This window comes from Miscanthus floridulus, chromosome 17 (genome assembly GCF_019320115.1).
Source record: "Miscanthus floridulus cultivar M001 chromosome 17, ASM1932011v1, whole genome shotgun sequence".
Classification (NCBI taxonomy): domain Eukaryota; kingdom Viridiplantae; phylum Streptophyta; class Magnoliopsida; order Poales; family Poaceae; genus Miscanthus; species Miscanthus floridulus.
In genome coordinates this window covers 96,005,588-96,138,558 of record NC_089596.1, presented here as the reverse complement: position 1 = coordinate 96,138,558, position 132,971 = coordinate 96,005,588, and the positions used below count along the sequence as shown (strand labels likewise).

At 42.5% G+C, this 132,971-nt stretch overlaps 4 protein-coding genes across 12 annotated transcripts in view; 2 read left to right on the top strand and 2 right to left on the bottom strand.

The window, feature by feature from the left end:
* The first annotated feature begins 14,528 nt into the window (after positions 1–14,528).
* LOC136516032 (type IV inositol polyphosphate 5-phosphatase 3-like) lies at positions 14,529–92,836 on the top strand. Its single transcript, XM_066509449.1, has 10 exons — positions 14,529–14,666; positions 15,408–15,507; positions 15,756–15,860; positions 16,348–16,402; positions 22,892–23,218; positions 23,685–23,869; positions 24,002–24,110; positions 24,180–24,321; positions 92,463–92,529; positions 92,632–92,836. Exons 1-10 carry the CDS (start codon positions 14,615–14,617, stop codon positions 92,834–92,836), a joined length of 1,347 nt encoding a protein of 448 aa, XP_066365546.1. The 5' UTR covers positions 14,529–14,614.
* Positions 92,837–95,572: 2,736 nt separating this feature from the next.
* Positions 95,573–104,928, top strand: LOC136517296 (type IV inositol polyphosphate 5-phosphatase 3-like). 8 transcript variants are annotated; one of them, XM_066510840.1, is made up of 13 exons: positions 95,573–96,090; positions 96,204–96,280; positions 96,778–96,875; positions 99,535–99,719; positions 99,832–100,012; positions 100,832–100,903; positions 101,629–101,688; positions 102,692–102,758; positions 102,851–103,196; positions 103,587–103,771; positions 103,939–104,047; positions 104,125–104,267; positions 104,378–104,928. In XM_066510840.1, exons 1-13 carry the CDS (start codon positions 95,599–95,601, stop codon positions 104,598–104,600), a joined length of 2,238 nt encoding a protein of 745 aa, XP_066366937.1. In that variant the 5' UTR covers positions 95,573–95,598; the 3' UTR covers positions 104,601–104,928. The 8 variants fall into 8 exon arrangements, 6 of the variants coding, with proteins under 6 accessions (XP_066366937.1, XP_066366935.1, XP_066366936.1 ...); XM_066510838.1 differs by adding an exon at positions 101,931–102,035 and having other exon boundaries at positions 101,601–101,688; positions 102,692–103,196; XM_066510842.1 differs by adding an exon at positions 101,931–102,035 and having other exon boundaries at positions 95,958–96,090; positions 96,204–96,284; positions 101,601–101,688; positions 102,692–103,196.
* A 250-nt stretch (positions 104,929–105,178) lies between these two features.
* On the bottom strand, positions 105,179–109,239 carry LOC136517298 (uncharacterized). 2 transcript variants are annotated; one of them, XM_066510844.1, is made up of 7 exons: positions 109,120–109,239; positions 108,490–108,602; positions 107,514–107,640; positions 107,084–107,250; positions 106,233–106,539; positions 105,795–105,958; positions 105,179–105,708 (listed from the first exon to the last, which is right to left on the bottom strand). In XM_066510844.1, the coding sequence occupies exons 2-7, from the start codon at positions 108,569–108,571 to the stop codon at positions 105,518–105,520; spliced, it is 1,038 nt and encodes a 345-aa protein (XP_066366941.1). In that variant the 5' UTR covers positions 108,572–108,602; positions 109,120–109,239; the 3' UTR covers positions 105,179–105,517. The 2 variants fall into 2 exon arrangements, with proteins under 2 accessions (XP_066366941.1, XP_066366942.1); XM_066510845.1 differs by having other exon boundaries at positions 108,517–108,602.
* Positions 109,240–126,671: 17,432 nt separating this feature from the next.
* Positions 126,672–132,971, bottom strand: part of LOC136516031 (uncharacterized) — a 7,887-nt gene continuing 1,587 nt past the window's right edge. Inside the window, exons 2-5 of the mRNA XM_066509448.1 lie at positions 129,229–129,395; positions 127,461–127,719; positions 126,969–127,132; positions 126,672–126,862 (exon numbers count right to left, since the gene is read on the bottom strand). Coding sequence (XP_066365545.1) covers positions 126,672–126,862; positions 126,969–127,132; positions 127,461–127,719; positions 129,229–129,395 — 781 coding nt within the window. The remainder of the gene's footprint in view (positions 126,863–126,968; positions 127,133–127,460; positions 127,720–129,228; positions 129,396–132,971) is intronic.

Below are 132,971 nucleotides of genomic sequence, written 5' to 3'. Positions count from 1 at the left end.
ATTGACATGTGCCCGAGGTGCTCTTCCTTTCAACCTTGCATCCCGCATAATCCGAGTCAAAGTAACCAACTAGCTCAAACTTTGCTCCTTTGGGATACAACAAACCAACATTTGGTGTATGCTTCAAGTACCTCAATATCCTCTTTGTAGCTTTCAAATGACTTTCTCTTGGTGAGGCTTGAAATCTTGCATACATGCATACACTAAACATGACATCCGGCCTTGATGCGGTCACATAGAGTAGGCTTCCAATCATAGACCGATACAACTTTTGATCCACTATATTTCCACTTTCATCACTATCCAAGTTACCATTTGTTCCCATTGGTGTGCTAATGACTTTGCTATCAATCATGCCAAACTTCTTGATCATGTCCTTGATGTACTTGCCTTGACTCACAAATGTACCATTCTTTAATTGCTTGATTTGAAGACCAAAGAAGTAACTCAATTCTCCAATCATGGACATCTCAAACTCATTAGCCATCATCTTTCCAAATTCATCACAAAAGTCTTGATTGGTTGATCCAAATATGATGTCATCAACATAGATTTGCAATACAAATAGATCTTTTTCAATCTTCTTGATGAAAAGAGTGGTGTCAACTTTGCCCATTGTGAACCCTTTAGAGAGGAGGAAGTCCCTCAATCTCTCATACCATGCTCTAGGTGCTTGCTTCAAGCCATACAATGCCTTCTTCAACTTGTATACATGGTTGGGCTTCTTATCATCTTCAAAACCGGGAGGTTGCTCAACATATACTTCTTCATTGATGTAGCCATTTAGAAATGCACTCTTAACATCCATTTGATAGAGCTTGATGTTGTGGGCACAAGCATAGGCTAGCAAGATTCTTATTGCTTCCAATCTAGCAACCGGGGCATATATTTCTCCAAAGTCAAGACCTTCAACTTATGTATAGCCTTGTGCTACTAATCTTGCTTTGTTCCTTACTACTATCCCATCTTGATCTTGCTTGTTTCTAAAGACCCATTTGGTTCCAATCATATTGTGTTCCTTTTGTCTCTCTATTAATTCCCATACTTGATTTTTTGTGAAGTTATTCAATTCTTCATGCATAGCATTCATCCAATCAACATTCTTCAAAGCTTCATCTATCTTCTTTGGTTCAATGAATGACACAAATGAGAAGTGTTCATAAAATGATGCCAATCTTGATCTTGTTTGTACACCTCTTGAAATGTCACCAATGATAGTGTCCAAAGGATGATCTCTTGCAACATTGGTTGATTGAAGGATTGGAACTTGATTGCTTGCACTTGCTTGATCATTGGGTTGAGATGATGTACTAGCCACTTGATCTTGTTCATTGTTATGAGAGCCACTTGCACTAACTTGATTTGTATCATCTTGCACACTTGAGTTGGAGAGCACTTGCACTTGATCATCTTCATCATCATTCACTTGCCTAGGCCTCAATTCACCAATATCTATGTTCTTCATGGCATTTGAAAGTTGAATGCCTCTAACATCTTCCAAGTTCTCGTCTTCTACTTGTGAACCCTTGGTTTCATCAAATTCAACATCATGAACCTCCTCAAGAGTACCACTATCCAAATTCCAAACTCTATATGCTTTGCTTGTAGTGGAGTAACCAAGTAGGAATCCTTCATCACATTTCTTATCAAACTTGCCCAATCTTGTGCCTTTCTTCAAGATATAGCATTTGCAACCAAAGACCCGAAAATATGCAATGTTGGGCTTTCTACCATTCAAGAGCTCATATGATGTCTTCTCTTTCAATCGGTGACAATAGAGGCGGTTGCTACAATAGCACGCCGTGTTGATAGCTTCGGCCCAAAAAGATTGACTCACATTGTACTCACTAAGCATAGACCTTGCCATATCAATAAGTGTTCTATTCTTCCTCTCAACAAGGCCATTTGATTGTGGAGTGTATTTGGCTGAGAATTGATGTCTAATTTCAAATTCATCACATAACTCATCAATTCTAGTATTCTTGAACTCACTACCATTGTCACTTCTAACTCTCTTGATGATTGTTTCAAACTCATTGTGAATGCCTTTGATAAATAATTTGAATGTTGCAAATACATCACTTTTGTTCACTAGAAAGAATACCCATGTGTATCTAGTGTAGTCATCCACTATCATAAATCCATATTTGTTACCACCGATACTAGTGTATTGTGTTGGCCCAAACAAATCCATGTGCAATAACTCAAATGCTTTACTAGTGCTCATCATGCTTTTCTTAGGATGGGTGTTTCCAACTTGTTTGCCGGCTTGACAAGAGCTACAAAGCTTATCCTTTTCAAACACAACATCTTTTAAGCCTTTAACTAAGTCATGCTTAATCAATCTATTCAATTGTTTGATTCTAACATGACCAAGCCTTCTATGCCATAACCAACCCATGCTAGACTTAGTGAACAAGCATGTAGATAATTTAGCTTCACTAGCATTGAAATCAACCAAGTATAAATTCTCATATCTAAAGCCTTTGAAGACCAAGTTAGAGCCATCTACACTTATGATCTCTACATCATCTACTCCAAATATGCATTTGAATCTAAGATCACACAATTGAGCCACGGATAGCAAATTGAAATTCAAGCTCTCAACTAGCAATACATTGGATATGCTCATGTCATTGGATATTACAATCTTACCAAGCCCTTTGACCTTGCCTTTGCCATTGTCACCAAATGTGATACTATCATAACCATCATTGCCATTGGTGTTGATTGAGTTGAACATTCTTGCATCACCGGTCATATGTTGAGTGCACCCACTATCAAGAACCCAATGCCTTCCTCCAGCTTTGTAATTGACCTACAAAAGAAGATCAATTCTTTTTAGGTACCCAAACTTGCTTGGGTCCTTGAAGGTTAGTCACTAGGCTCTTTGGTACCCAAATGGCTTTCTTCTTTGAGCCCATCCATGGTTTACCAATGAACTTAGCCTTCACACCATTTGTACCCTTAGTAAGCATATAGCATGAATCAAGCTTAATGGAGGATACATTAGCATTTTTGCTTTTGTTTTTGCATTCTTGCTCTTTGTGACCCACTTGCTTACAACTAGTGTAAAACCGACCATTGTTCTTCACAAAACTAATCTTGTGAGGAGCAAAGGCCACCTTGCCTTTCTTGGGGTTATATCCCAATTCCTCTTTGTAGAGAGAAGCTCTTTGGCTACCCAAGCACATAAGCAAGCGGTCCTCACCACCATAAGCCTTAGCTAAGGTGTGAGTGAGCTTAGAGACCTCCTTCTTGAGGTTCTCATTCTCAACCACTAGTGAGGTATCATAAGTGAGACCATCACTACTAGATGAGGTAGAAGTGGAAGTGCTATAAGAAGGGTTAGTAGGAGCAACAATGATAGGTATAGATAGCGATTCATCAATTATATCACAAGTTAAACCTACATCACAAGTTTCAACATGCCTCTTTTTATCTTGTTCATTAAGCAAAGAGGAATGAGCCTTTTCAAGCTTTTTGTGAGCTTTGCCAAGCTTCTCATTGGCTTCCTCTAGCCTCTCATGAGATGCATTAAGCTCATCAAAGGCTTGCTTAAGGGCTTTTAGTTTCTTACGCAAGCTTTTGCATTCCCTTCTCTTGATATCAAAGTGTTCTCTAGCATCTTCTAGCATGTCAATTAATTCATCCTTAGTAGGTTCATCATCACTATCACTATCATTTTCATTTTCATGTTCATTATCACCAACATGTTCTTCATCACTTTCATCATCACAAGATTGTACCTTAGTGGCCTTAGCCATGAAGCATGATGAAGATTCGAAGAGAGAAGGTTTCTCATTGATGGCAATGCTTGCAAGAACCTTCTTCTTGGTGGTCTTGTGATCATCACTATCATCATCATCATCACTTGAGGAAGCATCGCTATCCCAAGTGACTACATATGAACCACCCTTCTTCTTCTTGAAGGCCATCTTGTCCTTCTTCTCTTTCTTTTCCTTCTTCTTGTTCTTCTTGTTATCATTATCATTGTCACTATTGTATGGGCATTGAGCAACAAGATGATCTTTGCTTCCACACTTGAAGCACCTTCTTGACTCTTCTTTGTTCTTGGATGAAGACTTTTTTCTTCTAGCTCGGTAGCCCTTCTTCACCATGAATTTGCCAAATCTCTTGACAAATAGAGCCATCTTCTCATCATCATCATCATCCCATGATTCATCTTCTTCACTTGATGTTTCTTGCTTTGCTTTACCCTTGGATGATGTGGCTTTGAATGCCACGCTCTTCTTCTTCTCATCCTTCTTCTCATCTTTCTTCTCCTTCTTTTCTTCCTTCTCATCATTATCTCTATAAGTATCATCGGTCATTATATCTCCCAATACTTGGTTTGGTGTCATGGTGTCCAAACCGCTTCTTACTAGAATGGTGACCAATGTACCAAATCTTGAAGGTAAGCATCTCAAGAACTTGTGGGAGAAGTCCTTATCCTTCACTTCTTCTCCAAGTGCTTTGAGATCATTGATAAGCACTTGAAGCCTATGGAACATCTCCGACACACTCTCATCATCCTTCATCTTAAAGCTTGCAAACTTTTCTTTGAGAATGTAAGCCTTTGCACCCTTCATGGCTTGAGTGCCCTCAAATGACTCTTCCAACTTCTTCCATGCCTCATGTGCCATCTCAACATTTTTGACTTGCTCAAATGTTCTTTCATCAATTGCATCATGAATAGCACTTAGAGCAATGTCATTGTTTTGGAGAAGTACTTCTTCGGCCGCGATGGGATTCTCCGGATCTTCAATCTCAATTTTTGTTTCTACCACCTTCCAAACCTTCCTATTGATTTACTTGATATAAGTTGTCATCTTGGCCTTCCAATAGGGATAGTTGGAGCCATCAAATTAGGGTGGCTTCTTGGTGTTGTTGATTTGAGCTATTTTAACACCGAAAGTTGTTAAGCCTCAAATAACGGTGACCTTGGCTCCGATACCACTTGAAAGGTCCTAATGGCAAGAGGGGGGGGGGTGAATAGCCTAATAAAAATTTCTACAACAACACTTAATAAAATGGTTAGACAATTATGAGGCGAAGCAAGTGTTGCGCTAGCCTACTAAAAAATGCATGCCACCTACCACAATTCTAGTTTAGATAGTGTCTATTCACACAATAGCTATGACACTACCCTATGTTAGTGTGCTCTCAAAGGCTAACTAAAGAGCCACACCAACCAAGCAAGCAAGCTCTCATAACTAACTACACTAAAGAGCTTGTCAACTAGTTTATGGTAAAGTAAAGAGAGTGATCAAGAAGGTTATACCGCCTTGTAGATGAAAGAACCAATCAATCACAAGGATGAATACCAATGAAGACCAATCACCTCAGAATCAATGATGAACACAATGATTTTTTACCGAGGTTCACTTGCTTGCCGGCAAGCTAGTCCTCGTTGTGGCGATTCACTCACTTGGAGGTTCGCGCGCTAATTGGCATCACACGCCAAACCCTCAATAGGGTGCCGCACAACCAACACAAGATGAGGATCACACAAGCCATGAGCAATCCACTAGAGTACCTTTTGGTGCTCCACCGGGGAAAGATCAAGAACCCCTCACAATCATCACGATCGGAGCAGGAGACAATCACCACCCTCCGCTCAACAATCCTTGTTGCTCCAAGCCGTCTAGGTGGTGGCAACCACCAAGAGTAACAAGCGAAATCCACAGCGAAACACGAACACCAAGTGCCTCTAGATGCAAACACTCAAGCAATGCACTTGGATCACTCCCAATCTCACTATGATGATGAATCAATGATGGAGATGAGTGGGAGGGCTTTGGCTATGCTCACAAGGTTGCTATGTCAATAAAAATGGCCAAAGGTGTGAGCTATAGCCGACCATGGGGCTTAAATAGAAGCCCCCACGAAATAGAGCCGTTATACCCCTTCACTGGGCATAACGTAGGCTGACCGGACGCTCCGGTCAGTTGACCGGACGCTGAGCCCCCAGCGTCCGGTCGCTCATAGTCAGCCTCGTGTCCTAACTTCAATGGTCATCTGCCTTGACCGGACACTGCACCTGAGTTGACCGAACGCTGAACACCCAGCGTCCGATCGTTTATAGTAAGGTTCTAAAACCAGTTTTTGCCGACCGGACGCATCCGGTCATGCTTGATCGGACACAGCCCAGCGTTCGGTGCTTAACCCTAATCACTGTGCCGACCAACAACACGACCGGACGTAGCCCTTCAGCGTCCGGTCGTAGAGCGACCCAGCGTCTGGTCGTTTGACCGACGCCAGCGTCTTCGCTGCTACACCTGACCGGACGCGCCGGTCCAACCGAGGCCAGTGTTCGGTCACTTCCAGTGACCTCCATCTTTTCTGTCTAGGGCGCCGATGGCACCGTCGGACTGTCCGTACTCTACGGGCGGACACTCTATCGGTGGAGTTTCTTACCCTTGCTCCCAAACTTCACCACCCTTGATCAAATGTACCAACCACCAAGTGTATCACCTTGTGCACATGTGTTAGCATATTTTCACAAACATTTTCAAGGGTGTTAGCACTCCACTAGATCATAAATGCATATGCAATGAGTTAGAGCATCTAGTGGCACATTGATAACCACACTCCGATACGAGTTTCACCCCTCTTAATAGTATGGCTATCAATCCTAAATGTGATCACATTCTCTAAGTGTCTTGATCACCAAAACAAAATGGCTCCTATGGTTTATACCTTTGCCTTGAGCTTTTTGTTTTTCTCTTTCTTCTTTCCAAGTCCAAGCACTTGATCATCATCATGTTATCATCATCATCATGCTATGATCTTTGTTTGCTTCGCAACTTGGAGTGTGCTACCTATATCATGATCACTTGATAAACTAGGTTAGCACTTAGGGGTTCATCAATTTATCAAAACCAAACTAGAGCTTTCAACGTAGCCAGCTCATGAATGTTCTCCACCTGTTCAGCACAACTAAAAGCATAATGAACCATATCACATTCCTCAATTAAATGTGGACGAGGTCCATAATTCCTCTTTGTTCTGCGATCTGCAATAGACTGATTTTGAGGCTGCAAAATAGGAGGTGAGTGCGGAACAATATCATGAACATTGTTATCAACAATTTTAGTTTCTTGGTCATCTACGTGCTCCACCTGCACGCTAACATGTTGTTGCTCCTCATTAGAACCAACTAGAGAAACATCTATGGACAAGCTGTCATTAAACATAACAGATTCATTGAAAACAACGCTCCTGCTCATGAAAGTCTTTTTAGTTTCAGGATGCCATAACTTATATCCTTTAACTCTAGAACCATAACCAAGAAACAAACACTTAATGGCTCTAGGTTCTAGCTTTCCATTATCAACATGAGCATAAGCAGTGCAACCAAAAACTCTCAACTGTGAATAATTAGCAGGCATACCAGACCATACCTCAATGGGAGTTTTCTTATTAAGTGGGATAGAAGGTGACCGGTTGATCAAGTAACAAGCGGTGTTAGCAGCCTCAGCCCAAAAGCGCCTGTTCATACGAGCATTGGACAACATGCAACAAGCCCTCGAGATGATGGTTCGGTTCATGCGCTCAGCCACACCATTTTGCTGAGGAGTGTACGGGATGGTGTGGTTCCTGACAATGCCTTCTTCCCTGCAGTAATCATTAAAAGCATCCGAACAGAATTCATCGCCATTGTCAGTACGAAGCAATTTTACCTTCTTTCTAGTTTGCCTTTCTATCATAACTTTCCACTCTTTAAAAGCAGCAAAAGTATCATCTTTATTTTTTAGAAAATAAGGCCACACTTTTCTAGAGTAATCATTAATAATGGTAAGCATATAATGAGCACCAACATAAGAGGGCTTACGGGACACCCCCCACAAATCAGCATATACATAATCAAGTGTACCTTTGGTGATATGGACAGATGCATTGAATTTTACCCTCTTGTGCTTACCAAAAATACAGTGCTCGCAGAACTTCATCTTACCCACAGTGCAGCCATCCAGTAGGTCTCTCTTGATCAATTCTGCCATACCAAGTTCACTCATATGCCCAAGACGCATATGCCAGAGATTAGTTTTACTTGGTTCATCATTAGAAACAGTAGCAATAGTGACGGAACCATGTAAAGTACTTCCTCTAAGAACATATAACTTTACAGAATTCATATCACCTATCATATGAATGAGAGAGCCTTTTGATACCTTACACACTCCACCTGAACCGGAGTGTCTGTACCCCTCGGCATCAAGTGTGCTGAGGGAGATGAGATTTCTAGCCATCCCTGGTATGTGTCTCACATCTTTCAATGTGCATATCATGCCATCATGCATCTTGATCTGAACAGAGCCAATGCCCATGATCTCACGTGGGTTGTTATCTCCCATACGCACGACATCTCCACTCTACGTAGACTCATAAGAACTAAACTAATCTCTGTTAGAGCATATATGAAACGAGCATGTAGAATCAAGTATCCATTCATCACGACCAGCAAAAACAACAAGAACGTCTCCTGAATTAGAATTATCAACAACAGAGACAACAGAGGCCTTACCATCACCATCGGATTTGTTTTTCGGTTTATACGTACCATTTCTTTTCTCCTTATTCTGCAGCTTCCAACAATCCTTAATGACATGAGTATCTTTCTTACAATACCTGCAAAACTTATCCCTGCCTCTGGACTTCGAACGACCTTTACCATTCTTGCTCTTGTCTCGATTATTGTTGTTGTTGTAGGTTTTCTGCTTGGGCCTGCCTCTAACCTACAATACTTCACCCTTGGAGGACGACACGTCAGACTGAACCATACCTTTCATCTTCTCCCTCGACTGGAGGGCCTCATATACTTCTGCAAGGGTTAGTTCATCATGACTTAATAGTATCATACCTTGGAAATTTGCAAACGAATTAGGCAGTGAGCATAACAGTAGAAGAGCTAAATCTTCATCATCATATTTTATCTCCATCGACACTAGGTCGACAACGATCTCCTTAAAGATCGATAAGTGGTTCATCACCGAACCACCTTCTTGCAGCTTGTGCGTGAACAACTTCATCTTCACGTGCATCTTACTGGTTAGATCATTGGACATGCAGATTGATTCCAGCTTGAGCCAAAGTTCTGCGGTAGTTTTCTCCTGCAGCACTTCTTACAAAATATCATTATGTAGATGAAGTTGAATCAGAGACAGAGCCTTATGATCCTTCCACTTCTCTTCAGTGGTCCATGACTTCTGCCCTTTGCCTCCGAAACCATTCAACGTCTCATCAAGATCTGAAGATTGTGCCAGAATCACCCGTATCTTGACTTGCCACAGCGCAAATCTCGTCTTGTAATCCAGCAGCGGTAGATCAAACTTCATCGATGCCATCATGAAACCCTAATGTGAAACCAAGCTCTGGTACCACTTATTAGCAATGATAGGCAATATAAATGATGAAGAACAGTAGATCAAACACAAGGGATACAAGATTTAACATGGAAAACCCTTCCAAGGAAGAAGGAAAAAAACCACGGGCATCAGCCAACAAATCTTCACTATATTGGGTGAGGTTACAAACATCGGGGATTTACAACTTTTCTTATCCCAAGACGATGGCTTACAGGAAGTATATATAGAGATGGAAAAACCCTAATAGGCGATGATCTGTACCGGCGACGGGCCTTGCTTCACTCCCGACGACGGGCCTCGCTTCGCTCCGGCAGAAGTTAGCCTTTATCTTGTACATAACTGAATTTGGATCACAACTCAACACATAATTCACATTTTGGCAGCTCTTTGACCATAGTTCATGTAGAAAAATCCCTGCAATAATACCCCACCAGCCACAACATATAGTACTAAGCAGGAGATAACAGTTATGACACTCAACTATACAAAAGGTCTATCCATTGTGATTCTAAAAATGGATATGATGAATTGATGACCACATTGGCCACATGCATAGATGTGTTGAAATTCAGGAATTTTTTGGTGCCGGCCTATCAGTTGACCATAATGGTATCATGAGAGCATGCTTAGATAGCTGTATTAACAAAACATTATGTGAGACCGCGCATGGGATTGGTGATCTATTCATATCATGCTTTCATGTGCCGCAACTGCAATAGTTTGATCACAGAAATTCACTAGCATAATGACTTCTCATGTATCGAATGCGTACTCAGTTTTATGAAAAACATGTTTAATGTAAATAATCTAGTGGGGCTTCTATCAGTAGGTGAGTGTACCATATTTTGCATAAAAAACATTCCAAGGGTTTGGTGCGGCTGTCACCTGCCACGGCTTCACGACTGTAGTCTTACCATTGCGTGCTGAAGCCGCTAGGCTCTAGTTCTAGATTGTCGAAGTTGGTCCTAAACGCTAGCGTTTTGCCAACGAGTATGGAACAACCGGAACTTGTCAATGTCGTGTAACTTTAATACTTTCCTATTCTCTTAATGAAAATCAGGCTACGATCTGCTCGAGAGAAAAAATTAAAACCATAGCGTACTGGAGCCGGTGAAACTACATATAGTAGCTCTGTTAGGGCTACTTTAGCAGCCCAAATCCTCAGAGGGATCCCTGCGAATACCTTGGGCCAATCTCCCCCGAGCCAAATTTTGATGCTCTTTGGAAGCCCACCAACCCGAGGTTCGCAGCCCGTTTCCCTTCATTTTTCACACAGAAATAATCCACTAGCGAGGAGACCGGGAGGGTTTCCCCATACGCTCGTGAGTCGCACGTGGTTTCTTCCTCCGCTCACGATGCTGCTCAGTCGCGAGGCCACCTCCACCACAGCATCTGGTCACTACCACACCAGTATCCAGTCTCTACTGCCCCTCCGCCCCGCGCCAACGGTGAGCCCATCTCCGCCGCCGTGACTTCCTTGGTCGGTGCACCCTGGCTCCACTTCGCTCCACCACCATCGTTATCGCCGGTCAGTCCACCTCCATCCACATCTCCTTCCCCACAGAAGGTTTTCGATCTGCTAGGGTTTCATCCACATATGTTTCTGGTTGATCTTGGAGTTACTAGTCCATAACCTCGGACGCCTCTATCGCTAGCCATTGTGCCGTCCGCGAGCAACACTGACGTCACTAGCAACACGACACAACCTCTGCCTCTACAGGTTAGTCTTCTATCCGCATCTCACACCCCTACTTGTAGAACTGGACAAAATAGCTGCTAGGAAGATCCACCGTGCTGTACCAAGGTTGTTTCAGATCCAATTGCTTCATGTAGCTTAAAGAACTCAACTGTTGAACTACTTTACTATTCATTAGCAGAGTCATTCTATGGTTTCTTGTTTGTGATGTGAAAATAGATGTCGAATTATGATTCTTCAATAATCGGTAGAGATTGTAATGTTCATTGGTGAGCTGGTTTCTATGTTCAGAACACCATTGCAATAGAATAGGATGGCATGCTGTGATGGATTTTTTTTCTAGCGTTGCACAACAACTATATGCATGCTTATAACGGTCCAGACATAAACTGGTTGGGACGTTTGGTAGTCTTGCTATTTTCTAGCAGACTAGTATAGTAACCGGTCACTGCAGTAGCAATTTTCTACAAGGTGACTGATGCATTTCTTTTATTCCATTGTGACTTGTTGTGCTTTTTGGTACAGTCTTGCTATTGTCTAGATGTTAACATATTTTTTCTAAAAACTGAGCTAGCCAAACTTGACCCTATGGTTTGAAAAAGAGGGAGTAGCGCAATTAAACATGCAAAGCCAACACCGCACCTAGGTTCTGAATGAGAAGGATCTGAAGGATTATTGTCTACTTTGTGCCATGTTTGTTAACTTTTACTCTTGCTGACACTCGACACGAGATCTTAAGCAGAGTGTGCCTTTTTAATTTGATGGCAGCATGGGATCTTAAGTAGAGTTTGTTTTTTAATTCCAGTGGCGTCCATACTCATCAATTACTCAATCTAATAATCTACGTGCTATATCTTGATGAGTGCTTCCGCTGTAGTCTCTAATAGCACAAGTCTATTTGCTACTTTTGATGGGCTAGACGTCTCAAGTGCACGCAATGAAGCTCAATCTGCACCTTCCAATCAAGATTCTATGCAAGGAGTGAGGGGTGGGAGAAAGCGTAAGCAAAGTCATATTGGTTCTGCTATTGAGGATTTTGTGCAGTATAAAAAGATGCAAACAAGCAAAACTTTGGAAGCTCTCAATGAAAAGAAGAAACAAGATGAAGAATTTTCAGTCCACAAGTGTCTCGATAAAGTGGATGCAATGGAACTTACTGATGTGGAGAAGGCGTATGCTATGAATATCTTCAAATCTCAGATAGACAGAGAGGTATTCATGAAAATGAAAAACAAAAGTGCTCGCTTGATTTGGCTCAAACAACAGATTAGGTAATGCTTAGCTGCCACTGGATTAGTTTACTTTGGTATGTCTTAGCTGCTAATGCTTTTCCTTGTGCTTACTTGCAGTGCTATTAGTGGAGGCAATGTTGGTGGAGGCAATATTTGAATTGAGAAGAAAAACATAGCTACAGTCATTGTATGCAGGTATATTATTTAAATCTGCCCTTCTAATATCTGGGGTATATATGAACTGCAGTCATTAGTTTAGGTACTTCCATTTTTCTTAACTGCAGCTCGATTCTAGTCCTATGTTCTGTTTCAGTTCAGAGCAAGCAGCCTACTATTGTCCGTTCAACAATAGCTTATTCTGCACAACTGCACTTCTTTTTTTTTGTTCTGATCTGAATTCTTAACAGCAACAATGCCTTCCATTATCATTTATATACTACATATTAGTGTAGACTTATTTTAAACATATTTTTGCTGTTGCACAACGATGGCCAGGTGGTCAAAATGCACTTTTGGTCATCATTGTTGGAACAGATTAGTGTACACTTATTTTAGTATTGGTAAAGTTAGTAACTTAGTATGAAGTATAGCATTTCTCTTTTTTCCTGTTCCAGCAGTCTAGCCATGGTTGGTTTCCTGAAGCTATCCAGACAAGTAGTTGAACCAACTATTTTCACCCTGTTTTGTAGCAAGTTTGAACTGAATATTTCCACCCATACTAACAACACCTCACAAACATTGTGTTTTGTTTGTGGCACTTGTATGAATACAATGGAAGCAATAAGTCAATCCAAGATGTTAGATGGCACTTTGCTGTTTCAATCATATTTCTTTATTTTTCTTTTGAGAAAGCTAAACCGTCCTTTTTGTGTCTAGTGATTCATTATATCCTATAATCATTGAAATAAGCATGGTTCTTTTTTTTTTTTGTGAGAGAGCATGGTCACAATTGAGCTGCAAAATGAACTTGTTCTTGACCATCTTTCTCTGAGCTGCAAATGATAGTCATCAGCACATAGTCCAGGTGGACAGGCTCCCAGCTTGTCTGCAGGCTGCCTCTAGCAGAGCGAGTGCATCCATCCTCGCCCTAAGCACAAACTCCCAGCTTCTCAGATCATTGATTTTGATTTGTCTAGTTGTAAATTTGTGTAAGCTATTATACTTTTTCTTTGTGTTACTTGTAGAGGGATCGGTGGAAGCAATGCATGATATGAGAAAAGTGATGCAGACTTGCTCAACATTTGTGCTGTCTCTTGTCTGCAGTCAATCAATGCATGATCTGAGAATTGTCAGTCCATAGTGATCCTATTTTATTTTTCATTGCCTCATTAGGTATGTTGATGGAGATGATAGTAGGAAGGCCGTATATTAGCTTTGTTGGAAAAGATGATACTTGAGTAGAACTTCTATATGAATTTAACCTGTGGTGCTTTAATTTATTTATATTATGTTTTTTGCTATTTTGTGTATATATCTTTGTTGGAAAAGTGTGGTATAGTGATAATTTGTAGATCTGTACGTGTTTCTCTCGATTTCATGGGCCCAATGTGGCCCCCTCTCTGATTTGCCTCTGCGCGGGCTATTGAGTTGCATGCACCGATCAATTTAATCAAAAGTTTAAGCTGATAAAGAGAGGTGGACAATTCACTTATACCTCAACGTGGGCAAGGTTGGGGAGAAACGGGAGGGGTAGAGGCAGGGTGAAGATCGCTCAGGGTGGGGAGGGGCACCGTGGTGTGGAAGGAGGCACGTGCCCGGTGGAGAAGATAAGAGGGAAAATGGTAAAGTAAGTGAGGAAGAAAACAAGGAAAAATATAAAAAAAATAAAAAAACATATATTTCACCCTTTTCAACAACCAGAAAAAACTGTTTTACCAATCTCGTAAATCTAGAACCAAGAAAAAACTCTTTCATCAGAGAATGAAACTATAAATAGAACTATTTTGATTGAAAATGGAGCTCTATCAAATGAGCTCTCGGCTAGAGGTCTTTTTATAGAAACAGTAGGTGTTACCCTACTGAAAATTTTATTAAAACAGAAGGTAAGGACCAAACGGGCCTTAACTGAGCTAGCATATGTAGATCGTGCTTGCTCGGTTGGTAATCGCTCTTGGCATAATTCCAAGCACTTCGAGCTAGCAGTTTAGCTCATAAAAAGGTGCCCAAAAGGCCCAGAGCGGCCATCATCACCACTCACACCCCTCCTCGCGTGGTTTATTTTGGCGGGCCACTTCAGCTGTCTCGCTCCTCCTTCCTCTCTTAGTTCCGTCCATTGCTGCTCCAAGCTCGCCAAGACCACCCGGCCGGAGGTAGCCATGGCCTCTCTGGCAGCTTCCCCACGGGCGCCGCGCATGGCCGACCACGAAGGTTACTCATCGTCCCCTCTTCTCTTCCTCGTTCCTTTCATTCGCGCAAGCTGTTCCTATCGCAGTGTGTGACTGTGGTCGATCTGGTCTGAATCTGATCCGTGTTTACTCAAGCTTGATCTTGTCTGATTGTCTGAAGCAAAACGAGAGCAGATAAGACAACGCTACGTTGCCATGAAAGCTGTCTACTCTTGTCAGCTAGTAGTTTGGGCTCTAGCATTGCCTTGACTCCCTCAACCTTTTACGAGCAACAAGTAGACTATAGGAAAATCTCGTCTTGGTTGGTTCTTGAACGATCGATCGGTCATTTCTGTTTACTAGAGCCGGCCTCGAATCTTTTGGATTCATCTGGCATTTTTGGCTCCTGTACAACGGGACTCCCTTTTATCCTCCTCCATCTAATCCACCTTTTGAAGATCTAGAAAAAAAAATGTAGGCTAATTTTTTCCTGCAATATAAGTAGGTGGGAATCTTGCACCCTAAATTGTTCGGGAAAAAGAACCGTATACATCACGTACGTCGTATCATATCTATGGAGGAGAATTCACTGTTTTCAGAGTATAGGACAATTCACTTTGAAGATGTGGCGAAACGACGTGAGGTTCAAAATCTCCTGATAAAGAGGGTGGAGATTCGAGTGCTCGTTCAATTGCTTCTTTAAGGCTTTATCATTGTGGTCGTCGTTCATTGTTCTGCATGCCGCCCTGTATATGCTAATGCAGTCTACTACTTTGCCTCACAGTCACAGATAGAGATACTCAAATGAAGGCTGCACCATGCAGGCTTAGAAGGCAGAAATCGGAGATCCTTCGTGCTCAGTATGTTGACGTTAGAGAACTCAGGTACAGGGTACAGCCATACAGATTCAGTATACTGTTACTCTGTTAGCATTTCTTCTCTCAGCATTTCTTTGGACTGAAATGACATTCCTGCTGCTCACTTACTCCTGATACAGTGACAACATTCAGTAGCAGTAATCGAACTCAGCTGCTACTTGGCTGAAATATATAAAAAAAACATGCTACTTCTTCAGTAGTTTGTAATTTGGAGCAATGTTCTGTCATCTAATCTGCAAATTTTTAACACGCAGGATCTGTGCAGGAACATGGAATGTTGGAAGCATATGTCCACCCAGTGACTTGGATATTCAAGAATGGTTGGATATAGATGAACCAGCTGATATTTATGTTCTTGGGTAATTTTTTCTCTCAAAGAAACCTTTTCCAGGTGGGCCAAACCTGCTGTCGAGTTCTAAAGGGGGAAAAATCAATAATGTAAACCTTCTTTTTCATTTTTTTAGATAAACATTCTTTTTCATAATTTGGAAGAAAATGATCTGGGATACATACTTGTGCTAAATGATACCAAAATCTGGTGTACTGGATTTAATCTTGGGAAACAACTAAAACTATTTGGGAAACATGGACTGGGAACTTGTTATATTTGGAATTCATTTAGCAATCACATGCAGCTGGACAAGTATATTAAAGGTGGCAGTTATCCAAGTAAGCAAGCTGTTATTCATATTATCATATATTGTAGGCCCACGTGCTATCTGGCTATGAAATGTTGCAGTACTTTTTTTAAGCAACATTAAAATGATGCAGTACTGCTGCAATTACTTATATTTCTTATAAAAATAAAACGTTTCATTTACCATGAAAACTACTGCTATCTTTCAGATTTCAAGAGATTATCCCACTAGAAAAAGGGTATATGATTGGAACTGAAGACACTGTTAGAAATTTAGGTATTTTCATTATCAGTTTAATCAAGAAAATTAACATCAGTAGGTTCGTGACGGCATATATGTGCATGTGTATATCTCTAACGAACGCTACAGCATGCAGAGATGACGTACAGATAAATACAGTAAAAGCGAAGATTACAGTAATCAGAAAGATTAGACTGTACCCAGCGGAGGGTCCCATGCCGAGGGCATCGGAGGCTCCATTCGCACTAGTCAACATAGTGCGTTGCTCAAAGTCGCGGACCACAGTCGGTGCAGGACGATGTTCGCAGTGCAGTCCCACGAACGGATCACCAGGAAGAAGACGACTTGCTGTTCCATAGACAATCACCAGGAAAAAGACAGGTTCCAAGAGCGATCACCACCAGGAAGAGATGAGCAATCGCGGATCGCTCCCCAAAAACCTAATCGCCGCACACCCCGTGCAAGGTTCTCAAGCGGACGAGGGTTCCGGAGGCAACTGCTCTCCCGCTGCTCCGTGCGCGCAGAGGTACGGGACGGGAAAGCCAGAAGGCTGCTGAGATGTGGTTTCTCTCGGGAGCGGTTGCAGAAGACTCAGATCTAGACTGACGGAGGACTCAGATATATGGGTGCGACGGGAAGGGTGAGGGGCAGTGGAGAATCCCAGGAGACGGAGAATCGGAAGCAGAAAGGACGGTACTTGACGCAATCAGTTCGCCTCCACCATCAAAGGGAGTAACTCCCGTGATTATGTGGATTAAGTGGCAAAAGACTAGCCACGCCCACCCGCTGCCTGCCTGCCTCGCCATGGCCCGGCCCGGCCGGCGGCGGCGTGCGCGGGCGCGTGTGGTACGCCTTTGTCCTTTTCTCAGCTTAATTTAGATGAATAATTTTCAACCATATAAGCTGAGTCAACGTTCAATCAAAATCCCGTATTGTATTAAATCATACAACGCTTAATGTTACGTACCATAGAGTTTTATTTGAATTATTAAATATTATATAGGCCAAGCCCATATTATATCCAACAATCCCCACCAAACTCTAGGGTTTGTAACAAAATAGTCTTAGAACCACATTTCTTTTATATACTAGTGTTTCGATGGAGACTGTTAAGTTGAACATACATCTAGAGTAATAGTTTCACTCAGTCACAACTGAACAATAGACTAAGCCTTGAATTGCCAGTTTTGTGTGAGGTGAATGTCACTAAAGTCCTTAGCTGATACTTGGCTGCACAAGACATCCCCTCTATTTGAAGCATATAAGTCATACTCCAGTGCCTTTCATGAGTATTTAGAGATCACTCAAATCTCATAGACTATGACCAGCAGCCTGACTCATATAGGTGTGCTCCTTAAAAGATATTCTGTAGGACAACATCTTTACTTTAGCAAGCCACTTGAAACACATTAAGGCAAAAATCAACCTACCTTACAGATAGGAAAGATATGCATCAGAAATAAGTCTTACTAAGGATCTTTCCTCACAATTTACTACTAGCTTGTTTTACCATTCTACTTCACGGGATCTCCGATCACATAGAACAGGTTACCACTATAGTAAATTTCAAGTGGGTCTCAAACCCATCTTTCTCGATGCACTTTCTATCACATTACGTGACAGACCCTTAGTGAACTGATCTGTCAGATTGTTAGACGTGTGAACATAGTCCAACGCTATTACTCTGGAGTTTCTTAATTTTCTGATAGATTTTAATCGTCTCTTAACATGACTTGTGGACTTTATGTTGTCCTTAGAACTGTTAACCTTTGTAATCACAGTCTGGTTATCGCAGTTCATAGAAATAGTCGGTATGGGGTTTTCAACAACCGGTAAATTCATAAGGAGATCACGAAGCCACTCGGCCTTAGAGCCAGCAGTGTCTAATGCTGTGAGTTCTGCTTTCATTGTAGACTTCGTTAAGATAGTTTGCTTGCAAGACTTCTAGGAAACAATGCCACCTCTAAGCGAAAACACATATCGACTTGTGGCATAAAGCTCATCAGCATCAGAGATCCAGTTCGCATCACAATAGCCTTCCAACACTTTGGATGTCCGGTATAACGAATACCGTAGCTCATGGTGCCTTTTAGATAGCGCATCACTTTCTCAAGAGCGCACCAGTGATCATCTCCCGGGTTTGACACAAACCGGCTCAACTTGCACACAATAAAAGAGATGTCAGGCCTTGTTGTACTAGCAAGATACATGAGCGAACCAATGATCTGGAAATATCTCAACTGATCCCTTGCTATTATCTGATTTTTCCTCAATAGCACACTAGGGTCATAAGGTGTAGGAGCAGGTGCACAGTCACTAAACCCAAAATGACTCAGCACTTTTCCACATAGTGGGATTGTAACAGAGTTACCCCACCATCACCTTCTCTCAAAAGCTTGATATTAAGAATAACATCAGCCTCTCCCAAATCTTTTATCTCAAAATTATTAGTTAAAAATTCCTTTACCTCCTTGATCACTTTGAGGCTGGATCCAAAGATCAGTATGTCATCAACATATAAGCACAAAATGACTTCTTCACCCCCATCATACCGATAGTACACACATTTGTCAGCTTCATTCACAACAAAGCCAACAGATGTTAAAGTTCTGTCGAACTTCTCATGCCACTTCTTAGGAGCTTGTTTCAGGCCATATAATGACTTTAATAATTTACACACCTTGCCTTCTTGACCATTTACTACAAACCCATCCGGCTGATCCATATAGATCTCCTCCTCCAACTCTCCATTTAGGAAAGCTGTCTTAACGTCCATTTGATAAACGATAAGACCATAAGAGACTGCCAGAGAAAGCAAAACTCGAATTGTGGTCAATCGGGCAACCAGTGGATAAGTATCAAAGAAATCCTCACCTTTCTTTTGAGTATAACCCTTATCCACAAGCCTTGCCTTGTACCTCTCGACAGTACCATCAGGCCTAAGCTTTTTCTTGAACACCCATTTGCACCCTATAGGCTTGCACCCATAGGGACGATCGACAATTTCCCAAGTTCCATTAGACATAACAGAATCCATCTCACTCCGTACTGCTTCCTTCCATAAGTCATCATCAGAAGAGGAATATGCCTCTTCAATGGTCGTTGGTGTGTCATCCACAAGGTATACAATATAGTCATCATCAAAAGACTTTGCAGTCCTCTGTCTCTTACTTTTTCTTGTGACTATAGTGTCATCCTCCTCAGGATTTTACATATAGGGTTCCTCAGTTTGTTCTATCGGAATAAAATTTTCATGCTCATGGGGAATTATAAATTCATGACTAGTCGTGCTAGGTATATTTTTCATGGGAAACTCATTCTAAAAAATGTAGCGTCTCTAGATTCCATGATTGTATCAACAGCCATCTCAGGAATACTAGAATTTATAATTAAAAATCTATAACCCACGTTGTGAATAGCATAACCAAGAAAGACACAATCAATAGTCTTTGGTCCAAGCTTTCGCTTTTTGTTTATTGGCATATTCACCTTTGCCAAACAACCCCAAGTTCGTAGGTAAGAGAGATTTAATCTCTTCTTCTCCCATTCCTCGAATGGTGTAATTTCTTTGTTCTTTGTGGGCACTCTATTCAGGACATGACATGCTGTCAATGTAGCCTCACCCCACCATTCCTTAGATAGTCCTGCAGTCTCTAACATGGCATTTACCAAATCAGTTAGAGTATGGTTCTTTCTCTCTGCAATCACATTAGATTGTGGTGAGTATGGTGGCGTCCTCTCATGAATAATTCCATGCACCACGCAAAACTCAGAAAATTCATTTGAGAAATATTCTCCCCCGCGATTGGACCGTAAACGCTTGATTTTCTTCTCAAGTTGATTTTCTACCTTAGCTTTATAGACTTTAAAATAATGCAATGCTTCATCTTTAGTTTTTAATAAATATACGTAGCAAAATCTAGTACAATCATCTATAAATGTCATGAAGTATCGTCTACCGCCTTTAATCAATTCGCCATTCATTTCACATAAATCAGAATGAACGAGTTCTAATGGTGCCAAGTTCCTCGCCTCAGCAGCCTTGTGAGGCTTGCGCGGTTGCTTCGATTGCACACACCTAGAACTTAGAATCTTTGACTAAGTTAAATTTCAGGATTAAATTCAGATTTGCAAGCCACGTGAGACAACCAAAATTAATGTGACAAAGTCGTGAATGCCATATATTCGACTCATCTGAAACATTAACATTGTTCACCACTTTATTACACACATCATCAATCAAAGATAAGCGGAACAAGCCTCCATAATCATAACCTTTTCCAACAAATGTTCCATGTCTTGACACAACACACTTATTGGAATCAAGCACAATTTTAAAGCCATCACGACACATTTGAGAAGCGCTAACAAGATTCTTCTTGATGGAGGGGACATGCTGCACATTCTTTAATAGCACTATCTTTCCTGAAGTAAACTTCAGAACGACCATACCAGCACCAAGAACACACGCATGCGAACCGTTTCCTATCAGCAAGGCTCTAGTCCTGTCGGCCTGATAGGAAGTAAACAAAGAAACATCAGCACACACATGAATATTAGCACCGCTATCCATCCACCACTCAGGTGAAAGACAAACTAAAAGAACAAAAGGGAATAAATTACCATACCCAGATGTTCCTCTAGTCTCGCTAATCACCACATTTGCTGATTTCTTTTCTTGCTTATATTTACGGTCTGGGCACGCACTTGCCCAATGCTCATCACTCCCGTAAATAAAGCAACCTCCACCTTTCTTGTTGTTTTTCTTCTTGAACTATGCAGTTTGCTTAGGTTTTGCATTGTTGTTCTCTTGCATGTTCTTCTTCTTTTTATTATGAGATGCAAATAAGTTTTTCTTCTGCACCATATTGGCGGTGGAAGACTCAACTCCTTTTCCATGGTTGTCTTTTGCTCTCGCACTCTCCTCAACATCAAGAGATCCAATAAGCTCAGCCACGCTAAACTCTTGTCTCTTGTGTTTTAGAGAAGTAGCAAAGTCCCTCCAAGAAGGTGGCAGCTTAGCGATTATACCGTCGGCCACAAACTTGTCGGGCAACAAACATGGAAAATATTCTAGTTCCTTTGCTAGCGCCTGTATCTCATGAGCTTGTTCGACCACAGAACGGTTTTCAACCATTTTGTAGTCATACAACTACTCCATAAGGTACAGCTCACTGCTAGCATCAGAAACTCCAAACTTTGCCTCAAGAGCATCCCATAACTCTTTGCCTGATCTGAAAGATATGTAGTTTTTCTCATACTTGGGATGAAGTGCACTGATCACGGCGCCTCGAAATAGGTTATCGGTAGCCAAGAACTTTTTCTCCTCCTCAGGAGTAAACTGTTCAGGCTTCCCCTGTGTGGCGTGATAGCAGTTCATTGTAGTCAACCACAATACCATCTTGGCATGCCATATCATGAAATTCTTATCATCAAAACTATTTGGCTTCAAAGCAGCAGCAAAACCACTGACAAAAAATTGCCTAACATTAGGTTTTTGGATTGTTAGAAGTTTAGGCACTTTCATTATAAGTTTAATCTAGAAAATTAACATCAGTAGGTTCATGACGGCATATATGTGCATGTGTATATCTCTAATGAACGCTACAACATGCAGAGATGACATACAGATAAATACAGTAAAAGCGAAGATTACAGTAATCAGAAAGAATAGACTGTACCTAGCGGAAGGTCCCATGCTGAGGGCATCGGAGGCTCCATTCACACTAGTCGACATAGTGCATTGCTAGAAGTCGCGGACCACAGTCGGTGCAAGATGATGTTCACAGTGCAGTCCCACGAACGGATCACCAGGAAGAAGATGCCTTATTGTTCCATAGACAATCACCGGGAAGAAGACGGGTTCCAAAAGTGATCACCACCAGGAAGAGATGAGCAATCGCGGATCACTCCCCAAAAACCTAATCGCCACACACCCCGTGCAAGGTTCTCAAGTGGGCAAGGGTTTCGGAGGCACCTGCTATCCCGCTGCTCCGTGCGCGCAGAGGTAAGGGACGGGGAAGCCAGAAGGCTGCTGAGATGTGGTTTCTCTCGGGAGCGGTTGCGGAAGACTCAGATCTGGACTGACGAAGGACTCGGATATATGGGTGCGACGGGAAGGGAGAGGGGCAGCAGAGAATCCTAGGAGACAGAAAATCGGAAGCGGAAAGGACGGTAACTGACGCAATCAGTTCACCTCCACCATCAAAGGGAGTAACTCCCGTGATTATGTGGATTAAGTGGCAAAAGACTGGCCACACCCGCTCGCCGCCTGCCACGGTCATGGCCCGCGCCCACGGCCCGGCCGGCGGCGGCAGCGGCGCGCGCGCGTGTGGCACACCTTTGTCCTTTTCTCAGCTTCTCAATTTAGATGAATAATTTCCAACCATATAAGCTGAGTTAACATTCAGTCAAAATCCCGTATGGTATTAAACCATACAACGCTTAATGTTACATACCATAGAGTTTTATTTGAATTATTAAATATTATATGGGCCAAGCCCATATTATAGCCAACAGACACTCGTCCAGTTGCAATATGGGAGCATATCATCCATGAAACTTTGAATAAGTGTTCGGATAAATCAAAGTTCAAATGCCATAGTGACTCTCCTCCACTAAGAAGGTTTAATCCATCAGATTGTGTTCTTGCAATGGACAATGAATTGCATAATGAATCCAACAATGACAGTGACAGGGAGCTTCATCTGTTGCACAATGCAAAATCATCCAATTCAGCTCGCCATCTTCAGCCATTGGATTTAGCCTTTGGTGTTAACAATTGTAATGGGATTAAAAGAAAAAGACTGCAGTATGTCCGGGTAATAAGCAAGCAAATGGTAGGAGTATTTCTTTCGGTATGGGTTCGGAGAAGCCTGCAGAAGCACATTCAGAATTTGAGAGTGTCAATTGTAGGTGTAGGTACAAGGGGTTTTATTGGTAACAAAGCAAGTGCCAAATTTTGTCTTTTATTATTACTCATGAAGCTTTATATTACAACAATAATTGTCTCATACTTGGAATCCTAAAATGTTGCTTGTCGCATTGTCCACAATGATTTTAATATATTTCTCCTGAGAACTGGAGTTGAAAAATGCATGTTTGATACTACCATACTTTCAAGAATAGTGAAAAGAGAAAGTTGAGTTTTGTTTCAAGAGAGACAGTTTATCATTTTAAAATATTTTATTTCCTTAAATGTTAACATGTAGCTTCTTACTATTGTATTCATCATGGACATACTTCTTTAGATTTGTTTGTCTAAATAAATCACATGCTAAGATTTGTTCCTTCAATATGCTTCAGGGATCAATATCAGTCAGCTTGACTATACATGAAACTCATTTTTGCTTTGTAAGTTGCCACCTGGCCTCTGGTGAAAAAAATGGCAATGAACTAAAGAGAAACACAAATGTTGAAGAAATCCATAGAAGGACAGTTTTTAACTCAGTTCATATGGTAGGCGTGCCCAGAAGAATACATGACCATGAGTGAGTTAATCCATTCTTTCAAAAAAATGAGTGAGTTAATCCGTGTCTTTAGTACTTTGCGCTATGCTCCAATATGCACTGAATCAACTATTTCCATGGCTTCTATATTAAATGCGCTCTTAAATTTTTCAGAAGGATTATATTGTTAGGGGATCTCAACTATCGGCTCAATTTATCATATGAGACGACACATGAACTTATCTCCAAACAGGATTGGGATGGATTGTTAAAGATGGATCAGGTAATTTAGATATCCTAATACATCTATTACTTGCACAGAGTTTCCAGCTCATGCTTCTTTCTGTAATAGCTGAAAAAAGAACTAGGGAAAGGGTGCACATTTGACGGTTGGGTTGAAGGACCTATCATCTTCCCCACAACATATAAATATGAGTTTAACTCAGAAAAATATGTAAGTGATGAAACGAAATCCGGGAGAAGAACACCTGCATGCTATGCTCCATCTTTTGTTCATGAGATTCATTGTCATTCTACTAGACATCAAACTTGAGGGTATGTATACAGTGTTGGGATTTGTAGTACCTCTAGGTGCAGATCAGTGGGTAAACTTGACTTAGATATAGAATTTGAAGATGATGTACCTTATCTCGAGTCTCCAGTCGTGGCCATGGCGCCGGCGACGAAGTAGCTGAAAGGTTCTAATGGCTAGAGGGGGGGTGAATAGCCTATTAAAAATTTCTACAACAACACTTAGCAAATCGGTTAGACAAATATGAGGCAAAACGAGTGTTGCGCTAGCCTACTAAAAATGCAAGCCACCTACCACAATTCTAGTTTCTATAGTCTCTATCCACACAATGGTTATGTCACTATACTAAGTTAGTATGATCTCAAATGCTAACTAAAGAGCCACACTAACCAAACTAACAAGCTCTCACGACTAGCTACACTAAAGAGCTTGACAACTAGTTTGTGGTATTGTAAAGAGAGAGAGCGAGATGGTTATACCGCCAAGTCGAGAAATGAACCAATCAATCACAAGAATGCATACTAATGAAGACCAATCACCTCAGAATCAAATGATCACACAATGATTTTTTACCGAGGTTCACTTGCTTACCAGCAAGCTAGTCCTCGTTGTGGCGATTCACTCACTTGGAGGTTCATGCGCTAATTGACATCACACATCAAACCCTCAATAGGGTGCCACACAACCAACACAAGATGAGGATCATACAAGCCACGAGCAATTTACTAAAGTATATTTTGACTCTCCACCGGGGAAAGGTCAAGAACCCCTCACAATCACCACGATCAAAGCCGAAGACAATCACCAACCTCCGCTCGACGACCCACGCTGCTCCAAGCCATCTAGGTGGCGGCAACCACCAAGAGTAACAAGAGAATCCCGCAGTAAAACACGAACACCAAGTGCCTCTAGATGCAAACACTCAAGCAATGCACTTGGATTCACTCCCAATCTCACAAAGATGATGAATCAATGATGGAGATGAGTGGGAGGGCTTTGGCTAAGCTCACAAGAGGGCTATGTCAATACAAATAGCCAAGAGAGTGAGCTAGAGCTGGCCAAATGATATTTATAGACACCCCTAAACAATAGAGCCGTTGGCTCAATTATTGGGCTGACTGCGGGACGACCGGACGCGTCCGGTGTGGCGACTGAACGCATCCAGTCACTGCTTGACCGCCACGTGTCCTATTTAAATTGTTTAGCCATTCGCTCCCAATGGCTAATACTACATGATCGGACGCGTTGTTAAAAACAACCGGACACGGGAGACGTAGCGTCCAGTCGAGTCTAGAGAGCTCCCAGAGCCGCTCTAGGCCAACCGGAAGCATCCAGTCACACCGGACCAGACGCTCCTAGCGTTTGATCAATTATAGCTGAAAACCCGAGACTTGCTGGATCACATCGGACACGTCTGGTGTGGCGACCGGATGCGTCCGGTCGCTGCGTCTGGTCAAGTCCAGAGAGCTCCTAGAGCCGCTCAACTGTGACCGGACGCGTCTGGTGTGGCCGACTGGACGCGTCTGGTGCGTCCGGTCCTCTCTGGACCAACACCCGTGCTCCACATCACCTCAACCAGATGCTCAACAGTGATTGCTCATCGTCCGGTCACTGCTACGACCTAGAGTCCGGTCAACTCTACCGTGCCTGGCCAGAATACCGAACATGTCCGGTATGGAAATCGGACGCGTCCAGTCATGTCGGGAAGATACCGGATGCGTCCGGTCACCCCGTGACCAGCGTGTTCAACTCCTTTTCTACTCTATCTTCTTTACCCTTCCTCAAATGTGCCAACCACCAAGTGTGTCACCTTGTGCACATGTGTTAGCATATTTTCACAAATGTTTTCAAGGGTGTTAGCACTCCACTAGATCCTAAATGCATATGCAATGAGTTAGAACATCTAGTGGAACTTTGATAACCACATTTTGACACAAGTTTCACCCCTCTTAATAGTATGGCTATCGATCCTAAATATGATCACACTCACTAAGTGTCTCGATCACTAAAACAAAAAAGCTCTTATCAAGTTTTACCTATCTTGAGCTTTTTGTTTTTCTTTCTTATTTTCCAAGTCCAAGCATTTGATCATCACCATGCCATCACCATCATCATATCATGATCTTCATTTGCTTCATCACTTGGAGTAGTGCTACCTATCTCATAATTACTTTGATAAACTAGGTTAGCACTTAGGGTTTCATCAATTCACCAAAACCAAACTAGAGCTTTCAATCTCCCCCTTTTTGGTAATTGATGACAACCCTTTCACAAAGATATGAATTGAAATTCAATTGAATCCATGTTGCTTGTCCAAGCATATTTACCATGTGTAAAAGAATATGGACAAGTTTTATGAACCCCAAATGGTAGCAATTGCTCCCCTACATATGTGCTAAGAGTTTGGATTGTAGCTTGCACATATGCTTAGATAGGAAATATAGGAGATAATGTCTACCAAATGATGCTAAGGTATAAAGATGGACCTTTGAAGCGTGATACCAATCGGAGTGCACCAATATACCATCCTTAGCACCATTAGTAACTAGATATACACAAAAAACTAGAATACCCCATGAGATCATCATTAGAAGTAAGGCTCTAGTTTTCATAATATGAGCATGAGTCTAGTTACTTAACCTATGCATGCTAGTTTTTCATTTTATCATTCAAACCTACAACTAGCATACACCACACAAGCATGGGTATTGAAATTTAAAACTTGTGCCATGCAAGCAAACATATGAAATGCACATTCAAATGCATCAATCAAATTTATGAGTTTGCCCCCACTACTAGAGTGCTTAAAATTTTAATTGATCTCCTTTCTTTGTCATATCTCTCCCCCTATGTCAAGTTTCCCCCTATCACTTATATCTTTGTTATCTTTTCACTATCCTTGTACAATATTCCCCCCCCCCTTTGTCATCAATGACTGCAAAGGTTTAAAATATAGATAGGTTGAGATTTATCAAAGTCAATCAATGGGGTGAGGATCATTTTCCCAAATATGGTTCAATCTAGAATACTTGCCAAAGACATTTAACTCGGTTTGATCTAAGGACAAGCTTCTTCACACCTCTAAATAAGGGTTATCTTATACCATGTTGAGTTAAACACTTATAGCTCATTTTCTAGATCAAACACTAGGTTTACAAGCCCACAAATATGTCATATGCTACCACTAGACCAAATTAAGCATAGAAGCAATAGTGGTACCATACAAGCATCAAAATCATTTGATTTTCATGAATGAGCCTATCAAATGGTAAAGATGACTAGATGCACTAAACATGTCCTTAGCAAGAATGTATGCCATGCCAATCAACTTTTACCTTGGATTGCTCGAAGAAGAGACATGTCATATAAGTGGGGAGGTGCACCAACACATATTTGAGAAATCTAATATGTTCAACTTATTCCTTAGCTTGTAAAACATTTTCTCATCTAATGTCTTGGTGAATATATCGGCAAGTTTATCTTCGGTACCTACACTCTCAATGCAAATGTCCCCTTTTTGTTGGTGATCTCTTATGAAATAGTGGCGGACATCAATGTGCTTTGTTCTTGCATGTTGAACCGGATTGTTGGTTAACTTGATTGCACTCTCATTGTCACATAGCAATGACACTTTTTTGAACTTGATTCCAAAGTCATTTAAGGTGGCCTTCATCCAAAGTATTTGTGCACAACAACTACCGGCGGATATGTATTCGGCTTCAGTGGTTGATAATGTAATACTATTTTGCTTCTTTGATGACCACAAAACAAGGGATCTTCCCAACAATTGACATATGCCCGAGGTGCTCTTCCTTTCAACCTTGCATCCCGCAAAATCCGAGTCAGAGTAACCAACTAGCTCAAACTTTGCTCCTTTGGGATACCACAAATCAATATTTTGTGTATGCTTCAATTACCTCAATATTCTCTTTGTAGCCTTCAAATGACTTTCTCTTGGTGAGGCTTGAAATCTTGCACACATGCATACACTAAACATGACATCCAGCCTTAATGCGGTCACATAGAGTAGGCTTCCAATCATAGATCGATATTTTTTGATCCACCATATTACCACTTGCATCACTATCCAAGTTGCCATTTGTTCCTATTGGTGTACTAATAGCTTTGCTATCACTCATGCCAAACTTCTTGTGAAGTTATTCATTTTTTAATGCATAGCATTCACTCAATCAACATCCTTCAATGCTTCATCTATCTTCTTTGGTTCAATGGATGACACAAATGAGAAATACTAACAAAATAAAGCTAATCTTGATCTAGTTTATACACCTCTAGAAATATCACCAATGATAGTGTCCAATAGATGATCTCTAGCAATATTTATTGGTTGGAGTATTGAAACTTGATTGCTTGCACTTGCTTGATCATTGGGTTGAGATGATGTCTAGCCACTTGATTTTGTTCATTGTCATGAGAGCCATTTGTGCTAGCTTGATTTGTATCATTTTGCACATTTGAGTTAGAGAGCACTTGCACTTGGTCATCTTCATCATCATTCACTTGCTTAGGCCTCAATTCACCAATATCCATGTTCTTCTTGTCATTTGAAAGTTGAATGCCTCTAACATCTTCCAAGTTCTCATTCTCTTCGTGTGAACCCTTGGTTTCATCAAATTCAACATCATGAACTTTCTCAAGAGTACCACTTTCCAAATTCCAAACTCTATATGCTTTGCTAGTAGTTGAGTATCCAAGTAGGAATCCTTCATCACATTTCTTGTCAAACTTCCCCAATCTAGTGGCTTTCTTCAAGATATAGCATTTGCAACCAAAGACCCGAAAATATGCAATGTTGGGCTTTCTACCATTCAAGAGCTCATATGGTGTCTTCTCTTTCAATAGGTGACAATAGAGGCGGTTGCTACAATAGCAAGCCATGTTAATAGCTTCGGCCCAAAAAGATTGACTCACATTGTACTCACTAAGCATAGACCTTGCCATATCAATGAGTGTTCTATTCTTCCTCTCAACAAGGTCATTTGATTATGGAGTGTACTTGGCCAAGAATTGATGTCTAATTCCAAATTCATCACACAACTCATCAATTCTAGTGTTCTTGAACTCACTACCATTGTCACTTCTAACTCTCTTGATGGTTGTTTCAAACTCATTGTGAATGCCCTTGACAAATGATTTGAATGTTGCAAACACATCACTTTTGTCCACTAGAAAGAATACCCAAGTGTATCTAGTATAATCATCCACTATCACAAAGCCATATTTGTTTCCTCCGATGCAAGTGTATTGTGTTGGCCCAAATAAATCCATGTGCAACAACTCAAATGCTTTACTAGTGCTTATCATGTTTTCTTAGGATGGGTGTTTCCAATTTGTTTGCCAGCTTGACAAGAGCTACAAAGCTTATCCTTCTCAAACACATCTTTCAAGCCTTTAACCAAGTCATGCTTAACTAATCTATTCAGTTGTTTTATTCCAACATGACCAAGCCTTCTATGCCATAACCAACCCATGCTAGACTTAGTGAACAAACATATAGATAGTTGAGCTTTACTAGCATTGAAATCAACTAAGTATAGATTCTCATATCTAAAGCCCTTGAAGATCAAGTTAGAGCCATCTACACTTATGATCTCTACATCATCTACTCCAAATATGCATTTGAATCCAAGATCACATAATTGAGCCACGGATAGCAAATTGAAGTTCAAGCTCTCTACTAGCAACACATTGGATATGCTTATGTCATTGGATATTGCAATATTACCGAGCCCCTTGACCTTGCCTTTGCCATTGTCACCAAATGTAATACTATCATAACCATCATTGCCATTGGTGTTGATTGAGTTGAACATTCTTGCATCACCGGTCATGTGTTGAGTGCACCCACTATCAAGAACCCAATGCCTTCCTCTAGCTTTGTAATTGACCTATAAAAGAAGATCAATTCTTTTTAGGTACCCAAACTTGCTTGGGTCCTTGAAGGTTAGTGACCAAGCTCTTTGGCACCCAAATAGCTTTCTTCTTTGAGCCCATCCATGGTGTACCAATAAACTTAGCCTTTACACCATTTGCACCCTTGGTAAGCACATAGAAAGAATTAATCTTAATTGAGGATACATTAGCATTTTTGCTCTTGTTCTTGCACTCATGCTCTTTATGACCAACTTGCTTGCAACTAGTGCAAAACCGACCATTATTCTTTACAAAACTAGTCTTGTGAGGAGCAAAGGCTGCCTTGTCTTTCTTAGGGGTATAGCACAATCCCTCTTTGTAGAGAGAAGCTCTTTGGCTACCTAAGCACATAAGCAAGCGGTCCTCACCACCATAGGCCTTAGCCAAGGTGTGAGTTAGCTTATTGACCTCCTTCTTGAGGGTCTCATTCTCAACCATTAGTGAGGCATCATAAGTGAAACCATCACTACTAGATGAGGTAGAAGTAGAAGTGCTACAAGAAGGGTTAGTAAGAGCAACAATGATAGACTTATAGAATGATTCATCAATTATATCACAAGTTAAGCCTACATCACATGTCTCAACATGCTTCTTCTCATTATGTTCATTAACCAAAGAGGAATGAGCTTTTTCAAGCTTCTTGTGAGCCTTGCTAAGCTTCTCATAGGCTTCCTCTAGCCTCTCATGAGATGCATTGAGCTCATCAAGGGCTTGCTTAAGAGCTTTTATTTCCTTATGCAAGCTTTTGCATTTCCTTCTCTTAATGTCAAAGTGTTCTTTAGCATCATCTAGCATGTCAAGTAGTTCATCTTTAGTTGGTTCATCATTATCACTATCACTTTCATTTTCATTATCATGTTCCTCATCACTTCTATCATCACAAGTTTGTACCTTAGTGGCCTTAGCCATGAAGCATGATGGAGTGTCGAAGAGAGAAGGCTTCTCATTTATAGCAATGCTTGCAAGTGCCTTCTTCTTGGTGGTCTTGTCATCATCACTATCATCATCATCACTTGAGGAAGCATCACTATCCCAAGTGACCACATATGAACCACCCTTCTTCTTCTTCTTCTTGAAGGTCATCTTTTTCTTCTTCACTTTCTTTTCCTTCTTGTCCTTGTCATCATCATTGTCACTATTGTATGGGCATTGAGCAACAAGATGATCTTTGCTTCTGCAATTGAAGCACCTTCTTGACTCTTCCTTGTTCTTGGATGAAGACTTCTTTCTTCTAGCATGGTAGCCCTTCTTCATCATGAACTTTCCAAATCTCTTGACAAAGAGAGCCATCTTCTCATCATCCATCTCATCAAAGCTCAAGTCTTCATCTTCACTTGATGATTCTTGCTTTGCCTTGCCCTTGGATGATGTGGCCTTGAATGCCATACTCTTCTTCTTGTCATCCTTCTTCTCCCTCTTTTCTTCCTTCTCGTCATCATCTCTATAAGCATCATCGGTCATGATATCTCCTAAGATTTGGTTTGGTGTCATTTTGTCCAATCCAGTCCTCACTAGCAAGGTGACCAACATGCCAAATCTTGTGGGTAAGCATTTCAAGAACGTATGAGAGAAGTCCTTGTCCTCCACCTTCTCACCAAGTGCTTTGAGATCATTGACAAACACTTCCATCCGATGTAACATGTCCAACACACTCTCATCTTCCTTCATCTTGAAGCTAGCAAATTTCTCCTTGAGAATATATGCCTTTGCACCCTTCATTGCCTTGGTGCCCTTGAATGATTCTTCCAACTTCTTCTAAGCATCATGAGTCATCTCAATGTTCTTGATTTGCTCAAATGTTCTCTCATTAATTGCATCATGAATGACACTTAGAGCAATGTCATTGTTTTGGAGAAGCACTTCTTCGGCTGCGGTGGGATTCTCTGGATCGGCAATCTTAATTTTGGTTTTTACCACCTTCCACACCCTTCTATTGATTGACTTGATATGTGTGGTCATCTTTGACTTCCAATATGGATAATTTGTTCCATCAAATTGGGGTGGCTTCTTGGTGTTGTTGATTTGAGCCATTTTGACACCAAAGGTTGTTAAGCCTCAAATTATGGTGACCACAGCTCTAATACCACTTGAAAGGTCCTAATGGCTAGAGAGGGGGTGAATAGCTAAAAGCTCTAGTTTGGTTTTGGTGAATTGATGAAACCCTAAGTGCTAACCTAGTTTATCAAAGTAATTATGAGATGGGTAGCACTACTCCAAGTGATGAAGCAAATGAAGATCATGACATGATGATGGTGATGGCATGGTAATGATCAAATGCTTGGACTTAGAAAAGAAGAAGAAAAAACAAAAAGATCAAGGCAAAGGTAAACTTGATAGGAGTTTTTCGTTTTGGTGATCGAGACACTTAGTGAGTGTGATCACATTTAGAATCGATAGCCATACTATTAAGAGGGGTGAAACTCGTATTGAAATGCGGTTATCAAAGTGCCACTAGATGCTCTAACTCATTGCATATGCATTTAGGATCTAGTGGAGTGCTAACACCCTTGAAAACATTTGTGAAAATATGCTAACACATGTGCACATGGTGATACACTTAGTGGTTGACACATTTAAGCAAGGGTAAAGAAGATAGAGTTGAAAAGGAGTTGAATGCGCTGGTCACGGGGTGACCAGACGCATTCGACATGTGGACTGGACACGTCTGGTATCTTACCGATGTGACCGGACGCGTTTGATATCCATACCAGACGCGTCCGGTGTTCTGGCCAGGCGCGGTAGAGTTGACTGGATTCTAGGTCATAGCAGTGATCGGACGCTGAGCAATCACTGTTGAGCGTCCGGTCGAGGTGACGTGGAGTGCGGGTGATTGGTCCAGAGAGGACCGGACGTAGGGGTGCATCCGGTCATCCTAGAGCGTCTTTGGGAGCTCTCTAGAATCGACCAGACACAGCGACCGAACATAGTGATCGAACGCTATGACTGGACGCATCCGGTCGCCACACTGGATGCGTATGGGTGAACCAGTAGACTTGGGTTTTAGCGCTATAATTGATCGAACGCTAGGAGCATCTGGTCGGCCTAGAGCAGCTCTAGGAGCTGTCTGGACTCAACCGGATGCTACGTCTTCCGCATCCGGTCGATTTCTAACTGTGCGTCCAGTCACTAGCATTACTGTGTGTAGAGATAGCCATTAGGTGTGAATGGCTAAACAATTTGAATAGGACACATGGCGGTTTGGCTGCGACCAAATGCAGCGACCGGACGCATTCGGTCACCACACTAGATGCGTTCAATATACATGACCGGTGCACACGACGTGCACGTCTGGTCATCTCATAGTTAGCCCAATAATTGAGCCAACGACCCTATTGTTTAGGGGTGTCTATAAATACCATTTGGCCAGCTCTAGCTCTCTCTCTTGGCCATTTGTATTGACATAGCAACCTTGTGAGCTTAGTCAAAGCCCTCCCACTCATCTCCATCATTGATTCATCATCTTTGTGAGATTGGGAGAGAATCCAAGTGCATTGCTTAAGTGTTTGCATCTAGAGGCACTTGGTGTTCGTGTTTCACTGTGGGATTCTCTTATTACTCTTGGTGTTTGCCGCCACCTAGATGGCTTGGAGCAGTGAGGATCATCGAGCAGAGGTTGGTTATTGTCTCTAGCTCTGATCATGGTGATTGTGAGAGGTTCTTGACCTTTCCTCGGTGGAGAGCCATAACGTACTCTAGTAAATTGCTCATGGCTTGTGTGATCCTCATCTTGTGTTGGTTGTGCGGCACCCTATTGAGGGTTTGCTATGTGATGCCAATTAGCGTGTGAACCTCTAAGTGAGTGAATCACCACAACGAGGACTAGCTTGCCGGCAAGCAAGTGAACCTCGGTATAAAATCATTGTGTCATCATTTGATTTCAAGGTGATTGGTCTTCATTGGTGTTCATTCTTGTGATTGATTGGTTCATTCCTAGACTCAGCGGTATAACCATCTTGCTCTCTCTCTCTTTACATTACCGCAAACTAGTTGTCAATCTTTTTAGTGTAGCAAGTCATGAGAGCTTGTTAGATTGGTTAGTATGGCTCTTTAGTTAGCCTTTGAGAGCACACTAACTTCATGTAGTGACATAGCCATTGTGTGGATAGAGACTATAGAAACTAGAATCATGGTAGGTGGCTTGCATTTTTAGTAGGCTAGGTCAACACTCGCTTCACCTCATATTTGTCTAACTGGTTTGCTAAGTGTTCTTGTAGAAAATTTTAATAGGCTATTCACCCCCTCTAGCCATTAGGACCTTTCAAGTGGTATTAAAGCCGAGGTCACCGTAATTTGAGGCTTAACAACCTTCAGTGTAAAAATGGCTCAAATCAACAACACCAAGAAGCCACCCCAATTTGATGGCACAAATTATCCATATTGGAAGTCAAAGATGACCACACATATCAAGTCAATTAATAGAAGGGTGTGGAAGGTGGTAGAAATCAAAATTGAGGCTGCCGATCCAGAGAATCCCACTGTGGTCGAAGAAGTGCTTCTCTAAAACAATGACATTGCTCTAAGTGCCATTCATGATGCAATTAATGAGAGAACATTTGAGCAAATCAAGAATATTGAGATGGCTCATGACGCTTGGAAGAAGTTGGAAGAATCATTCAAGGGCACCAAGGCAATGAAGGGTGAAAAGGCATACATTCTCAAGAAGAAATTTGCTAGCTTCAAGATGAAAGAAGATGAGAGTGTGCCAAACATGTGTAACACCCCCGGTGTTACACTATACAGCTTTTTGCTAAAACACTGCATGAGCATCATACTTGTGTGTAAATGTGTGTAATATAGAGTATAAAGCAATATACAGAACTTGAAATGTTCAATTGAAACACAAAACGCATGTTACATTTCATGTCGCGTTGTATTACTTAGGGTTCTAAATGAATTTTTATGGAACAGAAATGCTATTGAATGCATATACGAAACTTTGATAAAGTTTGTAGCATGAGCTTTGTAGGCGATGATGAAATACGTGCGGTTAAGAATAGGATTCACTAGCTAGTGTATCGAATGGCTTGGAAATCAAATTCAACGCGAATCCGATCATGTTTTGGTTGAAATTCCTAAGTCAAGAAACGGATCGACAAAGCAAAGTTCGGCAATTTTTGTAGAATGATCGGATTAGGTAGTGGCATGGTTTTAGGGTTTCCTCTAGTAGCCTGATATACCAGCTAGAGCGTAAAATGGGCGGTGTAGTTACTGGACCATCTAGTTGGTTTTTGTAGCAACTTCAAAATGCGTGCAAGGCACGTTCCCGGTTGGTTTTGATGTCTGGGCACGTTCACCGTGACCCAGCTAGTGTCGCCGCTCGCCCAGGCATGCCCATGCGCACCACCATGCTGGTTGCACTGCCGCTGCTACCGTTGCCGGCTACACTATAGGCTATGCCATCATTGCTGTGCCCTGGCATGCACGCATGCACGCACCATCGTTGCCACGCACTGGCCGCTCAGCCACCACCATCGTCGTCGTGGTGCCCACTATCCTGGTTAGTACGCTGCCGCCACTGCGCCATGTCGCTGCCCATGTTGAGTCGCGTCATGCACTACGGCAAGCCTAGTTGCTCTGCCCTGCTGTCACGTTTGCTTACCACTTCGTGCTCGCCTATGCGGTGCTATGAGCGCATGGCCATGTTTGGCTCTGCCCGCACATCGCCTTGCCACGCGTGGGAGTGCCGCCTGCTCTTGCCATCACTTCGGCTCGTCAATGCTACGGTGTATCCTCCCCTGGCCGGTGCCGTCCACTATGGTGTAGTACTGAGCTGTAGTCGGCTTGCGGGTTATGGCCTTGTGGCCAAGTGCCTTGTTGCATGTCTTGCTGTTCCCCTTCGCCTGTGCGCGCTTGTGCTTGGAGTTGACGGCCACGTTCCAGCACGACAGCACCGGGCCAGCCTTGCCTAACTTTCCCGTTCCTCTATCGCCGGGCCACGCCGAGGCAAGCTCGCAGCGTTGGCCAAATCTATGAAATTGCGTGCGCCCGTGGATGGAGTAGGGACCTAGCTATGCGTCGAACCCTCCCACTACTATTGCTAGCCGAGGCCGAGCCTCAATTTGACATTTCCATCACCGTCAGTCATTTTAAGACTCCATGGTAGTGCCCATCCATTTCACCTAGCCCAGTCCACCTCTGTCCAATTCGTTGGCACTATACCTTCGCCCTACTCCACTATATCTAGTGCGCACCCCATTTTGCCCTACTACTGCCTACTCAGCACTGCTATCGTAGTCATGCCATCGCCGCTGTCGTGAGGCTTGCCTTGCGCGCATGGCTAGGCTTGCTCGATTAGTCTCTGGTCAAGCCACCACGATCGGTAGGTTCGGGGTGAGTCGCTGTTGCCCATCCTTGAGCTTGTTCACATTGTCGGTACCTTGGCTCATGGGAACATGCCTACCATTGTAGGGAGGAGTCCACCGCAGTGGAGGGAGCTTGGGACAGTGTCTCTGTTCACCGTATCGCCTCCCACCGCTTCGCATTGACGTCGAGGTGAGCATCAACTCCTTAGATAGGGCTGTGAGCGTCTAGTGTGGCCGGCGTAGCAGCCCGGTGCCAGCGCCGCCACGCCAGTGCACGCGCGGGTGGTGAGGGACTTGGCCATGGTAAAGAAGGAAAAGGGAAGGGTGGTAGATGCAAACTCCGTGACTCGGTGAAATAGTGCTCGAGTGAGTTTCGCGAATAGGGTAGAGAACGGGGGCTCTTTCACAAAAGAACCAGCCACGCGCGGGCTCCACCGTGGGCCGCGTTCGTGCGCCGCTGCATGGGCTGTGTTGGGTGCTGTGCATGCCCGCGGGCTGCGCTGTGAAATCAGTTTTCTAATTTTCTAGTGAATTACAAATGTTTATTCAATATAGTTTTTAGCTGAACTTTGAGAAATTATAGTAAATTCTGTAGATGTCTAAAAATAGTGAAACTAAGTTTGTTAGGTTCACAAAAATGCCATCTATCTGTTAGTGTAGTTAGTTTATAGATAGCTATGATAGTGATAGGTTCATAAATCCAAACGAGAGAGAGCTTAGTATTATGCAGATTAATATTTGTAGGAATTTTTGTGGTAAATTGGTGATAGCTATAGCTACGAAAATTTTACAGTAGGCTCACTAGATAATTACGTACTTGCTGTAAATTTTGTAGCCCTAGAGTAGGTTGATGAATAGAGTAGCTATTATCCTTGTTTTATCATATATAGCGCAAATCAGCATTAGGAGTAAGAATACCTGTAGTTGCTATGATAATGTATGTCATGCTTCATACTTGTTATTGGTAACAGTAGGTAACTTAGTACCTTGGTCGGTAGCACTAGCCTAGTAGTTAGATAGATGTATTTTTATTTTAAGAGTTGTTGTTGCCGTATTACTACGTATTGCATCATCATTTCATGCATCTAGATCACAAGTTGGTAGAGTTCGTGCCCGTGGACGAACAGGAGTACGAGGAAGTCATTGAGGAGTACGAGGAGGAGATCCTCATGCAGGAGGGAGACTTGTAGCCTTTTGGTGCTGACTTTGCTGACCCACCGCGTGCCCAAGGCAAGCCCCGGTGCATAACCCCTATTTTTAATGATCACTGAAGATATATATGATGTGCATTTTTGTTACAGGTATTTTATGGAAACTACATGTATAAATATATCTACCTATGAGTCCTTCTAGTACAGGTCGAGTAGCTGCTATGCTCAGGATTTCGATAGCGTGAGTAACCTGCCGTTACTCATAATAGGTGATAATTATGATCACTCATGATAAAATGGTGGAAAGAAAAATGGTGACCGAGCAGGGATATGGTTTGGGTTCTGGTGGGTGTAAGGGGTTGTGTCCTATGGTCAATAGGGCATAGCTCGGTTACACTTTTCTTTGTCTGTGTCGATTAAGGACTAGTCATTCCAATGGACGCTAGGCAAGTCATAGATCTATTATCTCGAGCACATACTTGGGTATGGGCACAGGGAAGGCTCATTGCTGTCTTGTCGTGGATCTGGCTCTTTTTGGACCGACTAATTGGAGGCAGAGATGGTGGAGGTCCTTGCACCGCACTGAGTTCGGGACTCAGGAGTGGGGGCTTAGAGTCCAAGTTTGGATGGGGACCTAGACACCTAGGGCAGGAGGGTGATGGGTTCATCCTACTTGTGCCTGGGGTACAAGTGGGGCATGTGTTTTCATAGTACCCAGCTAGGGACATTGATTCACGAATCACCGTTGAGTCGGTACGGCTTGTCTTAACTCTAGCATCGTAGTAAGAACTGAAAGATGGAAGGTGATGAAATGGAACTAATTGCTCAACTCTTGCTTGAAAGTAGAACAAGTGCTTACATAGAATGGATAGATAATAAATTAATACGGCTACTAATAATATCATAAGTAAGGACTCACTAATAGAATTGCTTTCTGCCAAAAGGGAAACCAGTAAACCATAAAAGCTTATCATATTCCTTGGAGTCGAAAAATTATTCCCACTACTCGGATAAGTCTTGTGAGTACATTGTGTACTTAGAGTTTATTTACCCTTGTTATAGGTAACACTTGAGGAGTATCTTTGTGTGGAGGATTCTTCTGGTGGGCACAGACGGATCCTCATTCTTTATCGCTAGATGTTTATCTTAATTCCGCTGTTTAATATTCCGCACTCTGACTTTGGAAATGTAATAATGTACTTTTATGAGCTCTAGATGTATGACATGGATTAAGTATTATAACTCGATCTCATTATTGGATCCTTAGGAAAAATATGGATCTTTCGGGTTCTCCCTTGGGGTGTGTCCGACGGATACTTCCCGCTGTAGCTTGCTTTTGTGGTGCTTAGTGTCTGGTGGAAGACAAGCGCCTCTGTAAGTGTGCTATTTCTGGCGGTTCTACCACAGTTGGTATCAGAGCCAATAATGGGTTTTGAGTTCATCACTCTTTTTAAAAAACTTAAAAATTTGACCAACAAAAGTTTTGCGAAAAGTAGGATGTGATTCAAGTATGTAAATAAGTATAAGCCCTAGCAATATGGTCTATCTAGGATAGCGGCACTAGTTTTATCTAATCGTTTTTCTACAGGTGCACTGACTTACGTTGCGTAAGAAATCATCTAGCATACGGAAAGTGAGTGTGCGATGTGACAAAAATTTTGTGAATGCCGCTATATTCTGGCTTGAGTGAACGTATAGGATGATACATGCATCATGATAATAGCATCTTGCTTAAACTAAAATCCCCCTACACATATAATTGGATTAGTAAAGTGATAGGATTAACTAAAAGAATGCTTTAATAAATGTGCTGTAATTTCTCTAATCCCTTGCTTCTGATCAGGAAGGTTGTTCTAAATGGATGGTTCTTATCTCTTACAGATGAATCTAAGGTCCGGATGTAGGAGCACCAGTGCCGAGGTGGCCCACAGTCTTGGCAAGGGCCAAAGCGAGAGTGGTCGGGCCAATGAGCACGGCAACAGGGAGATCCAGGAGGCTCCACTTCTGGCTCCTCATCCTTTTCCGCCACCGCCACCACCACCGCTAATGACTCACATAGAGATGATGGTGGAACTGATGGCTGCTCGCCACGAGTCAACCCGTGCCATGGAGCTAATGGCACAAGCTGTCGCTGGTTTCACCCACGGAGGCCACGGGGGCAATGGTGGGAATCGGGGTGGTGCCCACCGTCCTGAGGGACCCTCCTCTTACTAGGATTTCCTCAAGACCCACCTGCCCACTTTCACACTGATAGCTGAGCCCCTAGATGCGGAGCACTGGCTTTGTATTCTGGAGTAGAACTTTCTGTTGCTCAACGTGGCCGATGAGTAGAAAGTGTGCTTTGTAGCATAGCAGATATTGGGGTCCGTGAGTGCATGGTGGGATACCTTCCATGCTATGCAACAGCCAGATCATCCGGTGACTTGGTAGGAGTTCACCGCGACATTCAGAGAGTTCTATATTCCTACTGGTGTCCTCAACCGGAAGCTGACTAAGTTCCTAGAACTACGACAAGGGAGTATGATAGTGATGGATTACGTCAATAAGTTCAATCACTTGTCCCAATATGCTGGCATTCATGTGGACATTGACAAGAAGAAGAAGGATCGCTTCTATCGCGGCCTCTCTTACATCCTTTAGGAGAAATTATACACTAGGAACTATCCGACCTTTAGGGCAATGATGAATGCTACCATCGCCATGGAGGGCTTGCAGCGGGATTCCCAGGCAGAGTGGAAGAGAAAATGGGTGGCTGCAGGGTCTTCTAGCAACCCTCTTACTCGGCAAACAAGTTGGAAACACCCATCCTAAGACAAGCATGATGAGCACTAGTAAAGCATTTGAGTTGTTGCACATGGATTTATTTGGGCCAACACAATACACTAGCATCGGAGGAAACAAATATGGCTTTGTGATAGTGGATGATTATACTAGATACACTTGAGTATTCTTTCTAATGGACAAAAGTGATGTGTTTGCAACATTCAAATCATTTGTCAAGGGCATTCACAATGAGTTTGAAACAACCATCAAGAGAGTTAGAAGTGACAATGGTAGTGAGTTCAAGAACACTAGAATTGATGAGTTGTGTGATGAATTTGGAATTAGACATCAATTCTTGGCCAAGTACACTCCATAATCAAATGACCTTGTTGAGAGGAAGAATAGAACACTCATTGATATGGCAAGGTCTATGCTTAGTGAGTACAATGTGAGTCAATCTTTTTGGGCCAAAGCTATTAATACGGCTTGCTATTGTAGCAACCGCCTCTATTGTCACCCATTGAAAGAGAAGACACCATATGAGCTCTTGAATGGTAGAAAGCCCAACATTGCATATTTTTGGGTCTTTGGTTGCAAATGCTATATCTTGAAGAAAGCCACTAGATTGGGGAAGTTTGACAAGAAATGTGATGAAGGATTCCTACTTGGATACTCAACTACTAGCAAAGCATATAGAGTTTGGAATTTGGAAAGTGGTACTCTTGAGGAAGTTCATGATGTTGAATTTGATGAAACCAAGGGTTCACAAGAAGAGAATGAGAACTTGGAAGATGTTAGAGGCATTCAACTATCAAATAACATGAAGAACATGGATATTGGTGAATTGAGGCCTAGGCAAGTGAATAATGATGAAGATGATCAAGTGCAAGTGCTCTCTAACTCAAATGTGCAAAATTATACAAATCAAGCTAGTACAAATGACTCTCATGACAATGAACAAAATCAAGTGGCTAGTACATCATCTCAACCCAATGATCAAGCAAGTATAAGCAATCAAGTTTCAATACTCCAACCAATAAATATTGCTAGAGATCATCAATTGGACACTATCATTGGTGATATTTCTAGAGGTGTACAAACTAGATCAAGATTAGCTTCATTTTGTGAGCATTTCTCATTTGTGTCATCCATTGAACCAAAGAAGATAGATGAAGCATTTAAGGATGTTGATTGAGTGAATGCTATGCATGAAGAATTGAATAACTTCACAAGAAATCAAGTATGAGAATTGGTAGAGAGACCAAAGGGACACAATGTGATTGGAACAAAATGGGTCTTTAGAAACAAAGAAGATCAAGATGGGATAGTAGTAAGGAACAAAGCAAGATTGATAGCATAAGGATATACACAAATTGAAGGTCTCCATTTTATTAGGCTCATTCATGAAAATCAAATGAATTTGATGTTTATATGGTATTACTATTGCTTCTATGCTTGACTTGATCAAGTGATAGCATATGATATGTTTGTGGGCTTGTAAACCTAGTGTTTAATCTAGAAAATGAGCTAGTGTTTATCTCAACATGGTATAAGATAACCCTTATTTGGAGGTGTGAAGAAGCTTGTACTTAGATCAAATCGAGTTAAATATCTTTGGCAAGTATTCTAGATTGAACCAAATTTGGGAAAATGATCTTCATCCCATTGATTGACATTGATAATCTCAAACTATCTGCATTTTAACCTTTGTGGTTATTGATGACAAAGGGGGAGAAATAGTGTACAAAGATAGTGAAAAGATAACAAAGGGGGAGAGAATTTGATATAGGGGGAGAGATATGACAAAGGAAGGGGATCAATTAAAATTTTGAACACACAAGTAGGGGGAGCGAGCTCATAAACTTGGTGGATGCATTTGAATGTGCATTTCATATGTTTGCTTGCATGGCACAAGTTTTAAATTTCAATATCCATGCTTGTGTGGTGTATGCTAGTTGTAGGTTTGAATGATAAAATGAAAAACTAGCATGCATAGGTTAAGTAACTAGACTCATGCTTCAAAGGTCCATCTTTTATACCTTTGATAACCACCAAGTGTCTAACTATGGGTCGGGCGGTTGGCCAGCTTCGTGACCTAGCTACCGATGCGAAGAATTGGACTGAGATGGCCCATGCGATGTGAATTTGAACGGCGCTCACCGACAGCAGCACAAGGGTGCAACAGAGCATAGCGGCAGCAGTGCACGACACATGGTGATTCGACTTGCTGTGGCGTGCGGGCGACAAGGCAGCTATGCTATCTGACAGTGGAGATAGGCGGCTACACGATGGGACCACCTGGCCTTGTCCAAGAGCGGGCGGCTGAAGCAAAACGGTGAGCGCGCGGGGAGGGCATCGACAACCCGACAAGGCGGTAGCTCGATGAGACGGCAACAACGCAGGCACATCGACATAGTGTGCAACCGCCGCACATAACATAGTGACACAGCGCAAGCAGCAGGTTTGCATGGCGTTGGCTGAGTATGACACGATGGGGCATGACACAGCATGGGCACAGCAGCTCAGCGTGACTGCTCATGCGCGCGTAGCAACGCAGCAGCAAGGCAACAACAGCGCGCGACTAAGGCAGGCAGCGGCGGTCAGTCGGGTCATAGCCGGCCGAGACCAGCCAATGCCACAGTGCGCGCGGCCACAGCCGGCCAGCACTCGGCGGCATGGTGATGATGGCATGCAGGCTATTTAAAGTATACCAACAAACACTTAAAAGCCCGACTACGACTAAACCAATTTTACAAACCTACAGTCCCCACCACCGGCTATCTAGCGAAGCAATTGGCGTGACCAAAGATTGACTAGGGAAAAAAATACGAGGGGGCCAAGATGAGTTCATCGCGCAGCGCGCCGGTTCATGAACAGAACACTAAACATGGTTCTTCGTGTTTTCTAAGGAGTTTCGAGCAATTCTTGGGGTAACCCCGCTACATCAGACCATCCTACGAACTACACCAAGCCAAGGTACTCGCCGTGAATCATCAAACTATACAAAAACATGGATATATTGTCTAATCATTTTTGTTAAATTTTAAATGCCAAAATAGCATCGTCTATATCGTCCCTGACTTAGCACTTGATGAGGGGCTCGTTAGAACTTAACACCTGTTAACACTTTTGTCTTAATTTTTACAAGGTTTAAACCTCATCGACTTGAACTAATCAACATAGCATGATATAGTCAATATTTCATACTAATTCATGGAACAAAATATTAAAGCGCTATTTAAGTAGGTTCCATTATATGATTCACCCAAGATAGCACTTTTAAACACAAATTATTAATTTGCCGACTCAACGAAATTCGATCTTTGAGCTATCAGAAATACCATGGAACAACACCTATTCATCAAATCCACGGTTGCACTTCTAATTTATTTAAGTAATAAATACAAGCTATATTTTATCTTGTTTATAAAAATGCTTTTCATGCTTAATCTAATAGAACAAACCGTTCGCTATCTATTTGCTAGAATTGTTGTCAGACATTCCTAGATATTTTTACGCACTGAGTAATTTAACTTGGGCGTTGATTTGAGTCCACAAAACTGAGTCACACATTATTCCCTTATCACTTTAAGTATATTTTAAATAAAAAATCCATGAAAGTCGTTTTCAAAATTTTTCTTAGGCCTAAATCTCGGTGCTAAGTAAGATCGTAACACTAGGGGTGTTACCAATTGTAGGTTGCAGGCATCCCCGTGCGAAGCTGAGGTATGTAGAAATAGTGCTTCATTGTGCTGCGGTATTTCTTGAGAATGCGGGGACTCTTTTGCATAAACGTAGGCACACGCGTGGGCTTCCACTGTGGGTCGATGCTGGGCCAGTCGCTGCGCGCATGGACGTTCCACGTGGGCTGTGGGAGCTGTTGGGCCGAAAGGGGTTGCCGTCGGTCCTTTTCATTTTCTAAATGCTTTTCTAATGTGTGTTTCTAGTTAACTTATAAAATCAATATAAAATAGTATAGGAATCCAAAAATTATAAAATCAAGTTTGTTAGTCTCCTAAAATCATGATCTATCTGCTAGTATATTTTGTTCACATAGTTTGATAATATTCTTGGAAGCCATATAATTGATTTGAGATACTTAATATTATAAAAATATAAACTTGTAGGAATTGTTGTGATAAATTAGTAATAGTGTTGGATCTAAAATTTTTACAGTAGGTTCCTAGCACTATTAGGTATTCACTATAATTTTTATAGGCCCTTAGGGATTAGTTGTTAAGGTAACTAAATGAGCCCTAGTGCGTAAATATATATTTAAGCTATCAAATGTCAAAAACAATTGGGAGCTTGTAGAACGAAAACAGTTCTGGGAACAAGTCTTACTTGACGACAGGGATACGTAGACCAGCGTTAGAGCTATCTCATTAGCTTGTGAGGCTATAGGGTCGAGATGGCGACTAGAGGGGGGGTGAATAGTCATTTCTAAAACTTAATCGCATTGGCTAACCAAAACAAGTGCGGAATTAAAACTAACAGTCTAGCCAAGACTACACCCCTCTATCTATGTTCTCTAGCACCTTGCAAAGATCCTAATTAAGCAACAAAGGTGCCAGGCTAACTAGAGCTCACCTAACCAATTCTAGGAGCAAGGTCGCACAAATTTATGCCACTAGTATTTCAAGCAATGAGGGAGCTTCTACACATGCTAGTAAGCAAAAGCACAAAGCCACCTAAGTTCACTAGCAATGCTCAATAACAAGGCAACCAATGCCAAATTAGAGAGCGTAAATACTTAGCTACATAAACTAAGCAAAGTGACTAACAAGGTTACACAAACCAAATTAGCCACGCAAGGGAGCTACTTCTATGCTACACAAGCAAGAAGGTAACTAGGGAGTTACACAAGCTAACTAATTACAAGAGCAACTACACAAGCACAATGTATATAAAAGTAATCACAAGCTTATGTAAGGGGATTACAAACCAATGGGAAGAACAAGATTGACACAGTGATTTTCTCCTGAGGTTCACGTGCTTACCAACACGCTACGTCCCTGTTGTGTCGACCGCTCACTTGGTAGTTCGACGGCTAATTGGCATCACCCGCCAAGCCCACACGTCAGGCATCATAAGAACCTACCCTAAAAGTGAGGGTAGCTCAATGACACACTCAACTAGAGTTGCTCTTTGCGGCTCCCGTGGGGCGAGCATAATGCCCCTCACAAAGCTCTTCTCTAGAGCACCGCACAAGCTTCTTGCGGGCTTCGACGGAGACCACCACCAAGCCATCTAGGAGGTGGCAACCTCCAAGAGTAACAAGCACCACCGGCTTGCAACTCGATCACCTAGTGCCACTCGATGCAATCTCACAATGCAACACTCTAGAATAACACTCACTCGCAATTGATTTACACTCTTGCAAGCACAAGTGGGTTAGAAGGCATCCAAGCACTCCTACACAAGCCACATAGGTGTGAGGGTGCTCAGCAAACCAGCCCAAGGCCAGCCACACACTCTTTTTATAGCCCTAAGGGCTAAAATAGCCGTTACCCCTTCACTAGGCAAAACGCACACTGACCGGACACGCAGGTCATAACGACCAGACGTGCAGGTCGCAGAGTTCAGTCGCTAAGATGATGCCACGTGTCCCCTCCTTTCGAAGCCGACCGTTGGGCTTCTATGACTAGCTCCCGCGTGCGCATACTCTTGACCGGACGCACCTAGGTCAAATGACAGGATGCGCCAAGGCCGAGTCTGGTTACCAACACATTTCTACATAACTGACCGGACTCGCCTTTCTACTACAACCAGACTCGACTCTCCCAGTGTTCGGCCACTTATAGAGAGCTTCCAGAGACGTTTTTCAGTGACCGGACATGTCCGGTCATCACTGACCAGACCCTCCATGCATCTAGTCACTTTTGGACATGCTAAAACATTGACCAAACGCTGTGATCGGACTCACAGGTGCTGACCAGATGTGTAGGTCGCAGAGTCCTATAATAGACCTTTCAGCGCTAAAACGGCTATAACTCTTAGCTCTGAACTCCAATTTTGATGATCTTGGACATTTTGGAAAGCTTACTCAGAGGGTTACACATCCCACATGCATACTTGATCCAAATCACAATGGATCAAAATAGTATTCCAATCCAAGGACCATCCTATAGTTCAAAGTACACCGAAAAACCTTTTTCTCTTCTCTAAGTTAATTCACAACAACTCTAACTTCTTCTCCTTTGCAAATGTGCAAACACCACCAAGTGTGCACCACCATGTGTATGTGTGTTAACTTTTCACAAACATTTTCTAAAGGATTAGTCACTCAACTTGCCACGCCACTTGATCCTAGCGATGATGTAAAGTTAGATCACTCGAGTGGCACTAGATGACCGATATGCAAACAAGTTTGCCCCTCTTGATAGTACGGCCATCTATCCTAAACCTGGTCACCTATGACCAGTGAAATCAAATGCTTTAGGTTATACCTTTGCCTTGCGCATTCCATTCCATCTCCTCCAATGTCGATGCAACACATGCACCAACATGATCAACAACGATATGATCCACTTCATATCATCACATGATCATATTGGTTCATCGATCTTGACTTCACTTGCTTTTCACTGTTGCCTTCATCCATCGGCGCCAAGTCTTGCTCAAGCTTCACCGCCACATGGTCCATCGCTCCAAAGCCTCCGACTTGCCCTTCACGCTTGCAACCGGTCCATCAAGTCAAGTCTTGTCTTGATCTTCTCCACCTTGATCACATGACTCAATGTCATGTCTCATGTGCAATAAGCTCCTTCATCATCACATATGTGAGCTTTGCAACATCTCCAAACCATTTTCATCTTCACGGCATATGTTGCTCACACACATGTACTTATGGACTAATCACCTGTGTATCTCACATAAACACAATTAGTCCACCTAGGGTTGTCACTCAATTACCAAAACCACACAAGGACCTTTCAATCTCTCCCTTTTTGGTAATTGATGACAACTCTACAAAGATATGGAAATTAAGCTCTTTTGGATTCATGTTGCTTGCCCAAGCAATTTTACCATGTGTAAATGATTTTGGACAAGTACCACAAACCCAAAATGGTAGTATTAACTCCCTCTACATATGTGCTAGAGTGTTTGTTTTGAAGCTCGCACATATGCATAGATTGAAATTGTGGGAGAGTAATTACTACTAAATGATGCTAAGGTGTATAAAGTAAACCTTTGAAGCATGATACACATTGGAGTTGCACCTTTAAGTTCATCCTTAGCACCATGGTTAGCTAGATATCACATGAAAATAAAATCACTAGATACCTCGTGAGATCAACATTAAAACCATGGTACTAGCATTACTTGAAAAGCATACCAAGTGTCTAGCTATCATCCTATGCATGCTAGTTTTCATTTCATCAATCAAATTCTATAACTAGCATACCTCACACAAGCATGCAATTTAAGAACTTATGCAATGCAAGCAAGCACATGAATATGCACATTTCAAATGCAATCAATCAAAGTTCATGAGCTTGCTCCCCCTATTTGTGTGCTTCTCTTATCCAAGAATTTTGATCCATCTCTTTTCTTCAATGTTGCTCCCTCTTTGTCCATGTCCATGTCCAACCTCTACTTCTTTGTTTCAATCTCTCCCAAAGCTTTCATATCTTATCTCTCCCCCTTGTACAATCTAAATCTTTAAGCTTTCATATCTTTGTACAATCTCTCCCCCTTTGTCATCAATTTCCATAAAAGGTGTGCTTCTCATTGTTGCAAAGGTATGCATTTGGGGTAGATGGTTGAGACTTGAATCTTGCATTTTTTATGGACATCACTTGATTGTTGGAATGACACCACTTGTAGATACCACTTGTAACTTGTACCACTTGTATCTTGTGTAGGGCTTCTTGAGATACCACACATAGAAAATTTGTGTGACACCTCCCCCTATGTGATAGCATGGGTCATCCATTTGATACACTTGAGCTCTTGTAGGTGAGGGATGCATTCTTCATTTGATGATCACTTGTGGAACCATCGTCTTGCATGGTTGATACCATGTGTAGATGTGATACCACTTGAAAGAATCTTCTACTATGGAACCACTTGTTGAATTTATCAATAAAAACCATTTCTTGAACATTTGCTATCTTCATGAGTTCACTTGTGAGTTGATCTAGACATCACTTGTAGATTCTTGATGAAATTCTTGAGTCTAGATACCACTTGTAACAAACAAACTAGATATCCATTTGCATTGTTGTCTTGTGCTTGTACTCTTATCACTATCATGAGCTTCTATGGTTGACTTGAACTAAATTGATTTGCTTAAGCTTCCAAGTCCGGTTTGAACCAATGACAAGCTTGTTCACACCTCTTGCAAGGGTTATCTTGCCAATTTTGTACTTGCCACTTGTTAGCAATCCAAATTAAGTCAAGTAATTGGGTTTACTAGCTCATGAACAAATTCATATACTAACCACTAGATCAATTTATCATTCAAGCAATAGTGGTAGGCTATGAATTTAAACATTTCATTTATTATGCATGATCCTATGAAGCATGTACTATATGCACTAACCGCATACTAGTAAGGGATGAAATGATCATACACATTACAATGATACCTTTGCTATGTTGGAGTAGGGGATAGTCACATAGATTCCTATTTATTACTCTAATAGCAATGTGAAGTCCAATTATAAGCTTGGTGAAGACCAATAGATACCATTTTGAATTCCATTCTTCACCCACATGAAATGAATACCACTTATGATCAAGTGCACTTTCTTGTTGTGGTTGGCTTGCTTCATCTTTTGATCAATGCTTACATGAGAGCGTCAACGTGAGAATACCACTTGAAATATCATGATTAGCTCTCTTTTAGGTGTTGCTTGCTTTTCTTGATCAATCCTTTTGATTGCTTCAACTAAGCATCTCAAATGTTTCTCGGATCACCACTTCCATGTTAGCCTTCCAAGTACTACACTTGGTTTACCTACTCATAGGCGGCAAGCCCCTACACTAGGGAGAAGTGACCTCTCTCCAAGAACCATTCTTGATACTCACTTGAAATGACTTGATTGATTGATCCAAGTGATGGACTTAACTTAATGAGTAACCTTAATTCCTTCTTTAAGTCCTTTTCTTTCTACTTGTTTAAGTCATTTTCTTTCTACCAAATGATTTCCAATAGTCACTAGAACTTAAACTTCATCTTCATTTTAAGTTTGATCTTGATCTTCCAATTTGAGTACCGAATATGTGCAAAGTACAGTCCACAATCAAATGGCCTTGTACTCTTTGATTGTCATGCTTAAAGATCATATTAATACCAAACTTAGGTGCCTCAATTACTTATAAACATGTTTCCAACTTGAGGACCTTTCAATCAAAGTGACTCTAGATCAATCCAACATTTGTCACTTTTCTAGCAGATTTTGTACTCTTCAAAGAAAAATACATATGTCCCAAAGTACAAATCAAAATGCCACAAAATTTGGTGGAGATGTGCTTAAATAAGTTATATAGAAGCTGTAAAAATTTGAGCTTCATTTAACTTCTAGATTGCTACCAGATTTCAATTCTTCCATCACTTCTACATGCTGAAAACTGCTGCACTATAGCTGACAAGATTCACTCCAAAACTAAAACATCTCTTATCCAATTCTCATAAAATTTGTATAGAATATTATACCATAAGTCTAGAGCATGTATACCAATTTTTATGCCAATTCAATAAGTTTTGATCACTCAAACATGGCTAAGATCATAGCTAGCTCAGATTTTGTAATATAGGACAGATTTCAATCACTTGAGCTATACTTCAAATGTGAATCAAACTTGAAATCAACTTGTTTGAATACTTTCACAAGACATAAATTCATTCAATCCACTTACTATATGTCATCATATGAACTTATCCAACACAAATCAATCCAAACTTGATTACTAATCAATTTATCCATTCAAACATCTTATAGCAAGCAACATTGCATATTTATCCAATTCAATCAACTCATATGCACCCAAATGAAATGATCAATAAGATATATACCTTGGTTAGCTCATGATCATCCAATTTACAAGCTTTAACTTAAGTATTTTTGCAAGCCATCAAATAATCCAATAAATCACCACAACTTGATCATGACACTTGTATGTTGAAGCACATTTGGACTTCATTAATTCTTGGCTTGGCATTGTGATAGAATCACATTAAGCTTCAATGCTTGATTCAACATATGGTGATTAATATGAAAACAATTGAATCAAGCCTCTAATGCCATGGTACCTACACACATTCATCCTTTTTTGATGGTACCCAAATAATTTTGGGTCCTCTTAAGTTAGGAGCAACATACTTAGGCAATGCCTTAGTATGAGTAGCGGGATGTTTTGCAATAGCAACCATAGAGGTACCATTACCATCCTTCCTAAGCATAGAATCATCATCAATTGAAATAGGCTTAGGAGTGTTACCTAGGGGACATGAATGTGCCATGTGTCCCCTTTTCCGGCATGAGTAGCACTTTCTCTTTGCTTGAGCCTTCTCTTTCTTGCTCATGTGGTGCTTCTCATTGCCTTGCCTCTCATGGATTGCTTGAGCCTTCTTCTCAAGCTTGGTAGGACACTTAGAGGCAAAGTGTCCCATATTTCCACACTTCAAGCATTTGATGTGAGCATAGACTTTCTTCTCATCTTCATTCTTGCTCATCATCTTGGCATCTTGAGTTTGCATTGGATGCCTTGCCTTTCCACCCCTTCTAGTTTTCTTCTTCTTCGTCATCAAGTCACCACTATCTTCATGAAAGATCTTGACTTGTTCTTGGGGTGTTTTTTTTTCTCAACTTATGGCTTTGGTTGAGGCTCTTCTAGTTGCTTTACTAATTGCTTGGTTGGGCACATTGAGGTAAGGTGACCCCAAGTGCGGCACTTGAAGCACTTCACATGCTTGAGCCTCTCTTCTTCTTTTATCTTCTTGAGCTTCTTAATGTTAGGGCAACCATTTGTAAGGTGTCCTACTTCATGACACCAGTAGCACATGATATGAGAGAGCTTTCTTTGTTGTAGCTTCTTCATCTTTCTTTCTCTCTTTATTTCGCCCTTTGTCATCATCTTCTTGAAGCTAAGGCCACACTTGTCACCATAGTTTCTTTGAGTCTTCAACATGTGCTCAAAGGTGACTTTTGAGTTGTAGCACCTCTCTAGCTTGTTGCTCAATTTCTTCACTTCATTTTTGAGCTCATTGTTCTCCTTCAAAAGGTTAGTCTCACAAGACATAGAAGTAGAACAAGCATCTAATTGTGAATAACATGGCATTTCTAATAAATCATCACTAGAGGTGGATACATGCTTCTTGCCTACATCACAAGGGTTAGCAACAATATGTGATTGATCAATTGACCCATGTGATAAGCTCTCACTAGTTTTAGTTTTTCCATTGGAAATCTCCTTAGTGAGAAAAGCATGGTCTTGTACCAAGTTATCATGAGCAACACTAAGTTCCTCATGAGCCAATTTTAGCTCCTCATGTGAACAAGTAGTAACATAAAGTAGATGCTTTTGTTGTTCACATGTGTTCTTTAGAAAAGAGTTTTCATTTTTCAATTTCTTGGTTTTGGCCATCTCTTTTTCTAAAGCTTTGATCATGCAACCATATCTATCTAGAAGCTCCTCATATGAATCAAGATCAATCACATTTGCATTAGATACCTTAGTGTCACCTTGTGACATGAAGCAATGTGATGTAGTTGGAGAGCTTGAAGAAACATCACTCTCATACCCCGAGCATGATCTATCATTATCACCATCAAGTGTGCATGGAGTAGCATCATCATTGGCATCACTTGTGGCATCATCATCAATCTTGTAAGTGATCTTGTGATATGATCATTATCATCATCACTTAACCATGAGGTGGAGTAATCTTCCACAATCATCGAATTGTGGTCATGCTCAACACACTCATGCGCCTCCTTCTTGGGCTCATCATCATCATCGGAGACCGTCCCATATTTCTCATTGAGACAACTCCAAATCACATGGGCGGTCTTCATGTCAATGATCTCTCCAAATATGCAATCATGCAAAGATCTATACATGATGTTAGTAGCTTGGATGTCGAGATCTAGGCATTTCTCTTGTGCTTGAGTTAGATTATCTTCATCCAACACATGAGAAAAGCCTACATCTACCATCCACCATATTTGAGGGCAAATAAACTTAAAATTGCATATCATCCAATTTTTCCATCATGTAAAGTGTGTGCCATCAAAAATATATGGACCATCAACATCAAGCCCATAAGTTGCCATCCTCTCGCGTCAGTGAAGACCACAAATGAGAGACCTAGCTCTGATAGCAGTTGTAGGGTCGAGATGGCGACTAGAGGGGGTGAATAGTTGTTTCTAAAACTTAATCGTGTCGGCTAACCGAAACAAGTGCGGAATTAAAACTATCGGTCTATCTAAGACTACATCCCTCTATCTATGTTCTCTAGCACCTTGCAAAGATCCTAATTAAGCAACAAAGGTGCCAGGCTAACTAGAGCTAATCTAACCAATTCTCGGAGTAAGGTCACACAAACTTATGCCACTAGTATTTCAAGCAATGAGGGAGCTTCTACACATGCTAGTAAGCAAAAGCACAAAGCCACCTATGCTCACTAGCAATGCTCAACAAGGCAACCAATGCCAAATTAGAGAGCACAAATACTTAGCTACACAAACTAAGCAAAGTGACTAACAAGGTTACACAAACCAAATTAGCCACACAAGGGAGCTACTTCTATGCTACACAAGCAAGAAGGTAACTAGGGAGCTACACAAGCTAACTAATTACAAGTGCAACTACACAAGCACAATGTATATAAAAGTAATCACAAGCTTGTGTAAGGAGATTGCAAACCAACATGAAGAACAAGGTTGACATGGTGATTTTCTCCTGAGGTTCACATGCTTGCCAACACGCTACATCCCCGTTGTGTTGACCGCTCACTTGGTAGTTTGGCGGCTAATTGGCATCACCCACCAAGCCCACACGTTGGGCACCGCAAGAACCTGCCCCAAAAGTGAGGGTAGCTCAATGACACGCTCAACTAGAGTTGCTCTTCGTGGCTCCCGCGGGGCGAGTATAATGCCCCTCACAAAGCTCTTCTCTAGAGCACCGCACAAGCTTCTAGCGGGCTTCGACGGAGACCACACCAAGCCATCAAGGAGGTGGCAACCTCCAAAAGTAACAAGCACCATCGGCTTGCAACTCGGTCACCTAGTGCCACTCGATGCAATCTCACAATGCAACGCACTAGAATCACACTCACTCACAATCAATTCACACTCTTGCAAGCACAAGTGAGTTAGAGGGCATCCAAGCACTCCTACACAAGCCACATAGGCGTGAGGGTGCTCAGCAACCAGCCCAAGGCTGGCCACACACTCCTTTTATAGCCCCAAGGGCTAAAATAGCCATTACCCCTTCATTGGGCAAAACACGCACTGACCAGACGCGCAGGTCATAACGACCGGACGTGCAGGTCGTAGAGTTCGGTTGCTAGGATGACGCCATGCGTCCCCTCCTTTCGAAGCCGATCGTTGGGCTTCAACGACTTGTTCCCGCGTGCACATACTATTGACCGGACGCGCCTAGGTCCAACAACCAGACACGCCAAGGACGAGTCTGGTTACCAACACATTTCTGCATAACTGACCGGACTTGCCTTTCTCCTACGACCGGACTCGACTCTCCCAGCGTCGGGTCACTTATAGAGAGGTTCCAGAGATGTTTTTAGCGACTAGACATGTCCGGTCATCACTGACTGGACCTTCCATGCGTCCAGTCGCTTCTGGACACGCTAAAAACACAGACCAGAAGCTGTGACTGGACTCGCAGGTGCTGACCGGATGCACAGGTCGCAGAGTGCGGTCATAGACCTTTCAGCGCTAAAACGACTATAACTCTTAGCTCCAAACTCCGATTTTGATGATCTTGGACAGTTTGGAAAGCTTACTCAGAGGGCTACACATCCCACATGCATACTTGATCCAAATCACAATTGATCAAAACAGTATTCCAATCCAAGGACCATCCTATAGTTTAGAGTACACCAAAAAACCTTTTTCTCTTCTCTAAGTTGATTCACAACAACTCTAATTTCTTCTCCTTTGCAAATGTGCCAACACCACCAAGTGTGCACCACCATGTGTATGTGTGTTAACTTTTCACAAACATGTTCCAAAGGATTAGTCACTCAACTTGCCATGCCACTTGATCCTAGCGATGATGCAAAGTTAGATCACTCGAGTGGCACTAGATGACCGATATATAAACAAGTTTACCCCTCTTGATAGTACGGCCATCTATCCTAAACCCAGTCATCAACTTCTCTACACACCTATGACCGGTGAAATGAAATGCCCTAGGTTATACCTTTGCCTTGCGCATTCCATTCCATCTCCAATGTCGATGCAACACATGCACCAACATGATCAACAATGATATGATCCACTTCATATCATCACGTGATCATATTGGTTCATCGATCTTGACTTCACTTGCTTTTCACCGTTGCCTTCGTCCATCGGCGCCAAGTCTTGCTCAAGCTTCATCACCACGCGGTCCATCGCTCCAAAGCCTCTGACTTGCCCTTCACGCTTGCAACCGGTCCATCAAGCCAAGTCTTGTCTTGATCTTCTCCACCTTGATCACATGACTCAATGTCATGTCTCATGTGCAATAAGCTCCTTCATCATCACATGTGTGAGCTTTGCAACATCTCCAAACCATTTTCACCTTCATGGCATATGTTGCTCACACACATGTACTTGTGGACTAATCACCTATCTATCTCACATAAACACAATTAGTCCACCTAGGGTTGTCACTCAATTACCAAAACCACACAAGGACCTTTCAGAGGCGTGATCGAATTTTTAAGCATTTCGGCTGTCGTTGAGTAATTATGTCTTTGCATTGCATCGCATTGCATATCATGATAGGGACGTCGATGGATCGTGGAGTCATCAGGAGTTGCTGGAAAAATGGTACATTTGGAGATCGTGTCGCTATGATGGAAAGCTAACTTCTGATTAAATCTTACCCAGGCAAGCCCCGGTGCATAACCCCTTCTTTTCTGCACTTTAAATTATATTTGTGCATTAAGTTTTAAGGAGTTGAATGAAACCCACTTGCATATATAAATCTTTATCCTATGAGTCTTACTAGTATGATAGGATCGTGTAGATTGCTATGCTATAGGACTCCGGTATAAGTCCAGTGATTGTCTGTCACTTGCGAGAGATAGGAAATATATTACTGTATTATTATCACTTGGAAAATATAAATGGTGGAAAGGAAAAATGGTGACCGGGCATAGATATGGTTTGGGTTTTGGTGGGTGTAAGAGGTTGTGTCCTGCGGCCAACGGGACATGGCTTGGTTACACTGTTTTCCCCGTCTGTGTCGATTAAGGACCAGCCGTTGCATTGAACGATAGGTAAGTCACAAACTTATTATCCTGAGCACATACTTGGGTATGGGCATAGGGAAGACTTGTTACTCTCTTGTCATGGGTTCTGGCTCTTTTCGGACTGACTGTTAGGGTGGTTTTTGGGTATTGGAGGTCCTTGCATAGCACTGAGTCAGGGACTCAGGGGTGAGGGCTTGGAGTCTCAGTTTGGGTGGGGACCTGGACCCCATGACAGGAGGGTAGTGGGTTGGTCTTGCTTGTGCCTAGGGTACAAGCGGGGCATGTGTTTTTAGGGTACCCAGCTAGGGGCATTGATTCATGAATCATCGAGCGATCCGTTATGTCTTGTCTAAACTCTAGCATCGTAGTAAGAACTAGAAGATGAAAGATGGAAAAAGGAAATCTGATTGCTTACCACCTGCTTGAAAGTAGCATAGGTGCTTACATAGAATGGTTAGTTAATGAACTAATGCACTGCTAATAAAAATCAAATATAAGGACGCACTTTTAGTAAAGCTCCTGCAGATGTAATAAACCCACAAGCCAGATAGCCTTGCATACACTTGGAGCCTTTTCTATCCTCCTGTCGGGTAAGTCTTGCTGAGTACAATTGAGTACTCAGGGTTTTATTTCCCCTGTTGCAGGTGATAGGTGGAGTCTAGAGCTGACCTTTGTGTGTGGATTCCTCCTGGTGGGCTCAGAGAGGATTTCCTTTATGCTACGATCATAGTTTTTTATTTATACTCTCACCAAATGTTTTATTAAATGGAAGTTTTATAATCTGTTGTCGTAATTTATATATCCATATTTCATCACGTCATAAATAGATGTTTAATTCCGTCGTAACTCTGTTCACATGTTTATATTCTGTTGTTAAATTAAATTGTTCATAACTCTGATAACATGATCATATTATGCTATTATCAATAGTAAATATTATACTCTGATGTTGCATTAAAAGTGATGTAAGAAATAGTTAAGAATGATGTAAGCTTTATTCTCTCATTTGTGATCTTGATGGAAAAATGTGGATTTTTAGGTTCTCCCTTGGGGTGTGCTCGACGGAACCGCGTGATTTGGTGTCCTCCCTTGAGTACTTAGTGTCTAATAGAACACGAGTACTCCTAGGAGGTATTAGATTATGTGGTTTTGCCACACTGGATACCCCAAAAACACATGCCCCGCTTGTACCCTGGGCATAAGCAGGACCAACCCACTACCCTCCAGTCACGGGGTCCAGGTCCCTATCCAAACTGGGACTCCAAGCCCCCGCCCCTGAGTCCTAGACTCAGTGTGGTGCAAGGGCCTCCTACCCAAAAACCACCCTGACAGTCAGTCCAGAAAGAGCTGGAACCCATGACAAGAGAGTAACAAGTCTTCCCTACACCCATACCCAAGTATATACTTAGGATAATAAATCTATGACTTGCCTAGAGACTATGCAATGGTCGGTCCTTAACCAACACAGACAAGGAAAATAGTGTAACCAAGCTATGCACCGTTGGTTATAGGACACAACCTCCTATACCCACCAATACCCAAACCATATCCCTGCTCGATCACTATTTTTCCTTTCCACCATTTATATTTTCCAAGTGATAATAATACAGTAATATATTTTATATCTCTCGCGAGTGACAGGCAATCACTTGACTTCTACTGGAGTCCTGTAGCATAGCAATCTACACGATCTTGTCATACTTGTAAGACTCATAGGATAAAGATTTATATATGCAAGTGGGTTTTATTTAACTCCTTAAAACTTAATGCACAGATATAATTTAAAGTGTAGAAAAGTAGGGGTTATGCACCAGGGCTTGCCTAGATAAAATATAACCAAAAGTTAGTATTTGCATCTTCAGATCATCCACCATCAACTGAATAGAAAGCCCATTGCATCATCTCCTAGAGAGAATACCATTACACCATCTTCGGATTCCCAATCATCCTTGAATTAATCCATTGATCCATCATCATACCTATATGATATGCATTGATGCAAATATATAGATGTAAATAATCAACGATAGCCGAAATACTTAGAAATCCGATCACGCCTCACAAGCTAACAAGATAGCTCTAACGCTGGTCTACATATCCATGTTGTCAAATAAGGCGTTACTTCCCAACCAATGTTTTAGTTATACAAACCCAAGTTGTTTCTTTACTCCATTCTATCGATTTAATCTTTATTCGAATGGGCATCATTATCTATCTAGCAACTAATTATTTTGAACTACAAAAATTACAATGAGCTACTGTTAATAGTAGGAATTTATTGTATAATTTTCAGAGTCAACACTATCATTATTTTACAGCAAAAATTCCTACAAGTTTACATTTTCATATATTAAGCATTCTAAATCAATTAGAGCAACCCTAGAAATATCTTAAAACTAGGTGAACGAATTATACTAACAAATAGATCCTGATTTTAGGAACCTAAGAAAATTAGTTTCATAATTTTTAGATTCCTATACTATTTTATATTGATTTTACAAGTTAACTAGAAACCTATATTAGAAAAGCATTTAGAAATTAGAAAGGGCCGATGGCAAAACGGCCCAGCCCCAAAACGGACGCGCGGCCCAGGCGCGGCGACGGTAGGCTGGCAGCGTGAGTAGGCCATTTCGGCCCAAGCCGGCCCAATCTGATGGAAAGCTAGTCCAACGAGAGTGAGCCTCTAGCCCACGCATGGGAGCAGGCCGGCCCAAGAGGGGAAAGCCTAGGGCGTGTTGTCCATTTTGCAAAAAGGACCCTAGGTTTTTAACTAATAAACCTACGATCTAGCTCACTATTCAAATGAGTCACCTGTTCTTCACCTAGCACCCTGTATTTGCCTATCTTCACCATTCCCTAGTCCCTGAGCATCACCAGAGCAGAACACCGTGGCGGGGATGCTCTGATGATGTAGCACCTGGTTTTAAAGACAAAACCAGATACACAATATATGTGAGTCCAGGAAGTCAAATCTCACATATAGCCACAAATAAGGGTAATATCAAAAGACAATACTTATTACATAACATATTAGTATAAGGAATATAACCTCAGAGTATAGATAGTAAAAAGACAACTCAGATCTTCAGGCAAAGACTCTAAATCCACAGGGACGACTGACTGGTTGACCACAAGTCTAACTCCTCTAGACTAGCAATTTGGTACCTATCCGAGATTTTTATCCAAAGTATAGAAAAGTAAAGCAAGCGTAAGTACATATCGTACTCAGCAATATAACATGGGGTTCATCAGGCTCAAAAGGTTGACACTGGTTTACTGCGATTAGATTTTAATAGGTCATCTTTTTGAGCAATTGTGTAGCAACGAAATTCAGAGTTAAAATGAATAAGTCATGATTTAAATAAGTTTTCCTTTAGTTAAATAATAGATTAAATCTACCCATGAATTTAAGTATTGAAAACATGCCTAACAGTAGTATAAACATGTAGGAAATGTAAATACGGTCCTAATGCAATTCGAACAGGTCAAATCGGACTTAAAATGCAAAAGTTACGCATGAAATAAGATGCAATGGCATTTTTGTAAATAAACTAAACTTATTTTTGAATTAAATAATTAAAAATATGAATTTACACGGCTACTGTACTGCGCATACTATTTCTAGAAACTACAAGGACCTAAATGAATAAAAATAGGACTAAATTATATTTATTTTGAACTGTTATGGACTGTGGGTTAATTCACTAAAAATAGAGGGGCTTATCTGCAAAACTGGCATGGCTTTACAGCGAGTTGACCGCGCTACTGACTGGGTGCCACACAGCAGCCGCTGGTTGGCATGGTGCGCCACGCGTGAGGTGGATGCGTGTTGGCACAACACCGTGGGCCGGGTCCATGGGTCCACGGTGGACCGATTACGTAACCCCGAAGGGGTACGTGATCTCAGCCATCCACCTTGCATCCGACGGTACTGGCGAATGGAAGGTTCCCCCTCGCCGCTGTTCTACACCTCCAGCAAGCCCGCCATGGCCGGCGGCGAGCCGTGCGCCATGGCACACGCCGGTACAACGTTCGGGACCTCCTCAGCGCAAACTGACTGCATGAAATTGACGAGCACATCTATGCGAATCCCTTATGACCAAAAAGTACAGTTGGGAAAGTGCGTTTGGGACAATGGCCCCACATCGGTACCATGGCTGGTGGCTCGGGAGCTTGCCAATACGGCACTCCAGGACATCAAACGCGACAAGAAGGGGACGAGGAGGTTCGGGAGCTCACCATGATTCGGATGGAGGTAGTCGCGGCATTTGGGAGGCATCAGAAGGGGGGGTCGATGACGATGGTGATCTAGAGAGAGAGAGAGGGTGCGGGTGAGGATGAATCCAGGCAATTCGTGACCAAAATGTGAAATTGGTGATACCTACGGCTACGTCGGGTCACGACGAAGCTTCGGGTGGCGTCGGCGTCGAGGTTAGGGCTCGGGAACGGTGGATTTGCCGGCAACGGTGGCTTGAGTGAGCGGCGAACAGAGAAAAGTTAGAAGGAGGCTCTTGGTTTGGGGCTTTATAGGCTGGCGGTGCTACGGTAGATGGAAGGGAAGCGGGAGGCAGGCGATTTTATGCCTTCCATGCGGTCGCGGTGGCGTGCGCCATCGCCGGGCGGCGAAGAACGAAAGGAGCGTGGGGGAGAAGAAAGGAAAGGAAGGGGAAGGAAAGGGACATGGCCGACTGATGGGTAGGGCCAGTGATGTAGTGAGAGGGAGGAGCGGCTTGTGGGCGGGCGCATGCGGGAAAGGCCGAGCAGCGCGCGGTGAAGGCCAAGCGGGCTGCGATAGTGGGCTGCCGAGCGCACGCGTGCATGCGGAAGAAAGGCGCGAGCAGCGGGCCATGAGTGGGAGGAAAGGAAGGGAAGAAGGGAGGAAGGGGAGGCGCGAGCTGGGCCAGGCGATGTGAGCCATCGAAGAGGAGGAAAAGAGTGGGCCGGGAGGGAAGAAGCGTGGGCCTTCGTGCCAAAATGAGAGAGAAGATCTTATTTTTTTTCCAAATCCTTTTTTTCTTAATTCAAAATAGATTCAAATATGAACCAAATCGAGTATAAAAATGATTTAAAATACACTTTTTAATTCAAACATAAATGAACAAATTTTGGGTAAGTTTTTTGAGAATAACTTTTTAAATTCTTTCATTTTCTAATTTTCATTTGCAATGGCATTTTTAATTTTGGGCCATTTTTAATTTCATTTGCAAAAACAATTTTAACCATTTTGAATTTTGAATCAAAACCACTCAACCACATAAATCAATGCAATGGCATGCATGCTCAAACATGTTGCTACCTTATGATGAATTTTAATTTAATGAAAAAAAATTATTTTCCTATATTTCATGTGTACAAAAATTCCAAATTAAATCTTTTTAGGTCCATTTTCAGAAATTCAAATTTTAGGGTGTTACAATTCTACCCCCTTAAGATGAATCTTGTCCCGAGATTTGAAAAAGGCTAGGAACAAGGAAGGGAGATAGAACTAGGAATAGAACTCAGATAAACATTCCAACATCTCAACTTGCGTTGTAAACCAGCTTAACAAGTTACAAATGTCTCATCTCCAAAGCTCAAGAACAAAAAGTTTTGGCTGCACGGACTACCCCCTTAAGTTGAGGGACACAACTGTCTTGAATACAAAAACTTTAAACTTAAGGGCATAACCAAACTTCATATGACACCCCCATCTTGACTTCTAACATAATTGTGTTACACCTCAAAGAGATGAGGAAAATCTGTCTTCATTTGATCATCATTTTCCCAAGTTGCATCTTCCTCTGATTGGTTACTCCATTGAACTTTACACACTTTAAGAATTTTTCCCATAAGAGTTCCCTTGGCTCTTTCTAAGATCCTAACTGGATAATCATCATCTATCGGATAGAGCTCCTCCAAGGGTGTTTGTTCCTCTACACCATCATCTAGAAACTCATAGTCCACTTTACTATCCACAGTGTTCACATCTTCTAATAGATCATTCCCATTGTCATATTCCTCAGGTGATGGTTCAATACCATCATACTCAATTCTTTCTCCTAACGGTGTGGTTAGAAGCACCGAACGCTGGGCATACTTGATCACTCCTTTACATGTAGACATCCATCCCATTCCAAGAATAACATCAATGTCCACTAACTCTAATACAATAAGGTTTGCTTCAAATTTTACCCCCTTTATGTCAAGACTAACTCTTGGGCATATGCGGTTTGCCTTCATTTCTCCTCCTGGGGACTTAACTATCACTGGTTTCCTCATTAGAAGCATAGTTATCTTATGTTCTTTTACGTATGCACTAGAGATAAACAAATGTGATGCACTGGGGTCAAACATCACCATAGCAGTGGCTGAGCTTACTGCAATCAAACCATAAATGACCTCCTTAGCTCCATGAGTGGTAATCATATCCACATTGTTCAAACTTCCAAGGATGTAATTTTGCTTTAACTTATTTCCATGCACCTGCTTCCTATGGACATTCTATTCTGGCTCTTGTTGCAGTTGATTCCGGTCTTAATTGTTTTCAACAAACTTCTCAAGATAATTGTTCTCATAATGTTCACAATCATAACCTTTCTCACTAGTAGGTGTATTTGTCTTCATGAAGGTGATAGTAGGAGGTGACAAACATGGTTCTTGAGAGCTAACTTGTTGCACTTCATCATCGGGTTGTTGATACTGATTCTGATATGTACTCACAAGTAGATTCATAGGATGTGACTGATATTCCGGTTGCGTAGCAAACCAAGGCTGAGTGTTTCTTAACTGGCATTGAAGATCATGTTTTCTCTTCTTCTCTTCCATCTCTCAACGTAGTTGCAAATCATTATTCAGTCCTTTCAAAAAGCATTTCTGTTTCTTAGCATCACTATCTACTTCTCCTGGAGAATAGCGTGACAATTGAGTGGACCGATTACGATACTCACACACTGATATGGATCCTTGCTTGAGAGCCTAAAACTCATCTTGCTTGAGTTCTACCGCACCTGCGGGAATGTGGTACATCTTGAAATTCTCCATGAATTCCTGCTAGGTGATCTGTCCAGCATTGTTGGGACGTCCATACTGGTAGGTCTCCCACCAGTCTTGTGCTGCACCCTGGAGTTGGCCAGATGCAAAAAGCACCTTCTCCTAGTCATCACAATGGGCTATGTCCAGTTGTCGCTCCATAGCTCTAAGCCAGTCATCTGCTTCTAGTGGGTCACTTGCATGAGAATGTCAGTGAGTGTCCCATCAGAAATTCACCATGCTTGTCAATAGGTGGTGTTTCTTGTGGACTAGTCAACACACTCTGAGCAGTGGTCTATAATAGCTAAGTCTATGTCATCAGAGCTTGCTCCATAGTTGGGGGACTTGATGGCGATGGATTAGAAGTGGGAACATTTCTTCCAACATCTTGTGAAGCACTTCTCCTGGTAGAGGCCATCTGTTTCCAACATATATGCATTAGGATTCAATCATTCATAGCATTCTTTACTATAGTTTCAAGAGATGACAAGATAGGATTGATAGTATGAAAGACTAGAGAAAACCCCAACCATTGAGATATCCTATTCTTCCACATGAGCACTAGAGTGCAAGAAAACTTCATCTTGCAAACCTTCAACTTGGCTACCCCCTTAAGAAAAGTCAACTAGGGTACACAAAAGGGTAGCTTGCACTTCCTTAAAAATGAGCTAACTAACATAATGATGTTCGGACCTTCTAGAGAAACTCCTCTACATAAGCAAGAACATCTAGTCTAAGAATTCTCGAGAGCAGGAAAATAGTAGTGCAATAAAACAGTTATAACTCTCATTCCGTTAATCTAATAGAGTTTTAGCTCCTACCATTGGAAAGCTCATCAATTCTTCTATAACTTCCTCATAGAACATTTTTCCAATTCTATAGTTTAGAAGGTCAAGAACAGTGCACCAGAGAAACTATTCCTGGTTCCAAACAGCACAGATGCATCACCTTGTGATTTTTGTATCTCCATAACCAAAATAGCTATCAAGCTAATATTTGCGCTCAGAGAAAGATATTGAAGTCTACTATTGTCTAGAATTTTCTCATGATTTTTTGTCATCTAAGATTTGAGATATAAGCCAAAGAGTGCATGTGGTTCCGAAAAGACAAGATAGAGGAAACAGAAGAATACCATAACCCAACTATTTATTGCATTGATCCTTATACCTTAGGCCTATAAACTAAGTGAATATGTCAGCAAAACCCACAAGATCATTGCACTCATTAAAAAGATTCAACTCAAGCATTATCATAAAGACAATTCAATCTAGCACTAAAGGTTCACAAGCCACACATAAGGACTATTGACTTGACTCGACTTTGGCACTAGCACTTTTATTCCATAGGGACACAAACTCCTAATTCTTAAGAACGGCATGATTACAGGGACATCTGGGTAACATCTCTTGCATGGGAGTGACACGTCATACACTACATCAATTTCATCATGGGCTTCCTTTGTATTGTGTGTCACTATCACTTGCTGGTGGTAGTCCTGTATTGACCTAACTCTAGCTACCTCCATGGTATAATGGTTGATTCTTCCATGGACAAGATTTAACATAATGTCCTTCCTGCTGGCAATGATGACACCTTCTCTTAGCTGGATCTTTTGTGATGTCATACTCAACAGAATTGTTGCTTTGTGTTTTGTCAGCTTTCTGACTCTAAAGATTCATCTTGGTTTGACTAATCTATTTTCTAGCTTGCTTGGTCTTTCGAGGTTGAAACTCCTTATAGGTGATAGTCCACCCATCTATGCATACCTCATGTGAAGTAGTTTTAGCTTGAGAAGCTTCTAACTCTTTACAATTTAGATTCATCTGACTAGGGATCAGAGCTAGATGTGACAAATCCAAATGTTGATTGCTTCCCAATACTTACTCCAGTGAATTTGCCTTCCTTTTTTATCCACATTGGTCTCATAGCTTGGGTTCACCTTGACTTTTCCTTGATTTGGCTTGTTTCGAAGACAGGGAAAACCATAGTGCATGCAACATTGACATTGATATTGTCTTCCAAGAGTCTTGCTACTAGCATCTTCATTAGTCTTCATTTTCTTCCAAGCTTCTGCCACTTGTCTCTTCACTGGCCCCTTTGGTATGTTGCTTTGATCTTGCGACAAGCACTACTGAAAACTTCTGGGCTGATTCATTCCTTCTAGTTTTGCTTTTGCATAGCGAATAGCTTTTCCTTATCAAATGCAATCAAGGGTGGCATAGCTTGGTCTTCCTGTTCCCTAATGTTGGTAGTTATCTCGTTACGATCCATCTAATAGACCAAGAGAGAAGATTCAGAATAGACAAGGTTTTCATAAAAGAACATAGGCTGAAGTGAGCATAACTTTTTGCAAATAACAAGGTTAGAGAGAAAGCAAGAACTAAGCAAAGATGAAAGCATGCTAAAACATCCAGTTCTATCTAGGCTTATGTCCTACAGTTAGTATTGCTTTGATACCACTTTGTAGCACCCGGTTTTAAAGACAAAATCATATACACAATATATGTGAGCCCAGAAAGTCAAATCTCACATATAGCCACAAATAAGGGTAATATCAAAAGACAATACTTATTACATAATATATTAGTATAAGGAATATAACCTCAGAGTATAGACAGTGGAAAGATAGCTTCGATCTTCAGGCGAAGACTCCAAATCCATAGGGACGACTGACTGGTTGACCACAAGCCTAACTCCTCTAGACTAGCAATCTGGTACCCATCCGGGATTTTTATCCAAAGTATAGAAAAGTAAAGCAAGCGTAAGTACATATCGTACTTAGCAATATAACATGGGGTTCATGAGGCTCAAAAGGTTGACACTGGTTTACTATAATTAGCTTTTAATAGGTCATTTTTTGAGCAATTGTGTAGCAACGAATTTATCATAAGCCCATAAACATATGATCAGGTAAACATGAATAATGAATAGCATGAACAATTAATCATTAGTGATCATCTCTATTTCTTAAGGGTTCCAAGGCCGCTCGTGTCCATGAGCATGGCTGATATATCAGTTTTATACTCTGTAGAGGTTATACACTTTCACTATGAGTCATGATTTACCATTTTGCCCGAGGTGATTAGCCTCTTGACCCACTACCAAGGAAGGTCAGTAGGGTTCACTATGAAGCCTTTCAAAGGTTCATCTAACAAGTTAGGGCTGCTAAGGTTTCCCCATCAATAAGCAAAAATCCTCCTCCAAGGAGTGACTAACAAAGTGCACCCTCTTGGTAGGCTGAGATCATACCTGTTGGGGCCCCTCTTGCTCCATAAAGGTAACCACTAACAAGCTAGAAAAGGTCCTCATACTGAGCTAAAGCCAGAGCCATATAGCCCTCATAGTTGTACTGTAAGTCCTGGATGATCACTTACAGATAAGTCCTTAGGGTGAGGAATCTAGAGCGTTTAGAAAGTAGTTAAACACTCTAGCCCCCTATTTCCATGTTACTAAAAAGTCATGTTTTAATGTTTCTTGCATATACCATTAGTCAAGTTACAAGATCATAGTTTTGGTTGAGCACTAGCAAAAACTACCCAATGTAGTAACCCAAAGGTATCAAGGAATCTAGGATATCAATTAGCTAGGGAAATTACTACAGTTGCCAAGGTGGACACATGCAACATGAATTAAATGATTAAAGGTGAATAGGTATCAAGGATGGTCCCATGCTATACTTGCCTTAAACTCAGATCAGATCTTCTTCTGGTCCAAATCTTCCAAGAACTGCTTCTGGACTCACCACGTATAGCTTACCGACTAGACTTGATCATAGAACACCAAACAAGCATCCAAATAGACATGCATAACATACATACATAGCTATATTAGAACATTACACCAACTAGTGGAAAAAGGATTTGAAACAGATCTACGTATTGCTACGAACACACAGACGCGAGAAGCACGCTAATTGGAGCTATGGTTGAAAAGATACATCTACTAAAAGATTTTACTTATAAAATGGAAAACCATAAGCTTTATTTATTTTATTATACAAAAGCATGTATATGATATTTTAGAGAAAATACTTAAGTTGAATTAAGTCAAACTTATATTTGGTTTTAAAAATCGAAGTGGAATTTATTACATTTTATTTATAAATCTAGTGACATAATTATTATTCAAGTTGGGTTTTAACCCATGAAATTCTAGAGATTTTGACATTGATACTAATGCGTAGGTCACGTTGTTATGAAACCAACGCAACTTGAACAGACTATTTCGGAGTTAAAATGAATAAGTCATGATTTAAATAAGTTTTCCTTTAGTTAAATAATAGATTAAATCTACCCATGAATATTAAGTATTGAAAACATGCCTAACCGTAGTATAAACACGTAGGAAACATAAATACGGCCCTAACGCCATTCGAACGGGTCAAATCAGACTTAAAATGCAAAAGTTACGCATGAAATAAGGTGCAATGGCATTTATGTAAATAAACTAAACTTATTTTTGAATTAAACAATTAAAAATATGAATTTACACGGCTACTGGACTACACATACTATTTCTAGAAACTACAGGGACCTAAACGAATAAAAATAGGACTACATTATATTTATTTTGAACTGTTATGGACTGCGGGTTAATTCACAAAAAATAGAAGGGCTTATCTGCAAAACTGGCATGACTTGACTGCGGGTTGATCGCGCTGCTGACCGGGCGCCACGCAGCAGCCGCTGGTTGGCGTGGTGCGCCATGCGTGCGGTGGACGCACCCTGACACGGCATCGTGGGCCGGGTCCATGGGTCCATGGTGGACCGATTACGCGATCTCGGCCATACACCTCGCATCCGACGGTGCTAGCGAACGGAAGGTTCCCCTTTGCCACTGCCCTACACCTCCAGCGAGCCCACTGTGGCCGGCAGCGAGCCGTTCGCCATGGCACACGCCGGTATGGCATTCGAGACCTCCCCAGCTCAAACCGACTACACGGAATTGACGAGCGCATCTATGCAAATACCTTATGATCGAAAAGTACGATGGGGAAAGCACGTCGGGACAATGGCCCCGCGTCGACGCCATGGCCGGTGGCTCAGGAGCTTACCGATACGGTGCTCTAGGGCATCAAACGCAACAAGAAGGGGACGAGAATGTTCTGGAGCTCACCGCTATTCGGATGGAGGTAGTCACGGCGTCCAAGAGGCCTCTGAAGGGGGGTCGACGATGGCGGTGATCTAGAGAGAGAGGGAGAGGGTGCAGATGAATCCAGTCAATTCGTGACCAAAACATGAAATTAGAGATACCTACGGCTACGTCGGGTCATGATGAAGCTTTGGGTGGCATCAGCGTCGAGGTTAGGGCTCAAGAACGGTGGATTTGCTAGCGGTGGTGGCTTGAGCGAGCGACGAATAGAGAAAAGGGAGAGGGAGGCGCTCGATTTGGGGCTTTATAGGCCGACAGTGCTACGGTAGATGGAAGGGAAGCGGGAGGCATGCGATTTCATGCCTTCCATGCTGGCGCGGTGGCTTGCCGTAGGTGGTGTGTGCCATCGCCGGGCCACGAAGAAGGAAAGGAGCATGGGGGAGAAGAAAGGAAAGGAAGACGAAGGAAAGGGACGTGGCCGGCTGACGGGTGGGGCTAGCGACGTACTGAGAGGGAGGAGCGGCTTGCGGGCGAGCACGTGTGGGAAAGGCCAAGCAGCGCACGGTGAAGGTTAAGCGGGCCGTGGTAGTGGGCTGCCGAGCACGCGCGTGCGGACGGAGGAAAGGCGCGAGCAACGGGCCATGCGCGGGAGGAAAGAAAGGGAAGAAGGGAGGAAGGGGAGGCGCGAGCTGGGCCAAGCGATGTGGGCCAGCAGAGAGGAGGAAAAAAGCGGGCTGGGAGGGTGGAAGCGTGGGCCTTCAGGCCAAAATGAGAAAGATCTTTTTTCCAAATCCTTTTTCTTTTCTTAATTCAAAACAAATTCAAATATGAACCGAATTGAGTATAAATATGATTTAAAATACACTTTTTAATTCAAACATAAATGAACAAATTTTGGGTAAGTTTTCTGAGAATAACTTTTTAAATTCTTTCATTTTCTAATTTTCTTTTCTTTTCTTTTATTTCAAAGCCATTTTTAATTTTATTTGCAAAAGCAATTTTAACCATTGTGAATTTTCAATCAAAACCACTCAACCACATAAATCAATGCAATGGCATGTGTGCTCAAACATGTTGCTACCTTATGATGAATTTTAATTTAATGAAAAAAAATTATTTTCCTATATTTCATGTGCACAAAAATTCCAAATTAAATCTTTTACGTCCATTTCCATAAATTCAAATTTTAGGGTGTTATAGACGGTGGCCAAGGCCGACAGGGGAGGGCACAGCGGTGGCGGAGGGGTGGTGCGGGGGCTTGTGTGGGTTGCACCGCACTGGTGGGCGTAAACGGCGCCACCAGAGAAGACTCGTGGTGGCTTGGCCACACGCGACAAAGGTGTGCATGGTGGTGGCGAACAACGCATGCGACGGTGATCGCGATGGCGTCGGGCCTGGCTCCACCCCAATAGCATACGCGCGGGGCTTTGAGAGGTTGAGGTGGAGCCGCTACTAGTCGTGCTAGGCTTGGGGGTGCTCCGGGCCAAGCTAGTCACGGACACACCCATGGAGGCCAGCGATAAAAATGTCACGTACATGCACACTGTTGAACTAATGGCTTCCGATCCACTTTGAAGCTCTCTATAACCTCCTCCTGGTGCTAGGTATTGAAGGAATTGGAGGGATATACCTTGAGTACGATGAATTTTGGATCGAAAGGGAGGACGGTCATGGCGTGGACAACAGCGAGGGTGCTGCGGCTCGGGTGGCGGGAGTGGCTGTAGGTGCGAGCGGTGACCGGCCATGCGCACGTGCAGAGGCCATGACCACGGTGGCAGGAAAGGCGCACAGCCATGACTAGGCTCACCTAGCCATGGAGTGGATCGAGGTGGAGGAGGCGCCTAGGAGGGGCGGTGCTGTGGGCACGGGCGCGCGACGTGGGGAGGAAAAAGGAGGGGCGGCAGTGCTCATGGAGGAGCGGGGATGCGGTGCATGGTAGCGCGGGCTACAGCTCCAGCATGGACTGTGGGTACATGTGCGTGATCATGAGGGAGGCAGGGTGACGATGGGTGGGGCCCAGGCGGGTGTCACAGGGCAGTGACATTACGTGTGTTGACTCACCGAGGCCAGCAACAGGAGGCGAGCAGGGGAGAGCAGGAGCTAGGGCTGTGGTCCAGTGTGGCCATGGAGCTTGCGCGCTTGCGCGCATAAGTGAAAAAAGAGCAACGATAGCACTGACGACGTACACAACAAGGAGGAGCTGCGCTGCTTGCTCTGGTGGTAATGGCTCTGAGTTGCTCGTCAGGTAGAGGAAAAAAGAGGAGCAAAGACACGCAGAGGGAGACAGAGGCATTCATGGTGCAGCAGAGCTGATGCGACGAAGCGAGCAGCGACCACGAGCACGTGGCCCAGTTGGTGAACAAAAAAAGACTTGGCGATGCATTGAATCGAAGCCACGAGGTCCGAGTGGGGTACATCAGCTAGCAGCAGAGCAGGGTAGGGAGACGTCCCATCCTCGCTGTGGATCAGTTCGCTCGCTAGTCAATAACTAAACCACGATAGACAGCTGAACACATGGGCATCGCGTGGCTCTGCTGGCTATGGCAGGGCAGGTAAAACGAGTGGCTACGAATGTGCAACAGCATTTGTTTTTCAAAACCCAAGTTGCGCTTTCATCTACTCGACTTGTACTTCAATTTTTATTAAAACCCCAAACACACGTTCTATCTTATTGTTGCTTTATAAAAATCACTTTTCAAAGTGACTATTATTTATCGACACAAACTACGAACGGGTTTTCCATTTTCGTTCCTTTTCAAACTAATTTTTGAAACTAATAAACAAAACAGCAATACTCGAAACAAACATACTAACACACTCGTGACGTTCTTACCCTTCTAATTGCATAATTTTTCTACCCACATTATATATCATTTTAGCTCTCACATTCATTTTCCATGCCAACTATATATATTTTCAAACACGTCTAAAGCACTAAAGTTTGTTACTCGATATTTTAAATGCAACAAAAACCATGCTCTGAATTTTACTTAAGTACTATATACCAGTCGTATCGTATTTTTGTTTATAAAAATTGTTTCTCATGCTTAATCAAATAAATAAGCCACTCACCCTTTTATTTGCTATCATACATTTTTAAGCACTAGTCCATATGTCATACTTACTTGTAGAAACAAAACATCTAGGAACTAATTAACCCATTGTTCAATATAATTCGCCCGAATCAACACTATTAAATATAAGTTAAGTTTTAAAATCCAAGAAAATCATTTCAATAAATCCTCTTAGGTCTAAACCTTGGTGCTAAGCAAGCTCGTAACACCAGAGGTGTTACAACCAACCCCCCCTAAAAAGAATCTCATCCCGAGATTCGAAGCAAGAACCAGAAGAGGGGAAACATGATTACATCTCATAGATCAGAGATCACATGACTTCGAATGCTAAACCACACAGGGATTTAGAGATACATGGTTAAAAGCAACCTAATACAACCGAGACTTAATCCAAAAGTTGAGATAAACGAGGACAATGGAGAAATAGCAGAAAGATGATTATCCAAAACATGACGTAGGTCCAACAGATCTAGAAATAGGAGACTAAGAAGTCAAACATCGTGAACCCTAAGACCAAACTAACTAAAAGGAACTTGAACTTCTTCAAAAACTAGATCCTTCTTCTTTTCAGATTACACCATCACCTCAGACTAACGGACCTAGCTCCACAATGGCAATTGGATCTCATAGCTCTGCTCCGAATGCGAGGGGAATGGGGACGAAGAAGAAGAACAAGGACCAAGGGCATCTTATAGTGGCGAACGTAGGTGGGACACAACACACTAGAAGTGGAGATGGTATGGATGGGATACACAGATGAGTCATGCCATGGGGATAAACTTGGCCATGGTGTGCTGTCTACGCGAGCGGTAGAGAGGGAAATAAAGGAAAGGAGAGAGGGGGTTCGCTCAACGAGGTAGGCATGCAGCGACCATGTCCCCAAAAGAAGAAAGAAGGGAGGGAAAGGGGGGGTCCAATACAGGGACGAGGCATGGGGTCAAGGGCCAACCGAATGCCAGAGAAAAGGAAAAGCGCACAGTACACAAGGACAGCGAGTGTGGCATGATGCCACGGCCACACGAAAATGGGGCTAAAGGTCCCGACACAGACAGCATTTGCAGATCACATAGCGATATACCCCAGCATGCGTAGCACGGTCAACTAAACACAAGGCTTGGGACATGACGTCCACTTCAGGCTTTTCCAACCACTTTCTACTACCCGAGACTAACTTTCCTTACTACTCTTCTTTTTCTTTCCCTTCCTTGACCACATCCGTCTTTCATGTAAATTAAGACCATGTCATACGTTCTTCCTCCAACACCACCACCTCTTGTTTACTTTGAGAGAACACTATTGCATCAACCCATTGGGGATTTCCTATTTAAACAACTGAATATTTCCAAGGAGAATATTTTGTAGCAAAAGCGATATGGCGGTGTAACCTGGTAATGGTACTTGGTCAACAACCTCGATGCCAGCACGTGCTGAGCAGCATCACCATGTGGCAGTTGTTCCACAAGGGCCCTCAGTTTCATCACGGCACCATAAGCTATTAACCAGGCAACTATTACCAACTTACCTGCAGTGAAGGTAGTGGGGTCATAGACCATAGAGTAAGAGGAGTATTGCAAGGGAAGATTCAAACAACAAGGGTTCCCTTCACAACAAGGGACAACGAATTCAAATCCAATGGTGGATTTGATTTAAAAAGATTCAAGTGTTCTGCTGGGACAACCACAATTAGTGAGTATAGTGTCCAATGTCCTCCAATCATAGCTAGTCTGCTAGCATCTAAATGGTAACTTCTCTTGTAACCCACTCAACATCGTCTTTAAAAACTCTAAGCACATCTCATAAAATTTAAGGGTAGACAGACACAATAAACATAGCAAAATAAACAAAATACACATTCCACGGTCTTATATGGGTACATCATATAGGCATCCAGTCTCCTATTCATAACACATCATTCACTACAGTCAGACTACCTCAACAACTACGGACGAAAAACAACAGCAAGAGTACAATATGGAGAACAGCGACGAAAAGCCCTACTACTACGGGTACATCATCCCAAGGCAACTAATCTACTCAGGACCATGCATCTTCATTCCTGGGCTCGGTGGATTCTTCTACCGCTCTGGCTATGGATCTACCTCTTCTCTTGGCAATGGCTGAGTGAGAGGAACCAAGGGCTCTACTTCTAACACTTTTAAGGGTGGAGGTGTTGGCGGTACTGCAACACTAGTTCTTCTTTCTAGCGGGTGGACAGGGATGCCCTCCAAGATCGAGGAAGCCTGCCTTTCAGCAGCCAGCATCCTCCACTTGGCCCTGGTGACAAGATAGGCCTCACCCAGCTGATGGACATGCCGATATTTAGCCTCCTTTAAGGCTTCCAATATGGCAGTCTCTCGATTCTATGTGCTGCCGCACTGGCATGTGCTTCAACAAGCTGCATCTAGAGCATCCTAGAGAAGATCTTGGCTTCCTTGGCTCGATGGAGACACGTCCTTAGCTTCGAGCCTTGTCGGTCAACTGCTCATCCAGAGCAAGCATGTATGAGTGCACCATGGTTGGACTGTCTTCTTGCGCATCCCGCCCTTGCAAGGCCTCCATGCGAGCCCTCCATGCCCATCGATTCTTTTCCAAAGGTGGAAAGAACCTCATGGGGGTACGGGCAATGGGCTCTTCATAGATCTGGCAAAGATACCGCAAGACTTTTTGGGCCACAACCTGATAGGTGTCGATGAAGCGAAACCCGATTGCGGACACATTCTAGGCTTCGGTGAGGTCAGGAAACTCTTCACTCTTCTCGATGTAGATGGTAACCTCACACCGCTCAGTGCCATGCTTTTCATACTCATGGCCCTCATACTCAGGATGATCTTTGACTCTGAGCTTTTGTAGGGTGGCATGCAGGATTCTAGGAAAACCCTCAATGTTCAAGCAATAATTACTAACCTAGGCTCCTGTCATCCCTGGCGGTGGTGGTGAGGAAGGACTGAGCAAAAAGCTTGCTCAAAGGAAAAGCTAGACTAGCTAAAGTACATCGAGTGGTGGTACTAACGGCTAAGCTAGACCCTGCTTATAAAGGTAGAGCGGTCAGTGGTCCTGGCACGGTCCACCAGGGTTCCTGCGTGGGATCACTATGAAAGAATCGACAAAATTTTTCGCGCGTTCAAGGCAAGCGATGTCCGAGGCCATTACTGACTGGTACGACTGTAGGGCAAGGGTCCGATAAGAGCATAGAAAAGGGGTATGGGGAGACGTGGGTCACGGCAGGCGTGAACCACAGACAAACATGGAGCATGAAGCCATAGTGTAGAAATAACTCTAGAACATGAACAAGTCAGTCATGAACAATACGACATGCGTGATACCTATGGATGGCATATCCGCAAGCAATACGAGCACTACAATGCACAAACAAGATATGCATGAATGCACATCTTATACATCCTTTCACTGTTTCCAACATATAGGGCAACCGTTCTTAGATTTTTGGCACAGCGTTCTCTCCCTGTAGCTAGTCGATACTATCGAACTATGCTCGGGGTCAGTGTACCTACAGAAAAATTGATTAAGTCTACCTAAGTCAGCAGAGTGTCATCTATCCTGGATACATAACCATAGTAATAGGGCTACTTATATGACTTCGCATAAAAATGTCCTATTCTTTGAAAAGAATTTGTTGTCAAATTTTATCTTAGAAAAGGTTTTCGAAGCTTTATTTCCTCATTTATGCTCTGATACCACCTGTGGTAGAACCACCTAATCCAATGCCTCCCATGAGTACTCGTCTTCCATTAGACATTAAGTACTTAAGGGAGGACACCAAATTACGTGGTTCCATCGGGCACACCCCAAGGGAGAACCCAAAAATCCATATTTTTCCATCAGGGTCACAAATGAGAGAATAAAGCTTATATCATTCTTAACAATTTCTTACATCACTTTTAATACAATATTAGAGTATAATATTTATTGTTATAACAACATAATGTAATCATATTATCAGAGTTATGAACAATTTAATTCAACAACAGAATATAGACATGTGATCAGAATTACAACGGAAATAAATATCTATTCATGACATGACGAAGCAACGATATATAAACTAGGACAATAGATTATAAAATTTTTATTTATAAAAACATTTAGTAAGAGTTATAAATAAAAATATGATCGCAGTGTAAAGGAAATCCTTTCTGAGCCCACTAGGAGGAATCCACACACAAAGGTCAGCTTTAGCATCCACCTGTCACCTACAACAGGGGGAAATAAAACCCTGAGTACTCAATTGTACTCAACAAGACTTACCCGATAGGAGGAAAGAAAAGACTCCAAGGATATGCAAGGCTATCTGGCTTGTGGGTTTATTGCATCTGTAGGAAGCATTACTAAATGTGCGTCCTTATATTTGATTTTTTATTAGCAGTCGCATTGGTTCATTAACTAACTATTCTATGTAAGCACATGTGCTACTTTTAAGTAGGTGGTAACTAATCAGACTTCCTTTTTCCATCTTTCATCTTCTAGTTCTTACTACGGTGCTAGACTATAGACAAGCCGTACTGGATTGCCCAGCGATTCATGAATCAATGCCCCCAGTTGGGTACCCTAAAAACACACGCCCTGCTTGTACCCCAAGCACAAGCAGGACCAACCCACTATCCTCCTATCATGGGGTCTAGGTCCTCATCCAAACTGGGACTCCAAGCCCCTGCCCCTAAGTCTCGGACTCAGTGCGGTGCAAGGACCTCCTACCCAAAAACCACCCTGACAGTAGGTCCAGAAAGAGCTAGAACCCATGACAAGAGAGTAACAAGTCTTCCCTGCGCCCATACCCAAGTATGTGCTCGGGATAATAAATCTGTGACTTGCCAAGAGACTTATGCAATGGCCGGTCCTTAACCGACATAGATAGAGAAAACAGTATACCCAAGCTATGCCCCGTTGGTCGCAGGACACAACCTCTTACACCCACCAATACCTAAACCATATCCCTACCCGGTCACCATTTTTCCTTTCCACCATTTGAAAGTGCATCTAGCCCTTTAGTGGGTTTTGGATGATTGAATGACAACACGATTAAAGGTCTAACCTGTTTGCTAAGTGTGGACAGGAAATATGTTATCTCACAGGTACTTAATGAAAGCCAAAATGATGTGTTGTTGTATAAACAATCTAGTTCAAGCACAAGAGAACAATGCAAATAGAATTCATGCAAAGGCTTATTTATTGTGGGATTTCCATGTACTGTGTGAAAGCAAGCTCGTAAGAATTAATTAATGAGACATGAGGGATTGCATATGGAATGGTCTCATATTTGAAGCTTGCTAAATTGAAATGAAAAAGATAACAATACAAATGAATGGATGATTCAACATAAGATGTGACTTGTTGGCTTGAGATGGTGAAGATAGCAAGGAAAGGCTTCGAGGTACTAAGCAAGGGTGAAGGGCAAGCGATGGCTTGGTGGCCAAAGAACCTAGCTAGGGTAAAGAAGGAAGTACTTGCATTTAGTTGAGGTACTAATCAAGCTATGATGGTCATGTCTATGTGGAGGATCAAATCACTATTGGAGTGTTTGATGGAAGTGACTTGATACATTTGGGATTATTTAAATTTGATGAATGGAATCAAGTCACATGCTCAAGATGGCTATGCTCAAGTGAAAAGATCAATATCAACATGTTGGCACCCTCACTTGATGAAGAGTGGAATACACGGCTTCGATTGAAAGAGATCAACTCAAAAGGTTTAAATTCATTATCCTTTTAAATTTGAGTTAATAGGAATACCGTACTATTAAGAGGGATGCATCATGTTGATAGATAATGTTTCATAAGTGCTCAAGCCAACCCATGTGAGTTTTTAGAGTGTTTGAGAGATAAAAGAGCTAACTAATTTTTGTTGGTCTGGCAATACCGGGCGTGTCCGGTATAGACGACTAGAAGCCAAAGGCTAGTTTTCAAATGCCTTGAGGGTCAGGAGTTTCGACGTGAGTCAAGAGTTCCAACAGTTAGAAGTTCTAGCATGAGTCGGGAGTTCCAACACCTCATATACTTTAACTCAGTTACCTTAGTTTTCAAATGTGTTGAGGGTCGGGAGTTCTGATATAAGTTGGGAGTTCCGATGGTTGGAAGTTTCGGCATTCATCAGGAGTTCTGATGCCTCACAATGTTACTGTAACTTAGTTACCGTTGGCGCAGTGTGAGTCATACCGGACATGTCCGGTATGCATGGCAACGGCTATAAAACGGCTAGTTTTTCCAATGGGGCTATAAATACCCCCAAGCCTCCACCTTCGGATGCTGCTAATTCTGCTGACACACATACACGTTCTTGAGCCTTGCCAACTCTCCTTAACCCTCTCTTAGTGAGTGTGTGATCCAAATCACAAAATCCATTTGTGGGTTAAGAGAGAATTTGAAAAAGAGAGCAAGCCACCACTTGAGCACTTGTGCATATTGTCAATCTTGTGATTTGCATTTGTTACTCTTAGACTCTTTGGTCCTAGATGGCTAGGCATCACCAGAGAGCACCCGAGAGATTGTGGTGTGCCTCGGAAAGTTTGTAACGGTCGATTCCGCTGCCTTAGAATCAACTAGTGAAAGGAGGAAAAGGAGTTGGAAAAGACTCTAGCTAGAGTGACCTTTATGGTACCCTCTAGGGCTGACCTTCGCTGGGTCACTCGCAGCCCCCTCAATGGAGAGTAGGACTCAAACAAGTCCAAACTTTAGTAAAACAAATATCGTGTCTCAATTTGCATTTCATTTGATATTTGTGTTTCTCTAGCTTTTGTGCAGGCTCTCTATGTATATTGTCATCTCTAGTAGGTGCCTGCAATTCGGTTTGAAGATAGAAATTGAAACGAGCAAGTTTGGGGCTGCTCTGTAGAAACCGTGCATCCTGGACACGTTCGGTATACCTACCGGACACGTCCGGTATTTCCTGCCTATGCCGAATATATTCATTCTCTGTTCTAACTTTGTGTTGCAGGGTTGTTGCTTCTAGATATACTCTTTATACCTTGTATACTCTGTGGCTAACTTATGAGGGGTGGTACTACTCTTTATTTAGAGTTTCCATTTTGAAAACTCCCTTTACCAATCTTTTCCGCATTTAAAGGTGTTAATTTTTAGAAACACCTATTCACCCCCCCTCTAGGTGGCATTCTAGGTCCTTTCAATTGGTATTAGAGCGAGGTTCTCACCTAAAGCTTCACCGTCACGAGAAAAGGATGTCGACGCCTATCGAGTTGGAGCCGGTTCTTCTCCAAAATAATGGTTCAAACTTTCTACCTTAGTCAATTCATATACTCAATGCTTTTATGGATATTAGTCCTCTTATTGAGCATATTGTGGATGCAAGCATATCTCTTCCTACAGTTGATTGGAGCAACTACAAAAATTTGTCAAAAGAGGAAGAGATATGCGTGCAACTCAATGCTCAAGCTATTAATGTCATGTTGAGTACATTAAGTGCAGAGGTTCAAGATGAGGCAATCTTCAATGGACAACCACCTTTCGAGAGTGCTCATCTCATTTGGACTAGACTTTTTGATTTATATGGAAAATCTAAATGTGATGATGCACTTGAGATCAAGTCAATGGAAAATGTGTCCATTGTGTCTTCATACAGCGAAGAAGCCTCACAAGACCTCAAGAGCGCCGAGCCAGAGCAAGAAGTGCAAGCAGCGCATGACCTACTATCTACCTGCACATACCAGACGTGTCTCATATAGCTGAGGCAGCAAAGCAGCAAGCAGCTGTTTGCAATGATGCTCAAGCCCAGTGGCGACCAAGTGATAAGTCAATCTCAATATCTCATGATACTCATCACTTGTGTCTCATGGCCAAGAAAAGCAAGAAGAAGAGTAACAAGAAAGATCAAGAAAAGGAGAAAGCACAAGTAGATGATCAAGATGAGAGTGATGTTGAAGTTGAAGACAACTACAACCTTGACCATCTCAACCGCAAAGACAAGTTCATCATCATGAAGATAGTTGAAAAGAATGATGAGCTTGAAGAAGAGATTGAGAAGCAAGAGCAATCACTTCAAAAGCAAGAATTGTTTCTCATCTCCAAGATGGAAGAACTAAAGGCTCTAAGTGAAAGGTATGAAAAATTGTCAATTGAGCATTCTTTAGTTACTAACTCCTCTTCTAGTGTTTCACAACTAGAGAAGGAAAACTTGGAGATCAAGGCAAGGCTAGATGAACTATCAAGCAAGTATAATGTGCTACAAGCAAACTATGTTCATCTAAAGTGCTCTCATGATGAAGTAGTAGAATCAAGCATCATGCTTAAGGTTGCTCATGAGGTTGTGATCACATCGGTAAAATTTTCTCAACCTCTTACACATTCACTCACTAGTACACCATCTCAATTAAATATTTCTTGTACTAATGAATGTGCTCCTCAAGCAAGCCAATCTTCGATTGAGCTAAATCTCATAGAAAACATAGAGCTCAAAGAAGAGGTGGAAAGATTAAAGAAAGATGTGATTCGGTTGAAGGATAAGGAGAAAGCACAACCTTCTTAAGATAACCGTGATAACATGGTGAAGAAGCTTGAGAAGGGTTCAAACCTTGCTTCCTCCAAAACCCAACAAAAGAATCACATCTCAAGCAAGGCCAACACAACCAAGAGCAAGAAACATGGAAAAAGGTTATGTTATGGTTGTGGATTATATGGACATGAGTGGGCCATGTGTCCATATAAGAGTTGGGCTGACAAGTGTGAAGTGGCCGAACAAAAGGCCTCAAACAAGTTGGCCAACCAAAAGAAAAGTGATGGATAAAGTGCTTGTCTCATGAGCAAGAAATTGGGGCATCCTACCAAGAAATGCCCAATGTACAAAGAGGCAATAAAGGAAGCCCAAGTTGTAACAAGAAGATGCTATGGATGCAATGAGATGGGCCACAAGGTTGATAGATGTCCATACAAGCAAAACAAGCATAGAGCAAACAAAGGCCGCATATGCTATACTTGTAGCAGAATGGGGCATCTAAGCTATGAATGCCCAAATGGTAACGCTCCTAAGCCGAACACATTTATTTATAATGATATGCTTAGAAAGACAACAAATGGAGTTAGCACTAGCAAGGTGATGGGTTCACCACAAACTAGTGCTAAAACCATTTGGGTGCCTAAGCACTTGTTGACTAACCCAAAAGGACCCAACAAGAGTTGGGTACCAAAGTGTGCTTAGGTTAATGACGTAGGTACTTGGTGATGAGATGAAGGCTTCGGGGTGGTTGAGCAAGTAAATTGAAAATATTCACTCAATCTATCAATTAAATCTCATCATAATCTCCTATATGGTTGACCCAAAGATAATTTAATGAATATATCATTTACTTTATCCTCACCATTGGTAACAAGTACCTAAACCCTATAGGATAGCCACTTTGTATATTTTGTGCTCAATGTCTCACAATTAAGTCTATTTGTGAAATTTTTAAAGTGGCTAATAAGATTCAATTGAAAAGTATTTTATTTTGCCATATGATGCTTTTAATGGCTCTCTAGTAGAGCAATTTATTTGTTGAGATGTAGGGCATAAAATAAATACTATAGCTAAAACGAAGAATCACAAGCAGTAGGTTATTTGTTTATGTCCTGCACCTATCGGACGTGTTCGGTATCACTACCGGACGTGCCCGGTATTGCAGGAACCAGAACACTAATTGGATTTCAACTGAGTCTTTGATCCATATATTTTCATATATCCTTAATTTACTCAGAAGCTTGTGGTTTATCAAAACTAAGTGGATTGTGAGCATCCCTTAAACTCAAATTTAAATATGGCAAATTATTTGGTTGTGGTTCAAAATAGAAATTTGACTCCCAAATTCTTAATAGAATAAAGTGCTAATTGAAAGTCATTCAAATTACTTAAAGCACTTATTTAGGGGGAGCTCAGTTTCTATTTTGCACCTTGTGGACTAATAAATTTATCTAGCACTCTTTGTAGTCCTTTGGATGAAAAAGTGATTTCGTATCTAGCATGATTATTTGGCAATTAAGGTCAACATAAAGATTATCATGCTATGTATCTTCTTAGTGGTATTCTTGTGGGCTCAAGTCAAAGGTATGTTTTTATATACATGCATTGTAAGTGCATCTAAGGCCCTTTATATGTTAGAATGTGCATTTGTGTGACATAGGAGAGATGTTTTCAAAACTCATTACTAGCATGTGTAGGTGGTGTGAATTTGAAAAACTATTTGAATCTTGGTCTTTGTGACCTAGCCTTGTCATGTGATAATTATAGCTCTCCTTGATTGTTTGATTGGCTAATTACACATGACATGGCTTTCTTAAGTCCACAATCTACTATGTCTCACAATCTCTCTCTCTTAAGTAATCAAAATCTATATATGCCAAATATTTGGAAAAGAGAAGTGATACTCATGACATTTGGATAAGAAAAGTAATTACATCTTATTTGGATCAAGGACATACATATTTTTGGATCAAGAAATGATAGGGAAGGGGATTAGAATTAAGTGAATGAAGTTTGGAACAAAAACATCCAGCCTGCAAATACTGGATGTGTCCGGTATGCAGTCCGGTATGAGCGGGGTTATAAAACAGTCGGTACCCCTTTGGCCAAGTTAGTTTTTCCTCCTTCCAGCCAACCCAGCCGCCTCTCCTCGACCTCCATTGGCAATTTTGAGTTTCCACCATGAAAAGGAAGAGAGGGAGATTGGATCAGAGGAGATTTGCATCAAGCTCGAAGACTCTAGGACTTGGATTTCCAATCGTATCTTCATTCACTCTCACAAGGTACCCTAATCTCGGACCTCATCTGATCTAAGCGATTAGGGCATGATTTTAGAATTCCTTTGGTAGAGATGCTACATTACCTGTCTAGAAGCAATGCCCAAAGTTTGGATTGGATTGGTTGAAGATTGAGCGAAGGACCCCAGTTAGGGTTGCTGTCTGTTCATAAGGACATGTCCGGTATGGGACAACAGAGCAGATTTTTCTCCCTTATTTCAGTCTTCTCGGTGGTTGATTCGTAGGACTAAGTTTAATTGTCTATTGTGTTTTGTGAACCTTTTTGACCTAGTTTGGTTGAGGTGATTATAAAGCATAGGATAATTACTCTTATTTCTATGTTTCAACTAAAATAAGCTATCGTTTGGGCATGTATCTAAAATTCCTTGCAAATCTTTAGATACAGGATAGCAACCATGAGCGGAAGATAGGAGCCTAGGTCTAAGCATAGGCATGATCCAGCTTTGGAGAAACACAAGAAGGCAAGACAAGAAATGCATCCCAGATATAGTCAGCAGGAGCAAGGCAGCAGTAGGGGACTCTCTAGAGCTACTAGGGGTGCTCCATAGTATAAAGAGGGAGACAACAGTTCTTCCTCTGACATAGATATTGATGAGTTCAGAGTGGAGCCCAGAGAAGATAGAAAGAGGATGAGCACTAACAGAGGATCAGATGGTGACAAGTCAAATGAGGAGCAGGAGATTGAGGAGGAGGAGCCAGTACCTCCATTTCAGCACCAACCTGGTCAGGGTATGCATTATGGTCTTCTTGAGACATGTCTACCTAATGTGCCCTCTTATGTTTCTAGAGTTGACTATAGGGGAAGGGCATGACCAGGAAAGCCAAAGATGAGAGAAGAGTATATCCGAGAGGCTTACCTAAGGTTTAGTATGATCACCGCTTCCAAACAGCCTTTCACATGGACTTCTACTCCAGTGTGATTCTCACCAGGAACCCTATGGTAGCCAAATCTCAGTGGATAGACTGGCAGTACATCAGAGAGTTGCAGAAGGCCTCAGTTAATCATGCTATTGCCATTTGCCAGCACACAGGAGTTTATGAGATCATAGAGTTCCAGCATGACTGGAACACAGAGGTGGTAGCTCAGTTTTATGCTACTCTATTCGTTGAGGGGGATGAGAGGTGGATGCACTGGATGCTTGAGGGCTAGTGGTATAGTGTTGATTATGATGTATTCGCCGCCTAGCTTGGCTTCTCAGAGGATGATCTCCATAGGGATAAGATTCACACAGAACAAGTACTTCCTCTAGAGCAGCTGGCCTACATGTACCCACCAAAAGGTAAGAGAGGAGTAGTGGGCAAGGTTCTAGGTCTTCACCCTACTTATAGATACCTAGATAGGATGTTTAGGAAGACCATTGATTGTAAGGGTGGAGATAAGGGAAACATCATAGATTACTCTAGGAACCTGCTCCACAGGATGTCACCTGATGCTCGGCCCTTCAGCGTTTTTGACTTTATCTGGTGTGAGATCCAGAGTGCAGGTGAGAGGCCCCTCAAGGGCTGTGGTTTTGCTCCCTACATCATGCACATGATTGAGCATGTCATAGGGCATACATTTGAGTATGACAAGGTACATAAGGCCCTGAAGATTATTGTAGACTTGCCTAAGGTTGGGGTACCTCCAGCAGGGCCAGGAGGAGGAGTAGCAGCACCAAAGGCAGATGCACCTGTAGGTGGTGTAGTAGCAGGACAAGCTTCCCCTCTACCACATGCTCCTTCACGTTCTTCTTCACATCACTGTAGTCCCCCTTCTCCTATTCGCAAGATGTTTAGTGCTATCTTTGGGATGTGCAAGGACATATGGACCTATCAACAGAATGAGAGGGAGGCTAGGAGGAAGGTACTCAAACTTTGAAGCAAATTGCTTCTAGACTTGAGCTTGATCCTCCTAGATCTCCACTATTAGATGAGGCAGCTAGTGAGCCTAAGACTAAGGAGCAGCAGCAGGGCAGGTACGACACAGAGTTTGCTGAGTTCCTTCAGCGACATCAGCAGCAGCAGTAGGCTCTAGAGCACCCTGACACTTTACCACTATAGGCTTGGGTGCCTACTCACTCTCAGCCATGTCCCAGTGCTGCAGATGAGTATGCTTTAGACTGGTGGAGTGACCTCACGGGTAGTTTCTATGACCTGTCTGGTGCGGGTGGTTCTCATCCAGCCGGTGCTACATGCTCAGATGATGAGGTTGCTAGTAGAGATGAAGATGATGATGAGTGATCACAACAATCAGAGATAGCTTGCAGCCCCTTTGTCCTTAGTATGTCATTGTTGGACCTTTGTGGTGATAGATGACAAAGGGAGAGAGAGACTGATTAAAGCTTCAGGATAGTTTCATTTGCTTATCTTTGAACCTTAAGATATGTACTGTAGGATGTAGCTTTTTTAGCTTCATTGATGTATATCTTGAGTTTGAGATAGATTGTATCATGTGAGAGATGAGACTTACTTATGCTTTATCTATGTATCTCTTAAGACATGATCTTTATTTATATTATATTAGTGGCTTGTGGACTTGAGAAAATATGTAATGAGTGCTATTTGTGGCATACATGCGTTATATTTATTTTCATAAGGACTATGCATGCTAGAATGAAAATATTTGATGTGATGTCTTTATATTTATTCTTGTGTGATATATCTTGTTACATGCATCACGGTTTTACTTTGTCACACACACATGCACCCCATGGATGCAATGATTTAGGGGGAGTCTCCTATATGTTTTAGTATGTGCAATTGACATTTGAGGTCATTTTGTGGATTCTAATCATAAGCACATATTAAGGGGGAGCCTCTCATAAATCATTGAACCCAAAAGTTTAAATGTTTATATTCTTTTGTAAGCTTTAATCAAGTTGTCATCAATCACCAAAAAGAGAGAGATTGAAAGTGCATCTAGCCCTTTACTGGGTTTTGGATGATTGAATGACAACGCGATTAAAGGTCTAACCCATTTGCTAAGTGTGGACAGGAAATAGGTTATCTCACAGGTACTTAATGAAAGCCAAAATGATGTGTTATTGTATAAACAATCTAGTTCAAGCACAAGACAACAATGCAAATAGAATTTATGCAAAGGCTTATTTATTGTGGGATTTCCATGTACTGTGTGAAAGCAAGCTCATGAGAATTAATTAATGAGACATGAGGGATTGCATATGGAATGGTCTCATATTTGAAGCATGCTAAATTAAAATGAAAAAGATAGCAATACAAATGAATGGATGATTCAACACAAGATGTGACTTGTTGGCTTGAGATGGTGAAGATAGCAAGGAAAGGCTTCGAGGTACTAAGCAAGGGTGAAGGGCAAGTGATGGCTTGGTGGCCAAAGAACCTAGCTAGGGTGAAGAATGAAGTACTTGCATTTAGTTGAGGTACTAATCAAGCTATGATGGCCATGTCTATGTGGAGGATCAAATCACTATTGGAGTGTTTGATGGAAGTGACTTGATACATTTGGAATTATTTAAATTTGATGAATGGAATCAAGTCACGTGCTCAAGATGGCTATGCTCAAGTGAAAAGATCAATATCAACATGTTGGCACCCTCACTTGATGAAGAGTGGAATACACAGCTTTGGTTGAAAGAGATCAACTCAAAAGGTTTAAATTTGTTATACTTTTAAATTTGAGTTAATAGGAATGTCGTACTATTAAGAGGGATGCATCATGTTGATAGATAATGTTTCATAAGTGCTCAAGCCAACCCATGTGAGTTTTTAGAGTGCTTGAGAGACAAAAGAGCTAACTAATTTTTGCTGATCTGGCAATACCGGGCGTGTCCGGTATGGACGGCCAAAAGCCAACGGCTAGTTTTCAAATGCCTTGAGGGTCGGGAGTTTTGACGTGAGTCAGGAGTTCCAACGGTAGGAAGTTTCGGCATGAGTCGGGAGTTCCGACACCTCATATACTTTAACTCAGTTACCTTAGTTTTCAAATGTGTTGAGGGTCGGGAGTTCCGATATAAGTCGGGAGTTCCGACGGTCGGAAGTTTCAGCATTCATCGGGAGTTCCGATGCCTCACAACGTTACTGTAACTTAGTTACCGTTGGCGTAGTGTAAGTCATACCGAACGTGTCTGGTATGGCAACGGCTATAAAACGGCTTGTTTTTTCAAGGGGGCTATAAATACCCCTAAGCCTCCACCTTTGGAGGCTACTGATGCTGCTGATTCTACTGATACACATACACGTTCTTAAGCCTTGCCAACTCTCCTAAACCCTCTCTTAGTGAGTGTGTGATCCAAATCGCAAAATCCATTTGTGGGTTAAGAGAGAATTTGAAAAAGAGAGCAAGCCACCACTTTAGCACTTGTGCATATTGTCAATCTCATGATTTGTATTTGTTACTCTTAGACTCTTCGGTCCTATACGGCTAAGCGTCACCGGAGAGCACCCGAGAGATTGTGGTGTGCCTCAGAAAGTTTGTAACGATCGATTTTGCCGCCTTGGAATCAACTAGTGAAAGGAGGAAAAGGAGTTGGAAAAGACTCCGGCTAGAGTGACCTTCATGGTACCCTATAGGGCTGACCTTCGCTGGGTCGCTTGTAGCCCCCTCAACGGAGGGTAGGACTCGAACGAGTCCGAACTTCGGTAAAACAAATATCATGTCTCAATTCATATTTCATTTGATATTTGTGTTTCTCCAACTTTTGTGTAGGCTCTCTGTGTATATTGTCATCTCTAGTAGGTGCCTGTAGTTTGGTTTGAAGATAGAAATCGAAAGGAGCAAGTTTGGGGCTGCTCTACAAAAACCGTGCATACTAGACACGTCCGGTATTTCCTGTCTGTGCCGAATATATTCATTCTCTGTTCTAACTTTGTGTTGTAGGGTTGTTGCTTCTAGATATACTCTTTATACCTTGTATACTCTATGGTTAACTTGTGAGGGGTGGTACTACTCTTTATTTAGAGTTCCTTTACCAATAGTTTCCGCATTTAAGGGTGTTAATTTTCAGAAACACCTATTCACCCCCCTCTAGGCGGCATCCTAGGTCCTTTCACCATTTATATTTTCTAAGTGATAATAATACAGTAATATATTTCATATCTCTCGCGAGTGACAGGCAATCAGTCGACTTCTACCAGAGTTCTGTAGCATAGCAATCTACACAATCATGTCATACTAGTAAGACTCATAGGATAAAGATTTATATATGCAAGTGGGTTTCATTTAACTCCTTAAAACTTAATGCACAAATATAATTTAAAGTGCAGAAAAGTAGGGGTTATGCACCGGGGCTTGCCTGGGTAAAATATAACCAAAAGTTAGTATTTGCATCTTCAGATCATCCACCATCAACTGAATAGAAAGCCCATTGCATCATCTCTTAGAGAGAATATCATTACACCATCTTCGGATTCTCAATCATCCTTCAATTGATCCATTGATCCATCATCGTACCTATATGATATGCATTGATGCAAATGCATAGATATAAATAATCAACGACAACCGAAATGCTTAGAAATCCGATCACGCCTCACAAGCTAACGAGATAGCTCTAACGCTGGTCTACATATCCATGTTGTTGAATAAGGCGTTACTTCCCAACCAATGTTTTAGTTATACAAACCCAAGTTGTTTCTTTACTCCATTCTATCGATTTAACACTGTTCGCCTAAACGGTCGTTTAGCCCGGTTAAACACCGTGTAAACGCTACACGGTGGTGCGCCGTTTCCGTTTAATCACCTGTTTACCCCGTTTAATTGGCCGTTTAGCCCGTTTAATAGGACGTTTTGCTCAAATAATGGCTAAACGGTAGGTGACCGACTGTTTACCGTTTAGCATTTAGGAAAACACTGCGATTTAATCTTTATTCGAATGGGGCATCATTATCTATCTAGCAACTAATTATTCTAGAGCTACAAAAATTACAGTAAGCTACTATTAATAGTAGGAATTTATTGTAAAATTTTTAGAGTCAACACTATCATTATTTTACCGCAAAAATTCCTACAAGTTTACATTTTCATAATATTAAGCATTCTAAATTAATTAGAGCAACCCAGAAACAACTTAAAACTAGGTGAACGAATTATACTAACAAATAGATCCTGATTTTAGAAACCTAAGAAAATTAGTTTTACAATTTTTAGATTCCTATACTATTTTATATTGATTTTACAAGTTAATTAGAAACCTATATTAGAAAAGCATTTAGAAATTAGAAAGGGCCGGCGGCAAAATGGCTTAGCAACCCCAACGGGGATGCGTGGCCTAGGCGCACAGCGCGCACACGTGGCCTAGGCACAGCGGCGGCAGGCCAGCAGCGCGAGCAAGCCATTTCGGCCCAAGCCGGCCTAATCCGACGGAAAGCTGGTCCAGCGCGAGTGAGCCTCTGGCCCACACGCGGGAGCAGACCGGCCCAAGAGGGGAAAGCCCAGGGCGCGCTATCCATTTTACAAAAAGGACCCTAGGTTTTTAACTAATAAACCTACAATCTAGCTCACTATTCAAATGAGTCACATGTTCTTCACCTAGCACCCTGTATTTGCCTATCTTCACCGTTCCCCAGTCCCCGAGCATCACCAGAGCAGAGCACCATGGTGGGGACACTCCGACGGTGGCCAAGACCGGCTAGGGAGGGCACAGCGGCAGCGGAAGGGTGGTACGGGGGCTTATGGGGGTCGCACCGCACCGGTGGGCGCAAATGACGCCACCAGAGAAGCCTCGTGGCGGCTTGGCCATGCGCGGTAGAGGTGTAGGGTGGTGGCCAATGACGCGTGCGACGGCAAGGGCGTTGGGCCTGGCTCCACCCCAATAGCGTATGCATGGGGCTTCAAGAGGTCGAGGCGGAGCCACTACTAGTCGTGCTAGGCTTGGGGTGCTCCGGGCCGAGCTGGTCACGGACACACCCATGGCGGACAGCGACGAAAATATCACGTACGTGCACACTATTGAACTAATGGCTTCTGATCCACTTCGAAGCTCTCTATAACCTCCTCCTGGTGCTAGGGATTTAAGGAATTGGAGGGATATACCTTGAGTACAACAAATTTTGCACCGAAAAGGGAGGACGGTTGTGGCGCGGATGATGGCGAGGGCGCTGCGGCTCGGGTGGCGGGAGCGACCATAGGTGCGAGCAGCGGTCGGCCATGCTCACATGCAGAGGCTACGACCGCGGCGGCAGGGAAGGCGTGTGGCCACGATCGGGCTCGCCTGGCCACAACACGGACTGAGGCGGAGGAGGCGCCTAGGAGGGATGGCGCTGTGGGCACAGGCACGCGATGCGGGGAGGAAAAAGGAGGGGCGGTGGTGCTCGTGGAGGAGCGGGGCTACGGTGCATGGCAGCACAGGCTGCACCTCCAACGCAGACCATGGGTACGCGTGCGCGCTCGTGAGGGAGGCATGGCAACGGTGGGCGTGGCCTAGGTGGGTATCGTAGGGCAGCGGCATTGCGTGCGTCGACTCACCGAGGCTAGTAGCAGGAGATGAGCAGGGGAGAGCAGGAGCTGGGGCTACGGTCCAGCACGGTCGTGGAGCTTGCACGCTCGCGCACATATGCGAAAACCGGGCAACGACGATGCTGACGACGTACGCGACAAGGAGCTATGTTGCCTGCTCTGGTGGTAATGGCTCTGAGCTGCTCGTCAGGTAGAGGGAAAAAGAGGAGTAGAGACACGCAGAGGCAGACAGAGGCACTCATGGTGCAGCAGAGCTGATGCGATGAAGCAGGCAGCGACCACGAGCATGTGGCCCGGTTGGCGAACAAAAAAAGACTTGGCGATGCATTGAATCGAAGCCACGAGGTCCGAGCGGGGTACGTCGACTAGCGACAGAGCAGGGCAGGGAGACATCCCGTCCTCGCAGTGGATCAGTTCGCTCTCTAGTTAATAACTAAACCACGACAGATAGTTGAACACATGGGCGTCGCGTGGCTCTGCTAGCTGCTGCAGGGTAGGTAAAATGAGCGGCTACGAACGCGCAATAGCATTTGTTTTTCAAAACCCAAGTTGCGCTTTCATCTACTCGACTTGTACTTTAATTTTTATTAAAACCCCAAACACACGTTCTATCTTATTGTTGCTTTGTAAAAATCACTTTTTAAATTGACTATTATTTATCGACACAAACTACGAACAGGTTTTTTATTTTCGTTTCTTTTCAAACTAATTTTTGAAACTAACAAACATCACAACAATACCCGAAACAAACATACTAACACACTCGCGACATTCTTACCCTGCTGATGGCATAATTTTCTACCCATATTATATATCATTTTAGCTCTCACATATTCATTTTCCAAGCAGACTATATATATTTTCAAACACGGCTAAAGCACTAAAGTTTGTTACTCGATATTTTAAATGCAAAAAAAATCATGCTCTGAATTTTACTTAAGTACTATATACCAGTCGTATCGTATTTTTGTTTATAAAAATTGTTTCTCATGCTTAATCAAATAAACAAGCCACACGTCCTTTTATTTGCTATCAGACATTTTTAAGCACTAGTCCATACATCATACTAAATTGTAGAAATAAAACATCTAGGAACTAATTAACCCGTTGTTCAATATAATTCGTCCGAATCAACACTATTAAATATAAGTAAATATAAGTTAAGTTTTAAAATCCGAGAAAATCATTTCGGTAAAAAATAAAACTTACAAGATGCTTCTGCACAAATTCTACATCACTCTTGGGCAAAAAATAGAATTAATGCATAAAACTCATAAATTAACTTGAAAGACATATAACTACTATTCAAAATTAAATTCTCTCGTTGATTTGAATTTAATTAGAAGATAATCAATATCATTGCAGCGAAACACGATAATAAAATACATTCTATTAGTTTAGGAGCATTTTTTGGTCTTTATCTACTCTCTAAAAAATTGACCATGTTGGTGTAAAATTTATCAAAGATTTAAACTTCAAACTTAAACTCATAAATAAAATAATAATATTGTTATCATCAACGTTGGTCAGAAAATAACAATACCATAATTTAACTTAAAACAAATCGGACTACTCCTCTAATTTAAATTAAGGGATAAACATAAAAATAATTTACTAAACAAAATTAACTGCTCTTCAAATTAAATCCTCTCGTTGGTTCAAATTTAATTAGAAGATAGTAAACATTAAACTTTGCAGCGGAGAACTAAAAAAATAATTTATCTACTTTTCAGAAGCATTTTACTATACTTATCTACTCTCTGAAAAAATTATCCCGTTGGTTCACATTTTGACAGAGATTTAAAGTAGATAGAAAATCATCAAAAAATTGCTTCTAAAAATAGTAAAACAAAAAACTCAGTGTTTACTATTCATTTGGCCTGGCCTGTCGGAACAGTACGTGGCCCAATCTATTTTGCGTCCGTGTGCGTGGCCCAGCGGCGGCTCAACATGGCACGCGCGCCCGCTCCCCCACGCCTAGGCAGCAACCTGGGCCTAGGCTGGGAATTCGCTCGCCCGCATGGGCTGATTCTGGCCCGAGCAATGCCGGCCGTTGGATCGCATCGGACGGCCATCCGTGCTTCTCGCGAGATCAAAACTCCACCATGGCTGGTTCACCCAAACCCTAAGTCATTTCTCTTCTTCCTCCCTCTCCTCTCCACGTCGCAACAGAAAAGTGAGAGCAGTGGAGCGGCACCACCGTTGGTCCCCTCGCCGGCGCTCGCCCTCGCCCTAGGCTGAGTGTGCTGCTGTCGAGCGGTCTAGGCGATGGTGCCCTATTCCTCCTTACATGCTGCGGTGGGGCTCTCCCTAACCCCTAGCTCCTCCCCTTTCTCCTCAGTGCAACAGACATCAGAGAAGAAGAGTGCGGTGCCACCGCGGGTCCTCTCGTCGGAGCGCACGCTCCCTAGTGGGAGAGCGTACCGCCATCGAGCGGTCCTATGTCGGTGCCCTGAGCCCGCGCACCGGCGACCCAGCGTCGAGCGGTGGCTCGGCCTGTTCTGCCCATGCGACAGCGGGTTTCTTCCCACGCGACGGCGGTGGTGACAGCAGTAGGAAGAACCGGGTAGGTCCTCCCCTTTTCCGTCTTTACTTTCTAGGGTTAGGGTTAGGGTTAGGGTTTCAGATTTGGGGTTTCAATCCGATTCGAATCACCTCCTTCTGAATTTCTTCGTGATTTCTACCCCCAGAGACTAGATCTACACACTAGGACCATGGCTCTGATAACATTGATGGGATTTGTAGTACCTCTAGGTGCAGATCAGTGGGTAAACTTGACTTAGATATAGAACTTAATGATGATGTACCTCATCTCGAGTCTCCAGTCATGGCCATGGCATCGGTGACGAAGTAGCAGCAGAGCTGGCCTCGGTCTAGCGGCGGCGGTGAAGGCGATGGTGCTTTTCATCGCTCACAATGCACCCTCTCGATCGGTTTAAGGTTAGGACGTCAGTGGGGAACAGGAGGCTGCAGTGAACCTCATGTCTTGTGCCCCAGCTCCCATCGTCCTTTTATGGCGCTGCGCGATGGGGTCCCATCAGCCAGGAGAACCGGCTGAGCGCCCCCGATCAGGGCGTGGATCAAGAGCTCAATTGGCTGTTGGGCCAACTAGTGGAGATCATCCTAACATACAGAAATAAGGAAATTAATTAACATTCTCACCTGCTTGTATAGGTGCAACAACATTCTCTCATATGGGAAGGGAACAAAGCTACTTTCCTATAAGAGGGCGGAGTTAGGGCCTGTTCGACTGGTATTAAAGCCGGCTGATAAGTCGGCTGAAGCTGTTTTGTTGTGAGAGAAAAATACTGTACATTCTAGCTGATAAGTTCAAGCGGACAGGCCGTTATCTGATCATCGCCCTGTGACTGTAGTTTATATGGCAGAGGTCGAAGTTGTCTGCCGCAGGAGGTTGCAGAGAGGTCTAACATTTAGCAATGCAGATGTTGAGGATCACCTGTTATCAAGGAAGGAAGCACATCTTGAACCAAAAAACCATTGCACCATGAGTCACACAATTTCCTACTTCAAGTTCCAACCAAGATGATGCAGTGCAATGCCAATGCTTGATCTCTGAATCTGTCAGAAAGATTCAATTGCATAGCATAGATTAGTAGGAGTAGATGTCCATTTCCATCTTTGCTGGAGTACATCCTTATTTGATCAATGGTGTAGTATCCGTGAGACCATGATTAGAGCATCTCCAAGAGTTCCCTAAACCTCCTCCTAATCCTAAGTTTTTAGAAAGATCCATGAAAAATCCATCTCCAACAACTTCTAATACAGTTTCCTAATATTTTAGGAGTTGGAAAAAATCCCCCTCATCCACGTAACTTTACGCGTCGCAGGCTCGCACGTATCCTTCCACTCCCGCAGCCTCATGTGCGCGAGTCGACGGCTCCCCTGTATCGCGGACATGTGGTCGACGTCCTTGGAGAGGTAGAACCAGTTGAAGAAGGAGCTCTGCCGCCCGCGCTCCTCCTCGTCGGACTCATCGAACTGGTCCGCGCCGAACGACGTCAGCATCGGCTACAGCGCGCCGCCCAGCGCCAGCAGGTACAGCCCCGCGTAGAAGGCCGCGCTCTCTAGCACCACGTAGGCCTGAGTACGTACGTGCCGGAAACAAAACAAGAGAACGACGACGAGGCCGGGTGGGTGAGCTTGCTTTGCGACTCTACGTCTGATGGTGGACGACGACGTACGTACGTACCACGACGGAGATGACCAGGAAGAGCGCGATGGTCCAGTATCTGCCGAGGAAGGCGACAATGAGCGGCGTGATGGAGCTCGTGCCCATCCAGTTGGTGACACCGTTCGCAGCGGCCTTGCTGCCCTCGTGCAGCCGGTCCTTGAGGTAGTTCACTAGGTTCGTCGACACGGCGAAGTAGACGATGCACTGGACGATGGCGGCGGCGGCAGGGAGCTCGCGGTCTCAGGGTTCGGCGCGCCCTGTAGTTTCCCGTGATGGAAAAGAAAAAAAAGCCGCAACATAATTCATGTGGGTCTCAAATTTGATTTTTTTGATACCATTTATTAGAAACTCTTGGAGATGCCCTTCTTTTTTCCTCCCCAGATCATTTTAGGAGTTGCCACCTTTTTTAGTCATTATATCCTTGCCATTACCGGACTACGATGCCATTGGTTTGAATAAATAGTCATTTATTTCTTAATTGATCAAAGCTATATGAAAGTCTCTTGTGTACAGTATTTGTTTCTCTTCTCATTTCCCCGTATTGTTACCACTTTTCTTTCAACGTGGAAGATTTTTTTTCTTCGATGTAGAAGTGTAGAACCATATAGTGTCTTTGGCTAGTTTAAAGCTATCGGTTGAAAACTCAGAAGTAAATTATTATGTAATAAAGAATCCACAAGAATTGTACAACAAGGTCTTAATGTTTTTTCTTGAATAGTGAAATTTAGATAATATTTCGTTTCAAAAAAATCGTTTCAAAAAAAAAATAGATAATATCTCCAATTATTTTATTTGAGTGCTTCGTATATTTGTTAACTACTACTCCATAGTTTCAAGCTACTTCTTAGCAAAACACCACCTTGCAAATTTCGTGTATCGGATTAAACGAAACTCAGGTGCTGAATTCCTGAATATTGGCTTTTGCAGCAACTGAACAGAACTGAACCCCGAATCCTTGTTGTGCACAGTCCTTGCCAGAGTACAGAAATTCAGAGGTTCAAATAAAAACTGAAGCTTAATTCCTTTTCAAAACTCTTCAGGCTAGGCGGTGTGGCTGCAGCGCAACTAGAAACCTATATAGGCACCCAAACTCAAAATGGATAGCAAGAGATCTAAAATCAGTCTTCAACAGAGTATTTATACGGGAGACTTATTTTGGGTTAGCTGAGAGATACAATCCAAATATGGGCATCCTCTCTCCTGAAAACCCATTTGCAGAAATGATTCACTTTTGGGTCTTGTTATTGGAGAAGATGTCGAATATGTATTGAACCTTTTGTCTGTAGCGTTACCCAAAAGACAAATATATCTTGTATTTTGGTTGTTGTTATTGAAGATAGCCTACAATTACCTGTAGCGCTACCTCAAAGACAAATATGTCTTGTATTTTAGGTGTTGTTATCAGAGATAGCCTACTGCTCGCATGCAATGCAGATGGTGAGCTACGGAGCTGTCGATTCAAAAGAGAGGCAGCGTCCATGAATCATGATCGATCCTTGGTGCACCGTCTTTTTTTCCAATGCAGATCAACACTCTGAATTTTTGCTGTCTGTTGGACGGGTTGTAATCCAACAGCTCTATGAAAATATTATAATGTGTTACTGTAAATTAGATAGGGATGGGGATACTCTCCCCCCGTTGACCGTGAAAAATAAAAATCTTTGTTCAAATCCTGGTACAGTTTCTTATTTCAATGCCTAGAGGCTTCTTCACCCATATGGTTGAGTTTTTTTTTAATTAGCGCACAGATTAAAAGCGCTCTCGCTGTTCAGAATAAACAGAGAATACTATAAAAGTATGAAAATACACGTAATATCAAGAAAATCAAGAGCCAAACGTTTTTAAAGGCCTATTTTTACGAAGTCCACGTTTGAAATTTTAAAACTGCGAAGCGTGACGACTGAAGTCCAAAATATGCAATTTTCTCGTAATCCATACATCTCTTCTCAACCACATATAATACACCGATGTAAACTTTACTACAGCCACGCCAAAAAAAAAAATATCCATCACATGTCTACCATACTCGTAAACTCTCTTAAAAATACGCCCAGACCCAACCAACATTCGAAACCATTCTGTTGGACCACTCCTCATCACCGACGCCCCACTCCTGGATGCGTGACTTTTCCCCTCCCCAACGCGACTTGACGCCTCTCCCGCGCTCCCCTCCCCTCTCTACGACTCTACCCCACCGCGTCGCGCACCCCTCCATCTCTCTCGAGGCGGCGGCGGGCGCAGGGCGACGGCGCCCTCGCCGGCGGCGTGCCGACGCGAGCCCGGGCCCCGGCGGCCCTCATCCCTCACCCCCGACTCGCCCTAGATCCGCAGCTGCCGGTGCCCATCCTGAAGGTCCCCGCCGCCACCCGCACCACCCCGACGCCCACGGCTGCGGCCACTGCTGCACCCGCGACGTCCCCGTCCACCTCCGTCTGCCTCGGCATCGGCCCCGCATCCCCCGACGGGAGGCCGGCGGAGCCGGAGCAGCCTCCAGCCGGGCGCTGGTGCGGTACGTGCTGCGAGCTGCCGGTGGGGTACGTGCAGCTTCCCGTGGGCATCGCATGCCAGCTCCTGCTCGGCGGGCGCCAGCTCCCTTCCTCCTCAAGCAGGTGCGACACATCCTCCTCTAGATTTAGGCACTGGAGCTCTTCCTCTGTGCTGCGGAGGTCTGATCTGGATTTTTTCCTCTTTTATTGGCTGCTTGATTTTGGGGAGCATTAAGGAGACGCGGAGGATGTTGTTCCATGGAGGTCGTTGGTGTGACTTGCATGCCTCTGCAGCCATGGTGTGGGAATCGGAGTAGGTGCCAGCTATGACTTTTTATGTTGTGATACATTCACTTTTTTATAGATTATGGTCTTATCGGTGATATTCAGCTATACGTAGACATATCTTGAATTTAGTTATGTCAGACTTCTAGACTGCTCGAGTTGTTAGCTGAAATCAAGTGATTTGTGTGGTTGGCCACCGAGAATGAGAGGGGACAGCAGCCAATGAAATTGATGTTGGTACCTCAACAAGGAAATATTTAAACAAATTTGGACAGTGATAATTTGCGCATATTATTGTGAGTTATCTGTATGAGCTCTATGATCTGACACAAATATTTAGAGTGCTTTCTTCTTCAAAATATTCATGGTTACAATTCATTTATTTTGCATGTATTGTCTTTTGGTTGTTTGATTTAAGGTATTACGGATGATATCCCTGTTTACAGTCTAACAGATGCTGATGCCCCAAATTACCTTTTCGATCATTAGTTTTGCGATGATCAAGTCATATTGATGTTCTTGCAGGTATTTAAGAACATGTATTAATGAGAATCCAGGCTGCTTTTTCATTAGAACCAACCGTGATCCTACTAGGCATATGACATCTGCCCAAGAATGGTCAGGTATTATAGTCGAGAAATTTATTGAATTTTTGGAGTTTCTATTTGTACAACAATATAATTTGCAATTTCTTTTTTGGTTGTACAACAATATAATTTACAACCATACATGGGCACGATGCTTTGTGCATGAAAGCATTTATGGGTTCCTCAAAAGTAGTTCTCCTTCACCTACTAATAATTTATAAAATTTGGAAAGAGAAAAGTCCGATGATATTTTTTTTGACGGGGGTGGAACGTCAGTTTTAAATCCTGTCACCGTTCAAAAACTTTTTAAACATAATGACAGCTGTCACCATTAAAATAACTGGTAATAATAATTTAAATCAGAAAGTGCTATAAAAAGAAAGAAAGAAATGAGAGATACTAATTGACTAATTGACCATCACATTTCACACTCATGTCGACAAGGCAATTCTCGGTGCAAATTTCAGAAATGCTTGCAAATCAAGTGGGTGGGCAGATTAGTTGGTGCGTGACAGTTAAGTGTATGGTTCAGATTTTTGCTAAAAACAGTATTAAAAAATGTGGTTTACAGGCAGCCTTTTAGATCCTATCCTACTCTTAAAATAACATAGTTATGTCAATAAAGGACAGGGCAACATCATCATTCGCTCAAAGCATAATGTGGCAGCATATCCACAATATTTCTTGTAGAAACATGCATACATGCCAATAGTCAACAGCATTAGTTAGCGCAAGCCGCAAGGCAATGATTCTGAGACGTGCCAAGAGGATTTTCTGAAAGAGATGGATCTTGCTGGCTTGCTGATGAAAGGGGAGGAAAAATCCATGTCCATGTTTCGTTTTGTGCCTAACTGATGATTACTCAATAGGAGTAGGATAAAGATGCAAGAAGCGTATATACTAAGGCCCCGTTCACTGGTCTGAAATTTGGCTGAAACTAGCTGAAAAACACTGTTCTGGCTGAATTGTTGTGAGAGAAAAAACACGGTTCCAGTTGAAAAAAACAAGCCGAATATGAGGTAAGCCGAACGGGGCCTAAGAGGGCGACGGGGAGAGCAATGGCAGCCTAGGAGACGGCCTGCGGTAGCGTGACGGGAACGCCGATCTCCCGCGACTGGACGTCGGCGCCGCCTCCGCAGACAACTACCTGGGGTGTGCCATCTGCCCTGACTCCGCTGAGCCACTGGAGGAAGTGAGAATGTCTATATCACACTTAGGTGTTTTTTGGGCAACTAGCACACGAATTTTGTAGAACATCACAGAATACATAATAGAACATCACATAATACATAATAGAACATCAGTGTCTATTTGGTAGTCGGGTATTATTCTAGTGTGTTTTGGTCAACTAGCACCATGTGAACATCACGAAAAACATCATAGAACATCACTGACCGAGTATCATAGAACATCACATGTATAGTATACGAACATCACATGTATAGTATACGAACATCACATGTATACTATAGGAACATCGGAAAAAATTCGTGTGTGAGATGGGTGTAAAACACATGGGTGTTGTTTAGCATTCCTGACTAAAACGAAAGCTATCGGCTTTGCCGTACGTTTCATTAGGCTTCAGATTCAGATACATCTAAAGCAAGAATTGATAGTGTGATTCTAAAGGGGAAAAAAAAAGAAACAAACTCTTTATGGTGCCCACGTACGATATTAGAACATTCCATATGTTGATATGCATCGTTCTTTTCCATGAATTTCATACGCTTTTTCGATGAATTTCATACATAAGTACGTAACCTTTTTTTCTGATGAATATACATCTGCTTGGTTAGGTGTGGTCCATGATCACCATTGTATGTATATAATGTCAATTGTTAAATTGGGCCTATATTTTTTTTGAACTACAAGTAACTGGGTCTACAATTACGGTATATCGTGTAAAGGTCCGAATCTTTGAGAGTACAGTAGTCAAATCTTGATGATTTAACGTTAGTTAGTTTTGGCTAATCATATCCTCCTGCAAAGTTCAAAGTGAATTGGTTAGCTTTTGATCATGGACATATCTTCTCCAAACTAAGAAATTAGTACCACAGTTACAATTTCAATAAATCATTTAGCTTAAACATAAATATTTGCATTGCTTGCATCTAAAACAACTCAAAAAATCATCTGAAGAGGAGATGTATGTTAACTACTTACTACTTATAAAATGTGCAGAGGCAAAGCCGGTAAAACCAAAAAAATATTAATTTTATCCTTTGGCTTTATCGGCTTCTAGTTTTAATTTTAAGAAGAGAGATAAAGAACAACTCATAGAAGGGGAGCCTTGGCGCAGTGGTAAAGCTGCTGCCTTGTGACCATGAGGTCACGGGTTCAAGTCCTGGAAACAGCCTCTTGCAGAAATGCAGGGAAAGGCTGCGTACAAAAGACCCAAGTGGTCGGACCCTTCCCTTGACCCTGCGCAAGCGGGAGCTACGTGCACTGAGATAAAGAACAACTCATCATCGCTACCGTGCACGGAGGAGAGCCGAAGCTCTATCAAATATGCCCATAATAATAACTATAAGATTATAAAAATAAACCTTTTAAGACATCATTATAATATTTACATTCTCAAACTAAATATATTTTAAAAATCATTAAGAGGTGGTATTTGGTCTATTTCTTCACGAGAAAAGGGCAGCCAAGGCCCAAGCGGCCATCACGTTTCAGTGACGTCTCGTTCTCTCAGACATGCTCGTGTGGCGTCTGGGTAGGGGAGCTGCTGCAGCCCCGCGTATGGTGTCCTCTTCCTCCCCCCTCTCCTCCCTGTCGCGGCTATTTATCCCGCCTCACCGAGGGAGCCACGAGGCAGCCATGGCCGCTTCGGCTGGCGCCTCCCAGGCGCTGCGTAACGGCGGCGGGATGCAGATGCAGGTTAGTTGTTCGATGTTCAAAGCTTCCTCGCTTAAGTTCTTCAACCTGCTGTTTCTAGGATCAAATTCTGATCTTTTTGGCTGTTCTTGTCTCTGGTTTGCGCGGGACGAAGGATTTCTTGATGCAGAGGTTGGCTGAGATGGTGTTGTGTTGCGGCGCGGATTGGGGCTGCGTGCCGCAGCTGTGGAACAGGGTGGTGCTGCGCAAGTGGCTCAACATCGGCGCGGGGTCCGGGGACTCCGACTTCAGCGCCGACGAGCACGACACCTCGGAGGGCGAGACCGACCGTGAAGGTTACTTAACTCTTCTCTTTTCTACTTCCGCCCCTCTGTTTCTTGAACGGAATGTTCTGAATTTCTGAATCGATCTGGTTGCTCAAGCTCGCTCTTGTTTGGAGCGAAATCAGGGAGAATTTGGTTTGGAAGTTTGAGAGGTAGGCGTTGAGCCGTTGACGGTTATGCAGAGCAGACAACACAATGTGCAATGAAAGTTCTTTCTTGTACGCTACTGTTTGGGCTCTGGTGACTTCTTTTTCTCAACTTCTTTACAACTGGATTAGAAAAATGTCATCTTGAATAATTGGTCAGCTCACGCTGGATTACATTGCTTGTTTGATGATTGCTTTATTAGATTACTGTAATTGTTCATTATTTGCCATCTTTTTGATATGGTATGGATCAATGGATGTTTGATCATATCGCTGAGAATGCTTAACCGTTGTGATGTGCGTAGCTAGCGGCTAGTAATTTCTTCGGACCAAATATTTCTTTTGGTATATTCCACCTTTTTTAAGGAAATCAAGAAGGGTATTAAGAAGTTCACTGTTGCGGTGTTGCCTTTAAAGTTAACTTTTGGCTGTTCTTTTCATCTTTTGGAAAGAAATAAAATATCAGGAATGTTGATGTGACCATCTTCTAGTTGACTTCACTATCTAATGGTTGTTGTGCCCCACATTCTATGAGCTATATATTTTTTTCTCTTTATTGAAAGAAAATCCGCACTACATTTGTATTATTCCTTTTCCTTAGCTTAACCTCTTTTTTTTGTGAAGATCTTTTTGGATTGTTTTAATAAAAAATCGTAATTGCTGTGTTTTTATGTCATTTGTGCAGACATGTCTGGTTGGAAACATGCACTATGTAACGAAGAAAGGATATTAGGTGGACTGGGTGCAAGCACGGCTGGTAGTTTATGAACATATTATGTTTATTTTTTTCTAAGAGAGTGAGAAACATACAGAAAATTAGTGCCTACTAATTATGTTTCTCTTTATGTATATTCATCTGTGAGTTGGGTTTAGTTGACTTGTAGACAAGGAAGTAGACACACAGTAATGCTGGCGAAATACTTACCTGGCCAGAGAAGATGCTAGTTGAACTATGCAGAGGCAACAGAGTTATTTGCAGTTCATTTACCAAATGGGCAGCTCCTCCGGCCTCAGTTTTGGCCCCAACTTCTTCCACTGATCTTTCTAAAAAGAATTGAAGCTTATAGAATTCTGAATTTACACTGTTCTGATGGGATTTTCTGGTTCTTGTTGGTAAATATTTCAAAATGATTCATGGATGATAATGGACAGAAACATAATCAATGGAAAGTGAGCAAGAGAACTTGAATGCATTTCATTACGTTCAAAAAAAAAATGAATGCATTTCAGCATGTGTTTTGATTTACTCTGAAGTTCATTTTTGTTACATTAGGCTTCTGCTTGATTAAGGCATGGGTTGATAGGTTACCTTATGTGCTGACTGCTGACCCAACTGCTTAATCTTCCTTTCTTTTTTCTTCATTTGCCTGCATACTCTGCACAAACACATGTTTGATATAAGGTCTTGGGTTGGCATGTCGCCTTATATAATAATGCAATCATTGATGCTGTAGGTGATGAAATGAATGATGTACCTTACAGGCTTAGAAGGCACAGATCAGAGATCGTTCGTTCTCAGTATGTTGATGTTAGAGAACTCAGGTAATCAACTACAGGTCTTGTCCCCTCATAGTATTCACTGGCTCCTAGTTATGTCATGACAGTACTTTTTCTCTCAGCGTTTCTTTGAATCAAAATGATATTCCTGGTGCTTATTCCTCCTGTTATCCTGATATGTATCATATTGCAGAAGATTAGTAAAATTTTCTAATAGGCTGGAACTAAAAGGATGTATTAGTTTTATGATTATATTCTTTCAGCTAATCTGCAAGTTTAATATGCAGGATTTGCGTAGGGACATGGAATGTTGGAGGCAGATTTCCACCCAGTGACTTAGACATTGAAGAATGGTTGGCTATGGAGGAGCCAGCTGACATTTATGTTATTGGGTAGTTAGCCACTATACAAAATTCAGTTTGAGTGTGACAAACCCATTGTTTTGTTATGGGGCATCAATTAGGGGCCCAGGGGCCACAGGATCAATTAGAGGGATTTGATCAGTTAGAGATAGGAAAAGTCGGCTTGAAGGGAGACTAGAGTATTTGGGGGAATTGGATTGTTTGTTCTTTCTTCCTTTTTTTAAAAAATTTGGATTGTTTGTTCTTCATTCATTCCCTCCTTGGTACATCACCTCCCCTTTATATAGAGAGGACTCCTGGCCACCTAAGGAAGGCCCAACCAAATCATAACAAATCATATCCAATCCTGATCTCTAATTGACCCAAATCTAATCCTATCTCTAACTGATCAAATCCCTCTAATTGATCCTGTGGTCCCTGGGCCCGTGATTGATGCCCCATAACAAGTTTTATAACTAATTTTAGGGAACATGCACTGGATACTTGATTATTTATTGTATTTAAAAGTTGTTTTGCCTATTACATGCAGTAATAACTTTTTAGCATGTATCTATGCATGCAAGCTGCTGTACAGATGTTATATGGTAGCTTACAATTTGCCAATGAGATGATTAGTGCCACTCCTTTCATTAATATACTTTTTGCTTAAAAAAGAATTTCATTTACCGATTAGGGTCATCTTTCAGATTTCAAGAGATTGTTCCACTCAATGCTGGGAATATATTTGGTGCTGAAGACAGTCGTCCACTTGCAGTATGGGAGCACATCATCCGTGAAACGTTGAATAAGAAATGTTCAGATAAATCAGGGTTTAAGTGCCATAGTGATCCTCCTTTACTATCCAGGTTTAATCCATCAGATGTTGCTCTTTCCATGGAACATGAATTGCTTAGTGAGTCTGATAAGGATTGTGATGGGGAACTTCATCCATTGATTGACCAAGACCATAATTGTGGACTTCAAGATAAAACATATGAGAATCTTGAAGCTTTTCCAGAAGGCGATTTAGCCTGTGTTGACATCATTGATAAGAGAGCAAAAAGGAAAAGGCTAGAGTTTGTACGCATAATAAGCAAGCAAATGGTGGGAATATTTCTTTCGATTTGGGTTCGGAGAAGCCTACGGAAGCACATTCAGAATTTGAGAGTATCAACCGTTGGTGTAGGTGCGATGGGTTATATTGGTAACAAGGCAAGTGCCAGATTTGATACTCTTTCCTTGTACTGTTTGTGTGGCTTCCGATTTCCGTGATAACTGGATTATACTTTGTTAGAAACTTAGGATGTTGCTTTTCACATTATGTGGTATTTTCTCCTGATGAGAATCAGGTTTAAAAAATGCATGTTTTGGTATTGGCATTCTTTCTTTCATGGACGCTGAAAAGGCAAATGGAACTTTTAAGGAGAGCTGATTAGCATTCTTCGTTATGTTGTTCCTTTAAGTTTAAAATCTTCAAATTTGATTAGTCACCATGCTATTGTCTCACTCGGTTACTTACCATTATATTCAACATGGATACACATGTCTGTCATCTAATCCAAAATACCTTGTGCTGACATATGTTCCTTCAATATGCTGTAGGGATCAATATCAGTCAGCATGTCTATACATCAGACTCCTTTCTGCTTTGTCTGTTGCCACCTGGCTGCTGGTGAAAAAGATGGAGATGACCTAAAAAGGAATTCAAATGTCGAAGAAATACTTCGAAGAACAGTGTTTAACCCAGTCAATGCTGTAGGCATGCCTATGAGAATACATGACCATGAGTAAGTTGGGTAATCTGCCTTCTGGTAATTTGTGCTATATTCCAAAGCTTGCACTCAATTATCCATGTTTATCTACTGTTATATGACAGGTACACGTACATCTCATGATGACACCCTATTGATGCTATGCCTGATTTCTTATGTTAAATCTCTGTCCTTACTTTCAGACGTATTATATGTTTAGGAGACCTCAACTATCGGATCAACTTATCCTATGAAAGGACACATGAACTAATCTCCAAACAGGACTGGGATGGCTTGTTTGAGAGGGATCAGGTATTTGATGGACTTGTTTATTCATTTTTACTTGTTTACGTTCACATGGTTTCCAGCTCATGCTTCTTCTGTGACAGCTAAAAAGAGAATTGAGGAAAGGATGCACATTTGACGGTTGGTTTGAAGGAGTTATCAGCTTTCCCCCAACATATAAATATGAGTTTGACTCAGAATACTATGCAAGTGATGAGAGTAAATCTGGGAGAAGAACTCCTGCATGGTATGTTGTTCTTCTAACTTTTAGATCCATTCTAGTTCATTCAATCGTTCCAGAAATCAGCACTGAGCATGCCATCAGCAATAAGCAAACACTCTCATCTATGTGTGCAGGTGTGACCGCATTCTCTCATACGGGAAGGGAATCAGGCTACTTTCGTACAAGAGGGGGGAGCTTACACTTTCTGATCACCGCCCTGTGGCTGCAGTCTACGTGGCAGAGGTTGAAGTTTCCCGCCGTAGAAAGCTGCAGAGGGCTCTAACATTCCCTGATGCAGAGGTTGAGGACCATCTATCATCAGAGAAGGATGGGCTTGCTGAACAAAGAGGTTGTTGAACCACGAGACATGCAATTTCTAGCGCAAGTTCAAAGTGAGGTGGTGCCATTGCCAATGACAGTTTTTAGAACTCGTCAGAGAATGTTCAGTTGCATTAGATAATCTACCATCAGCAGCTTATTTATCATGGATTATTTTTGCTGCACGCTTGTTTGATCAAGAGCATCTCAAGCATCTTGCTTTGATGAAAGCATCACAAGCATTATGCTCCATGACATAGTATCTTTTGAAAAAGTTGCCAAATTTGTTCATAATATTCTTTCTTGTCTTCAACTAGGAAGAGATGGTTCAACTTCTTGTTTTTTGAATATCTTTAGTTACCATCGAGCCTGTGTGTTCTTGCTAGCCTGATACTATTTGTCTAGAGAGTAGAAACTCATTAGAACTTCATAATTGTGTATACTTTTTTTTTTTTTGGGTGTGACTACTGACTATTGTCCTACAACAGTCATTTGAACTTCGAGTAAACGGTCAACTCAGCCGCCAGCCCTCCACAGGGATGGCTCCTCCGCTGTGTGCCGCGGCTCCCTATGTGTTGAACAAAATCTGATTTCAAACCATAAAAATGGAACAGAAATAAACTAAAGTTTTTGTGGATTGATATTTCCACTAATTCCTTGATTGAACAAGTTCATGGATGTTTTTAGGATGGATACCCAGCAGTAGGATCGATGAGCTCTAATTCTAATCGAGACCACAGCTCAGAATCATGAATCACCCTGATTACGATGAAACCAACAGCACATATAGGTGATTCTATCTAAATATTGTCAGTTGTCACATCACAGCAGAGTGAGACACAGATAACATTGCAGTACTCCTAACACAAACTGAACATGCTTTTCATGTCAATCCAGGTGAAAGACTACTGTCTGACATCATATTACTATTGAATGACTAGCATTATGCAAGGGCATTACTTCTCGTCCTTCAAGAGAGATGCAACAAGTGGTGTCTGAACATCGTTGGTTGACCCAATGCAAGTGATGTCCGCCTTCACACTCCACTTTGATGCCACGAGGTAGCCTTTGGAAGGGTCCTTCAGTATCTTGAGTGGAATGAAGTCTGACCAGCCCCATCCAAGATTTCCATTGAACACAAGGCGACCTGCAGTTGCCATCACAAAAGAGCAAAAGGTTAATTCATTCAAGACGCATTGGTAGGTACTCCTAGATGCCAAGAAGAGCTGAAACCTGGACAGCTGTAGTTTTGTCCTTGCTCTTGGTTCAGGATGGACAGGGTCACTTCAAACATCTTCCCGGATTCCTGAGAAAGCTCGGCCGGGTCATGCATTTGCAGGTACATGGAAAGTGAATCTGTGCTGTACTGGTCACCGAGTGGATGCATCTTGATGTGCCTGAGACAGAATGAAGACAATCTATTGTGACAATTCATTCATATACTTGATAGGAAAGAAAGTAAAAAAAGGTAGCAGTCATAATTAAGCACCAGAAGTGTTGATTCCATTAAATGACGGGGTGAATTTTCACAGCATATAAGCACCAGACATAAAAACAACCGGGATTAAGCCTGTCAGTCTAACTAGACACGTTAAACTCAATGATACCTTTACAGCAAAACAAGTAATAGCACCAGATGAGTAATACACTAGAAAAGTGGCAAATGCAAACCATTTGTGCCCACAGGCTTCAAATGCGGGAGAAAGGACTGAGTCCTTCAAGGCAAGGAAGTTGTTCACGTTCCAGGTGTAATTTCCTTTGATAAATTCCTTCTTCTGCAGAAACAGTTCCCGAATAGTAATAGTATTATCTGGAGCCACAGCAAGGTTGTTTTTAGGAGAGACGTCTGCTTGCAATATCCTCACACCAAAGACACAGTTATCATCAACCAGAAAATCAGCTGATTTCAGTAGTTCTTCAACAGTAATCAAGCATTCATTCTTCGAATAGAACTTCTTGGCATCGAAGTCGTACCTAGCTGTTTACAGAAAAAATGTTGAAAGTATTAGACAAGTAGGAACTTTGTTTGTAAACTTCAGATAGCCCTAGAACCCTAGCTGCTTTCATCCACAGAGAGTCATTTTTACATAAGAAACCTTAGCAGCTTGCATCCACAGTTAGTAGTTTTTACAAACAAAAGAAAACTAAAACCCATATTCAGAGCTAGCAATTGGCAAACTTCAAATGCATAAGTTCAAATAAGAAGAATGGAATGTCTATATATGCATGCACTCTGAAATCCCGATCAAACTATAAGTACCTCAATATAAACTATAAAGTAGTAAAGTCTGCAAACAAAGTACAGAAGAAAAGTGAACTAAAATGGTGCAAAGCTGCTCTAGAAAATGATGTGAGAAGTATTTGATCATATACCAAATTCTCTAGACATTGAGTTGTAACGACATAAGCTTCATATGATGTTCAATTTAATTCCAACTTTTAGAGTCACTTAAGCATACAAGCATGGACTAACAGCTGTAATAAGAAGGCTCTGCTTTTAAAAAATAAGTTCAGGAAATTACCTTTGCATCCACAATATGACCCATTTGAGTGATTGTATATAGATAGCTCGAATAAAGCATGCATGAGGTAACCAGGCTTCAAGCTGCTTTGGCTTAGAGTAAGACAAAGAGCTACATATGGAACTTTAGTACCAGATTTTCTATGCATTAGGGTCACTTGCAGGGACCTGGTAAATGAATAAAGAGCAGATGACCAACTCAGATGATAACTGAAGACTTAAGAAAACATATAGACTTTTTTAGGGTTTTGTGATTGCTTATTGCATCACTGTAACATGATTTGTGGCTAACTGGCAGTCTAATTACCGCTGTTGATAGATAACTATTTTGTGCCCTCCAACCCCACACACATACTACCACAAGACAAACCAATGAGGCAATGATATGTTTAGTGCTGCTTGATGCATTTTTTGATGATTACAATGCATACCATTTGTACCCGCAGCAGTCAAAAGAAGCGGAGCTGGCTGGTATAGCTTCCCTCTCAAATAGAGCTGAGAAGCCATAAATCGTCCATTTGAAAGCTGGATCATGTGCCTTTCCCAGAAGGAAAGGAGCTGAAATTTGCATGTGAGAAATCAATAAAAGCATTGTAGACATATAAAAGTGAGAGAATATGTTCCGAGTATATTAAGTTATAGGTGTATGCTTGGCAACAAATGAATGAACTACAAAAATACAAGGGGAAATAGAAGAAGTAGGATACTTCTCCATATCGAGAAACTTCCAACTATCTGAATCAAAATCGAAAATACATTTATTTGTGATCTCTGATTCTGAATTACCATGATAAATGGTTACTTAACCAACCATGCTTTAAAAAGAAAAAATATAGGAAACCTCTTTCTCAAGGCATAATATGTTCATGCAAGTCTCTAGAGATAGGAGGACAACTAATCCTATAGAAAAGGGTAATTTGTAAAGTATATCACTTTTTTCTTTGCAGCAGTGTAATAGTTACGTTGATCACGCATAATCATAAACGGTAGGCAGAAGCGCAGATTTTTTTTTAACAAATTTGTGTTTCCCTTTTTTCTTATTACAAAGATGTGCAGTTTTCCTGTGTGTGTGTGTGTGTGTTTAACATAATTGGCAGGTGCACTGCCTTTTCATTCAGTAGGAAGCAAAGTTTGGATATTTACAAATGGTTGAGAAAAAAGTAAAAAGAAAACTGAATAATATAGTGACTAGCTATCAGTACTCTCCTGTGTGTTCGAGATTCTTTTTGTGCTATCTTTGTTTATACTAAGAATTACCTCAATTCCATCTATTTGTCTTCATAGAAGATATGAATCTAAAATAGAAATTGACCAAAAGGCGACAGCACCATGGTAAAGTAGTATATTCTAGCACAGTAATTCAAGCAACAGGCAACATAACTACACAAGGTCAAGAGGAGTTCTTACAGGAATCAGCAGTAAGGCAAGAGTTGCCTGAATCATCTCTACCAGTTCCTTTGCTCGGGAATCCACTGCACGAGTTGCCCATATCTCTACCACTTCCTCTTCTCGGGAGTCCACTGCAACAGAGATAAGCCATCGTGATTCATGAAACAAGTAGATAAAGCAGAGCCAAGAACTTTAAGAATCTTTGAATGTCGACAATCAAGAACTTCAAGAATCTTCATGGTAGTGTTAGTGTAGAGTGTAGATTCAAATCTAGGCATCTACCCAGACCACGGAAATTTGGAATACTAGAGAGAAAAAAGAGGAGGGGTGAAGAAAAAGAACAGGTTGATTAAAACACATTTACTTTAAAACATTGAACATAAATTCTCATAAAAAAGAAGACGAAGAACCAAGATCTCCAGTTGCGACACTACATGATTTTCAAGTTCTTTACCCACTTCCACAATAACAGATCGACCTGAGATCACGACCGCAGTTCATATAATGCATCAAAACCACACAAGCAGCAAACTTTCCTAGGGATTCAAGGAAGAAACGACGAGAAAGAGAGGAATTCGAGCAAACTTTCCTAGGGATTCAAGGAAGAAACGACGGGAAAGAGAGGGATTCGAGCGACATTGATCTCACCTCGCTATGCCGTCCGGCGGAGGTCCGGGCTTGGAGCAACGTAGCAGGAGGGTTTTGTGCGCGCAGATGAGATGAGCAGGGGCTGCTGCACCCTTTTAACACAAGGGAGGGGCAAGGATGACATTTCTAACTGAAGGACAGGTGGCAAAATCCATTGGATAGGTCAATACCAGAAGAATTATGGAGTATATCCAATTCTAAATTCTAAATGTTTATCTTTTTGTTTTTTGTTTTCTTTTTCTTTTAGATAACGGAAAGAGTTCCGGCTTCAAACTTCTTCAAAGAAGAAGCATCAGACAAAGTATTACAAAACACGCACACTTCAAAGTTTCTGTTTTGGACAAGCAAGAGAACGTGAGGACCAATATTCACAACTTTTCGCATGTAATATTGGTTCTTACCCCTTTCTCTACTTGGCAATCCCAATGGTCTTTAGAAAATTGAATAACAAAGATTAGAAAATGATTGAGGATAGGATTGAGAAAAAGAATTAAGCAATTGGAAGGGTAAACACCTATCATAAGGGGGGTAGGCTAGTGTTAATAAATTATGTCCTATCTAGTTTACCAATATTCATGTTGTCCTTTTTTTGAAATCGCAAAGGAGGTTCTTAAAAAGATCAACTATTACAGCTCGAGGTTCTTCTGGCAGAATGAGCAACACAAGAAGAAATATAGACTAGTTAAGTGGTCTATTTTGTGCCAACCTAAGGAACAAGGTGGTTTGAGTATACAAAACCTAGAACTACAAAACAAGAGTCTTTTAAGTAAGTGGCTCTTTAAACTTTGTAATGAAAAAGGGATGTGGCAAAATTTTCTTAGGAATAAATACCCTAAAAATAAGACTTTAAGCCAAATTGAGAAGCGTGCTGGAGTTTCCCATCTTTGGGCAGATTTGATGGGGTTCAAAGATCAATTCCTAAATTTAGGAATGTTCCATCCTAACAATGGAACACAAATCAGATTTTGTGTAAGATAATTGGTTGGCTCCCAGAGCTCTGATGTTCAAGTATCCAAATTTGTTTAACGTTGAACGGTAGCAGAAGTGCTCAATGCTAACCCTCTCAATGGGTCTTTCAGACAAGCATTAGTTGGAAACAAGCTAATGGAATGGCACAATTTAGTTGCAAGAGTGGCACACATTAATTTGAATGACAACAACAATAAATTTATCTGGTTGCTCAATAGAAATGGCACATTCTCTGTAAGTTCTATGTATAGATACCTAATTAATAGCGGTGTAAAGATTATGCAGGAGATTTGGCGTATGAAAGTACCTCTAAAAATAAAAATTTTCCTTTGGTTCCTTAAGAAAGGAGTGATTCTTACCAAATACAACCTTACTAGGATAAACTGGAACGGTAGCAAGAACTGCTGCTTTTGTAGTAAAGCTGAAACAATTCAACATTTGTTTTTGAGTGTCATTATGCCCGATTTCTTTGGCGTGTTGTTGAAACGTCCTGGTTTTGGTAATTGAGTGACAACCTTAGGTGGACTAATATGTGTTTGAGTGAGATACACATGTGATTAGTCCACAAGTACATGTGTGTGAGCAATACTTGCCATAGAGGTGAAATGGCTCGGAGATGTTGCAAAGCTCACACATGTGATGAAGGAGCTCATTGCATATGAGACATGACATTGAGTCATGTGATCAAGATGGAGAAGATCAAGACATGACTTGGCTCGACGGACCGGTTGCAAGTGTGAAGGGCAAGTTGAGTGATGACTTAGCACCGATGGACCGAAGCAACGGTGAAGAGCAAGTGAAGTCAAGACCGATGAACCAATATGGTCACGTGATGATATGGAGTGAATCATATCATTGTTGATCATGTTGGTGCATGTGTTGCATCAACATTGGAGAAGATGGAATGGAATGCGCAAGGCAAAGGTATAACCTAGGGCATTTCATTTCACCGGTCATAGGTGTGTAGAGAAGTTGATGAACGGATTTAGGATAGATGACCGTACTATCAAGAGGGGCAAACTTGTTTGTATATCGGTCATCTAGTGCCACTTGAGTAATCTAACTTTGCATCGTTGCTAGGATCGAGTGACGTGGCAAGTTGAGTGGCTAACTCCTTAAAAATGATTGTGAAAATGCTAACACACATACACATGGTGGTGTACACTTGGTGGTGTTGGCACATTTGCAAAGGAGAAAGAAGTTGAAGTTGAAACGGATCAACTCGGCGAAGAAACGGAGGTGAGGAAGTGTCACTGTGAGTGACCGGATGTGGCCCTCGGTGGGACCTACGCGTCCGGTCAGTGCTAGCACTCGTCCGAGGGGCGCGAGTTGGGACCGAACGCTGGCCCTAGTATCACTGGCGCGTCCGGTCACCTTTTTGAAGGGCGGCGTGTTGGCGCGAACGGACGCGTAGGGGCTGAGTCCGGTGGTTGCTAGCGTACACTGACGCAGGCAGGCGCGAGAGGCCAGAGAGGATCGGACGCACCTGTGCGTCCGGTCACATGCGAACGGACGCGTCCGATCATGTTTTGGAGGCTCTAGGAGCTCTCTGTTGTTGACCGAACGCTGAGGTGTGGTGAGTCCGGTCAAGCTAAGCAGCGCGTCCGATCGGTGGATGAAGGCGCGCGCGAGGTAGCCGTTGGCGGCAACGGCTATTTCAAACGGCTAGTGCCACGTGGAGGCGGTACAGCCACCGGATGTAGGGGCCGACGTGTCCGGTCACTTGGACCTACGTGTCCGGTCGCCCTGAGCTGTGCCCAGTGAAGGGGTAACGGCTAGTTTAGCCCGTGGGGCTATAAATAGAAGTGTTGGTCGGCCCTTGGCTGATTGCTGAGCACCATTGAGCCTTGGTGGCTTGTATAGGTGTGCTTGGGAGCCCTCTAACTCACTTGAGCTTGATATTGTTTATCCGATCGAGTGAGTGAGCGATTCCAGTGTGATTGCATCATGAGGTTACATCGAGTGGCACTAGGTGTTCGAGTTGCAAGCCGGTGGTGCTTATTACTCTTGGAGGTTACCACCTCCTAGACAGCTTGGTGGCTTGCGACTCCGTTGAAGCATGCGAGAAGATTGTGCGGTGCTCCGGAGGAGGATTTGTGAGAGGGATTGTGCTCACCCCACGGGGATCGCGAAGAGCAACTCTAGTTGAGCGTGTCATTGATCTACCCTCACTTTTGGGGTAGGTTCTTGCGGTGCCCGACGTGCGGGCTTAGCGGGCGATGCCAATTAGCCACCGAACCACCAAGTAAGCGGTCAACACAACGGGGACGTAGCTTGGTGGCAACCAAGTGAACCTCGGGAGAAAATCACCGTGTTAACATTGTCTTCATCATCTTCTCGGTGGTTTGCATTCCGTGAAACACAAGCTTGTATTACTTTCATATAATTTGTGCTTGTGTAATTTTTCTTGTGACTAGTTTAGCTTTAGTAGCTTGCTAGTTGCCTTCTTGCTTGTGTAGCAATGAAGTAGCTCCCTTACGTGGCTAATTTGATTTTAGTAACCTTGTTTGTCACATTGCTTAGTTTGTATAGCTAAGTATTTTGCGATCTCTAATTTGGCTTGTGTAGCCTTGTTATTGAGCGTTGCTAGTGAACTTAGGAGCTTTGTGCTTTTGCATCACTAGTTGTGTAGGAGCTCTCTCGGTTGCTTGAGTACTAGTGCATAGGTTTATGTGACCTTGCTCTAGAATTATTTAGGTGAGCTCTAGCTAGCCCGGCACCTTTGTTGCTTCTTTAGGATCTTTTTAAGGTGCTTGTAAACTTAGATAGAATGGTGTAGTCTTGGCTAGACCGATAGTTTTAATTCCGCATTTATTACGGTTAGCCGACGTGATTAATTTTAGAAATGACTATTCATCATCCCTCTAGTCCGTCATCTCGACCCTACAGTTGTGTATTATGTGTTTGAAATTAAACAATCAAAACATTCTCTCCATTTTTTAACAGTTGGTCACACAATCAATTGTTATTGATAGGAGGGACAGCTCTGTGTTGGGCAATTTGGCTCACAAGAAATGACTTGGTGTTTGATAAATGCACCCTTCTGCAGGGACTCTTTAGAGAGACGCACTGGCTCAGGTCGTGGGCTCTATTGCTGCGCTCGGATGACAACAAGAGTGCATGTTAACGGCGTTGTAAAATCCTGGAGTCAAGAGCAATGAGCTTCTTTGCCACTAATGGCTGGTCATTTACTATTCGTATTTGACTCTAGTGTTGTGCTTGTAATATGTTTTTTGTTTTCTGGAAAGTAAAGAATACACAGACGCTCATGTGTACTGTACATACTGTGAACGCATGTATACATATTCGACCCTTATTACCTACATCTGTGTTGAGTCACTACAAGCGTCCATGTCATTTCTTTATGGAATAAATTTTAGAAAATTATGAGCACTTGTGTAAGATCTAATACTTGAACTCAGATGGATAAGTAGATCCCACCACAAGAAACCAAACATTGAGCTATCAGTTTTGCAAATGTAGGTCATTTAAGGATTCTATCGGTTAACCTTTTACACCTATGCCTCAAATATATAAATAGTTATATAGATTCACAACCAATATGATTTCTTACTATATTCATAAAACTAATAAGAACACCCATATAGAATAAACAAACAAATATACCCAACTCACACCACCTACTCTAGGAAAATATTCTCTCTCAAAATACAAGCCAATGACCATGGTCTAGACCAAAGCCCGAGACAAGGGCAATTAGGGTATAAAATGCCCTTTGCTCCAGCTAGGCCCTAGAGTCTCATATCCTCGCAAACATATGACAAGAGACCTATGAGATCCGATGCAACCCTTTTAAAGGCACAACGGTTACACAAATCTCTAAGGGGGTATACTATAAAATATATTTTGATAGTTCATTCATTTGATACTATAGATGTTAACATATGTTTCTAAAAACTTGGTCAAATTTAAATAACCTTTTTGTTGAAAGAATCAGGAGAAAAAGACTACCAATTAAATTAGAAAGAAGAAATGACTAAAATAGGCAATACAACAGAGCAACTAACTCAAACTACTAACAACAGATGGTTGGACTGAGACCTCAACATGTGTTGAACAAACTACCCACAAGGACACAACACTGCTGAAAGCTCTAGTTTGGTTTTGGTGAATTGATGAAACCCTAAGTGCTAACCTAGTTTATCAAGTGATCATGAGATAGGTAGCACACTCCAAGTGGTGAAGCAAATGAAGATCATTGCATGATGAAGATGATGCCAAGGTGATGATCAAGTGCTTGGACTTGGAAAGAAGAAACAGAAAAAAACAAAAAGCTCAAGGCAAAGGTATAAACCATAGGAGCTATTTTATTTTGGTGATCAAGACACTTAGAGAGTGTGATCACATTTAGGATTGATAGCCGTACTATTAAGAGAGGTGAAACTCGTATCAAAATACGGTTGTCAAAGTGCCACTAGATGCTCTAATTCATTGCATATGCATTTAGGATCTAGTGAGTGCTAACACCCTTGAAAATGTTTGTGAAAATATGCTAACACATGCGCACAAGGTGATACACTTGGTGGTTGGCACATTTGAGCAAGGGTGAAGAAGTAAGAGGTGAAAAGGAGTTAGTCGCACTGATCTTAGAGTGACCGGACGCGTCCAGTATTAACGACGAACTCAGCGACCGGACGCGTCCAGTCGCCACACCGGACACATCCGGTGTGATTCAGCAAAATCGATGTTCGGTGAGACAGTTGATCGGACGCTGGTAGCATCCGGTCCGGAGTGACCGGACGCGTCCGGTCAGCCGTGGGTGCTTACTGTACTCGACCGGACGCTGAGGCTCAGCGCCCGGTCAGTTTCTAACAGACGCGTCCGGTCGGCCCTGGGGGCTCACTAGACTCGATCGGACGCAGCGGCTACATGTCCGGTCGTTTTGAACAGTGCGTTCGTTCGGACATGTCAGAGAGCCATTGGAGGCAACGGTGGGACACGTGGTGGTTTGTAACTATCGGACGTGTCCGGTATGGTGACCGAACATGTCTGGTATTCACGATCGGTGCGTCCGGTGCTGTGTCCGGTCGATCTGACCGGAGCGTCCGGTCATCCCGAGTTGTACCCAGTGAAGGGGTACAACAGCTCTATTTCGAGGGGGCTTCTATTTAAGCCCCATGGCCGGCTCAAGCTCACACTCTTGGCCATTTGCATTAACATAGCAACCTTATGAGCTTAGCCAAAGCCCTCCCACTCATCTCCATTATTGATTCATCATCTTTGTGAGATTGGGAGAGAATCCAAGTGCATTGCTTGAGTGTTTAAATCTAGAGGCACTTAGTGTTCGTGTTTCGCTGCGGGATTCGCTTGTTACTCTTAGTGGTTGCCGCCATCTAGATGGCTTGGAGCAGCGAGGATCGTCGAGCGGAGGGTGGTGATTGTCTCCGGCTCCGATCGTGGTGATTGTGAGGGGTTCTTGACCTTTCCCCGGTGGAGAGCCAAAATGTACTTTAGTGGATTGCTCGTGGCTTATGTGATCCTCATCTTGTATTGGTTGTGTGGCATCCTATTGAGGGTTTGGCGTGTGATGCTAATTAGCGCGTGAACCTCTAAGTGAGTGAATCGCCACAACGAGGAGTAGCTTGCCGGCAAGCAAGTGAACCTCGATAAAAATCATTGTGTTCATCCTTTGATTCCGAGGTGATTGGTCTTCATTGTTAGTCACTCTTGTGATTGATTGGTTCCTTCATCTACACGGCGGTATAACTTTCTTAATCACTCTCTTTACATTACAGCAAACTAGTTGTCAAGCTCTTTAGTGTAGCTAGTTGTGAGATCTTGCTTGCTTGGTTGGTGTGGCTCTTTAGTTAGCCTTTGAGAGCACACTAACATAGGGTAGTGTCATAGCTATTGTATGAATAGATACTATCTAAACTAGAATTATGGTAGGTGGCTTGCATTTTGAGTAGGCTAGCGCAACCCTTGCTTCGCCTCATAATTGTCTAACCATTTTATTAAGTGTTGTTGTAGAAATATTTATTAGGCTATTCACCCCCCCTCTAGCCATTAGGACCTTTTAAGTGGTATCGGAGCCGAGGTCACCGTGATTTGAGGCTTAACAACCTTCGGTATAAAAATGGCTCAAATCAACAACATTAAGAAGCCACCCCAATTTGATGGCTCAAATTATCTTTATTGGAAGGCTAAGATGACAACATATATCAAGTCAATCAATAGGAAGATTTGGAAAGTGGTAGAAACAAAGATTGAGATAGAAGATGAAGAGGCTCCCACCGCCACCGAAGAAATACTTCTCCAAAACAATGGCATAGCTCTTAGTGCCATCTATGATGCTTTGGATGAGAGAACCTTTGAGCAAATCAAGAACATTGAGAGAGCTCATGAGGCATGGAAGAAGTTGGAAGAATCATTTGAGGGCACTCAAGCCGTGAAGGGTGCAAAGACATATATTCTCAAAGAGAAGTTTGCAAGTTTCAAGATGAAGAAGGATGAAAGTGTGCCGGACATGTTCCATCGGATGGAGGTGATTGTCAATAATCTCAAAGCACTTGGTGAGAAGATAGAGGACAAGGACTTCTCTAATAAGTTCTTGAGATGTTTACCCGTAAGATTTGGCATGTTGGTCACCTTGCTAGTGAGGACCGGATTGGACACAATGACACCAAACCAAATCTTGGGAGATATTATGATCGATGATGCTTATAGAGATGATGATGAGAAGGAAGAAAAGAGGGAGAAGAAAGATAAGAAGAAGGATGACAAGAAGAAGAGCGTGGCATTCAAGGCCACATCATCCAAGGGCAAAGCCAAGCAAGAAACATCAAGTGAAGAAGATGATTCATGGGACGATGATGATGATGAGAAGATGGCTCTCTTTATCAAGAGATTTGGTAAATTTATGGTGAAGAAGGGCTATCATGCTAGAAGAAAGAAGTCTTCATCCAAGAATAAAAAAGAGTCAAGAAGGTGCTTCAAATGTGGAAGCAAAGATCATCTTGTTGCTCAATGTCCATACAATAGCGACAATGATGATGACAACAAGAAGAACAAGAAGAAGGACAAGAAAGAAAAGAAAGAGAAGAAGGACAAGATGGCCTTCAAGAAGAAGGGTGGTTCATATGTGGTCACTTGGGATAGTGATGCTTCATCAAGTGATGATGATGACGATAGTGATGATAACAAGACCACCAAGAAGAAGGTTCTTGCAAGCATTGCTATCAATGAGAAGCCTTCTCTCTTCGACTCTCTATCATGCTTCATGGCTAAGGCCACTAAGGTACAAACTTGTGATGATGAAAGTGATGAAGAACATGATGATGATAATGAAAATGAAAATGATAGTGATAGTGATAATGATGAACCTACTAAGGATGAATTATTTGACATGCTAGAAGATGCTAGAGAACACTTTGACATCAAGAGAAGGGAATACAAAAGCTTACGTAAGGAACTAAAAGCCCTTAAGCAAGCCTTTGATGAGCTCAATGCATCTCATGAGAGGCTAGAGGAAGCCAATGAGAAGCTTGGCAAAGCTCACAAAAGGCTTGAAAAGACTCATTCATCTTTGATTGATGAGCAAAATAAAAAGAAGCATGTTGATACTTGTGATGTAGGCTTAACTTGTGATTTAATTAATGAATCATCACCTATGCCTATCATTGTTGCTCCCGCTAACCCTTCTTGTAGTACTTTCACTTCCACCTCAACTAGTGGTGATGGTCTCACTTGTGATGCCTCACTAGTGGTTGAGAATAAGAATCTCAAAAAGGAGGTTAACAAGCTCACTCACACTTTGTTAAGGCCTATGGTGGTGAGGACCGCTTGCTTATGTGCTTGGGTAGCCAAAGAGCTTCTCTCTACAAAGAGGGATTGGGCTATACCCCTAAGAAAGACAAAGCGGCCTTTGCTCCTCACAAGACTAGTTTTGTGAAGAACAATGGTCGGTTTTGCATTAGTTGCAAGCAAGTGGGTCATAAAGAGAATGAATACAAAAACAAAAGCAAAAATGCTAATGTATCCTCCCTTAAGCTTGATTCATGATATATGCTTACTAAGGGTACAAATGGTGTGAAGGCTAAGTTCATTGGTAAACCATGGATGGGCTCAAAGCAGAAAGTCATTTGGGTACCAAAGAGCTTAGTGACTAACCTTTAAGAACCCAAGCAAGTTTGGGTACCTAAAAAGAATTGATTTTCTTTTGTAGGTCAATTACAAAGCCGGAGGAAGGCATTGGGTTCTTGATAGTAGGTGCACTCAACACATGACCGATGATACAAGAATGTTCAACTCAATCAACACCAATGGCAATGATGGTTATGATAGTATCATATTTGGTGACAATGGCAAAGGCAAGGTCAAAGGGCTTGGTAAGATTGCAATATCCAATGACATGAGCATATTCAATGTGTTGCTAGTAGAGGGCTTGAACTTCAACTTGCTATCCGTGGCTCAATTATATGATCTTGGATTCAAATGCATATTTAGGGTAGATGATGTAGAGATCATAAGTGTAGATGGCTCTAACTTGATCTTCAAAGGCTTTAGATATGAGAATCTATACTTAGTTGATTTCAATGCTAGTGAAGCTAGATTATCTACATGCTTATTCACTAAGTCTAGTATGGGTTGGTTATGGCATAGAAGGCTTGGTCATATTGGAATGAAACAATTGAATAGATTGGTTAAGTATGACTTAGTTAGAGGCTTGAAAGATGTTGTATTTGAGAAGGATAAGCTTTATAGCTCTTATCAAGCCAAAAAACAAGTTGAAAACACCCATCCTAAGAAAAGCATAATGAGCACTAGTAAAGCATTTGAGTTATTGCACATGGATTTGTTTGGGCCAACACAATACACTAGTATTGGTGGTAACAAATATGGCTTTGTGATAGTGGATGATTACACTAGATACACATGGGTATTCTTTCTAGTGGATAAAAGTGATGTGTTTGCAACATTCAAATTATTTGTCAAGGGCATTCACAATGAGTTTGAAACAACCATCAAGAGAGTTAGAAGTGACAATGCTAGTGAGTTCAAGAACACTAGAATTGATGATTTGTATGATGAATTTGGAATTAGACATCAATTCTCGGCCAAGTACACTCCACAATCAAATAGCCTTGTTGAGAGGAAGAATAGAACACTCATTGATATGGCAAAGTCTATGCTTAGTGAGTACAATGTGAGTCAATTTTTTTGGGCCGAAGCTATCAACACGGCATGCTATTGTAGCAACTACCTCTATTGTCACCCATTAAAAGAGAAGACACCATATGAGCTCTTGAATGGTAGAAAGCCCAACATTGCATATTTTCGGGTCTTTGGTTGCAAATGCTATATCTTAAAGAAAGGCTCTAGATTGGACAAGTTTGACATGAAATGTGATGAGGGGTTTCTACTTAGATATTCCACTATAAGCAAAGCATATAGAGTTTAGAATTTGGATAGTGGTACTCTTGAGAAAGTTCATGATGTTGAATTTGATGAAACCAAGGTTTCACAGGTAGAAAATGAGAACTTGGAAGATGTTAGAGGCATTCAACTTTCAAATGCCATGAAGAACATGGATATAGATGAATTGAGGCCTAGGCAAGTGAATGATGATAAAGATGATCAAGTACAAGTGCTCTCTAACTCAAATGTACAAGATGAAACAAATCAAGCTAGTATAAGTGGCTCTTATGATAATGAACAAGATCAAGTGGCTAGTACATCATCTCAACCTAATGATCAAGCAAGTGCAAGCAATCAAGTTCCAATCCTCCAACCAATCAATGTTGCAAGGGATCATCCATTGGACACTATCATTGGTGATATTTCAAGAGGCGTTCAAACAAGATCAAGATTGGCTTCATTTTATGAGCATTTCTTATTTGTGTCATCCATTGAATCAAAGAAGATAGATGAAGCATTAAAGGATGTTGATTGGGTGAATGCTATGCATGAAGAACTAAATAACTTCACAAGAAATCAAGTATGGGAGTTAGTTGAGAGGCCTAAGGATCATAATGTGATTGGAACTAAGTGGGTCTTTCAGAACAAGCAAGATCAAGATGGAATAGTAATAAGGAACAAAGCAAGATTAGTGGCTCAAGGTTACACTCAAGTTGAAGGTCTTGACTTTGGAGAAACATATGCCTCGGTTGCTAGATTGGAAGCAATTAGAATCTTGATAGCCTATGCTTGTGCCCACAACATCAAGCTATATCAAATGAATGTTAAGAGTGCATTTCTCAATTGTTACATCAATGAATAAGTATATGTTGAGCAACCTCTTAGTTTTGAAGATGATAAGAAGCCCGACCATGTGTACAAGTTGAAGAAGACATTGTATGGCTTGAAGCAAGCACCTAGAGTATGGTATGAGAGATTGAGGGACTTCCTACTCTCTAAAGGGTTCACAATGGGCAAGATTGATACTACTATTTTCATCAAGAAGATTGGAAAAGATTTATTTATGTTGCAAATCTATGTAGATGATATCATATTTGGATCAACCAATCAAGACTTTTGTGATGAGTTTAGAAAGATGATGGCTAATGAGTTTGAGATGTCCATGATTGGAGAGTTAAGTTAATTCCTTGGTCTTCAAATCAAGCAATTAAAGAATGGTACATTTATGAGTCAAGGCAAGTATATCAAGGACATGATCAAGAAGTTTGACATGAGTGATAGTAAATCCATTAGCACACCAATGGGAACAAATAGCAACTTGGATAGTGATGCAAGTGGAAATATGGTGGATCAAAAATTGTATCGGTCTATGATTGAAAGCCTACTCTATGTGACCGCATCAAGGCCGGATGTCATGTTTAGTGTATGCATGTGTGCAAGATTTCAAGCCTCACCAAGAGAAAGTCATTTGAAGGCTACAAAGAGAATATTGAGGTACTTGAAGCATACACCAAATGTTGGTTTGTGGTATCCCAAAGGAGCAAAGTTTGAGCTAGTTGGTTACTCTGACTCGGATTATGCGGGATGCAAGGTTGAAAGAAAGAGCACCTCGGACACATGTCAATTGTTGGGAAGATCACTTGTTTCATGGTCATCCAAAAAGCAAAATAATGTTGCATTATCAACCGTCGAAGCCGAATACATATCCGTCGGTAGTTGTTGTGCACAAATTCTTTGGATGAAGGCCACCTTGAATGACTTTGGAATCAAGTTCAAGAAAGTGCCATTGCTATGTGACAATAAGAGTGCAATCAAGCTAACCAACAATCCGGTGCAACATGTAAGAACAAAGCACATTGATGTCCGCCACCATTTCATAAGAGATCACCAACAAAAATGGGGCATTTACATTAAGAGTATAGACACCGAAGATCAACTTGCCGATATATTCACCAAGCCATTGGATGAGAAAATGTTTTGTAAGCTAAGGAATGAGTTGAACATATTGGATTTCTCAAATATGTGTTGATGCACCCCTCACTTATATGACATGCCTCTCCTTCGAGCAATCCAAGGTAAAAGTTGATTGGCATGGCATACATCCTTGCTAAGGACATGTTTAGTGTATCTAGTCATTTCTCCATTTTATTAGGCTCATTCATGAAAATCAAATGAATTTCACTATTGCTTCTATGCTTGACTTGATCAAGTGATAGCATATGACATGTTTGTGGGCTTGTAAACCTAGTGTTTAATCTAGAAAATGAACTTTAAGTGTTTAACTCAACATGGTACAAGATAACCCTTATTTGGAGGTGTGAAGAAGCTTGTCCTTGGATCAAACCGAGTTAAATATCTTTGGCAAATAATCTAGTTTGAACTAAATTTGAGAATGATCCTCACCCCATTGATTGACATTGATAATCTCAACCTTACAAATGGTATGATCTACATTTTGAACCTTTGTGGTCATTGATGACAAAGGGAGAGAGATTAGTGTACAAAGATAGAAGTGAAATAGGGGAGAAACATAGGAGTGATATTAATACATGGGGAGAACTTGACATAGGGGGAGAAATATGTCAAAGGAAAGGGATCAATTAAAATTTTGAGCACACAAGTAGGGGGAGCAAGCTCATGAACTTGTATGATGCATTTGAAAGTGCATTTCATATGCTTGCTTGCATGGCACAAGTTTTAAATTTTAAATATCCATGCTTGTGTGATGAATGCTAGTTGTAAACTTGAATGATGAAATGAAAATCTAGTATGCATAGGATATCGAGTGATTTCATTTCCAAGTATTACCAAGTGGTATCATTTTCAAATATTTACAAAGTTTTTACAAGTGGTATCTAGCTATCAAGTGTTCAAATGGTATCTAGCTAACTATGATGCTAACGATGGTAAAATAGTGCACTCCGATTGGTATCACGCTTCAAAAGTCCATCTTTTATACCTTAGCATCATTTGGTAGACAGTGTCTCCTATATTTCCTATCTAATCATATGTGCAAGTTACAATCCAAACTCTTAGCATATATGTAGGGGGAGCAATTGCTACCATATGAAGTTCATGAAACTTGTCTATATTCTTTTACACATGGTAAATATGCTTGGGCAAGAAACATGGATTCAATTGAATTTTAATTTATATCTTTGTATAAGGGTTGTCATCAATTACCAAAAAGGGGGAGATTGAAAGCTCTAGTTTGGTTTTGGTGAATTGATGAAACCCTAAGTGCTAACCTAGTTTATCAAGTGATCATAAGATAGGTAGCACACTCCAAGTGGTGAAGCAAATGAAGATCATTGCATGATGAAGATGATGCACCGGTGATGATCAAGTGCTTGGACTTGGAAAGAAGAAAGAGAAAAAAACAAAAAGCTCAAGGCAAAGGTATAAACCATAGGAGCTATTTTGTTTTGGTGATCAAGACACTTAGAGAGTGTGATCACATTTAGGATTGATAGTCATATTATTAAGAGGGGTGAAACTCATATCAAAATGCGGTTGTCAAAGTGCCACTAGATGCTCTAGTTCATTGCATATGCATTTAGGATCTAGTGAGTGCTAACATCCTTGAAAATATTTGTGAAAATATGCTAACACATGTGCACAAGGTGATACACTTGGTGGTTGGCACATTTGAGCAAGGGTGAAGAAGTAAGAGGTGAAAAGGAGTTAGTCGCGCTGATTTTAGAGTGACCGGACGCGTCCGGTATGGTGACTGGACACGTCCGGTATTAACGACGAACTCAGCGACTGAACGATTTAGCAAAATCGGTGTTTGGTGAGACAGTTGATCGGACGCTGGCAGCGTCCGGTCCGAAGTGACCGAACACGTTCGGTCGGCCGTGGGTGCTTACTGTACACGACCGGACCCTGAGGCTCAGTGTCCGGTTAGTTTCTAACAGACGTGTCTGGTCGGCCCTGGGGGCTTACTGGACTCAACTAGACGCAGCGGCTATGCGTCCGGTCGTTTTGAACAGTGCGTCCGTTCGGACATGTCAGAGAGCCGTTGGAGACAATGGTGGGACACGTGGCGGTTTGTAACTATCGGACATGTCCGGTATGGCGATCGGACACGTCCGGTATTCACGATCAGTGCGTCCGGTGCTGCGTCCGGTCGATCTGACCGGAGCGTCCGGTCACCCCACGCTGTACCCAGTGAAGGGGTACAACGGCTCTATTTCAAGGGGGCTTCTATTTAAGCCCCATGGCCAGCTCAAGCTCACACTCTTGGCCATTTGCATTGACATAGCAACCTTGTGAGCTTAGCCAAAGCCCTCCCACTCATCTCCATTATTGATTCATCATCTTTGTGAGATTGGGAGAGAATCCAAGTGCATTGCTTGAGTGTTTGCATCTAGAGGTACTTGGTGTTCGTGTTTCGCTGCGGGATTCGCTTGTTACTCTTGGTGGTTGCCGCCACCTAGACGGCTTGAAGCAGCGAGGATCGTCGAGCGGAGGATGGTGATTGTCTTCGGCTCCAATCGTGGTGATTGTGAGGGGTTCTTGACCTTTCCCCGGTGGAGAGCCAAAATGTACTTTAGTGGATTGCTCGTGGCTTATGTGATCCTCATCTTGTGTTGGTTGTGTGGCATCCTATTGAGGGTTTGGCGTGTGATGCTAATTAGCGCGTGAACCTCTAAGTGAGTGAATCGCCACAACGAGGAGTAGCTTGCCGGCAAGCAAGTGAACCTCGGTAAAAATCATTGTGTTCATCCTTTGATTCCGAGGTGATTGGTCTTCATTGTTAGTCACTCTTGTGATTGATTGGTTCCTTCATCTACACGGCGGTATAACTTTCTTAATCACTCTCTTTATATTACCGCAAACTAGTTGTCAAGCTCTTTAGTGTAGCTAGTTGTGAGAGCTTGCTTGCTTGGTTGGTGTGGCTCTTTAGTTAGCCTTTGAGAGCACACTAACATAGGGTAATGTCATAGCTATTGTGTGAATAGATACTATCTAAACTAGAATTATGGTAGGTGGCTTGCATTTTGAGTAGGCTAGCGCAACTTTTGCTTCGTCTCATAATTGTCTAACCATTTTGTTAAGTGTTGTTGTAGAAATTTTTATTAGGCTATTCAACCCCCCCCCTCTAGCCATTAGGACCTTTCAACTGCTCCACTCAAGCACCACAACAGGGGCACTAAGTTAGATAACTTTGACTTAGGACAAAACTAAAACAAATAATATGGTCAAAGACTATATAAACTAACAAAATCTATCTACGCAAGTATCATTCATCTACTTTATGATACTTGGTTCTAGAAAGGTCGTCCTTAACGTTGAGATTAAAGGCTCCAAGGAGTTCAATGACGGTTTTTTTGCCAACTGATTCTTTCTTTTTCGTGAACATGTGCCAGGACTCAATTTTTTCATTAAGAGGAAAATTCTAGTATGAAACGGTTTATTATGAAGTCATCCTAGGAATTTTGGTGGATGAACCCATTCCTCATCGAAACTAGCCATGTGCTCAGTGCAGGGTTAACCCGTTCCATTGCTCAAACCAAACTTGTATTTTCTGGCCTCCTCTGCTTTTCAATTAAGATAAGAAAAAGAGAGTTACGTACAAGCAAAGACACTCCAAAGGAGGTTTTAAAGGCCCCCGGAGCAGGAAAAAGAGGGAAACACTCTCCTCAAGGGGAATTGGTGGCTAAACATAGGCGAAAGCTCTCTTCCTTTGCTCTATGTCGACTTTAATTCTTGCGGCCACTTGCGGCACCGTTTCTGCGGCGTTGTTGAAAATTCTCATGTTTCTCTCTTTTCAAATATTCCAAAAGGTGTAGATTACTACCCCGTTTAGCCATCTACGCTCAGATTTGGGCACTTTCCTTGCCGCCTCTTCCCACCATGCTCTGATATGGACGGGTCGACTTGGGGCTGTTGTTGTAGCTGAGTGAAGTTTTCCCAAGAGAGGATTTAATTCCAAACCGCTTTAGCAAAAGGGCAAGCTAAACATAGGTGAAGACCGGTTTCCAAGGGACCGTTGCATAGCACGCAATGCTCTCGGTGTGGCCACCCTCTCTTTTGTAGGTTGTGCACCGTAAGATCTTGCACCAGAATCCAGGCGAAGATCTTGCAGTTGCTCTCCACTTGTGCTTTCCAAATGAGTTCAGTACGAAACAAGCCGAGAGAGCCTTTGAATTAAATTCTGTAGGCAGAACGGGTGGAGTAAGTCCCATCGTGGGTCCAACGCTAGGTGATGGAGTCCCGAACGCATTGCTGCAAGTGCACATCCTGAATTTGTCTCCAAAGGGACACAAATTCCTCTATATGGACAGCCGAGGTGATTTTCCTCTTTAGTGAGCGCATTCGATTGTTGTTTTGGAGTTCCTGTTGCACTGTTCTTGCCTCCTGTCAAAGGCGCCATTACCATACACATGCCATGTTCGACTTCGACCTCGTTCAGGCAAGCCCTGCACCGTCCACACACTACACCGGACACTTCGTCTCCTCTTTTTTCCCTTCTAATGCAGCTCTCAACCTGGAACGCCTCACGCGTGTTGCTCATCATCGTATCATCGTGCGCGCGGTCACGAGGCGGCCACGGTAAGCCATAAGCCATTTTACACGAAAATGGCAAAAAGGTGACGGTCTCTCTGCGTCTAGCTAGTTTTGGGAGCTGTGAGCCGATTTGGGCACAGCGCGGCAACACACGCTTTCTGCTGCGTCCTCTCGTTTCAGTGCAACGCACGACACGTTTGCTTCATTGCTTGTGAGCCTTTTCTTGCCTGCACGACGATACGTATATCTTCTCTCCTCATCCTTGTGCCCGGTCACCTCTGGCTCTGGTCCACCCAGGCGAATTGGTAACGTGCATGTTAAAACTTAAAACCACATCGATTTCGAACAGAATCGAAAAGGACCTGCTGAGTTCCAGCAACTTTAGCAAAATTTCCATAATTCGTTATGTGCACTATTTTGGGTACAGGCAGCGACAAATGTTGCTCTATTCAGTATTCTGTAGAGGCCATGTGTGTTTAAGTGGTTTTCCCGGCTTGATTTTGACAAGCTGTATGTAAACCTCTCGGTATCACAGCAGAGTGAGACACATACGACATTACAGTACTCCTAACACAAACTGAACATGCTCTTATTATCGGAGAAAAGACGAGGTCCTTTTCATGTCAATCCAGGTGAAAGACTACTGTCTGACATCATATTACTGCTGAATGACTAGGCCTTATGCAAGGGCATTACTTCTCGTCCTTCAAGGGAGATGCAACAAGTGGTGTCTGAACATCGTTGGATGACCCAATGCAAGTGATCTCCGCCTTCACACTCCACTTGGATCCCACGAGGTAGCCTTTGGAAGGGTCCTTCAGTATCTTGAGTGGAATGAAGTCTGACCATCCCCATCCAAGATTTCCATTGTACACACGGCGAACTGCAGTTGTCATCACGTAAGACCACACGCATGAAACACCGGGCAATTCATTCACGAAATCACGACACGTTAGTAGGTACTCCTAGATGCCAAGAAGAGCTGAAACCTGCACGGCTGTAGTGTTGTCCCTGCTCTTGGTTCAGGATGGACAGGGTCACTTGAAACATCTTCCCGGACTCATGAGAAAGCTCAGCCGGGTCATGCATTACCAGGTACATGGAAAGTGAATCTGTGCTGTATTGGTTACCGAGTGGATGCATCCGGATGTGCCTGAGACAGAATGAAAACAATCTATTATGACAATTCATTCATATACTTGATAGGAATAAAGTAAAAAAGGTAGCAGACATATAATTAAGCACCAGACGTGTTGATTCCATTAAATGACGGGGGTGAATTTTCACAGCATATAAGCGCCAGACATAAAAACAACCGGGATTAAGCTTGTCAGTCTAACTAGACACGTCAAACTCAATGATACCTCTACACCGAAACGAGTAATAGCACGAAACGAGTAATATAATACAATAGAAAAGTGGCAAATGCAAACCATTTGTGCCCACAGGCTTCAAATGCGGGAGAAAGGACTGAGTCCTACAAGGCAAGGAAGTTGTTCACGTTCCGGGTGTAATTTCCTTTGATGAATTCCTTCTTCTGCAGAAACAGTTCCCGAATTGTGATAGTATTATCTGGAGCCACAGCAAGGTTGTTTTTAGGAGAGACATTTGCTTGTAATATCCTCACACCAAAGACGCAGCTACCATCAACCAGAAAATCAGCTGATTTCAGTAGTTCTTCAACAGTAATCAGGCATTCCTTCTTCGAATGAGACTTCTTGACATCGAAGTTGTACCTAGCTGTTTATAGAAAAAAAATGTTGAAAATATTAGACAAGTAGGAACTTGTTTGTAAACATAAGAGTCATTTTTACATAAAAACCCTTAGCAGCTCGCATCCCCAGTTAGTCATTTTTTTCCAAACAAAATAAAACTAAAACCCGTATTCAGAGCTAGCAATTGGCAAACTTTCTGCAAACGAAGTACAGAAGAAAAGTGAACTAAAATGGTGCAAAGCTGTTCTAGAAAATGATGTGAGAAGTATTTGATCATATACCAATTTGTCTAGACATTGAGTTGTAATGACATAAGCTTCATATGATGTTCAATTTAATTCCAACTTTTACGAATCACTTAAGAGGGTGTTTGGTTTGGCTTTTGGCTGTAGCTTTTGCTCACAAAAGCCCAAAAGCCAACCAAAGGCCCTATGGTAGATCTACAGCTTTTGCAAAACCCAGCTTTCTAGTTCATTTTCTAAAGCGGGGGAGAGCTACTTCCACCGGCTGTGGGGGTGAAAATTTAGCCACAATGCCATGCGTACCGGTTCGATTTGCTCGCGACTCGTCTTCTTCCGCGTGAAAGAAAGAGCGTCGCTCCTCCGCAAGCAGGCTCGGGCCGGCAGCGCATCTCCCCTCCGGCGGCGCCCCTCTCCTCCGCAAGCAGGCTCGGCCAGTGGCGCATCTCTCTCTCCCACTTGCTCGCTCTCACTCTCCCTCTCTGTCATCTCCCAGGCGCGCACGCCATTGCCTCCCACACGAGCTCCGCCAGCCAAATTCGCCACTACCAAACCGCCTCCGCCCGATTCGCCGCGCACACAGCTCCGCCTTGACTCCCTCCTTCCTCCCCACCGGTTTGCGCCATCGCTCGTCTAGGGTTGAGGCCCCTCGGGCCGGTTTTCGCCGTCGTACCACCATTGCCGCCCGAGCTCATGCTCAGCGCGGCCAGGCCATCTCCGGCCGTTTCTCTCCCTCCTAGTGCTTGAATCTGGGCGCGGCCCCATCCCTGGCACCGGCGGGCGCTGGCGCGGCCCCGTCCCGTCCCCGGCACCGGCGGACGTGGGCGCGGGCGCGGCTCCGTCCCGTCCCAAGCTGCGGCGGCACAGGCGCGGCCCCGTCCTCGGCACCGGCGGACGCGAGCTGCGGCCCCGTCCCAGGCTCTGCGGTCTCGCGGGAGCACCGCCCCTCACCGGCCTCCTATTCCCTGTGCTCATTGACAGAAGAAGACGCGTATAGAAAAAAAAACATGAGAAAAATGTGTTGGGTGACTGACAAGTGGGGTCGGCTGAGACGTGAGACCTGCTCACGGCTGCTTTTCCAAAAAAACTACAACCGCTCAACCAAACGGTTTTTGGCTTTGTTCACAGCTCACATCTCACTGCTGCTTTTTCAGCAACTACAGCTCACAGCAGCTTTATAAAAGCTACAGCACAACCAAACAGACCCTAAGCGTACAAGCATGGACTGATAAGAACTTTCAGTTCTAGCTGTAATAAGAAGGCTCTGTTTTTTAAAAACAAGTTCAGGAAACTACCTTTGCATCCACAGTATGACCCATTTGAGTGACTGTATATAGATAGCTCGAATACAGCATGCATGACGTAACCAGGCTTCAAGCTGCTTCGGTTTAGAGTAAGAGAAAGAGCTATATATGGAATTTTAGTACCAGATTTTTTATGCCTTGGGGTCACTTGCAGGAACCTGGTAAATGAATAAAGAGCAGAATACCAACTCAGATGATAACTGAAGACTTAAGAAAACATATGGACTTTTTTAGGGTTTTGTGATTGCTTATTGCATCACTGTAACATGATTTGTGACTAACTGGCAGTCTAATTAATGCTGTTGATAGATAACTATTTTATACCGTCCAACCCCACACACATACTACCACAAGACAAACCTATGATATGTTCAGTGCTGCTTGATGCATTTTTTTATGATTACAATGCATACCATTTGTACCCGCAGCAGTCAAAAGAAGCAGAGCTGGCTGTTATAGCTTCCCTCTCAAATAGAGCTGAGAAGCCATAAATCGTCCATTTGAAAGCTGGATCATGTGTCTTTCCCATAAGGAAAGGAGCTGAAATTTGCATGTGAGAAATCAATAAAAAATCACTGTAGATATATAGAAGAAAAGTGAGAGAATATGTTCTGAGTATATTAAGTTTGGTGTATGCTTGGCAACAAATGAATATAAACTACAAAAAAATACAAGGGGAATTAGAAGAAGTAGGATACTTCTCCATATTGAGAAACTTCCAACTATCTGGATCAAAATCGAAAATACATTTATTTGTGATCTCTGATTCGGAATTTACCATGATAAATGGTTACTTAACCAAACATGCTTTAAAAAGAAAAAAAAATATAGGAAACCTCTTTCTCAAGGCACAATATGTTCAGAGATAAAAAAAAAAGGCACAATATGTTCATGCAAGTCTCTAGAGATAGGAGGACAAGTAATCCTAAAGAAAAGGGTAATTGGAAAGTAGACACTTTTTTTTTCCTTTGCAGCAGTGTAATAGTTATGTAGATCATGCATAATCATAGATGGTAGGCAGAAGTGCAGTTTTTTTTGTAACAAATTTGTGTTTTCCTTTATTTTTTCTTATTACAAAGATGTGCAGTTCTCCTGTGTGTTTGAGATTCGTTTTGTGCTATCTTTGTTTATACTAAGAATTACTTAGTTCCATCTATTTGTCTTCATAGAAGATATGATTCTAAAATAGAAATTGACCAAGGGAGGGGCAAGGATGGTGTCGGTACAAAAAGTGACCAACTAATAAATATTTGTAGTTTTGCTGTATGTTGTGATCGGAGGTGGCCTAGCACTCAATGACACAGGATTTATACTGGTTCAGGCAACGTGCCCTACGTCCAGTCGGGGTCGATCGGTGACTTTATTCCTGAGCCCAAGTGCTCGAAGTCTGTAGTGGGGTTACAAACGAAAAGGAGAAAGGAGGGGTGTTCAACAGGCTCGGTCGGGTCCGACCGGAAGGGCCGAGGGCGACCAGAACTCCGCTATGAGCTAGAAGTCCAAGCGTGTGTTTGAGGGGTTGTGAGCTATCGATCTAGTGAGTCTGAACTTGAAGAAGTCGACCTCCTTTGTTGAAGGGGGCGCATCCCCTTTTATAGATAAAGGGGATGGCTTTACAGGTGAGAGGGAGAGAGTACAGATGTTTCTAAGCCTTGTTGCCCACGCCGACGAGGGTAGCGATGATGGTAGGCGCCCATAATACTGTTGATGTCACTATAGAATGTCAGGTGCACATGGGAGGTTACGTTGTCTTCTTCAAGAAGGGTTGATGTCGGTACCTGCAAAAATACTGCTTGCCCGGAGGCATGTGAGGAGTCTCACCACGTTTACCGAGTACGGTGAATCCCGACGCCTATAACACTATTGGTGCCCAGAGGCATGTGAGGGGCTTTTTACCATACGGGGGCTCAATGGCGCCTACAATATTGTAGGGATAAATGTCGGCGCCTACAATACTGTATGTGTCAGGGCGGTTGTGGAGCACTGTTCCCACAGGTGTTCAGGGTATGGTCCCTGTACCGTGGTTTGACTCGTGTGCTGCTTTCTCCGTTCATCCCTGGACCTTTCTGAGCGGGCGTCCCCGGTCGGGTGGCTCCAGTCGGCCTCGGTTGCGCCAGTCGGAGAAGAGCGGCGGGCAGTGTTCTTACGTACCCTGGTCGGAGAGACACGGGGTTAGAGTCAGAAGTAGGGCTCGGGGTAGGCCTTCCGATCGGAGGGGCCGTTCGGAAGCGGCTGGAGCCTGGAACGAGTGCTCCAGTCGGATAAGTAGGCCGAAGAAGTTGACGAGCGGGTGTTTGCTCTTCTTGGGCTAGACCTTCCGATCGGCCGCTGGGCTGTCCCTTTGCCCTGTTGTTTTTTAGACTCTTGGGTTAAGCCTTGGCGTGGAAGCCGGTCCTCGAGGGACCCCGGGTTTATGAACTCGACAGGAGCCCCCGAGCCCCTGGGTGATTCGGGTAGAATCATCCGGGGGATTTTTTGTCTTGCCGGCGGGTGCGCGCGAGTGCACTCGAGGGTGTAGCCCCCGAGCCCCGAGCGGTTCGAGTAGAACTGGCTGGGGGTTTTTTTGTCTTGCTGGCGGGGGAGGTTTTTGTTCGATGGGTGCGCGCGAGCGCACCCGCGGGTGTAGCCCTTGAGCCCCTGGGCGGTTCGGTCAGGACCGTCTGGGGGTGTTTGGAGCGTGTGTGCGTGTTTTTAGTCTGAGACGGAACTTTGTTTAACCACGGCGTCATTGCGCACTCGAGGCGGTGAGGTGCGGGGATTGGGTAAAAAAGTAGAACTCACTGATCTTAGGTGTCGATGCGCGCCGTGGGATCGGGTGAGTCGTAGTCATGAACGGACTCTGGCGTCAATTCGTGTCGTGGGTGGAGATAGCTCGGTCTGGTTGTGTCAGAGCTCACTGATCTTTGGCGTCGATGCGCGCCGTGGGATCGGGTGAGGCAGAGTTGCGAATGGACCCAGGCGTCGGTGCGCGCCGTGGATCAAGAGAGTTAGTTTAGTTAGTTTTAGGAATCGGACGAGCCGGAGCTCGTGAATCCTAAGTGAAGCCGTTACGCGAGTTTAGGAGTCGCGGTCACAGGAGCCGTAGCTGGATGTCATAGATCTTGTCGATGCAAGTTTAGGAGTCGTGATCCCAAGAGCCGTAGTTGGATGTCATGGATCCTATCAACGTGAGTTTAGGAGTCGCGGTCCCAAGAGCCATAGCCGGATGTCGTAGATCCTGTCGACGCGAGTTCGGAGTCGCGGTCCCAAGGTTTTTGGCTTGTGCCCCTGAGCCCTGTCGGGCCTTCATGGGGGTCGATGTGAGTTTGTGTGCATTACCCCATCCGGTTCCTCACAACCGGAGGGGCTGAGTTTCGTCGCTTGTCCCGATCGCTCGGGCTCAAAGACTAGCTCGGTGAGCTCGCTAATGGGTGTGATCGAGAGGAATCTGGTCCGTCGTTCGTGACGGGGTCGGCATAGCCCTCTTGTGACATTCCACTACTCCTTTACCTATAACCCGACAGATGCCTAGGTCGTTCCGGAGACTGACCCGGGTGGCCTAACGGCCTCCCCTCGATGTAGATTCTGTGGGCCTGGTGAGAGGTTTAGGATCAAACGAGAATGTTGAGATGACCCAGTTTGCCGGACTGGGCGAAGGCCGCACGGTGCTCATCTACGGTTTTCTCCCCTGGCTCTATTGTTTGCTCATGTCGAATGAGGCAAACGTCGCTTCATGACGCAACACGGGGCATTCTGGT

Coding starts and splice junctions, on each gene's coding strand:
- LOC136516032 (XM_066509449.1), top strand. CDS start 14,615: ATGGCCTCTCTGGCAGCTTCCCCACGGGCGCCGCGCATGGCCGACCAC. Junction 14,667..15,407: donor GCGCATGGCCGACCACGAAG/GTTACTCATCGT, acceptor TTTGCCTCACAG/TCACAGATAGAGATACTCAA. Junction 92,530..92,631: donor TATAAGAGGGCGGAGTTAGG/GCCTGTTCGACT, acceptor TCAAGCGGACAG/GCCGTTATCTGATCATCGCC.
- LOC136517296 (XM_066510838.1), top strand. CDS start 95,599: ATGCGTGACTTTTCCCCTCCCCAACGCGACTTGACGCCTCTCCCGCGC. Junction 96,281..96,777: donor GCCATGGTGTGGGAATCGGA/GTAGGTGCCAGC, acceptor ATGTTCTTGCAG/GTATTTAAGAACATGTATTA. Junction 96,876..99,534: donor ATCTGCCCAAGAATGGTCAG/GTATTATAGTCG, acceptor TCGTTCTCTCAG/ACATGCTCGTGTGGCGTCTG.
- LOC136517298 (XM_066510844.1), bottom strand. CDS start 108,571: ATGGGCAACTCGTGCAGTGGATTCCCGAGCAAAGGAACTGGTAGAGAT. Junction 106,540..107,083: donor GTCATATTGTGGATGCAAAG/GTAATTTCCTGA, acceptor TTCTGTAAACAG/CTAGGTACGACTTCGATGCC. Junction 105,959..106,232: donor GAAGCCTGTGGGCACAAATG/GTTTGCATTTGC, acceptor ATTCTGTCTCAG/GCACATCAAGATGCATCCAC.